This window comes from Hetaerina americana, unplaced genomic scaffold (genome assembly GCF_022747635.1).
Source record: "Hetaerina americana unplaced genomic scaffold, ioHetAmer1.1.p SCAF_4, whole genome shotgun sequence".
Classification (NCBI taxonomy): domain Eukaryota; kingdom Metazoa; phylum Arthropoda; class Insecta; order Odonata; family Calopterygidae; genus Hetaerina; species Hetaerina americana.
In genome coordinates, this window is record NW_027286985.1 from 30,927,056 (window position 1) to 31,044,134 (window position 117,079).

The 117,079-nt window shown below is 38.9% G+C and overlaps 2 protein-coding genes across 2 annotated transcripts; both read left to right on the forward strand.

Moving 5' to 3' along the window:
* The first annotated feature begins 834 nt into the window (after positions 1-834).
* DppIII (dipeptidyl peptidase 3) lies at positions 835-26,356 on the forward strand. The gene is made up of 15 exons (XM_071590630.1): positions 835-1,040; positions 1,130-1,307; positions 1,387-1,506; positions 1,579-1,806; positions 1,912-2,049; positions 4,496-4,627; positions 5,645-5,775; positions 8,231-8,484; positions 8,966-9,108; positions 11,198-11,317; positions 18,680-18,804; positions 19,484-19,607; positions 22,886-23,056; positions 25,474-25,636; positions 26,109-26,356. The coding sequence occupies exons 1-15, from the start codon at positions 940-942 to the stop codon at positions 26,243-26,245; spliced, it is 2,265 nt and encodes a 754-aa protein (XP_071446731.1). The 5' UTR covers positions 835-939; the 3' UTR covers positions 26,246-26,356.
* A 13,049-nt stretch (positions 26,357-39,405) lies between these two features.
* Positions 39,406-94,218, forward strand: LOC139692150 (cholecystokinin receptor type A-like). Its single transcript, XM_071590207.1, has 6 exons — positions 39,406-39,683; positions 79,147-79,332; positions 80,166-80,292; positions 87,554-87,777; positions 90,678-90,840; positions 94,036-94,218. The coding sequence occupies exons 1-6, from the start codon at positions 39,406-39,408 to the stop codon at positions 94,216-94,218; spliced, it is 1,161 nt and encodes a 386-aa protein (XP_071446308.1).
* The last annotated feature ends 22,861 nt before the right edge of the window (positions 94,219-117,079 follow it).

Genomic DNA, 117,079 nt, shown 5'->3' on the forward strand with positions numbered 1-117,079 from the left:
TAATTTTCCTATTCGTGACATCGTAATAACATTACAAGTTCCTCCTTTAACTAGGTCGTCCATCTCCTCTGTTGTTGCTTTCCCTTAGGAAGGATTTTGTGAGATGTCAACCACGGAAGCCCTGCTTCTCCCGCTGACCCAGCCGATTCTTGTTTGAATCTTTCCTGGTCCAATTAATAATTTTCCTGACTCATCTTCGATTGTTTTTACGGATTTTGAGAAAGTAAACATATTTCTCCTGGAGCAAAAACATTCTTTCCTCGACACACTTGCTTATGCCTTTGAACAATGCTGGTGTATTTACTGAATAATTCTTCACCAAAGTAAAATATTTAATTATAACTTTCTGAGGTATTGCTACTTTAAAATTAGGCACAACGTCATCGTATAGAATAATTTATAGGATATATTACTTAAAGCGGCGAAATATTATAAAGTTTACAATTTATTATGTAATATTTTATTGACAAAAGTAACTCTCCAAATTTGCTGGTGTCAAAGTGTGCCTACGAGAGGGTAATTTATGGAGTACCATACCTGAAACTACATTTGACAACGATGCTCTATTTTCGTACTCTGCTATTGGAGCAAAATGAAAAAGTTAGATTGAGAAGCGGTAATATTACCACCAACTTATAAAAAACCACCAAATGCAAACTACCAACCGGTATGTTGCTATATGATAAATGGTTAATGACATGAAAGATATTTTTAAATTCGCTAATTATTTCAATCTAGGGTCCTAAGGAGTCTAGTAGAATATTCGATGGACATGAGAAAACAATCAATAAGATATTTTATTTGGAGTTGGTAACATGTGACTACCAACCGGCATTTTCCTTTGTGTTGAAAGCTTCGGTGACATGCAAAAAATTATTTTCTCAACTAGTGAATCATTGATAACATCCTGAAGAGTCAAGCAGATAATTCAATTCTCTTATGAAAACTGTCAACAAACTTATTTGTTTTGCATGTGGTAACTTAAGAACACGTTTGTCAGCCCCTTTAGCCAAGAGACGATTCGTTTCTTACAGTAAAAGGTGCAGAGTTGTGTTATACTGTGGGAGGAGATTTGAGAATTTAGATTAATTAGCTGAACAGATTTTTAAAACAATTTGTTTTCTTTTAGTTCTGTCAATACCTCAACTATCATGGTTCACAAATCTCCGTACATTCTCCCGAACGAGCACCCAGTGGTTGCCTTGGGCTGCACCACTGCATTTAATGGATTAACATCTGCTGAGAAAAAATATGCCCATTTTTTAAGCAGAGCAGCATGGCATGGAGGGTTGATAGCCCTCGTTCAGGTAATTTATTGATATTTTAATGCTTTGTTCTGGTGTATTGCCTGAATCGACACTTTAAATTTTCATTGTTCTCTTTTAGACATCACCTGAGTCGCCTCTAATTTATTCACTTCTTCATCGAGCATTTTCAAGCCAGTCCCTGGGCAAACTCAAGAAAATTGCAATTGAAGATGCTAAACTCACGGAAGACGAATACAGGGTATACTATTATGCAATGCCATAGATTCAAGTCGTTTAAAGTGACTAACTAAGTCTCCCATTCATTCTATAGGCGATTCTTGTTTATACTTCCGGAATTTTCACAAATTCTGGAAATTATAAAGGATTTGGAGACACAAAATTCATACCTGGACTGCCCAAAGAAAAGTTTGAAGCATTTATTTTCAAAATCGACGAGTGTTGCGACGGTTCGAATGGCATAAGACGAGCTTGGAACAAAGTTTCTGAAGCTATGTATTCGTTGAAAGACAACGAAAAATCTCTTGGCTTCGCTGGAAAGGTGAAAATTACTCTTCCACGTATATACTGTTCTTATTAAGTGTAAAAATAAATGTGTTATTCGTTGTGCTCGCTCAATTTAAAAATATCTGCTATCACTTTACAGGGAATCACCACCTACTTCTCAGGAAACTGCACCATGGATGATGCACAAATTGTGAATGAGTTTATGAAGTTTAAATCTCTTTCTGCATACAATACAAGAGCATGTAAATCTGTCAAGGATGGAGTAGCTCATTATCAAGTAAGGAGGTATTCAGAGACGGTCACTCTGTGGTTATTGTGTAAATTACCCCTCGATACGAATATTTGAGTCCACTTTCCAGTTTAATCATGTTATTAGTCACTCATCTAATTTGATTTCCTCCCAGGAACTTTTGAAACGATTCCAAAACTGCAGTAGAACTTTAATCTCAGGGAAAACATGAAAAACAAATAGGGGGTATCAGAAACTACTACCACATTCCCTGCCGTCTGCAAGAATATCAACTGTCTCCCATTAAGGGGATTGTAAGAATTAAGTGGGCAGTTATCTTGGGTGCTGAGGTTACAGCTTCAAATTCTAGTGTTAGTGGATGGATATTTATTTTGTTGACATACCTACTCATTGCTTGTATAAGCAACGTTGTAAGCGCAGGTAGTCCTCTATCATTAAAATAGGATTTTGAGGTCTGGAACTATTCAAGTTAACCATTAACTAGTGACCAATTTTTAAGCCGGATTAATCATTTCCTTATCAGGAATCATTCTTTGCATTCTTAACAATCCACTTTTCATTTACCCACATCTATGTGACCTAGTTTCTTAAATGTATAAAATAAAATCGATTGCACTTTTCAATAAAAATTCCTGACATTATTCCATAAGAGTGGTTTTCTTTTTATCTGAGGTGCAAATTTATTTTCATATATGGTCATTTGTTTTTAAGATAGTATATATTTAATGTACTGTGCATTGCTGGACTACTACAGAAGGAAGGCGTGTGTATTATCATGGGACCTGATTTAACTCCTAAAATTTCTAAGATTGTCTTTTTTGCAAGAGTCAGCATTGTTGGATTACTCTGTGGGATTTTCCAAAAACCAAAAATGAATTTGTAAGATCTTGAAAATATCAAGGAAGTAGTGTATTCCGCATAAACTTTGCTTGGGCTAGTAAGGATGGAAAATCTTGAGTGTATAAGTCAAATGTTGGATGCAGTTGAATAATCAGGCATTCAGTACTGGTGGGTGAATCATTCCTGTAATCCAGGCCTTCCTAATCCATTTTATCTACATAGTCTCTTCCTATTGTATTATGTACTGTTTCCTTTATTCCTTGTTTGAGATATTACCATCTTAATTATACTGTTGCCATCCCCTTGTCCTCGCTCATAATTTTATCAATTTGCTCCTTTTAGACCCAGTTAAGTCTTCTACAATCCACTTTCCTTTGCTTTCTCATTCTCTCTCTTTAAATTAACGTTTCACTACCTGAGCACTAAATTTTGAGGCAAATCAGCATCTACTCCTGGGAATCTATGTGAGTTGATCATGGAATTTTCTAAATCTTAAGCATAATCATGATATAATCTAATGGATATCTCTGAGTATCTTCTGGCATTTTCCATGTGTACTTGTCTCTACTCTGGGGTTTACACCAAGTGTTAACCGACGTCAGCAGTTTTCTTCCAACAGTCACTCCTCTCTCCTAACTGTGCTCTCCTATCTCACTCTTCCAGGTTCATTTGCAAACATTTCATCCTACTGCTCTTATACTCTATCTACTCCTTCCTCCCAATTAGTGCTTGTCTGCAAATGTGCCTGGACTGGGTCTGCTCTCATTTCTGCTAATTATTTTGTATTTTCCTGTTCCACATTCATAACCCTTCTCCCCAGTTTCTTATGATTATTATAACCCTCCCTCCCACTGATATAAATAACTATTACTCCAATATGCTCCCCTGTTACTTTTAACTGTTGTTCCCAAACTTCTTTTCCGCTATCTTTCCATTTTGCCTCACATAGGCCTAACATGTCAATCTGTATTTACTTTCCCATCTCTCTTTTGCTGTTTTCCAACTTCCCTGTCCTCAGTGTTGACCTAACATACCAAGTCCTTATCCATACCGTGGTATTCCTCTTTTATTTCTTCTATTCCACTGTATCTGCTCAGTTTTGCAAGAATTTCATTTAGGAACAATCATGGAGGTCTTTCAGCCTACACTACGGTCATAGGGCTAATTCTCATAGTTGCCAGGACTTACTTTCCTATTAGGTTCCGTTATTGTTCCTTGAGATGGTTAATGAATGCAGTTACCATGGCCTTCCTCAGTAGTGTCTTTAACATAGCACCATCACTCAATTCACTGCAAAGTTCATTACATTGGTATTGGATGTCTTTGTGGCCACCACATTGAGGAACTGGCACTAAGTTGCTACTTTTTGTCTGGCTCCTACCCTTCAACCTATCTGGCATGTGTTATACTATTAGGCACAATTATCTTTGCTCCCACCAGTACAGCTTGAGGGCCCATAGAAACACGCAAGCTCTTCCTCCACCTCAAGGTTGTAGTTGATAGGTAGGACTATAATTTAAATGTATTTAAATGGGAATTTGATTTTAGTTTTGGCTTAATTTTTTTAAAAACGAAATCAACCAGGCAGGAGATTACTTGATTGTGCACCTATAATTTTTCTTTTCCCTTTTAGGTAAGATTGGCATCTGTCTCTGTTACTGATCAACCAGTAACGGAGGAATTCAAGGGAGCAGTTTTTAGCATTGTCCATGGAGATTATTCACCTATCTTGAAAGTAGTCAATAAAGAATTATGTGAAGCTAAGGTAAGATTGTAGTATATGAGTATATCGTACACTATAGGTATGCAAAGTGTTTACATATTTACTATTTATATTTCTGTGGGCTCTTGAATCCAAAATATAAATTAGGGTTACTAGACATGTGATATTTTATGGACATACCCTCAACACAGAGAAATTGGGGATACCTAGGCAGAATTTTGTTTATTTCTTTTGTGTATCTTTATTTTAACTTTTTGTCTGGGGAAAGGGCTCTATGTACTTATGTATGTGTAAGTGGTTCATATGTTGTGTATACATGCATATAAGGTATTCTCATTTTTGTTCAAATACACACAACTACAGAAAGATAACCACCATAGCCATGGAAACTTTCAGCTATTGCTATATTTGTTGTTTGTAGGTATGTTATGCTTTCTCATGAAGTAAATAAATATTCTTTTACTTCAAGTATAAAATTTCATCGATCCTAGTTTCAAAAATTCAATTTCTCGTTGACCCTAGGGTTTTGAAGCAAATCCTGCCTTTGGCATAAATATTGTGTTGCCATGAATTAATGTGGAATGCAATATATTGTGTACTTGTACTCATTTTGTTGAATGTTGTTGATATGAAACTTGCATAATCAGTTTTAGAGTCCCAATGTTGGTGTTGCATGGAAAAACTTGTACTTGCCTATGTTATAATTTGGAATTAACTCTGCACACACTTTTACATTACATTGCATAGTTATTGCATTGTGGACACATCATTAATGCAGTTAAGTCATTAAGTAAACAAGCACCAACTTAGTTTACTTCTCTTTAATATTTTTCCCTGAGGATATCCTATTGCTCTCCTCTGGGGAGTGTCATTAAATTACTTTATAAATGTTTATTGTGTAAGTTTTCCAAAAAAAATTAATCATGTACCTACATACTATTCTTTACAGAAAACTCAAGGTTTCAACATACAGCTTAATATTATAGTTGGTACATAATGATTCTAAAAATGGAGAGGCATGAGAATTTTATCATTGGGTTCCATCCATTGATTTTTCAGGAATATGCTGCCAATAGCAATGAGAAGGAAATGCTAGACTATTATGCTAAAAGTTTTCAGTGTGGAAATGTTTCTGATCACATAGAAGGGTCTAGATACTGGATAAAGGACAAAGGACCTGTGATTGAAACGTAATTATTGTCACCCTTCTTATCCAGTTCATATGTTCTGTATTTAAGTAACATGGTGAATTTTTTACCTTAAGTTCCTTCCCTGTAATGTTTAATTATTTTAGCATGTAGGCTGCCTGTGAACATACTCATTTCTAGCTGCCAGAACATTTTTCTGCTGTCATAGTAGTCAGTTATTTTGGAGGTAACAAATAGATGAGGTAATTTGTGAATTTGGGAATGGGCGGGTAATTTGGTAGAGGTAGGATTTGAAGTGAATGGGGAAAGGGTGGAAAGAAACCTGGTGATGGTCTTTGCCTACTTTTGATGATAAGGACTAAGGGGCCCACAATCTAGTGTCCTCCGAGGAGAGAGTGCTAAACTTGAAGTGCTATCCACATAGAACCTAAGAAGGAATTGAGGTAGCATTGAATAATTTTACCTCTGCCAGAAGCTGAACCTGGACCTAGGGGTGAGAAGCCAGTACACACAATCCATCACATCAACCTGATCCTCCAATACCTTTTTTAGTGTTCCTCACATTTGAGCATAACATGAAAATGCATATCATTATGTAGTGGGATATAATATGCATCCAAGTGTAGCTCACAGCATGATATCTGTGAGGGTTTATCATATGTCCTCGTTAATGTGTATTATACTTATCTAATTAGAGAGCTTACTTCTTTAGGTTACAAATTATCCTATAGAGACACATTTCATAAATAATACATCATTAAATTATATTGCTTGAACTCTTTTATCGAAAAATTTAATACTTGAAACAGTTACATGATTGGCACACTATTATGAATATTAGCTAATTTATCAATTTATTTCATACTTTTCTTTTCCTGAAGCATGTAATTCTCATTCTACACAACCTATTCATTCCTTTCCCTCTCACAGACTCCTCATATACCCACAGAAATAAGAAAAAGATGGAATTTTGTGAACAAACAAGAATTTAATGCACAAAATTGTGATATGATATTGAAATTTGTGAATTCTGAATGAGATTGAGTTTATTTTTAGTAGTGGCATCAATTAGTATTTATCATAGACCATTGCATGAGCAAGCCCTGGCAGAAGTAGAAACAATCTTAGAATCACTTTGGTGATGCCAGTTGCATACAAAGTGGCAAAGTAGGATGATCCACAAAATACCTATTTAGATTCTTAACATTCTGGGGAAATAATAAGGGAAAATGATGGCAAGTTAATTGAGAAAATCTGGAAAAATGAATGGTAACCTAGAAATAAATGGTCACCCTGCCTCTCATAGGTTAATTAGTTGACATAAATGCTTATTCTGACATTCCTAAGTTCCTCTTTCCAAGAGAAGAAAAGCAAAAAAATGGATTTGATGCGCACCTTGAGACCCAATGAATTTTTAAAGAATATAATAGAAGGGAAAATAGATGGAAAAGTCCTACAGGGAAGGCTAAAGGGCAAATTTATATGCCAAATAAAGAGGGATGTAGGACAGAAAAGCTACCACAGCATTGGTATGGGTTGGGGAAGAAATGAGGACTTCAATATTGGATCAATTGGACCAATATTGGATCGAAGGACTGATGATGATGAAAACCCTCACTATGCGACTAATTTTATCATATTCCATGCCAAGCACAACATTTATTTTTTGAAACATTCACCCTTGAGCTTCTTCACCTTTGGATATGTTCACTATTTCATTCTCTTTCCATACTGAATCCAAAAGACATATTAATATTCTTTGAGTGATTTTTGAGGGAATTAACCCAGATGCCCTACCTCAAGGAACCCAAGCTCACAATTCTTGATACAGAAGGTCACCACAGAGAATGCACTACTGCACTGGCAGACAAGTAATGAATTTTATGCTAGGAATAGCTGTGAAGCATTACTAGCACTACTATATAGTGGATAGAGTGCTTTTTGGTTGAAATTAAGATTGGCTCTGGAAAGGTTCACCATCTTAAACCTAGTAGTCACATGAATTTTTTCAAGGTGGTTGATGAGGAATTGAATCCAAATGGGATTGAAACTTTCGATGAGCTCAGAAACTTCAGGTACTCCAAGGACAGCAGTAGAGAGGTCAAAGGAGCATAACAAAAAGGGGAACTGGCTCAATATTTTATCTAAATGTTGTAGCAGTGGATTTGGCTCTTCATATTTCATATTTTTGAAATTGGAATTTTCAGTTTAAAGTTGCTTGAATTATTTATATTTATAATTTATAATAAAAAACGAAAATGTAAACAAAAATGGATTAACATTATTTTATAATGTATATACATATGTAAGAGAGGTTAAGCATATTAAGATTATTGGGTGTTGATCTGTTAGAATTCTGAGCTTAGAATGAATGGTTCATATCTTGCCTTCATTACTCCTATAATATCTAATTTTTTATGTATCATGTTCAGAGAGGTTTAATGGAAGAATATTTTAGTTAAAATATTTTTACTCCTTCCTCTATCTGCCCTCAAAGGTACATTGGCTTCATTGAGACCTACAGGGATCCAGCCGGTGTAAGAGGGGAGTTTGAAGGCTTTGTGGCCATGGTCAACAAAGAAATGTCAGCCAAATTTGGAGAGTTAGTGGAAAAAGCAGAAAATTTTCTGCCTAGGCTCCCGTGGCCAAAGAGTTTTGAAAAAGATCGTTTTCTCCGGCCAGATTTCACTTCACTTGATGTGTTAACATTTTCTGGCAGTATGATACCTTCTGGCATCAACATACCAAACTGTAAGTAATTAAGTTTTTTGTTTCATGCTCAATGGGGAATGATGTAATATGCATATATTAGAAAAAATATGGTTAAATTTTAAAGCAAACATTTTTTAGTCAAAAATATTTAAATCTCATTTAAAATTAGCAATAACATAATGATTTCATAATTTATTGTTTATATTTCAATCCGAGCTCCACTGAATTATACCTTAATTTGTTGAAGGAAATATTTTCATGTTTAATGAAATGAGTGTGTTTGTTAAGGTTTTATGCGTTCCTCTATTAGTTTTCACTGAGGTGACATTTTGACCTAATAAAGACCTCTATCTACAGGTATCTATCATTTTGATTTGTGTTTTGTACATACAAGCAACTAAATGTGATTAATTTTAAATGGTTCATCCTTTGGGATGACCTATACCTATTGAAAGTGTCACCATTTCCCTTAATTTTACTAATGCATTCCTCATTACATCCACATATTTTTTTTCAACAGATGATGAAATTCGGCAGAGTGAAGGATTTAAGAACGTTTCCCTTGGCAATGTTATTCCAGCACATTACAAGGAGTCAAAGATACCTTTCCTCAGTGAGTCTGATCAAGCAATTATGACCAAATACAGAGTGAATTCCTTTGAGGTAGGTACATTTCAATTTCATTGTAAAAACAAATCCTTGCATTCCTTTCAGCTATTTATGTGTAGATTCTCACGTGATTGAATGCCTTTTCCTTCAGCATTCTTCTAATGGAAGAAATACTGTATCAAAAATTCTAAAGTCAGTTCAGTTCGTTTTCTGGTTCCATTGATTCTTTAAACTGCAAATCAAAATGAAAAAAATGTATCCTGAATCAATATTTATACTAAGATAGGTGGTGTTCACAAACTAAAACACCATATAAGATTCTGATATCCCCTGCATACTTTCAAAGATTCCATGAAACATGTTTAGCCCAAGGTACTATACTCTGTTGCTCCTATAATACCTATATTAGTACATAGAGTAGCCTTAAGATTAATTGGAGTACTCCAAAAAAGGCTTATCTTGTAAAAGTTTGTAATAATATGGTAGTGGAGGAGAAAATAATTCACCAAAGGATTTCCCTTGAAAACAATTCACAATTGTCAGTAGTACATCCATTTGCATTAGTAGTACATCCATTTGCAGTAGTTTCATTTGCATACTGTGAATAAAATTAAAAACACTACACTTTGTATATGAATCTGCAGCCTGTGTCTTATGGGCTGAGGGTAAATGGGTATCACCTCCGCCTATGAGCGCAAGCCGTTCGTAGGAAAAATGCTTGCTATTAAGTATTTCTACCCACATCTGGCACTGAAAATTGTTGCTTTTGTTACCAAATTTCGATAGTATTGCTGCTTTGAGTCAGTATTAAGTAACAGTTTTAATATTTCGTTTGAGAGTTCTTCCTAAAAATTTCCAAATAAATCAAAAATGTAAATGTAGCATGTCTGGGTTTATCTCACATGTGGTGCTACTGTAAAACTCAATGTGTGTTAGGCTAACAGGGATGTCGCCCCTCTGCTAATATGTACATTGTATCTCTCCTGATAAGCTCAGAGTGTACAGGTTTTCAACCTCAAGTAGTATGAGAGTGTCGCAAAGGCATAGAAAATGGTTGTTTGTAATGTAATGTTGATGAAATCAAAATTATTACAAACTAAGAGTCACAATTAGAAATAAAGTGTCTCATAAAAAGTTTGAATTATAGTAACCTCATGGAATCTTAGGAGAGAAGATTGTCTTGAAATGTTGCATTTAAACTTGATTTTGTGAAATACCCTTCAGTACACAGAAACAAGGCTGCTGAAAGGCTTTTAGGCCCACTGATATTGAATTCCTGGGATTCTGCAATGAATGAATGCTGATTTATGTGTAGCTGCTAATTTTAAAATGCTGCAATTCATTAAAATCATGTTAACTGTTAACATCAAAACACTGATATTTTCTGTCCGATCAAATTATTTTTCATAAATTCTAGCATGAAAAACCACAATCTTCTGCACCACTGCATCTCATGGCCTGGAAAATACGGTATATTTTTCCCATCCTTGTGATATAAATGCCAAACCTAGAAATTCATTTGTAGATCATGGAAACAAATTCATAACTTCTATTTGATCATCTGTAAATATTTTTTTAAGACTAAAAGATTTTCACCTCTCTTGGATCAGTAGTAGAGAGACATAACTTGAAAGTATTGGTTTTTTCTTCATTTTTAAGGAGTCTTTATCAGATACATTTTAGTTGCATTTGAATTAGTATAATTCCAATGCAACTAAAATTAAAATGATTCTAATAATTTTCATTGAAGTATGAATTTATTCAAAGAGTTCACGGTGCATTCAAAGAGAGACAATGTGCATTTTATTTGCACATGAAATTCGCATGATGCCATTCGATGAAATGTAGTAAACAAACCATTAAACCCATTAGTTTGGCATTTAAAGTGCTTGGTTTAGCTTTAGAACCAGAAATATTAATCATTTGAAATTAAACCATGGTTTCCTGGACATTGTTTCGGACTGTAAACTACATATATTCTAATTATAGGCATGAAGAGCTTTTTACTCTTTTATTGTTAACTTTTCAGAGTTGTTTTTTAGCTGTACACATTTTGACTAATGCTGAAATCTAATTATAGAGGCAGTTTTATTTTTCCATTGTAATACCAAAATCCTTGATTCTATCCTTATATTTTCTTTAGGTGCAAGTTGGTCTGCATGAGCTGCTAGGCCATGGTAGCGGGAAGAATTTTAGACGTGATGAAAATGGAAAATTTAACTTTGATGCAGACTCATTAGTTGATCCATTAACAAATGAAAAGGTTAGTCAAAGAAATCATTAAATCATAATTGCCCAAAATCATTTTCCCTTTTTCCTTAATTTGACCAATTGTTTCAATGTGTTTCTTTGAATCCTCTATTCTCATACTATATACCAATGGTAATGCAAGGAGTATCATGCATGCAGGTTATGTCATTTAGTAGAATTTGATGCTCTTTTTTATTCTGAACTCCTTAGGTGACACTTCTCTGTGTCTTATGCATTAAACGAGGACAGAAAAGTTCAATATTCAAATAAGAGAAAGGTCATGCTGCACTATAAAGGCTTGCAGCTAATTAAAACAAAGAAAAATGTTTTTCATGTTCATTTAATCAGCACACAGGTTGCAGTGAATAATGAATTTTTCTTTAGAAATGTGTTTTCTTTTATGATGCTTTATAAATCCTCAGAAATTTTTGGATTGACTTTAGCAATGCCTTAACTTTGCTTCACTGGTAATGTATTTAATATACATACGAGGTCTATTCAAAAAGTATCGCGACAATTGTGTTTTTTCAAAAATTATTTATGTATTCATGAATATCTATTTTGTTCTCTTCAAAGTAATCCCTATTAGATATTATACACTTGTGCCAATGTTTTTTCCAATCCTCAAAGCGCTTCAAAAAATCATTTTTTGTGATCTACTTCAGCTCCTCCTTCGATGCAGTCTTTATCTCGTCAATCGTAGCATAGCGTCGCCCTTAATGGACCCCTTCAGTTTAGGGAACAAGAAAAAGTCACTGAGGGCAGATCTGGGGAATATGGTGGCTGCGGCATCAATAGTGTGTTGTTTTTGGCCAAAAATTCATGCACAAGTAACGATGTGTGAGCAGGGGTGTTGCCATGGTGCAAAAGCCAATTTTTGTTCTTCCACCAATCCGGGCGTTTGGGGCAGATTTCTTCGCGCAAATTGCACATAACTTGCAGATAATATTCCTTATTTACTGTTCTACCCTGTGGCAAGAACTCATATGATGCCTCTGCAATCAAAGAAAACTGCAAGCAAAACTTTCACATTTGACCAAACTTGGCGGGCTTTTTTCGGTCTTGGCTCCCGCTGCAGCTTCCATTGGGATGATTGAGTTTTAGTTTCCTTGTCATAACCAGAAACCTATGATTCGTTACCAGTTATGACCCTCTGGAGAAAATTTGGGTTGTCGCTTAACACCTCATTAGCAATGTTAATGCATTGCTGTTTTTGGTCAAAACTGAGCAATTTTGGTACGAAATTTGGGGCAACCCGTGTCATGCCCAAATCATTGGTAAAAATCTAATTGAATGAGCCAATCAATATGTTTAGGTCCTCAGTAACTTCTCTGATGATTCGATGGTTGGCCAATACTAGTTTCTTCACTTTATCAATGTTTTCGTCTGTTGTGTATGTGCTCGGGCATCTGGCATGCTCTTCGTCATTCACATCTTCTCGGCCCTCTGAGGACATTTTGTACCACCGATAAACATTACTTCAGTCCAAGGTAGCTTCTCCGTATGCCACAGTCAACGTTTGGAATGCATTCGCGCTCTTATTCATTTTTCACATGAAATTTGATACAGATTCTTTGATCCATTTTTTGGAACAGGCAAAAATTGAAGACAAGCCAAAACACGTCCAAGCAAAACAGATGTGAACCATTAACTGAGCATTCAAAATGGCCGAACTTTTTGGAATAAGTGAGATACACAAGTACCAACATAATGCCACAAAAAAATCCAAAATCAAATATGCATAACCCATGAAAATTCATAACTGGCAATACATTTTGAACAGATCTTGTATTCAATCATAATTTCTCAAAATGAACTATCATATCTGCTTTTACTGAAGTTGCTAAAATGATTAAGTTTCATGTATTCAACATAATTATCCTCTGTCATTCAATGTAACACAAATTAAGGTGTCCTGGAACCAGAAGACATTTATATTGCGTAAAATCAACCACAATCACAAAAGTACATGAATATTTTCTATTGTCTTTGGGATTAAATTGATCATGAAAATAAAAATTTTACTTTTGCAATACAATCTACATTTCAATACATGTTAAAACTATAAAAAATCTTTAAATCAACCAAAAAAAATTGAATAAACATAATTTTTCTTGCTCAACCTAGACCAATAATAGTTTTTAAATTGTCATTAATTCCTGTTCTAATGTCTTGTTTGATTATCATAAGGGTTAATTGTGTGTGGCCTTTGCAGATTCCCAATTGCAAAGAATTGAGGAGGAGGTTTTCTGTTACATAATCTTTCGTTTACTCAAAGATTTCAGAATATGTTCACATAATGCCAATAGACCTATCATCCATCAATGTTGCGGGTGTGAAACATTTTGGTAATGGATGAATCAGTGAATACGTAATAAAGTATGTCGAGAGAGATCTTTCGAAGTACAAGAAATGGGATGTGAAGTTTTTGCAAGCAATAATAGCTGAGGATGTTGCCATGTGCAAAAAACTGTTCATTGTTAAATTATGCAGGAATTATTCAGGTACCAGAGGAATTCATTGGTTTGCTTGAAGAGATAAAATATGTGGAGGAGAATTTGAATTGTCATGGTTATATTTAGGCTGAGCAATTCCTAGTTGATAGATTGTTTTCCACTTTAAAGACGAGTTGGAAATATTATAATATGACAACCCTATAACTAAGGCCTTTGCTAATTGGATTTACCAAGTACAGACGTCAGCCATTCATTATTTTGCATTTTTGGTATGATCTCTATCTGTAATGTCCTCCCTAGTCAATATTGGGCTGAAGATGTTTATGGCAACCCCATCATGCTTTGTAAATGATTACTAGTGCACATTTTGTTTCTCTTAAAAGTCATTGATGGTAAGGAGTACTTTAAGAGACTATTGCTTATGTGGTGGTTATATGCTGCAAATAGTGTTAAATATGAGGAAACTCAGTAAATAGAGATTAATAATGATTATGTGGAAATGATTTGAAATGCATGGTTCACTCCTATTAGTTCTACAAATACTGCAAATATCGCTTCTATGTTTAAAAAAAATATATTTCTGGATATTATTTGATTTAACCGTACAATATCGCTTATATTGAATGCATGAGACAGCATGAATTTCCAGACTTAGGTTCTGATTTCTTAGAAGCATAACACGCTTAAGAATACTTTAACTGGATTCAGCATCTGATATAGCTGCAGCCATCACTCAGATGATATCAATTACATTTGATAAGATTAATTCAACTGCCAATCATCCAAGCCATGATAGGGCATATTTTAAAAAATATTGAGTCATATATTTTTACAGATAACACTTGATTGAGGCTTAACTTCACTCTTCCTGAGGTTTGTAATAATAATATGGATGCAATTACCAGGGATGCTTTGTTTTGTAAGTTTAAACTTTTTGACCTCTGAGGTAGAAATAAATGAAATAAATAGGTTATAATTTCCAAGTCTCATTGATCACCTGGGCATATAATTTGTTTGCTTGTATTTCTACATGTTTACATACGTATAGATTTTGATTGCTTGCTTCTCTTTTGGGTGGCGTAGTAGCCTAGTAGGTAGAGTGTTAGGCTACTGACCTGTGAGGGTACCAGTTTCAAATATGGGTGCTGAACACCCACAACTAAACCCATGCAACATCATTTTCTTGGTACCAGAACTTTCTGGGAAACTAAAGGCAGCACAGGGAAAGGACCTGCTCTCCCCCCCTTGAAAGTGCGAATATCACTTGCTCTAGGGCTTAGTGGCAGGTGAGCTTTACTCTCACCTAATCCATCAACTTATTTCTATGAAATTTGATTACTACCTATCTTTGGAGTCTTTTTATATGAGACTGCATTATTTCCCAGATTCAACTGGCTTTAGGATATGTTAGGATATATGTTTAACATCTTCTCATCTGGCTCATTAATTATTCACAAATTCGTCATTGATTTTCTCCGTGGATAAACAAGTGTGTTAATTCAACTAAATGGTAAAATACTGTTTTAGGAATGGTTCAGGACTCAAAGAAAAAGAGGCAAAGTTGAATTCTCTGTCCTTAGGCAACTTTCAAAACCAACAGATTTCAGATGTTTTTGTCACTTTACTCCAATTAACTTGGATTCATTCAAAATTTGAGAGTAATTTTCTCTATCATTTGGTACAATAAACAATTTTGGAATGAAAATTCTATCATGTTTCTCACTCCTTTTGAATGCTTGCTTGACAAACTTTCTGGGGTAAAGTTTTACATTTGGCAAAATTGTGAAAAATTCCCTAGGTCACTCTACTCAGAAGGTTGAAATAATTATTTTCATTCTTGTATTTTATGGATGGGCTTTCATTTAATAACATTGAGTTCATTTGCACCACAGTTGGCATAATGAGCATTGCCAATCAAATCCTTTTGTTAGCATTTGCATTACATTATTTCCTGTTCAGACAAGGGGATCGGGATTGGTACGGTGGCTATCATACTGGCTTTCCACACAGAGGGCTCAGGTTCAAATCCCAGTGGTGTTGAATATTTTTTTCAGTGGTATCTCAATCCCTACTTAAGGTGCTTTTTGAAGGGCACTTTGAGGGAGTGTGCCGTCCATCGAATGGGACATTAAGCCGTGGACCCCTTGGCGCCTTTCGTAAAGAGTAGGCTAATGCTGACACGGGGTTTCTCTTCACTCTTCATCCTTTCCTGTCCATCCCCTATGGTGCAAATGTCCTTAGCAGTCGGTCGCCTTCCCTAAATACTACTATTACTATTAAGACAGTATGCTACTTAGATTAGAACTCCATATATATGCATTCTCCCTGTTGGAACTCTTAAAGGTAATAGCTGTCCTGTCATGAATATCAATGGAGTCACAAACCTCTGTTATTTAGTTTGCTGTTTAGTTTCAAATTGTGCACGTCTAGATTGAGGCTGAATGTGCAGTCTTTTCGTTTCTTATGTATTTTCTGTTTTGCAGGAGAAACATATATCCTTCACGGCATAATGTTTTTGTTTACCAAAGTGTACAAGCATGCCATACATACTTAGTATGGGGGCATGTGTTGATGCTGGACTAAGTTAAAAAATGGCAATAGACAAGGAAACATAAAACTACTAAAACGCTACACCAATGATACGCACAAACATTGGGTAATTTTTTTATCACTCTAAGTACTCCTTTGTATGGAATAGAATGCTGTGCATAAACATTTTCTGAGGTTAATTTTCAAGTGCATCAATTGCTTTCGGGTAATTTTTTATAAAATAACAATCCCATGGGATTTGAACACATGGCAATTGTTCATTCAGGCATCTTGTCTTTTAGAATGCAGCGTTGAGCTTATTTAGGAAACTTTAGTTTTTAACATGAAGCAAATTAACAAAAATATACAGGAAAGGCACTGGTAGCAAATTGAAGTTTTTGAGCAGGAGATGACGGAATGTAACTATGCTCATATTGACAATAAGTCTTTTGACCCTTTTTGAATTTTAGTCCTCGTGTGTAGATGTATCCCATAACAGAATACAATATGTGACAAGTTAGTAACTAGGTCACTTGTGATTATTAAATGATAATCTTGAAATAATAACTCATGTATGGAATATTCATTATTTGCGAAATGTTAAATCGCTTTGGTCAGTGTATTTGGTGGATATGGACAAAGGGTGCACTCTAATTAATTACTGCCCTCCTGTGAAAAGGACTTCAATTAATGGGCAAATGGAAATAAAATAAGGTAGACAAGCAGTGGTGGTCAATAATCATGAAGTGGTGAGAAATTAGGAGTGAAATGAGGGAAAGGTAGGAGCTACCATAGGAAATGGTAATACATGAAGTTTGGTCAGTCCATGGAGAATTCCTCTATGCTTTGGTACCTGTAGGACCTGCGAGATGTTGATAGTACTTTTACCCATATCTGAGCTGAATGAGTTAAAAGGTGGTAGGAATGTTGGGATAGGAAAATGTTGTGAATTGAATGCAAGGGTAGATTATGAGGGAAAAGGTGTTAAAGAAAAGGGTCTAAAGAAAGAGAATGGGGAAAAAGGAAAGCTGTTATGGTATTTCAATGGCAGAGTGATCTTTTTCTGCTGAGGAATGACTATGAAAATATCTCCCCACTTGACAATTATTGGCCATTGAAAACCCATCTACCTAATTTAATTCTCTCCTGGATCAATAGGCTCCAATAGTATGAGGCTCAAAATGTGTACCTAATGAGTTAGTTTCAAAATCCTCGTTTGAAGGTTTGGTGAATGCCACATCGTATACCATAAGGAATTGCACTCTTTCTACTAGGCAGAGGAAATTTAGTAAACTGATACCCATCTTGAGATATTCTCAGGTTATGTACAACTTATACTACATTTAAGAGCTAATGGAATGTTGTATTTAAGTTGAAGCTGTTAAAGATAAATCCTGTTTCTTCTGAACATAAATGAAATAATTCTTCTCAGCCAAGAACCAAACACTGTATTCTTTTTGCTTTTTAACAATCCTTATTTTCTCACTATTTCTGAAAAACTCTCTTAGAATTAATCAATGCTGTTATTATGCAGCATAAATGCTGACCTTATTTCATGATGTGCTTACTTTGTTAGCATGGGTATTAAGAGTATGTACCACCTCTACGTTAAGTGAAATGTCAGAATGACTTCATCAATCCAATGCCTGCCCTTCTATGGTTGTTAAACTATTGTCCAAAAACAGAGGAGATTCAACAGTATGACATTTTGATATACTAGAAGAAGATGAGTGAAAAGGAAAAGGAGGGTGTTGGAGGAGCTATTAGTTGATGTCAATTATAAAAAATATTTTGGATTCTAGAGCTAAACTCTGGGGAAGAGATTCCAGTGCTGTTATGCTTGACAGTTCTGAGTTTACATGTCGTTTCTCTACCAGTGACATTTTGACACCCATTGCAGATGCAATCTTTGTTTCTAAATGGAAGATGTATCCCTTAATCAAAATGTGCAGTAGAATAGCATGAAAATTTAAAGGTAATGAAAGCATCCTTTTCACATTAGAAGGACTTAAGAAGAGAAAAATATGAGTAGTTCAGTAGATGTGATTATTGGGGCTTGAAAATTGTAAATCTTGATGTGAAGATGCATTTAGGTTTTAAGGCACACTTTCTCATGACAGTTTTTTATGGAATTTAGCTTCTATTATGGAAAGTTTAAGCATTTATATTTTTGTAACTTTCCTATTGGATGCTTACGTTAATTGCTAATGCATATTATGTGTGCGTGATCTACAAAGAAGTTGGGAGATCTAGGAAATGTTTTGAGTTGTATAATTTGTATTTAATATAAACATCCTCCTGAATTTTTATTCTGTAAGTATTCAGCTTATTTTATTTTTATTCTGCTCATTTATCTTTGAATCCTTTCTTTTTCATTGTGTTCTTTGAAGGTTAAGTCATGGTATGAGCCTGGTGAAACTTATGACACCAAGTTTACAGATATTGGATCTTCCTGTGAAGAGTGTAGAGCAGAATGTGTTGGATTATATCTCAGTCTTGAGAAAGACATCCTTAAGTAAGATTTTTAACTGTGAACATCTTCTTATTTTGTGCTTTTGTTTGTGTCTCTTTGACTATTTTAAAAAGTGTAAAACCTAAATCACCAATTCTTTGATTCACAAATTTTTACTATTGTTCTGAAATCAAAAGTTTACAACTTTCATTCCTGTAGTTATATTATTTTCAAATAAGATAGTATTGTTTTGTAAGCTTAGTCCATGGTTTTTAAGGGCTCACAATCAATTCACAGTCAATTGAAAGTCAGTCTTTATTTACAGTCAATTGAAAATTTAGTGTGTGAAATAGTGAAATCGTCTATTGGTGGCTGGTCAGGAAATGCTGATAAGAACTGAATTATTTGTAAGAATCCGCAGAATAGCAATTTTTTAATGGGAACTGTTGCTAGTGTCCATTCATTGAAACTCATCTTGAAAATATTGAAATCTGAATGAGTTATGAAATAAAAGATGGATGCCTTTAGTCAAACTGGGTAGCTTTGTGGAGGTCAGGTGTGTGTTATAAACTGGCCAAGTTATTGTAATGAAATCAGATTTAAAATCTTTTTGAGTTTACTTGTACTCATTGTCAGCTTTGTATTTTGCATTTTCCTTAGAAAAATTAGCCCTTGGATTAGTCATGGTTTCTCAATGTATTTTTAAAACTTCCCTAAATAATGACTAAAAATTCATTTTCAGAATATTTGGTTTTGAAGGCGATGAAGCTGAGGATGTCATTTATGTCAATTGGTTGAGTTTAATATGGACTGGCATGGGCAAGGCTTTGGAAATGTATCAACCAGAAACCCAGAAATGGATGCAGGTTAGCTTGTCAAAGTTCTTGTATAGGAAATAATTTGTGTTTTTAGTGTAATTATTGACTGATGGCTTCTTAAAAATTTTAACATTAGTGATGTTTCAGTACCAGATTTTCTCAATACTTAATACTTATTATTTTAACAAAATCAAGTATTCAGGATACAACTCAATAGCATCAAGTAATCATACTACCTTGATCAAAAATTTCCCGGAATTTATTCAGAAAATTAAAAATACAAGTTTATTCATCTAAATCTATATTGTCCCCTTCAAAGTAATCCCCATCGACTGCAACACACTTATGCCAGCGCTTGATCCAATCCTCGAAACATTTTTTATATTCGGTTTTCGGTATGTCCATCAGTGCTTCCTGCGATTTTTTCCATTACTTCCTCTCGGCTGCTAAAACGCGTTCCCCGTAATGGTTTTTTAACTCGATTGAACAGAAAGAAGTCACAGGGAGCCAAATCGGGTGAATTCGGTGGCTGTTGGATGGTATTTGTTGCATTTTTCGTCAAAAAATTACGAATAATGATAGCACTGTGCGACGGTGCGTTATCATGGTGCAAAATCCACGAGTTTTCTGCCCACATTTCTGGTCTCTTTCGGCGAATTGTTTCACGCAAACGTCTCATAACGCCCAAATAATACTCTTTGTTTACTGTCTGGCCTTCTGGCAAAAATTCATGATGCACTACACCGTTGTAATCCATGAAAACCGTCAGCATTGCCTTCTTTTTTGACTGAAAACGATGTGGTTTTTTTGGTCTCGGCTCATTTGGTGAACGCCATTCACTTGCCTGATGTCTGGATTGCGTGTCGTACTCATAAACCCACGTCTCGTCTCCAGTAATGATCCTTTTGATGAATGTGGGATCGGATTCAGCCTCGCAAATCATGTCTTTTGCGACGTCAACACGGTCTCTTTTTTGCATGAAATTGAGGTCTTTTGGCACCAACTTTGCTGCTACACGACGGAAACCCAAATCATTAACCACAATGTCTTGGGCGGATCCATAGGCAATGTTCAAGTCCTCCGCTATTTCTCTGATGGTTAATTTGCGGTTATTGACCAACATTTCTTTTACTTTATCAATTTTTTCACCGACTTTCGATGTCGATGGTCTGCCACTGCGTTCATCATCTTCGATTGACTCACGACCACTTCTGAACCGCTCGTGCCACTGGTAAACGACCGTTTTTTTTAGAGAATCGTTGCCGAAACACTTTTCCAACATTTCCAACGTCCGTGCGCCACTAAATCCGTTTTTTACGCAAAATTTAATACAAGTTCGTTGTTGCAAATTTAAATACATTTCTGAAATTGTAAAAAATCGCCAACACACACAGAGATAGATGTACTCTTGGCTATGTAACTTTTGCAAATGTCAAGTTATGACACTAAGATTTAAAGGGAATATCAACAACAGATGTACCAATTTAAAAAAAAAACAGAACTCAAATTGGAACGATGGGAGCGGCACACGGTGGTTATTCCGGGAACTTTTTGATCAAGGTAGTATATTATGCTTGCATTTGAAATTTTAAGTGACATTTTTTTACCTGTGTTATCAAATGAAATCTCTAAACTTGGGGAAACTTTGCAATAAAAATATTTTTGCATATGTCTTATTTAATAGTATGAGGACTGTTCAATAGAGTAATCATAATCTGTGGTGCTATATATAAAAATGGCTACAAAGAAAATTTAATGGACAAAATACTGCAAAGAAAATGTTCCTCCAAAGCATACAATCTTTTGTTCAAACCAATTAATGTGGAGGAAATAGGTTACAAATGGTGCAAACTCCCATATTATCTGGATATTATATTATATGGATTAATTTCACAGAAGTTAGCCAACCTTTTTCCTAGGGAGAAATTTCGAATAGCTTTTTACTATACTAAGGACTTAAAATCATTCTTGAATACCACTAAAGACAAAATATGTACACAAAATAAAAGTGGCGTTTATAAGTTAACTTGTGGGGACTGTGGTGCTATATATAATCATAATATTTTTATATGCATAATATCAATATACATGTTACATTTCTTTGCTGCTCCTAACACAAACACAGCCTAACATTCACCTCAAACATCCATTAAAACTCTTTTTATGCCTGCAAACTTCTTTCTTCACTTGCCTAATGATCTCTCACAGTCCTGAACATCCCAGTGCCAATCAAAATGCTCTGGGTCCATCTTTCCTGCCTCCTTTCAATTTCTCCCAACAGCCCCCTCACCTCTCCTACGATGCCCAGCGATTCCTCATTTGTTTTCCTTTCTGCTCATTTTATCTTTTCCATCCTTCTCCTCATCTAAGTTTTTTTCTAGCCTTATCTGTAAAAGTCCTTGACTGCTAGTGATAGAAAGACACATTTGTCTCCAATCATAGCTGGAGTCTTCTAGATACAAATACACAACTGGGAACAAGTACCTAATGGTGAAAAACGGGTGACATTGTTGGCACTTAGAATATAAATATGTATCAGTAATGGAAGGAAATCTTAGGATGGGAGATATCACATGTAATTTGATGATGAAATACAAGGTGTGGCAACAAAACTTCCTTTTTTCAAATGCAAAACATTTTCAAAAAAGCAAGTTATGTTGCCGCACCCTGTACAACCCCGTCAACTGGTTGTAACCAACCCCTGTAACTGAGGGGATCGAGATGGTGCGGGGGCTAACGTACTGGCTTCCCACCCTGAGGGCGTGGGTTCAAATCCCGGCGGCGTTGAATATTTTTCAGAGGTATCTCGATCCCTACTTGAGGTGCTTTTTGGAGGGCACTTTGAGTGAGTACGCCGTCCGTCGGATGGGACATTAAGCCGCGGACCCCTTGGCGCCTTTCGTAAAGAGTAGGCTAATGCCGACGCCGGGTTTCTCTCCACCCTTCATCCTTTCCTGTCCTTCCCCTATGGCGCAAATGACCTAAGCTGTCGGTCGCCTCCCCTCAAAACTACTACTACCCCTGTAACTGAATTGGTTCATGGATGCTCCATTTGAGCTGCTTTTTCTGATGCTACTATTGCTGTTTCTAGTAGATGCCATTATTCTAACCCATCTGATTTGTAAACTAATGTTGTTTTAAATATGTGCCTGGTAAAAACAATGAAAGAACAATAATACATAGTTATGATTTAATATTTGCTTATAGTCTCAAGTCCTAATTTGGTTTCCTCAAAATTGGTTGAATAGAAATATTTTTTTAGATGTTTGGCAAGGGCCATGTTTTTCACTCAATACTGTAAACTGATGAAAATTTTACTTTGACAGGCTCACTCACAAGCCCGCTTTGTGATTCTCAAAGTTCTTATTGAAGCAGGAGAGGACTTCATCAAGATAAAGGAAACAGAAAATGGCAACAACTTGCTCTTGACAGTTGACCGTTCCAAGTTGAGGACAGTGGGCAAGGAGGCCATTGGTAAACTTCTTCTGATGCTCCAGGTGAGAAAAGAATTCTAATCAGGTAAAATGAAGTTCAGGTATATGTATATGGAATGAAGCCATTGCATTCACAATCCACAAAGGAGCCATAATTCATGGTAAGATGAAATCTCAATTAGTAGAAAAAAAATCATTTTCTAGGACGTATTACTTCTTAATCAGTTGATGGAAGGTGAATTTTAATTTCTCACTTTTGTTCATGTAGATTGATATGCACCATATTTTATGAACATTGAGGAAAACCTGTTAGAGCAATTTTGAAAATTATGTGTTTTAGATATGGTTTATTAGTATCGTTGTATTTTGTATGATAATTTAAATATTTGAAGTTTATTGTTAAGTTATGTCACCATTGCATATTATTCAGTCATACCTTGAGTTTTCTTGCAGTTATGAAAAAAATGGCATCAGAGTACCCAATTCATGTGGTCAGCTTTTCATGGCATGTGAGAGTGTAATATCATTTTCCCAATGACTTTTGTTGCTTGCGATCATATTCTTCCGAACTGTTAGCGCCAACAGCCTAGGAACTAACAGCCGATGAACTGAGGCAACTTAATATGTTGAGGAAAAAACTTTATCATGAGCCTCCACACAAGCCATTCGTTTTCAAGCAACCATAATTCAGATAATATGCAGAGTATTTTAATTAGTAAAAAGCATTATTTTAATCGTAGATCGGAGGCTTTCGCAGCTGTTGAGAGATGCAGAGGTGGTTCTCGGGTTAGACTGCATGAGAGACATTTCTGGCTCAACGTTTCTCTCCCGTTGCAGGGAGCGTCTTCAGGAGAGATGTAATCTTGCGTGCTCATTCCGCCAGTATACCTGTACATACCTCAGTTCTCGGTCCTTTCACTTTTTGACTGTTAGGGTCTAACGACCGTTGGTTGGTAAGGGTGGGGGTGGGAGGCTGTGTGTTGCCTTTCTCTTTTTGACTGTTTGTTGATATTTTTCCCCCACGCAAGAGGTGTTTGGTAGGTGGAAGCCGTCGTCTCAGTTAAAATTCTGTGGTCGTTTCGTTATTTCAATAGACTCACAAATTAGCCTAGGGAAGTAGTATTGAGCCAAAAATGTCTCTCACGCAGTCTAACCCGAGAACCACCTCTGCAGCATTATTTTAATGTTTTAAAATAAACTTTGCTTTTGGAGTGTGATTTTAATAGAGGAGTTAAATTAGATTTCTCCATTGAGACTAGAAGGATACATTGGAGAAAAATCAGTTGAACAGGATAGAGATAGGGATATGGGGAGTGAAGTAGCTGTGCAGTTAAGATAGTGTGAACCATTATTCTTTGGTATGTGAGCTTGTGAACAGGGTAGTGTGAATAATTGATTCAACACTTTCTGTGAGTTGGTTCAAATGAAAGAGGGCTATTTGAGGCATATAGACTGAAGCTGCAGGTTAGGGAGGATTGGAGAGGCAGGGTTGAAATAGGAACAAATATAGTCATTGAAAGCCGTCAATACATTTTCATGAGGAATTCATAATGATAGCAGTTTCTAAAGGTCTTGGAAGATGCAACCTCATGCATGAGTTGAAACTTTCCATGCTTTCTATACTGTGGGGTAGCTTGCTGAAGAACAACTGCCAAACCACTGGGCAGTTGACACCTTTAATTTGAGCAATTATTCTTTGTATCTTTGCTAATAATGCCAATAGATTTTATGATATCTTTTGTTGTGGTTTATAGATACTTCTATTCATAGTTTTCTGATGTATGACCCACAGACCATTGTTGATAATATTTTTGAAGCTGGTATGATAGTTTACAATCATTTTTCTGTCATTTCAATTCAGTTAACAAAATAAATCATTACTGATCACTCAAATGATAATATGCAGCTAATAAGTTGATATTATTTTATTTGCCATTCAGTATTTAACAAAAATCATTTTTCAGAGCTAGCTACTCTTTTTAACTTCATTCCAATTGATTCTTCAAAAAATGGTAATAGGGCAAGGTTCAATGAGCAGAATACGTATAAAATATGTATGTGCTAAATCTTAATTTCATGTAACACAATACAGATGCTTATTTGCATTTTTCTTTTTCGAATTAATTTTTGTTTAAGTACATGTATATTGCTTATGTAAATGAGTAGGATGTGTAAATAGTGAACTCCTGTCACATTGAATTTCAGAAGCTATGAATTCCCTGGCATGGAAGTATACCATTTATTTTTGACTATCCATGATAGCCAAATCAATATATATTGATTGGAATATAGCAGTGGTCCATTTTTTGTGTTCACAGAGAAAGATCAAACAAGCAGCAGCAATTATGACTAAAATAATTTTATTCAAATTAAGCAAGCTTTGATTTGGCAGCTGCTGTCATGTAACATAATATTGCATGGCTGAACAAATTTAATTTCCAATGAATCACATGCTGATATTTGAATGTTTTTATTGGTAGGTGTACCATTCAACTGGTGATGCAGTTGCCATGAGGGCCATGTACAATAAGTACTCTGAAGTAACAGATGAGGGTCCATACCCATGGGCAAAATGGAGGGACATTATTATGGCCCACAAGCAACCTCGCAAAATGTTTGTTCAAGCAAATACTTTCATTAAAGGTAGGTTTAATATCTTTCTATTGAAGGATATTATGTAAATTTCATCTCTGATCGTATCTATCCATTACACTTCATGTTTTGTTTTGTAGATTTCTTTTGTTTGCACCTATTTATTCTTTCCTGCAAATAGTAAAACCTTTTATTTATATCATTGTGAATTCCCTTGATATAATGCCTACTCAGCAAGTTGTTTGTAAAGTCTAACTAGATGCAATGCAGTTTTCTTCAGTACTGATCTTTAATGTAACCATGGTGAAAACCAATAATTGTGAATAGTTCCTATGTATACAGTAAGGAAAAATTTCCTGTAATTTAGAAATGGGAACAATTTTAACTGTTTATTGCGTATTATGTGGTTCCTTGAAAAAAATGTATATGTTAAATAAAATCTTGAAGAATTATTTATGGAAAAGTTGCTGCGAAGAAATGAGATTTGTTGAACATATGTAAGCTGGAATTTGTTTTTTTCCAGGTGATGAAATTGAGCTGAGGAATTACGATTCTACCCATGAAGGACTAATCCAATCTTGGGTTGAGCGCTTTCCAGATACATCTATTGATGATGTTTTAGAAGCTATCTACGATAAAGATATAGTTTACTATAAATGATATGCCTACCAATTTGAATTTTATATTTGAATGAAAGAGTGAGTGATATCATGGTGATATAACATGGTATTATTTTGCATATATGAAAAATAAACATCGCTGAATCAAGATCATAAATCTTTTGTGATACCTTCCTTGCAATTATGTGTTTGAACGCATGTACATATACAGTCATGTGCACGTGCTTTTTCTACATATTTTATGAAAAAATAATATGATGCGCACAAAACATGAACCGTCACTTAAAAATCTTTGTACTTTCTCCTGAATACTATTCCGGGAAGGCCCTGATGAAGGATTTGTTCATAATTTTTTTGACTATGGTTTGATTAAAATTTTGGTTTTATTAACATTTGCTTATTGGTCAAAGTACGTTTTTGATGTACTCAAAGATATTGAATGCAAAATTAAATAATTAAGGGTAGTACACTGCCAGAAACCATTTTTTAACTCCACATAATTTTTGCCTCCCCTCATTCTATTCAAAATGCCTATTTGTTTTCCATCTTTATCTCATTGAAGATGTATTCTTATCAAACATATAGTACTCTTTATCCCAGTCTTCCAACATTCCATCGACTCAATATGACCTGCTTCCACTTTTTGTGCCTACTTCCAATTTTTCTCCAATAGCTGTCTCTCTTCCCCCATCATGCCTCATACTTAATTTTTTGTTTTTTTCATTCTTCTCTGTACCCATATCTAAAAAGGCACATGCTATGAACTTTTCACAATTGTGTGCCTTTTTCCTTTTTATTATAGAGACAAATACATCCTTAAAGTCCATCAGTATTTCTCTTCTTAATATACATACAATTTAAATATTAGTTCCAAGGGTATATTGTTAATCCCTTATGCCTTGTTTGCCTCTTAAGTCCTTTACTGCAGCATCAAATTTAGACCTAAAGATTAGTCTTCTCTTTTATTACAATCAGCAGTATCCTCCTCTTCCTGTATTCTTGTATGCTTTCTTTTCTATCATAAAGATTCTCCTAGCATTCTATCTCTTTGCTTCATCTTCAGTTAGAATTTCACCATTTCTATCATGAATGGTATTGATTTACTGAGTAAAAATTTCAATTTCAAATAGAAGGGAATCAGTACGAGAAACAAATCCTTTTTCTAAATGTGAGTCTCAAATTTTTCCCTCCTTATGGTTTTTTTTCCAGTTTTTCTTGCCATATCTCAAGGCCGAAGGAAATCCAATGTGTGTAAAATGATTTAAATAATGCACAAAATGGGAGCATGGTAGTCCAGGGGATTGAGCACTACCTCCCCAGAGGACACTGGTTTGATTTCCTTGCACACCTCCGCTGAGGTTCTAAGCTAAGAAACTGATTAGTGTTTGGTAGGAAGAGGAAAGGCTTTTCGATGTTAAGCGTGTGAGTTATCACAGTGAATATCATAGAAAGAATCCTAGGGACACCGTTGTCTGCACCGAATCTGAGACTCGACCAGGAAAAATGAAATACATACAAAACTGTCAAGCCTAGGTGAATATTTTGCGGACCTAATTCCAATTCTGTAATCATTTGTTTCTTTTCCTAGATGTTTAAGCAGCTGGCATCCGCGGCAGAAATACCTGTCAAAGCTTCTTCGCACGAAATTTTCATGCAGTGCAATTTCGCAATTTTGGGGACAACTTCATTCAATCATTTGCGCCAAAAATAGTGAAAATATTCACGCGAAGTCTTACGCATGTTGCAGGGTCGGATTAAACGCCAAGCGTTGCATGAGATTCCGAAAAATGTCCCAGTTATTATTTCAATTCGTCGGAAAAATAAATGACCCGATACAGCGGAATGGTCAGGAATACGAATTTCTTGTGGTTTGTGGAAAAATTACATAATTGTATTCTACAGCACCGCGTTCCCACAGCCTTTCTCTGTGACTTGAAGTTAAGGATACGGTTAAATTGGTTTGAAAAGAGAAAGTGACTTTAAAAAATGTTCATTCTGATCTTTATTTTGATGAAAAAGCTCACTCATGTACAATCAATTAAAACTTTTCAACTAACTTTCATATTGGAATTCGTGCATTACGCCTGGCGGCATTTGGGATTTATTACAATGTAGATTACTCTGAACTGAAATGGTTTTGGCGTTGTAATCTTTCGGGTTTTCTTTTAACTCTCTGAGGAGATAATCACTCATCGTGTATTGTCCTCTGTCGAAACTTTCTTATCACATTCTAAAACAACAAAGTGCCGATTTATCGATATCACTGGATGTGCCTCCTCTAATAGGTACAGTGCAGACAGTCTTTTAAGTTTGCCTAATGGAAAACTATATTTCGCAATTACCCCAACATACACGTATTGAATATTCTCGGGCGAGGTTAACTTTTCTTCATCGCAGATATTAATTTCTGACCCACTGAAGAGAAATGGCAAGAGCTTTGACTTGCAACATGCACCCTAACGCAAATTTTCCTGTAAAATTCCCTAGGACTTAGACGAAAGATTTTGATTTCCTTAGAGATATTTTCTTTTATTCTTCGATTTATTCTTATATGATGTATTCTTATTTTCCTGGAAAGGAAAATTTTAGAATCACTGAGGAAATTTTTTCCTAGAAAATTAAAACACGATTGATCAGGCAGATATAACACACAAAAAAGAAAGGCGAATGATTTTTACTCCATGAAATCGTTGTATTGTAATGCACATTTAGCTGATGACTCCGTTGAAAGTTTCTGTCGCGGCATCTACCGCAGTTTCTTGGAATTACATAAAAAGGAAGCTAGTGCAAACTCGCGCGTCCCGATTTTAGATGAAATGCCGTTACCCTCAATTTTCCTAAATGAGCGTAATTGTATGCGTACAGCCTTTGAAGCTAAAACTGGGGCGCATCCTAATAAAAGTATTGAGGTTCAAAACTAACGTTGTTAATTGCACGCGTGTATCGATAGGTCTATGAAGAATACACGTCCACCGCCGCAGCAATTGACAAAAATCAGGTTACATGTGGTCTCGGTGGCACATTTATGAAACACTATTTTTCCTTCTGTTAAATTTTTTTTTACTCTGCAGAGGGAAGGAATCCCAATGAAGCCACAGTTTCATCGGGATTCAATATTTTCTTTTCTAGCGTGAGAAGACGAAAGACAACAGTTTGTCCTGCGACTTTGAGCATAATATAAAAAAACAATAACTACACTTGAACTAACCTTTCCAGTCTAGTTTAGATTGGTTTCCTTCAACTTTAAAAGGATGGGAATATTACCTTTGACCATTGAACGGTACTTCAGGAGCAAGGAGGGCTCCCATAATGGAGAGAAGAAAAAATCACTGGCTCAAAACCACGAGACAGTTGCTCCAGAAAGAGCATTCTTTTACCGATGTGACTCTTGTCCCTCATGAATTGTATGCAAACGCGGCAGTGGAGACAGGAAGGCAAGATACGATCCGATGGCATCAAAAGTACGGGGGAGGACAGCTCCGAAACCAGGATTTCCTTTCGACCTCAAATATGCGTCAATACCTAACACCAGTAGATGCAGAAAATGAGCAAAGCATTCATTTCATCATGCTAGTGCAACTGTTGGTCAACTGATTAACGAGTGAGGGTGCTGATATAATGGTTCTAAATGATCAATTTTTCGTCAAGCGTCGTCGTCAGTGAAAATCTGATTTGATAAGAGGTACATGTTTTCCTCCACTTCATAACACAGCAGTTTTCAATGTTATCACCCTAACATGTCCTACATTACTGGTGAAAATTCGAAGAATTCTACGAGTAGACCAATGGAAAAGAGAGCGGTTAGCCCAACAAGAAGAGGTGCCAGAAAACGGTGAGAGAGAGTTCCAACGAAGTCCCGCAATGAAGGGAGAGAAATAGCTAAATAACTGCTCATTGAGAAGAGGTGCGAGAGATGTTGAAGGATGCAGCACCCTGAAGGACCAAAAGGGAAGAGAAAGAGTATTGATTATTGTGATTAGGATAACAAGGCCCGACCATTCATATACTCTAAATTGCACCATACTCTATGCTGCACCATTTAAATAAGCCTTCGTCGCCTGACGGTCATGGAGGCTGGGAAACCGGTCCCCATTGATCGCCTCGTGGCGAATGTCGTGAGGACGCCGAGAGCAGTGCAGCCAAGGGACATCCGAAAGCTGCACTACTGCTTCGTCACGGTGGAACAGTGCCGTGGGGGAGGTGGCCCGTTGCAGTGCAATAACTGCATGCGCTTCGGGCACATTTCCCTTGCATGTCGCTGCGCCACCAGGTGCCTTCGGTGTGCTGGAGCCCATCGAGTGGAGGAGTGCTCCAGGGGGAGGACTGACGCAGCCATCTGCGCAAACTGCGGAGGTGACCACGCTGCTGTTGCTCGACGCTGTCCTGTGGTGATGGAGGCCTTCCGCCGCCACAAGGAAAACGGCGACGCGAAAAGAAAGGTTGCTCCGGCTGCTGGGAAGCCGGCGAAGAAACCTGTGCCGGCAAGGGCTGCAGCGAAGAAAGTGGAGGGGGGAAAATCCTTCGCCACGATCTTAAAAGGCCCTTCTCAGGACCAAATGGAGATAGACACGGCGACAAACGCCCGGTACCAGATCTCTTCCCCTCCCCCGAGCACAGAGAGGACCGAGGACTTGTCAACCTCGGCCCCGAAAGTCAAAGGGGAAGTCCTTCCGGGGACAATGGAGAAGGAGAGTACGGCAGAGGACCGGGGAACGTCGACGCCAGCAGGCGCCGCCAAGCCTGTGCCCTCTAAGTCTTCCAAAAAGAAGAAGAAGAACTCCCTTCTAGCTCCTGCGGAGAAGAAGGAGGAAGCTGCAGCGGAAAAGCCAGCCAAAACACCGCCGACCGACGCACCCCCGGACCAGGCAAGGACGGCCCTTGTCAGGACCAACGCTCCCCGTGACCCAGAGATTGCTTCCGCGGCTGTCGCTCCCGTCGCCTCCATTGCTCTGCAGGAGGACCAGGAGCTTTGGGTGACAGTTGCGACGATCTCCAAGACTCTGAGGCGGTACATCAGCAGCAAGCAAGGGCTCCTGCTCCTCTCACTCCTGGAGGAACTGGCGAGCGCAAGATCGGTTTCTTCACCCAGTCATGGGTAGAGACCCTCTAGTGCTCGTCCAGTGGAACGCCAACGGCATTCTTCGCCGTCGTGAAGAACTTCGGGCGTTCCTCCAGGACAAGAATGCTGCCGTTGCAGCCATCAATGAGACGCATCTCCGTCCGTCCGACGCATGGAGACTCCCCGGCTGGACCATCTTCAGGTCTGATCGGGAACTCCAGCGCCAGGGTGGTCGAACATCAGGAGGTGCGGCCATCCTCGTCCGGAATAACATTGAACACCGAGCGTGCCGAATGATCACTCATCGGAACGCGGAGGCTGTCTCGGTGGACGTCCGGACGCGGGGAGGATGGCTCCGGATATCTTCCCTATACTTCCCGCCAGGGAAGCCCTGGGACCCGGATCTCATCCTGGACCTACTAGGAAACGGCAGCCCGGCCATCATTCTGGGAGACCTCAACGCCAAGCACCCCACCTGGAATTCAAGGTCTCTCAACACGAGAGGACAAGCCCTCCGCGAGCTTGCAGACGACGAGGGACTAACGGTGATTGGCCCGGCGACGGCGACGCACCAGCTTGGAGACGTCCTTGACATTGCAATCTCACGTGGTGTCCGGACGTCTCTCAGTATGCACTCGTGTGTTGAACTGTCGTCGGATCATAACCCGACCATCCTGCTGCTGGGGACCAGAGTTCCAGTGATTCCAGCCAGATCTCAACTTGACCTTTGTGCCGCGGACTGGAAGACCTTCCGAGGGCTCATCGCTGGTAAGCTGCCGAGGGAACTGACTCCACCAACATCGGAGGAGATGGCAGACCAAATGGTCGGTCATCTCACTGCTACCATCACCGCTGCCATTGAGGCTGCGATTCCTAGAAGGGAGAGGCGCTCGTACTACTTGCGTGTGCCGCTTCCTCCCCCGGTTCGCGGACTCATCACGCGCCGGAATAACATCCGCAGGCGCTGGCAGCGGTACAGGACCGACGACCTTCGGCAGCAGCTACATGCGCTTGACCGGGAAGTCCGCTGCGCCCTCCAGGAAGTCCGCTCGGACAACTGGGAGGCGCACCTACGGGAAGATCTCTTGCGGGAGGATGGCGCGGAGGACATGGAAGAGATCTGGAAGATCTGCAGGAAGCTGCGAGGAAGCCAGCGACTGGACCCCATCGTATTCTGCGGTGATGAGGTGGCGACATCTCCCGGGGCGAAGGCAGAAATGCTTGCGACCTATCTCGAGGGCACCTTCAGTCCTAACCCCGGGAACGCGGATTCGGCGGCCATCGAGGAGGAGATCGCGGTGTCGGAGGAAGCGGTGAATGCTGCCCCTGAAGATGCTAAGGCTGCTCCCCAGTTCCGGAAGGAGGACGTTCTGGGCACGATACGCTGCTTACGCAAGAGGAAAGCCCCGGGAAATGACGATATACCCAATATCGTCATCCGGGAACTTCCGAATGCAGCGGTGGCGTACCTGACCAGCATCTACAACGGCTGCGTCAGGATTTCCTATTTCCCGACCACTTGGAAGAGAGCGAGGATCATATGTCTCCCGAAGACGTCGAGGACGGAGGTGGGACCCGGAGACTTCCGGCCCATTTCTCTACTCGACGGATTCGGGAAGATGTACGAGAGACTTCTGCTGGAGCCGATAATAGGTTTCGTCCGAGAGGCTGACATCCTCCCGGATGAGCAGTTCGGCTTCCGCGAGCGGCATTCCACGGTCCATCAGCTGGTGAGAACCACGGACTTCATCACGGACGCCTTCAACAGGAAGATGTCGGTGGCAGGCGCATTTTTCGACGTCAGCAAGGCGTTTGACCGCGTCTGGCACCAGGCACTGCTGTTGAAGATGCGGAGACTCCACTTCCCGACGTGGATCATCGAGGTGATCCGCTCCTACCTAAGAGACAGGACCTTCGTCGTTTCCTGGTCTGACTCGTTCTCTGGGGTGCACCGGATCTCCGCTGGTGTCCCCCAGGGTTCGGTTCTCGGGCCAGTATTATTCAACATCTTCTCCCATGACATTCCCAGGAGTCATGGGAGGCACGAGGTCCTGTCACTATACGCGGACGACGCGGCGCTCCTGTGCAGCTCCCGGCGAATATCTTTCGCCGTGGAGAGGCTGCAGATCGTCGTCGACGAGCTACTTTCGTGGTATCGTCGCTGGCGGTTTGCAGTCAATGCCGGGAAAACGAAGGCAATCGTCTTCCATACCGGCAGAGGAGCGCCGACAGAAGAGGAGCTGTCGGTGAATGGAGTCACCCTTCCGTGGGAATCCGAGGTTCTCTACCTCGGAGTGCTGATGGACCGGAAACTCCTTTGGAACGCCCAAGCGCGACGTGTCCGAGGGAAGGCCTTCGCGGCGCTTAACCGGCTTCGGCCGATTATTCGTCCGGGGGTCCTGAGCTCGGAAACGAAGCGTCGACTGTACCGAGCGTGCGTGTTGCCTGTCATCACGTACGCAGCGCCGGTATGGTCAGGAGTGCCGAAGTCTACCCTCGCTCTCATCCAAGTGGTGCAGAACTCTGCGCTACGGTGCATCTTGGGATGCGGGCGCTACGCCCGCGTGGAAGAGATGCACCAGGACGGGAACATGGAACCTCTGAACGTCCTTCTTCCGGAGCTGTCTCGAAGATTCTTCGAGAGGGCTGCGGATTCAGACGTCGCCACCATCCGACGCCTCGGAGAGATCCAGGTTTCAACGTGGGACCGCTATAAGCGCCCCATTGCGAGCATGGATCGCCAAGATGCCCTCCCAGCGAAGAAGAGGCCCAGGCTTCAGTAGCAGGGATCGCCAGAACGCCGTGACAACGCAGAAGACGACGCCCTGCCTTAGAAGCCTAGGCGGCTGGAAAGGCAACACAGTGGAGCCCCGACCGGAGTAACGGGGGTCCGTCCACGAGAATAGAATAGACTTCGACCAAGACATTATTACGCATTAAACATTGCAATCATTTGCGTTTACTTTCCTGGACCACACTTTCAACCTAAACCTAGAGATATTTAAAGCGTGTAGAGAGAATGCATGGAAACTAAATGGTAAAGCCACTAAGTCCACATATATTCGTCGAGCTGGAAGTGAGTTCACGAATAAATTTTTGGAATTTGTTATCACTAGACATTTAACCACCAAAAATGTAATAAATTGTTCCATTAACTATCTGGTGATTCCTTCTCGATTTTGGAGTTTAGCATGTTTCTCGGGTTTTCATCGCGTAAGTTGGCTTGGGTTGACCACAGATGCGACTTAATCCTAAAAATGACCGCGAAGGAGGCGCGCAGCCAATACACGGCCCAAGAAAAGACAAAAAACGCCAACGAACCGGAAGGTTAGAAGCGCAAAGCATATGCCGAAATTCCTTTCGTCGTAGGGACCACAGAAAAGATTTACAGACCTGAGGAAGCATGACGTCCGCAAAGCATGCAACTGCTTGAAAGAGATAGTTGACAACCTGACGAGGTTCAAGGATAACATTCTAAAGGTACATGAAGGAGTAATACGAAAGGTATTCTCTTACCGTAAGCCTTACATCGATGAAACTTATGGATCAGTGGGTGGTGAATGAAAAAATGCCACAGAGATATAGATAAAAAGTTTCGCGGAAATGTTATTTATCCTTATGGCTTAATTGAATTTCCCTTAGTAAACTTTGCATATCGCAATCAGGTATACCTGGTCCCAAGATAACCCCATATACGTTACATTTATCTTTTTGTACTTACTGCTGCCCAGTTATAAATTTACATTCATCCATTTAATTCTCTCGTCTATCCTCCTAGTCATGTGGTCTGTTTGATTTCCTTTTCTTATTAACCATAATCATAGTTCAGATTGCGATTTTCGATATTCATTTCTCGATATTCTCCTATTTTTCTTCTACTAATATCACATAAACTATAAACGCAGTAATCAACCCGAAGGTCGATTTGGTAGGTGATGGTAGAGTTCACCCAGTACTAAGCACGACGGCGTGTGAAATTCACACATCAGGGTAGGAGGGCCAGTTCCTTTCCCTGTGCCGGTTATGGTTTCCCAGGAAGAGCTGGTACCCGAAAAATCACTTTAGCTTGGGTGGAGCTGCACGTGCCCAGAGAGGCTTGCCCGGGAATCGAACCCGGGGCCCTCTGGTCAGTACTCCAACACTCTACCCCATGGACTACCGCGACCCGTTAATAATAATTGAAATGTATCCCGAATGTCTCCGGATGCCCTTCGGGCATAGCATGTCAGTCGTAACCAAAATCCCGGCAAAAACTGGACTTCTGGTTATGCCTCACATGACTAAATTCTTCGTATTTACAGTCTTGCTTTAATTTAATAATTGTATGTCTTTCCTCTCTTGATTCCTCTTTTAAATTTTAGGCAGGGAAGTGGATGGTAGCTGTACTTCTCTCCCTTTACTTCCCGCAGTCTCAACGCCAATCAGCTTGACTGAAATCATCGATAGTGAGCTCACTTTGGTTCTCCTTTGAAGATGCCTTATGTGCTCAAATCTTTCAGAATGCGTCTTTGCTCCTTAATTATCTGCAAGTTTCGGGATAAATAAATGTGATATTACATTCATTCGTCTTGTTTACCTGTAGGACTGGCATCAACGCAAAATTGACATATTTAAATATTCTATATTTTATATTATATTTTTAGTACCCTATAAGCCACCGCTAGGGTGTATGGCAGGGGGTGAATACACACCACACTAATTTTGACCAGAATATGTTTAACCCTACCACGGTCGGACTGATTATTCTGATCCCTCATCGTTCATGGAAAAAATGACATCTTCAATCTACCTGTTCTCTCTATCTCTCTCTCTATCTCTTATCTCATCAATCTCTCTAATATTATTGATATACATCAACTCATATTCTTAAATCACGTAATTTTTGGATTTTATAGACTCAACACATACTAAAAATATCGAACCTTTTTTGCCTTCGCCTTTTGTAAATTCCACTAATAGACTATAATTTCAAACAGAAGTTCAGGCCATCAATTTGATTGGTCAAGACAACGATTTATTTTCCAGTAAAACATATAATATTTCGTAAAAAAAGAACACGACATCCGCGATCTGTGTCAAAATGGACTGCAGTTTCTCAGTTGACAGTAGTGCGAAATGATGCAGCTGGGTGATTTTAGAAGTCTAGTTCCGCATTCGCTACAGAAAAATCGATTTAAGTGACAGCCAAGATAAAATAAAAATCTATGAATCGTTTATTGAGCTTCATAGACCGCATCGATAAACATAAAAACAGGTTAGGCCTAAAAATTAAAATTCTACAACTTATGGAGTGCACGTGGGACCTAAGATTTTAATTTTCCGGGAAAGGAACACATATATGCATATAAATTTAAAATATAATAATGCCAGCAATTCGGACAGGGATCTACTGTAAATTGATCGTGTTACAACTTTGAGAAGCGTTCCGTTTTGAACAGCCGTCACTCGTCAACATCTCGAAATTTGAAAGAAAAAGACGTGGCGAAACGGACTTCCTTGCAGCATGCATGTTTATTTATTTCACACCCGCTATCCATGCTCGACACAATAACCCCTCTCCCCCTCTATGCCTTATCCCTTCACCCCTCTATTCCTCCCTCCCCAGCTTCCTGCCCATATATGCATGCCTTGGAGAAAAATATTTCCTGATGATAACATGGAAGCCTCGCTACAACGAAAGCAATTGGTCATACATACAATTCGTGCACTCAAAAATGCATTCAGTCTTGCATTTTAACTTATATGCGGTTTTACCCTTACTTCCCTAGCGTCACGTCAACAATTAGCCTCGTAAATCCAAACCGGATGCAGTATTACTATCTAACCTACCAAACTACAGAAAAGGTTGCGGGCGCGATTGCTATATTCCACTCAAGGATTACATATAAGAGTTATAAGAGGTTCCTAAATTTGGCCTTGGGAGCAGCTGCAAATTAAGCCTTCTACCACTCGAAAATCTCACTCGAGAAATTGTTCCATTTCTATAATTTTGATACATCATTCCGGATAGTAATCAACGCTTCAAAAACTAAGATGTGCATATTATGAGTGAGATCAATACGCGCCTCCACGAATCTTCATGTTAGAGTTTTAATAGCATTTGCGGAGATTTCACCTTTGACTCTTAGACGGTGACATCCACTTTCGTGCTTACTCACGCAGAAGAACAACATTAAAAGACGCATGACCTTCATTTCCGTAGCGGAACACAAACTCAAAAATCATGCACGGGCCATGTGCAGCCGATTGACATGCCTAGACTGGTCAGATCTTTGATTTTCCCTGGTAACAATCAACCTTTACACTTTAAAACTATCTACTTCAGGCTTCAATTAGAGGAGTGGGTGATAGATTTCATTTTAAATAAAGATACTTTAGGTTTATAGAGGGTTTAAAAAATTTACCATCACACTCATCACCGGGATACGTTACAAATAATGTGTCTTAAATGGTATTTTATTCCTAAAACCTTTGATTTCGGAGAAGTTTTACATTGACATATCTTTGAGAACATTAATCCTGCTGGTTCGCCAATACGCTTTCCATTCACGGATGGAATGGTAATGGGGGGCCAGTGAAATAAACTGCTTTCTAATCGTTTCGATTTCTGAATTGTGAAGTAAATTAAAATGAAAATTGTCTAAAATCCCCAATATTACCTCATCTCTTAGTTTATTTAACCCCATGAACACACCCCATCCTCCTCACTCATGCTATCGCTCAAAGAATAACAATTCCTGTTCGAGACGCATTTCATCCAACAAAGTCATTCCTCACGGTAATTCATAATATCATTGTATTATTAATAGCTATCAGGTACCTCCCACGTCTGAGAAATCCTCAGCAATTGCCCATGTTCGGAATGTTTCTAGTCACGCAAAGGCCTTTTAATGATACGAGTACACTGTATTTAAACCTCGGTAACGAAATAATTTTATACTGAGGGATTTTATTGTGGCGACTTTTGCGATAATTGGACCGAGACTGATAGCACTTATCTGAAATGATTAAGAGGTGCGGTGAAAAAGAATTCGACCGGTGAAAGTGAAAGTTTGTCATCACGTAATTAAAACGCGTGTACTATATAGGGGACTTGATATGTTTCAAGCAAGAAGAGCATCTGCAGTCCCTTTCAGCATCATCGTCGACATTTCTGACACCTCTACCCCCCTCCACCCCCCACAACCCTCTACTTCCCCCCTCCTAAGAAGTCAACCCAACATCCAGCGCACCACACCATTCAATTGTTTATACTCCTTAAAAAACCCCCTCTCCCCCCTCGGGCCATCTTACTTCCCCATCCCATCCAGCCTCCCATCAACGCTCTCCCTCCCTCGCCCATTCAGCTTCCCCACGCCCCCACACCGCGATCTCAATCTCCGCCCCCCCCCTCCTTCGCCCCCACTCCTCTCCCTCTTCTCTTTTAAGCGCCGCCGACCGGCTCGGCGGTTGCCTTTCCTCGTTTTCTCGGGAAAGGGAGCGGAAGCGTCGCCACGCCGCGGGCGCCTCGACGCTGCCGAACCAGCAGCCAAGATCACCCCGACGCCAGATCGACGGGCCGCGCCGGAGAGTACCAACCCGGGCCCCTGCGCCGAATATTTTCTTTCCCGTCAATCACTCCCCGCCATCGAATCTTCCGACCGTGTCCCCGTCACAATCAAAACCCATATCCCCGCGATTTTTTTCTTCACCGTTAAAGAGAGGGGAAAAAGTATTTACTCCTACTACCCCCTCTCCCTCTCTACCCCTCTTGTTTTTCTAGCACCCTTTCCGTAAAACCCCCTCAACGGACCGCAGCAACTACCCAGCGCACCCTGTGTTCTTTTCGTCGAGAGGGAGTTCACTTCAGGAGGGTGGTTCGCTACACCGATGCCGCCCCAAGGTGTCCGCGTAACGTTCCGCGGAGGGAAATCGCGCGGGGTGGAATCGGGAGGAGGCGGTGGAACTCAGGCCTCGACCACTTAAGGAAAGGAGTCCGCCCGAGAAGAGGGGGGGAGCTAAGGGACCCACTCACGAAGCTTCCAGGACGAAGCGGAAGGTCAGCGTCCGGACGTTCCCGGTCCGTTTCGCCGTCGAGTAAGGAGGGTCGCTCACCCCATCCCTTCGTCCACCCTCCCGTTCTCCCTCGCTCCCCACGCGCCATGGATGGTGAGGACGGAGTGGTCCAGATGGGAGGCCCCACGGCCGCGGCCTTCTCGCCCTCAACCCCACCGGCCCTCCACGATGCCTCCGCCACGTCCTCCGCCGTCGTCAAGTTCTTCGTGGCGGATCCAGAGGAGCTCCTCAAGCCGTGGAAGGTCAACTCGGCGTTTGTGCCCATCGTGAGCACGCACGCCTTCACTTTCATCTTCGGCACCGTAGGCAACGGTCTCGTGGTCGCTGCCATGGGGTGCCAGGCGAGGCCCAAGAGCGCCACCAGGTGGGGACACCCTGAATTCGAACCTCATTCCCCCTCTTCCCACACAACCACCACTCCCGCAGCCAATCTTGTTTTGACTCATTGCAAAATCGGTGGATTTAAAATGTTTGGCGTGGACAGACGAATTACCCTATTTTTCTCCTAAGTTTGGTCTAGGATGGGGTGCAGGGATACCAGTTTTCATGAATTTAAATTGTGACTGAAAAATTACAAATCATGTCGGAATGCTAAAAAAATGAGACTCAGTCCAGTTGTAGCGTGGGGGCCGAGCTTTTATAGGGCTTGGCTGCTTACGAGGGGCATATATTAGCGTACATGGAGTCACGGCTACTCACATGATTTACTTGGGTACAAATTCGATTGACACCTTTTGCTCAAGACTGGTCGATCAAACCCAGCTCTAGGTGCAAGAATACGTTCGGTGAAGAGCAAAAAGTAACAGAAACTAAAATTTTCTGAAATTAGTTTTATCTCACCAGGCAGCACGTTTCGAACCACCACTTTGAGAAGCCCTCATTTTGATTACTTATGTTGTGACGAGTACTTTTGGGGTTCGTGTCAACTAGGTCACTTTCTGCAATCCTATAGATCTTGTCCTTCACATGGTTTGTTTTCCTCCTGCTAGTGAGGGTACCGAACTCACAGCGCACGTGCCGCTCTTGTCATACTGGAAAGCCTTGCTCGTCACCCGACTATATGATGGGCCAAATATCCGCACCCAAATGCGGATATGGCCGCAATGAAGTCCTACGTTTGTTTACACCCACTGAATGACCGTCGAAGTGGCAGGTTTTATTGGTTTCATCAACTCTGATGGATTGGCGGCAAATTCAAGGGTCATCAGCAACCGTCTTCCGGTGGTTGTCTCTCCCTGGCGGCGGATTCGAGGGTTAATAACAACCGTCTCCGCGAGATCGAATTCTTGGCCGCGGGAATCGAAGAAATAATCAAACAAACTATGCGTCAAACAAACTATGCGTTAAGAGGGAAGAAAGAAAACCGTGTGCCGTATTTATTGAAAAACGTACGATCAGCGTAATTAAAACATTACTCTTTTCAAGGGGAGGGAATTTAACGTCACATGCACTATCCCGCTTCAATCTTGAGTTGAATACATTTTATTATTCGGCTGTTACAGTGGTCATACTGTTTCGGAGAGTAGTTGTTGCGCCTCGGTGGAAGTTCCTATTTTTTAAGCGGGCGTGAAATCACTGATTGATCGTGAAACCAATTCTTAAATACAATACGAATGGAAAACTTTGCCGTCGCACTCATTCCAGTTATTTTCCCAAATAATTTCCAAGCCAAAAAGGACACGCAGGCAATTGCACTCGGAAATGTTTTTGCGCACGTGTACCGCTCGCAAGCGAAATCTGTTGGGGCTCAATGCAGTATCAATTTAGCATAAGGATCCGTTAAGTTTATGTGGAGTGTTTGACAAAGACGTAAAGATCTTTTACGTATTTTTACTTTTGGATGCCTTCAAGACAAAAATGCTTATCGTGGTTTCTTCAAGGACTCCTCTTAGCGTCTGAAAAAGTATACACTCACACCAATTTGAAAGAGGAATCAATCACTATGAGAGTAAAAGGAATGGCTGTATGCTCACAGATCGTGGTTGCCTTTTCGAATCACTCAAGGAAATGGATGATCCATTTTCCATTTCCAGGTGGAGGAAATTTAATTAGCTGCCACATGCGTCATATCCTTCTCTTGCACATTACTAATAATAATTAGGGAGTATGGAACAGGACAAATATCCGTTAAGCTGCGGGACCACAAAACATTTAACGACTGTAATGAATAACTGATCGTAGCATTTTCCACTTGATAAAATTTATTTTACAACCTGGTTTCGGTGTATTACATCTGAAACGCATCGTACGATGTAATGCATCGAAACCCGGTCGTAAAATAAAGATGATACCAAGTGGAAAAGTGCTACGATCAGTTATTCATTATGTTCGACTTCCACCACATCACGCCTGGAGCTTCTCAATTGGTTATTCGACGACTGGTCTGGTTCAACTCAAAATTAAGTACCTAAACGCCCAAATGCACGTTTCTTTGGTTAGTAAAATCACTTGATTTACATCATAAGTAGCAGCTCTACACTCCATTTGAAAGCTTAATACTAGTATCGAATTGCAAAGCAAACATGAAACTACAAAATGTTAATGATTCAATTAACACGCGAATCAGCGGCAAAAAATGAACAACTGTTTAAGAAGTTAAAGAACTTATTGGATGAATCAAATCATCAAGGATTGTAAAGGACTCGTCAACTCTGGACAATATTTCCTGAGCCTCGAATAGTTTAAATCCTCGCCGGACGCTCAGCGTGCTGCAAGCAAGGTGCCAACACCAGCAGGAGCAGGGACCGTAACATACTTGAATGATCCAAACACATCCACGAATCGATTCCAGAATCTCGGGCTTGGGAGGCTAATAGAAAGACACCAAAGTAATCCAATCAGCAACGGATCGCCTTTATTGACTCGAGAGCAGCGTCCTGGATCTCATTCTCTGAGGGACGCTTAACAAAGGGTCTTTCACGAGTAGCTCTAGCATTGGCTAGAGCTACTCGTGAAAGACCCTTTGTTACTCGTAATTCCTTTCCAAAAGTAAGCAGTCTTGTGTACAACATGGTCCCCTGTCGTGATTTATTCGTACGTAATGGTCCCCGATTGTGTGCAAGCTTCCCTACCGGTGAGCGCTGAAGGAATCACCTTCGGACACTCTCACTTTAATTATACAGATGCAAGTGTTTGAATTCATGACTTCAACGGCTGTAACGTTCAATATTTAATAAAACTAAAATGGCATCTTGGAGAATTTCATGTGATAGATTAATAAAATTTTTTATTACTGTTTATGGCTAACCGATGCTATATGGCATCCAACGATTAGAAATGCCTTGATTTGAAAATAAAACCTCTTTGACGGGGAGTGGACTAAAGTGATAACTCAATTTTATTTCTCATCGACATGTAATTTTCTTTTAGCACGAAGCATACAATTCATATTCACCATAATATTTGCATTTAGTACGCCAAATATAAACGTACTGGTTTTTATGTCATCGTAACTTTTTTTGTCCCATTAGTGCTCTTACGGGTAGACATGTACACACGTAGGACAGTAGGAGTTTTTTTCGCCTCATGTCGGAAAGAGGTGTGGACGACAAAGGTTGGAAATTATATTAAAATGGATCGCATTGGACTGAAAAATTCATTGGGAATATTCAGAGAAATATTGCAACCGGAACCTTGTCGAAAACATTTTATCAAAATTTTAAAATTAAAATAATTCTAATCTGAGCTTGTGCTAGCAGCACGAAAGCATTGGATATAAATAAATTATATTGTGCACGAAAGCTATTAACTGTTTAGTCTCGCATATTGGTAAAATAATCAAGAGGAAGGAATTTTATCCCGCTTCCAAAAATTTGCGGATCGATGACGAAGCGAAAAGATATTCGGAATCATCTGCTTGCGTTTATGCAAGTCGATTTTCCCCACTTGGCAAATATTCTCTGAGAAATTATTTCCTGAGCCAGGCGATTCAAAGGCGTGAACTATGCTAACATCTTTTCCCTCCGATTGGTCTCGAAACCTCTTCCTTCGCAGTTTGTGGGCCACTCCGAATTTTTCAACATACCACACGCGTTTACCGCTGATCGATATCTTCAACTGGATGAGATAACTTCAAAGGAAATCATCTGTGAAGTCAAAATACTATTCTGAGCCTCGGTAGATGCTAGTCCAATGAAAACAGCGCCAGCGCTGACTTGAAGAGGAAGAAAACGATTTGACTATTAGAAGTGATGATTAGAAACTCGAGCACTGAAAACAAGGTTCTCAATCTCTTATTTTAAATCTTACTATGGTGAAATGTATACCTAGCTGCGAACCTATTGACTACTTTGTTTGATCTGATTACGTCTGTTATTCATAAAACAAGCGACTATTATTTATTTATTATTATATTTTTGGGAGAAATAATTTAAAATGCAAAAATAGGTACCAACAAATATCCTGCAATACTTACATGTTCGCTTGACTGGCAAGTATTTTCCTGCCTATGGCTAACATTTCTTTCGTTCGTCATCATACCACAAAACCTCTTATCCTCTCAGCCTCCTATGCTCCTGGATACATGAGACTTTTATGGGAAGTTTCATATTTAAATTGATTTATGTTCTGTGCACAGTAGGTGAAGCGTTAATGATTTTACTGCCTGCATATAATCAAGGTTGAAGACGAATAGTCGGCTTGCATATTAGGGTTGCAGCAATATTGCCTTTCCAATTTAAATCGGAATTAACCCGCTATGTCACTGTCTTTCAGTACTCAAATACCTCACTGAGACTACTTACATTTTATGTATTCATATTTCTTATTGTGACATCTATGAATATTCCTTTTTAAATTTTTGTTTCGCTCCTATTGCTAAGAGGTTTATCTCACCAATTACGAACGCATACATTTTGTGCTTCATTCATCACTTCTGAACACATTCTTCGTGATACATATTTACAAATTCGAGTTCTTAAAAACACGTAAACTAAGCAGCCTTACTTCATGCATTCTAAAATGTTTTTTTCACGAGGAGAAACTATTGATTCAAGTTAATAAGGATAAGAAACATATAATTCTTTAAAAAAAGCAGATTTTTTGAAAGAATTATATGTTTCTAATGAACATAACGCTAAGCTTCCAACATGATCAAAGCGTCATTATCTCTGTGTATTTCAGCTATATGTACGTCTTAACCGACCTTTAACTTAGGAGTTTCCTGTAACTTCGTGCATACCTGTCAATGACATCTAAATGTTTATCAGCGTGAACGTTTAGTTCCACTGCTGAGATTACTTCAAGAAGGAGTGCAAACGGATGTTTAATGCTCATATCATGCCGCACCTCTTTCAAACTAAGGTGCTTTCTTTCCTTTCAATCTAAATTGGAAATGAAAAAGTTACTTTAATTACTAATTATTAATTAAGCAAATCCCCCGAGGTAACAAATGATCATATAAATGTTAATTAGGCGATTAAAGACTCATTTAGAGAGTTTTAACCAGAATTCATTCATCTTAAACCTTTTACGCGTATTCTGTAAAACCTAAATCGAAAGCTAAGATGGCCATGCTTTCCGTTTCTATGAAAATATTTGAAGATAAGACATACTCTGAAATTTACAAAATGTATTACAATATTTCCAGGACATCTTATGGGCTATTTTGTAAAAGTTCATTTATTTATTTATTTAAGTACCCTGCAAGCCACCGCTAGGGTGTGTGGCAGGCAGTGAATACACACCAGACTAATTTTTACCCGAATATGACTCTACCGCGGTCGGACAATGTTTTTCTGATCCCTTATCATTTGTGGAAAAAATGACATCTTAAATCTATCTGTTCTACACTTGTTCTCTCTAACTTTATTGACAAGATCTCTCCTACCGTAGTACGATGGAGGTAATAATACATTTTCAACATCATCGCTAAAGAGACGTCCTAGCAATTTATGCAAGAGATTTAATCTGTAATTTAACCTTCACTCCGTGAGTGATTCCCAGCCTAGCTCGTCTAATATTTTGGATACGCTACTAACTATATCATAATAACGTTTTATAAATCTAGCTACTCAACGCTGCACGCGATCCGATTCGGCAATTAATTCCACTTCGTGAGTATCCCATATACTAGCAGCATATTCTAAATGAGGCCTAAGGAGCGAAAGATAACATTTCTCTTTGATCTTTTCATCACATTTACCCAGTATTCTTCTAATAAATCCTAATTATTTGTTAGCTAGTCCACATATTTCCCGTGTGTGTTTCGCCCAGGAGAGGTCGTGAGTGAGGGTAATGCCCAGGTATTTAATTGAGTCTACACATTCCATTTCGGTGTTCTCGATGCAATAGGCGTTCGGAAGAGAATTGCTCTTAAGTAGAGCAGGTGCAGCATCTCAAGCAATTAGGCAATAAGTAGTATCAAATAAGAGGGTCAAAATGTCGTATCTACTCATGTCAGGAAAAAATGGAGCTGCTCTATGTTATGGAAAATGATGGAGGAAACGGGTTGGAGAAAAAAATATAACTGGAGCGAATGAATTGGTGGGTAAGAGTGTTAAATCGATGCAGGTAATACCATCAAAACACACGAAATGGATTAATGAGATATTTATTGACTTCGAAATGCATGATAAAGAATGCGATATAAGGGACCACACTAAATAAATTCAGGAGAGGGCGGAAGATAACAGGCATTATGGAACACACGTTATGGAACATTGTGGAGGTTGGTGACAGGGTCCATAGAAAATGATAATATTTGCGAAAAAGTCGTTAGTTTTATATTATATGCCCTTAAAATATAGCAGATGGACCAGAATGTACCTACACCGGTTAGAATGCCTAGTATTGGACCAAAATGTGGACAAGGCCAAAATTTAATTCCATGTATGAATTTGTCGGAATTAGATAATACGAGTATGAAGTCCTTCTGTGCAGGATTTCCGAACAAATAAACTTAAATAAACTTATAAACATATATGAATTACCAGAAATTGAGGCATGAAATCTTGGGTCATTCATACTTTTAATTCTTCCTGTAATTACGGGCCATCGGCTGAACAAAAGTGATCTCTCAAGTGTAGATCCATGTTCATTAAAGCTGAAAGAGAAGAGTTCTGTTCTGTCGATTTATCCGATATTTTTAAAATGATTGTTCATTCAATAATTTTTTTATTTTAAATTATTACTGTACATTTTATACCCTATTTATATCATTATATAAATATGAGAGAACAATTAATGCTTTCCTCTGGAAGCCAGTGGTAGGAGAAAGCAACTTTAGTCTTATGAAATAGCCGCACATTATCTTTATCAAGTCTCGGTCGTGAAAACTGGATGAAAACGCGATGGAGAGAATTATGTCCGATACAAATAGGGTGTCGAAGGAATTTAGGCTTTTGGGGAGCGCCTGGTCCGAGGTGGTCGACAGCATGGGTTCCCGTCTGCACGCAAACGGCCATTCCACAGCTGACGTTATATATCCGGCATTTCATAACAACGATGCTCTACGGCTGAGATAGATCATATCTGGTTCTCTCGTTCCCATTCTTAGACTCGCCGTGCAAGTTCATAACCGGATAATTTATCACCGGAAGTGGAATCGAATTTAGATGGGTATGAAAATCACACGACGCATGATCGAAATTATCTTCCGGAATCTTCCATGGCTCAAACCATTACGTATTCAAGCGTGGAGTCGAAACATTCTTTCTCTTACTGAGTTCGTGAAGCAGAAGTGTGATTATACGTTCTTAGCAATGCCAAATGTAATTATAGAACAACTTAAAATGACATTATGGAAATTGTTCAGGCACGCTGAGCATATCATATATGGACCTAAGTTGGCTAAAAAGATTTCAAAGAAATAGCCTCTTACTTAATAAAAGCTTCGAATAATTATGCTTTAACTAATTCCATACCAGTTACGAAATATATATAATAATGGGTATGAAAATATGCTGCTAATGTTTGTTTCTCAGTGGAGTACAATCGAAAGTAAACAAATATTTTCTATATTATTGAAAATCTCCAGCAAGGTAGATTCAAAAAGCCGTCTGGGAAAAATGTGGGACAACAAATGAATGAATAACAATAATTAGATCTCTTCCTTTCAAATATTTTTGTTAAAGCGATTATTTTCTAAAGATTGAATTGTTTCCATAATATGATGGCAAATGGATAGGAACGCAATACAAAATTTTACAGATACCTAAAACACCACTAAACTTATCGCATCATTGACCGAAACGAAAATTCAATCGATTTTATGATTGTCATATATCCGGTTGCGCAAGCGGTTGAAACTGCAAATGAGCTCTTTAAGGTTTTAAGCGAATCTCTTATTATACCTACGCCACCTTTCCTCTGATTGCATCGACATTAATCTATTTGCCTGTGATAAGTAAAGATATGGGCGACAACTGTTTTTATCGAAAACATTCAAATTTTCCAAAACTAACCAATGAAACAAAGGCGTAATTAATGGGAAAGAATTACGTTAATAGATGAATTAAGAATTAATTCATCTATTAACACAGTATTTTTTATCTTACAAGTTCTCTGGAGGGACTTCAGAATCAGCTTTGAAGATTTTCAGAGAAAATTAAAGGGGACTTTTTTTTGGAGATATTGGGTCAGCTTTCAGCAGCTGTAGAGGCATGGTGGGAGAGAAGGTTTATGGGAAAAATACAAATGAGGTAAGAAAGGTGGACGCAGAGCAGACTGTGATAGAGGGGAGAACGCGAGGCAAACGAGGTAGGAGGAAGGAAAGATGACATGACATGTTGAACGAGATGAAGGGACGTTGAGTGCTTAGTGTAGGGTGTGAGGCTGTGAGTTGTTAGGCGAGGCTTAGAAATTTTGCGGTGGTCAGGCAGTGCCCATCAAAACTTGACTTAACTGGTAGACCACCATCATTAATTACGACAAAAATCAATACAGAAATATTGAGCTTAATGCCATTCGGTATCATGTTCAACAATCATTTTGGGGCACTTTTCAGAATTCCGGATTCGAAATTAAACAAAATTAAATGGGATTTTGGCCTGCTTTTTGGGAATTCAGCCCATCGTGCATCAAAGCCATGGACTCTGGCCATCATACAATGTCGGGTCTAGTCAAACGTGACTGACTTGTCGGCTAAATTTACACACCGAACTTACATGACGGCCGTATTTATGTCAGGGACGACCTGGTATTGCCGGAAAAAGGTCTGCAAGTCGGAGAGAGGATTCATTCTCACACAATTTCCCCAGACCTTCCCTGGCCCCCGCTTTCCCTCTCGTCCCTCCACGAGTCTCCGCCGAGGCTGTACACTAACCAAATTCGGTCCAAAGGCATGAATGGCAAACATCGTTCCTCAAGCCAATATCAAGCTCATCACCTGATAACTGCTTTCGTTCCCATTTTGTTTTCGGCTCGCGCGTAGCGATTGGGAGAGGGGGTGGGGTGTGGGGCGACTGGATTGTTACCGGATCCTCCCTAAAGTCGGCCGAGCCAGAAGGCCATGCAAACTCACACGAGTGGCCGTCAATCACGCATGCCCTAGGAGGCCGTCAATGTGAGGTTCGCCCTTCAGAAGTGGCAGCGTCTACTTTTGAATGGATGGCGATGGAGAACAGAACACTGTAAATTCTGATTCAGCATTACGGTGCCGACGCCCTGTGGAAATTCAAGGTCTTTCGATCTCAAGAATGATTGAGTGGACATCTCCATTCTTCCTCATGCGAGTACACACCAGGGACTGTGTAAAAATAAAACAATAATTACGAGTATCCGTACTTGGAAAAAGAGGGAGGCAAAAATGAACCAATAATTAACTTGCCTTCGGCTCCTTGCATATCAAAATCCAGTTTTAGTCGTGCCAGTTCAAATAGATGCGCTTATTGTTCTACATTTATTTAATTTTTAGTGTCTTAATTAAATAAATCTTAGGGCTTGTGAGCTTAATGATATTTCATTTCCTCTTCATAAGAGTTAGGTAAGGGTAAATATGATTCTCATTAACATCGGCAAATTTTATGGAAGATTTAAGGCATATCATTTTAAACATAATTATTATCCATTTTGGTTCGTGGGCTGGAAAATTGAGGTGGTTTACCGTTGCATTCCTCAATAGTGTTTTAAATGTGACACCATCACTGAAATGGCCGCCCCACTATGGTCAAATGCCTTTGTAGCCAGTCGCCTCACTGAGGAGCAGATGCTGAATGGGTTATCTTTGGTTAGCCCTGGCTCCTATCAGGCATGAGTGACCCTACCAGAAGAAATCATCACTGCTCCTGCCAGCACAGCTCTAGGGGGTCATCAGAAAATACAAGCCCCTCGAATATGTTTATGTTGTAGACCACGGGGAGAGAGATACGGTACATGGTGGGGGAGGAGAGAGGGCTATCGGGAAAAATCCAAAGGGGGCAGAAAAGTCGGATGTAGAGCATTTTGATTGGTAATGGGATGCTGAAGACGGTGAAAGAGGGGAAAATGTTTGGCAAACGAAGAAAGGGTAGGAACAGGACAGGGATGTTGGGGGGGATGAAGGGAGGAAGGAAGTCCACAGGGATGAAGAAGATAAAATAACAGATTTTCCATTTCAAGAACTAATTCGTGGTCGAAGGCTGTAATCTCTCGGAAAAGTGAGGCTGCCGCGCAGCATCAATCCGAATTCCCGTAAAATTGATTCCCGCCAGTGACTTTACAGGTCCTCAAGTTGAGCGGAGCTCTCACTTTGCAAAATCATCATCCAGAGTAAAAAAAATACATTTAAAGTTCGGCTAAGGTTCCCGTAAATTCTCTCTCAACTTTCACGTAGATTTACTGAAAAACCTAATTCATTTAAAGATTTTCCGCCTCCTGGAGAAAATTATTTTCAATTCAGAGAAAAAAATCATTTTTAAAATTTGGTGCGAAGGGGTGGGGGATGCCGTAAGAATGATCTAACTCAACGAGTCATCCTTAAAAGGAATCGGGCTATTTTACAACGCGGTCTACCAATTCCCAAATTGTAATGAAATACAAGGGATATCAATATTGTAATACCATAAGCTGTCCGATTTGTGAAGAAACGTTTTACGTATTTTAAGCATAACGTAGGTTCAGAAGGCATCCAACTTTGTCGCAGAGGATGTTGCTGCATAATAGCTGAAGGCAGCTCTCTCCACAGCCCACAAAGGAGCGTTTTGTTGCAAATATTAGTTCTGTGGACAGGAAGGACAAGTTTATTACCGCTGAAGGATTAGTTTGTTATGACGAGAAGAGAAATATGAATGGTTATAGGTGGAAGATAAAAGGTAGCTTCTCTGACGATAGCATTCACCTGGTGAACTGAGAATGTGGGATCTTGAACTGGATTCGTTCTATCTTACATTCGCAAAAGGTAACTGTGAATAACGCTATTTAAAAATTATTTGAGCACAAGATAACGTTGTTACATACTTCAAATTACACTGCAATTGGTACTACGGATAACTTGATCCTGCTATTAATACGATTCTCCAGTTATAATTAGAGGAAGGAGGTAAACATAAGCTAATTCTTTGTATTTTCTTAAATAATTATTGGAATGGATTTTTAAAATTACTTTCGGCGGTTATACGATCTTGAATCAAAGTATTTCCTTACAACTTTATCACCATCAATTTTTACATGCTGTGTATCCTTGAGTTAACAAAAAGTGAACAATAGGAGAAATACAATGGACTGAACGAAGTACAGTTTGAAACTCATTTTATAATGCGAAAATAGCACATCGCGTGATAATCAATTAACATGAAATAAATAAGAAGACGCTTATGAAATCTTAGCATGCAATATTTTTGGAGCTATCGTTACAGAGCAATAAAACGTTTCCTCCCATCAGTGGAGGGCGTTAGAGTAAAGAGGCGACACAACAATTCCTTTCCCTACGCCGAGTAATGTTAGGTTCTGATACCCAGAAAATACGAAGCTTGGACTCCGCTGAGGGTGTTCACAGGTTTGAGACCAAACCCTCCCCGAGACAAATGACTCAGTTCAGCCAATAAATTGTCATACCACTATTTTTTCATGCGTCTATTTTTTTTACATTTTATCTCACGGATGTTTTAAAGAAATATTCATAATAATTGCTGCAAGTTTTACCGTGAAAAAATTGTGGTCTTCTCGGCTAGCAGAAAATGTGATGAATGTGCATACTCGACTCGTTTACTTGAATGTAAGAAGGAGGTATGTACCAGGAGGGCTATGTTACTTTACTCCGATGCATCGCTTTATCTTGCAGTTCCCGCGCTTTGCGCTCAAATTTGATTGCCTTCTGAACGAAAGTAGCAATCCGTGCATGCCGGTTTGTTGAGTGGGGAAGGGCGTAACGGTTCCGGTATTATTTTTCAAATTAATTGCTCTCTCTCTCTCCCATGAGTGGTTTTTCTGTTATGTGATAAATTACCTCGGAGACGTCGGCTGGCTATGCAGTTACTATATTTTACGGCCCATTTCGCCGATTACGGAAAATATATTCGGTCGTATCACTTGGTTGTTAAAATGGACTGAGGGTTAAAAAATACATTAAGAAAGAAGCAGTTCCCTATTTCCCGATCGATCGTTCATAAACGATCGTGGTCCTTCAGCGCTGACAACGATTTACTCGCAAAGTTTGAGCGTTCGGGCGATTAAAAGGTGTTTGCTGGTGACAGTTACGTGTTTTTTTTAATACTTGCTACTAGTGCGATACTTATTTGAGTCATCAAATGTTCACCTACCCACGAAAGTGATTCATGTTAAGTGCTTTTCCCTCCCCTATCCACTTTCCCTCTTCGTTCTTGTACGTCACTCCCACCTCCACACAATTCTCCCGCAATCCCACCTACCCTCCACCCACTGACCACAGCCTGAATGACGTACGAGAGGCAATTCGGTCACCCGTGAGGCGCAAGAGCAACAGCAGCCCCTACCTATGCCGCCACAAATTCCTGGAGATAGTTTATAAATTTCCCTTAATGATTATTTAATTTAACAAATAGAGGTTGGGGAAACACGCGAAGATTTCGATGGGGAAAAAATTCCCCAATAAAAGAGTTAAAAAAGCGTACTTGTATATAATGATTTAGCATTATCCTTTGGAACGCAGGCCATTGATCGAAAATGGCTTTAGCTACTGGAGGATTAACGACGTCTTAACTTTCGAACAACTTTACTGCAACGTACAGTTAATCCCATTCAAAAATTCCGCATGTGTGTCTGTAAAACTATCTTTTGACAATCGAAGAAATTTTAGGGAATGATTTTAGTAGTCCCGAGGAAATGAAAATAGTCCTTTCCTACTACACAGTTTTTTTTAAAATTAATAACGTGAGCGCATTTCCACTCAATATTTGGGGAATTCCATGGATAAAGGGATGATATGTAACTAAATCTAGGCATTAAGGGACTCCTTCCGTTCGGAAGTGACAGGCTTTTCTCCATTGTTGAGAATAGCGCAGAAGACACGACGCTTATAGCATATACGGATCGATATGGATAGAATAAAGAATAAATAATATATATATATATATATTAATATATATATATATATATATATATATATATATATATATATATATATATATATATATATATATGGGTCGCGGTAGTGCAGGGTAGAGCGTTGGACTGCTGACCGGAGGGTCCCGGGTTCGATTATCGGGCGAGGCACTCTGGGCACCTGCAGCTCCACCCAAGCTATGTAATTTTTCGGGTACCAGATCTTCCTGCGAAACCATAACCGGCACAGGGAAAGGAACTGGCCCCCCTACCCTGATGTGTGAATTTCACACGCCGAATAGAGCTTAGTACTGGGTGAACTCTACCATCACCTACTAAACCGACCTTCGGGTTGATTACTGTGTTTATGGTTTATATATATATATATATATATATATATATATTTATATATATATATATATATATATATATATATATATATATATATATATATATATATATATATATATATATATATATTTACACGAAGTCTGTTCAAAAAGTATCGCGACAATGGTGTTTTTTCAAAAATTATTTATATATTCATGAATATCTATTTCGTTCCCTTAAAAGTAATCCCTATTAGATATTATACGCTTGTGCCAATGTTTTTTCCAATCCACGAAGCACTTCAAAAAATCATTTTTTGTGATCTTGCTCAGCTCCTCCTTCGATGCAGTATTTATCTCGTCAATCGTAGCTGGCGTCGTCCATTCATGGGCCTCTTCAGTTTCGGGAAAAAGAAAAAGTCATTGGGGTCAGATCTGGGGAATACGGTGGCTGCGGCATCAATAGTGTGTGGTTTTTGCCCAAACATTGGCGCACAAGTAACGATGTGTGAGCAGGGGCGTTGTCATGGAGCAAAAGCCAATTTTTGTTCCTCCAAAAATCCGGGCGTTTGTGGCAGATTGCAGGTAATTTTCCTTATTAACCGTTTTACCCTGCGACAAGAACTTATCATGCACCACACCCCTGCAATTGAAGAAAACTCTAAGCAAAACTTTCACATTCGACCGAACTTGGCGCGCTTTTTTCGGTCTTGGCTCGTCCTGCAGCTTCCATTGGGACGATTGAGCTTTAATTTCCACGTTATAATCATAATCCCATAATTTGTCACCAGTTATGACCCTCTGAAGCAAATTTTTGTCGTCGCGGACACCTCATTAGCAACGTAAATGCGTTGCTATTTTTGGTCGAAATTCAGCAATTTATGTACGAATTTCGCGGCGACCCGTATCATGCCAAAATCATTGGTAAAAATCGAATGGCAATCAATATGTTTAGGTCCTCTGCAACATCTCTAACGGTGATTCGACGATTGGTCAATACTTTTTTCTTCCCTTCATCAATGTTTTCGTCTGTTGTTGACGTGCTCGGGCGTCCGGCACGCTCTTCGTCGTTCACATCTTCTCGGCCCTCAGAGAAAATTTTGAACCAACATAAGGAGAGTGTTAGAAAATCACTATATTTTATTTTAGTTACAGTAGTTATTTTAGCAATACATAACTAGAGGAGGGTCATGGTTGGGTTATTTAGCTGAGAGGCGTTGCGAAAGTTAAGAGATAATAATAATATAAGGAAGGACTCTCTTTACGTGTATTTTTATGAATAGGATTATCATGATTAATATTTGGTAATTTACTGATTAGATAGCTTTTAGATGACCACAGACTAACTACAGGTTCATTTCTAAGCCTCAAACAAGCGAGACATGAACTGACGTCCAACAGTGTAACAAACATCGATTCCACATGCTTTCTATCGCCCTTATTTCTGTCCAACATCCCAATCGTCCTTAGCCCTAGGGGTGGCTTTCCCCACCGAGACGGGAAAGCGGGAAGAAGGGACAATAAAGTCCCAATCTTGCCCCAAAAGAAAGACGTTGAATAAAAATGAATAAATCGTTTTCATCCCTCTTAACTGCCCGCTTGCCTAACGTCCTCCCATCTATCAAATTCTTCAGCACTCCATCGCCAATCAAATACTCTCTACCCACCCTACCTGAATCCTTTGGATTTCATTCAAAAATCCTCTCCCCTCCCCCATCATGCCTGGCACTTCTTCGTTTGTATTTATTTTCCTTCATTGTATCTTTTTAAACCACACTCCTCACCCTCCACTCTCCACACCGACAGCTTAAAAGATACCTCTATTAAAATAAAATTTGAGAATAAAATTTTCTTCCACCGGTTCTTACTTGAATGCAAGCATACAATACAATGAACATTACCTTTGCTTAGACGTTAATTCTTAATTTACCTTTAATTGGTCTCACATTATCAATTAATGCACTCTTTAGAGTTAACATAACAAAATATAAACATTGTCATTAACAATAAATTTAGCACTCAGGTGCCTTTTACCGAGCAAACATCAGTCTTCTAGGTGGTTACTTCAAAGGTTTATAAAGTCTAATTCACCTTCTGAAAGGGCCTATTTTAGTCATATAAAACTTAACTTTTGGAACCTTAAACTCCCCAATCTACCAATGACGTACTTAGATATCTCAGGTTATTCTGAGCCCTTAGTTGATGCAACTCTTACAGTCGTTTCCCGCCAGTCTGAAGGGCTAACGATGATCTCACCCAGCCAAGTGGGTCGAGTGGAGACCAACCCTAAGGTCTGGGATACGAACCTCGCCTTTGGCGCCATCATCGTTCACATAAGGTATCAGCCTGAGCCGTACAAGTATGAAAGAACTGACTTCAGCCGTAGGATAACCCATGAGCCAGGCACATTCGCTGGTGATGTCGGAATGTATCGGGTTCCTGTCTTTTAACAGTAATACTGAATTAACCTACCTGTCGGGAATATTTTTTTCAGAATGGAGGTGAAAAATGTGGGTCTGAATATACAATGTTCATTACATGATGCGTGGAATCCCTCTTTTGCTCCGGGCAAGGACCGAAGAAATCCCTTACGACGGCAGGGCGGAATTCTCTCTCGCTCTCGCTCCACTACCATTTCCACGATGAAGTGGATCAGGGGAACAAGAACCATGTCCTCCCTCTAACCTTAAGGGGTGAATGATTTAAGAATAGGTGTGACTCGTTTATAAGTAAGACATTAGCATGGAACAATCGAAATTCGCCTTCAGTAGAAATATTTTGGTTACGTACTTCCAAGTTTTAAGAACAGAGGGCTCGTTTGACAAGGTTACCTAGGTTACAAGGTTGACATTCCTTATGTTCAGTGCCCTGAGAAGCAAATGAAACCAGGAGAAAGTACGTGCAGCATGTCACATCCGTGTTTCAGCGTGAACTTCGGAATCAAACTGAGAAGATATATATCCTTCCAAAATCTAAGAGGATATGTCTCCACCATTCTATTCTAAAAATTCACTTAAACTTCATTTGAAGATGCTGCGTCAAGATACATTTGAATTGAAACGAGTTGGAAATAGCGAGTATTAGTACGCAATTTCGTAGCCAAGATTAAAATGTGGGTTGGGTATAATTGATTCGACGCTAAAAACAAATGGAAGGTAAGTTTGGTTGGTGAATTTTTTATTTCCGTGAGCATAACACAAAGGATATAAGCCAGTGATTGGAAAAGGTATTTGCATGAGGAAGAATATTTCTATCACTGGCTTGCGAGTCTCATGCAGCTATACTGAGATACACGAATTTATCTTACTACTCTTGATAAACACATGGCTTTAAGCAAATATTTTCTTTTGTGTTTATTATTTTTATTAATCAACCTATAAAATAATTGAATTTATACTAGCATTATCTTTTAGCCAATGTAAAGGTGACTTCCACCCTATTGCAAATATTGGCTCAGTTAAAAAATATTTAACTGATCCCTTGAAGAACGTCAAATTTGTAAGACTGCAAACAACTTTTAAAATAAAAACAGCGAACAGGACTGCTGAACATTTTTTTACAGGATTAAACAGATTTAATAGTATTTTTTCGTCGATAATTACTACTGCCAATTTCGAACACATTCCTGCAGTAAATGTAACACGTTATCACAAGAAAAATAAATTGTTTTCATAAAATATTTTTTTCTATGCGTTTCGATTTTTTCCAAGTTAAATTAAAAGTAATGATTGAGTTAATACCACCGATATTTGCAATGGAAACAGTGTGTATTTCAGAATTTTCTGTTTTACCTGAATTTTTCTAGATCAATATTTTTCGAGTTCTCAAATATTTACTATCTTTACTTCCGGAGAAGACTAACAATAATCGATATGTACGAAAAGCTATGCAGAATTATCGGAGATAATCTGTTACCACTTCTGCAATTATAACCACCGAAGTCCAAATCTGTAGCTCGAAAAGTCGCGAGAGGAGAACACGTGACCGTTGCCATTCCGTTTCGAAGATTCGATCCCGTCAGGGGATTTTCATCTTTTCACCGCAAAAAATTTATAACGACCTGAAATTTATGAAACGTTGAGATAAGCAGATGTGGTGTTGTTTGTGATGCGCCCCAGAATTGATCCCCTAAGTTGACGACTCTTTCTAAGCCTTTTACTCCCCTAGGGACTATTTACATCTCTCGAAGACAATAATTGATGAGGCTAACTGACGCACAGAGCATTGTGACGATTTGCCCTCGGCATACCTTCAGATTTAGTTATTTGGTACGTTTCGCGAGTTTGCAACGGTAGGTATGTCTGAGTAAAAGGAAAATAGGCAGGCAAAAACATGGTTGACTCGAAAGAGGTAGCATTAGTACCTGGTGGAATTCATTCATTTTGAAGTCAACAATATGGTATATTTGGAATGACATCTTTTGAATACCATATGTGAAAATTTGTCTCATAATTCGAAAAGCTTTGGTAAAAATCTGAAGAAAGAACTGGTAAAAATCAATATTTGAACATTAAGAGTATGGCAAATACTGTCCATTCTGTTGAAAGTGAAAAATAAACAACTTGGCTTTTCCATATAGAAAATTTTTATTTGCGACCTAAGTTTCCTTATGGTATAACATCTTCAGATCAGGGTTAAGATGTTATATCATAACGAAATCTAGGTCGCAAATAAAAATGTTCTATGTGGAAAAGCCAAGTAGTTCATTTTTCAATTTCAATATCAATATTTTCCACCAAGTCACACCAGAAACTGTTTTATTTTACTGTCCCATTGTATTCGTATGTGATTTAGCCTTCGAATATTGTATTTCATACGAATGTTGAAAGACCGCGTTCAGCAGCGGTAGGATTAGAAATTCGGACCTAGAGAACCCAGTTTTAATGATCATAATTCGTCGAAACTTGTTCCCCCCCCGAGACGTATATCATAGCCAGTAACTCCACATTTATGAGATTCAAATAAATTTAACTCATGTTATGTAGCTGTCTAAGGTACATAGTAAAAGTTGACATATTATTCAACAGTACCTTAAAAGAGAAAAATAAACAGCCTTTGAGTTCACTTAAATGGCGCGGGAAAAATTACGGATAAACTGGACGTAACCTGTTAGTCTTACAAATATAACTTACGCGACTCAAGTTGCATTTGAATTTTGAGACGGTACATTTCGGCACATGTGTAGGAATATTCGAAAAAACTGGTGAACGAATTGACCACCCGATATTAGAGTGATTAATATATTGCCGAGAGCCTAAGTAGGGAATCTGTGTTCCGACAAGTACTTTCATTTCCAAAAGTTTGCAGACATACACCCGCGCACCAAAAAGCGAGGAAAGCTGTACACACGCTCGTTACGTTGGCATTCACTGGATGCCGGACACTCGATCAGCGATAGACGTCACTCTGAGTGACCAGAGAGTGTCATGTACCCAATTAGTGACAGTACCACTAATGTTTTCCTCGGTGAATGCGTATAGAGTTTTGGAAATGGTAACACCTTTGGGCAGAGGCGCGACGGAGAGGTTTACGCGAAACACCCGTTGGCGGAAACGAACCGCCCTCCCTCGTCGCCGAAAAATCCACTAAACGCCCATATACCCAAGGTCCACGAGCCACGCAAGCACGTGTGCGTGGAGGCCAGCACGGGAGCACGTGGCACGCGCCGTAATTTATTGGGCGGGCGGGCGACTCTTGACGCACGGTCCGGGACTCCGCGCCGCAGGGATCCCCTCCCCGCGAGGGGGAAGGGTTGTCGAGGCCATGGACGCGTCTCCAAACAGCCGCCCACTCGTACCCGCCTTATCTCTCTCGCTCGCTCGCTCCCTGCCCTCTTCATGTTTTCCACATTACCCACCCTCTCCCTCCCTGCGTTTTCGCCACGGTTTGTTATCTCGTACCGTTCCGGAAGCGCCTGTAACCATCCTTTCCTACAATCTACCTAAACATTACATTATAAGTGACCACGGGGATGGACGGCAGGGGATGTCGAGGCATTATCCATTAAAGTAAGTTTCACTTTCGCTATTGAAATCATAGATTTCATGTTGAATTACAATTAAAAAACTGTGCTATGCTCATGAAATTAGCGATTAATACTTTTTCTCATCTCTTCAATAAATGTAGTACGTTTTTGCGGGCGATCGTCTTAATATAGTTGGTTTTAAGTAACTTTATCACAAAAACAGCAACCTGTCCGGACGTTTGCCTACGGTTATCTGTTGAATTTTGTTGAAAAAGAAATTCTGTTCCCGATAGAGTATTTTGATTGGTGATGGACGGGAAGAGCGTTAGACAAGCGAGATCGGGGAGGAATATGATAGGCAGGTTGGATGGCATGAAGGAAAGTAGAAAGGGGGAGACAGGTAGAAAGTGCGTGAAATTGAAGTATGTTTTATTGCAGTCTAGGTTGTCTTGTAGGGTGAGGCTTAGAAATGTAGTGGTACTTAGTCCGTGTCTGCGTCTACCTTAACGGGTAGTTTACCATTAATGATAGCAATTCTTTCATTTGCATATTTTCTAGATTTTCCCACTTCCCTCTACTTTTCCCATACCTAAAAGGCTCAGAATTTTATCCATCGAATTTTGCATCATTTATGTTTTATACTTACCTAAGTTCGACCTTTTCATTTTTATACTCTCCTTCCATGCTTCAATCTTTTTTGCTTTTTAAGGTTCACTTTTTTGCCTGTAAGTGATCATCTGTGCTTTGTGAATTATGAATTGGAAGTGACGTATCAATTATTCAAAAATTAAATGGCTCGAAATATCATATAAGAAAATTTGAACTGCAAAATCGGCTTCCGACAATTCATATTGTCTTTTCAAATCTTTAAAACTAATCAATGCCGTGTCATTGTTCGGTCATTCAGAAAGGTTCACATACATTAATGACTTTTTTTAGAGAACTTATAATTTGAATTTCAACCGTTATATTAAGCCCCTCCCCTCTCGGTGGTTGTTGCGATCTAAAACCCTCTAAGGAAGATACAGAGTGCATAGGGTAGAGATGCGATTATCATGCCTCGCGGAATTTTGCCGTCAAGTAGTAAGGACCTTAGAAATGTCGTCGATCTTTGAAAAAATCAATGCAATTTACCTCTGGCTCATTGGCGCAGTAGCAGCGGCTCCATGTCAAGATTTTCCATTTGTCAATTCCAGGGAAAGGAGGGAAACCTGGGACCCTTGACACACCCACATGCGAGCCTCTCAACCTTCCTCCAACAAGCTGATACGATAAATCGTGACCTCTGAAATCTTTATCTCGATGGAATGTTTGCGGAAATTTCTCATTGTCACCCTACAACCATTGTGCGTATATCTGGGTCATTTCCTACGCCTAATACGAATGCGAATCGGGGCCTTCCTACGTTTGTGTCGCCTCACGTCTTCTTCATTGTGTGTTGGTTGTTCAAGCTGAACGTTTCGGTCCCAAAGCCCTCCCGTTCCAGTTGTTCCGTTTCATACGATCCTTTGTGCGCACGAGAAAGCAACCAGACTCCATCCGAGGAGGGAGTTTATAAACCAACGGAAAATGAAATTGGAAAGAAAAGAGAGACGGGAACACTTCGTAAATCCCACTTCATAAATCCCATGTATATGCCGAGGGTCTCGATGAATTATGCCACCTTAAGAGGAGACGATGCATATTTAGTGCCCATAAATACTTGGAAGATGCAATTGATGTGGCGTGGGGAATGAGAGCCAAGGGATGAAGTTGGCGAGGAATAATTTTCCGCCCTCCGTTTTCCTGATGGTGCCGAGAAGAACAGAGAAGCGACAGGAATGGCAGGCATCTTTGAACTCAATGGACCAAGTACTTTAAGGATATTCCACGAAGCTTGGTGGCTAGAAAATAAAAAAAAGTAGGAAAGAAGCTGAAGACTGGCGTTGCCCTAAGAGGAAGATGAGATGGTGTGGAATCCTCACCAATCTCACGGGCTGCATTGTACCTACCAGATGAAAAAGTTAGACGGATGGCATGCTCAGACGCTCACAAAACAAAAAAAGGATATGAGAATGAAGGGGAAACTACTTTACCAAACTAAGGCACCGATAAGGAAGCACTTAGTTTAAATATCCGTGTCGAATTTAATTCTTTGAGAAAAACTTAAGGCATACACTGCAGGAAGAAAAAAATCCGAGAAGAGACTGAGGAAAAACGTTCTACCTTCCAATTCTAGCATTGAATGTGCATACCGATAACACAACGGCCAGGAAAAGTGAGAAACTGGACAGAAAAAAAAATGAGACAAAGGCAACTGGAAGATTATAGGAATAGAATCAGCCGGGTTGGGCACATCTTGAGAGGTAACGGAGTTGCTAGGAGCATAATGGATGGAGTTGTAGAAAATAAGGCTCGAAATGGAAGAGAAAGATACTTGGATCAAATAAAGAGGGGTTGGAGTCGGAGAATGAACCCAAGTGCAAGAGAACTCGCTTTGGGTAGGAAAAATGGAGAGATGCAATCAATCGCTTAATTTTCGCAATGAATGACTATTTAACTATAATGATATCTACTCCGAAAGCGAGGGAGGGCGAGAGTGGCCAAATGAATAAAATCTTGATGGCTGTATGCTCCCAGTCTTCCCAACAACTCGCACGCTCAACAGTGTGTGCGTGTGTGTAGACTCCAAAATTTATTTATATATGACCAGCTGTAGATGACATCTTCTTTTTGCATCCAAGTCTTGTGAATCGAATTTATAAATTGGTTTTCCGAGAATAACCGCAGAGTAAAGTCTGGTACCATGCTTTATGAAAAAATAAAGTTGGAACCTCCTTACTTGACACCAATTTCAATCGCAAATTGGAAACTAGGTTATCGGCATTAGCTACCGAAACGTCATTATTTTCATTTCCCGAATATTGCATAGATAATGACAAATTTGGCTGAATAGTGAGGAATACAATTTTAATTTTCAGGTAGGAGCACTGCGTGATGGATCTGCTTAAGTTATCATCACCTACTGGCCGTATTTCATCTAGAATGAAGACTTCTCTACTCTGAAATACGTTTCACAGCACTCTAAATAGATGTGATTGTATATAAATATAATATTTGCGCCTTGTTATGATGTCAACGCCATCGAAATGAAGAACGAGGATTTAAGGACATTTTTTCCATCGTTCAAGAAATCATGCGAGAAATGGAAGCAATTGCCCCTTTGGATTCCTCCCATGCAGGGAGGACTCCAGCGATAAACAGAGTCCGTGTCGGAACAAGAAAAGTTTATTTATCCGTACGCTTTCACCCTCATGAATCAAGACGCGGATGACAGGATCAACACAGAGGACGAGACGTATTTTAAATCGTGGTGCCGTTGACTGGAGAAGAAAATTTCTATGAATTGGAAAGAGTTCAAAAGATGGTAAGTGGGATGGGGATGATGAAATAAGAATCAATCTAGAAAGAATCTGTTTGATGCACAATCTATCAAGAAATAGTATGGTTGACATATCTCAAGTACTATGAGATAACTAATACCATGGACTAAACGCAATACTTCTTTCTTTACTCGATGCATTTACTAGCAACGCATCGCGAGGTCATCACATTTGTGAAATTTGCGGGTTAACTGCTAAAGATTGCTTTTAATCAATCGCATTATCAAGACTAGTGTATTTTGAGACCCCACTTAAAATTAGAATAAGCCTCTAGCATCATCGTGTCCGACTAAACAAATTTGATTCAAATCTGCGACAAGGTAGAAAGTACATCAACCCGATTCGCTAAACATTTTTACAATACGACCAAAATATTTTCTGCGATGATTGCGTGCTGCGATTGGAAATCATTGAAGAATAGAAGAGTAAACGCGAGATTGAAATTGCAGAATTCATTTAGAGCCAGTGTGTTAAATCAATTTACACGTAGAATACTGTCTCGGGTTTAACTATGTGGAATTTACCCATACTGCAAGGCATGGTAAGAAAACACTGCAATTCCACAAATCACAACTTATAAATGGATCTGATGATGCTGCGTGGCAGCGAAACCATCATTGTGTGTTAATAAATTGTTAATTGTGGAATTGAAGTGTTTTTTTCAATTTGCTCGATTTCAATCAACCATTTGCACCCCCCAAGTTATATTCACCAATCTAACAATGGCCACAATATAAGGAAATTACATTAAAGAAATACTGCAGTGATAAACTCTTTACTTTCCCAGAACAATGGGTGCTAGCCAAAATTTCCAGTTCCTCAACTATAGACCTAGGAATCAGGCTTCAGGCTACGTTTACGTCAACGTCAGAACAAGTATTTGATTTTGAAGAAAGAAAGAGAGGGAGCATTTCATTTTAATCGAATATTAGGCCAAACTACAGCAATCATCTCGCTGGTTGAATTGCCTGGTGGGCTTGTATCTCATTTGTATTATGCCTTACGGCGTTTGAAATTCACAACTCAGGATTCGTGGAGGGACCAATTTTATTATGATTATAGTAAAATATTATGGAAATACCGGAATACTCCAAACGATCCTCCTCATCTCACGATGTAACTTAGTGTCGCTTTAATATTTCTCAGTATGACGATCTGTTCACCTATTGCGCAAGCAGCATTAGCGAGTGCTGAAATATGGCTAAAAAAAAATTATTTGGTTTGAAAAACGGATTGAGGGTCTTATATGCCATAAGGTACGCAGGCTCCTCGAGAGGCCGAATTGTCCATTTCTTTCATTGCAATCATACGTACATCAAAGGTCGATTTATTGAGCCATGGATGCCCAGAATTCCGCTCGTGCGCCAAATCCCGCCCATGACCTACCAAATCAGGTCTGCTAAGGTCCACCATTTATTAGCAGCCTATCGTCTGTTCTTGCTCAGTTATCCCTCCTCTCAATACAACAGCTGTTGCCGGAAACACAAACTTTCTTTGCAGTGAAACCTACGGAGTTCGTAAAGCCGTGCACCTCTGTCATAAATGACGAATGAAGGTCGACCATGCTTTCTAATTTCTGGATTTCCTAGGTTTTCAGGCACGAAACATATTTTTCAAGAGCATAATTCGTTTTCGTAATTGCCTTGATGTTGCTCATATTGTAAAGTTTTATTAAAGGGACGCCGAATATTTTGTGCGCTCAAATATGTGCGGAATGTAAGGATAAGGTCCGCCCCGACTTAGTATTAACAGGCCAATCATTATTGTGCATAAGGTTTTCCCCGAGCATATTGGATCTCTACACAGAATCGTACGGGATGATTATTCATAAATTAATGCGTTGTAAATATGAAAAGATCTGATTTTTAAATGGTAAACACATGGTAGCTTTCTTAGAACGTTGACCGAATAAAGAAAGTCTTAGCAAAAAGACGATTTCCCCCTTGGAGTATTACGCTCGGTGCTTAAAATTTCCAAATTACTCCTATTTCAGGGAATTTGAAACTGCGCTTCACCCGGCAGATCCTTATTTCTCTATCGTGGACACACTAAGGGTACGTCTAGACGCATGAGGTAGGTGGTACAAAATATCAAATCAGTATTAAAGCTTCAACCTCAAGGTCACCTTAATTATGATTGGTTTTGGGCAAATGACATTTAAAAAATTACATGAAAATGCATAATATACCCTAAGTGGATAGGTACATGAATCATTCATATACTACTTAATGTCATTTGCCCGCCGAACATTAAAATTTTTGCGTATAACGTCTCCCATTGTTTCACAGTATTGTATTCCCTGAAATCATTCTATTCAGCCTGTAACAAATATAGGAACTTGGGGAATGAAAGCAGCGTCGTAGCTAGGCTGCCAATGGTCTCCGCAAAAATAACTGAAGTCCCACTTCTAAGATTTGGGTGCTCTCTTAAAAATTTTAGTTATTACTGACTTTTAATAAAATTGTACAAGTTATTTTTTGCGAGGAAAACTATAATAATACGAGATGGGTAATTAATTCTGCTTGAATTAAAAACATGAAATCACTACTAATACATGCGTACGCTGAATATGCTGAAAATCGTGGTTTTTCCCCAAAACGGAGCTATCTAAAAACGCGGGTTCATCCTTCTTGCGCCTTTCAGTTAGGCCATTGAATACAAGCACGCATTTCGTCAACAATAATAAGTGCACATTGCAGTTTTATTTGACGAAAGAAGCGATAAAACTTTCTTCTATATACACTTCCCACTTTTTTATCGCAAAATTTCAATCCTCCGTCGCATCAGATTCCTCTTCCCGACACAAGTTTTTTTTTTAATAATCTTCCCGCCTCTCCGATTTTTCCCTCAGTTTGAAGAACTAGAGGATTGCGGTCAACCCTAATTATTAACTACGGAAATGCCTTCAGTTAAAAAAGTGAAAAGAAACATTGAAGTGCTCGAAAATTACGAGCGTTTAATCTTCTTTTCAAATGTTTCCCTCGATTAATGATTTACTACGAGAAACTTGCACGGGAATGTGTGCAACTTCGACTACCGTATTCGTGACTACGGTTATCGAACACGTCTGCTTTTTTCATCACTTATTAACATATTGTTTGTATATGATGCGCACGGTGTGAGAAGTTGTATTGCAAAAGTAAATGATGTGTTAACGGTGCGTGATTTTGAACAATATATGAAATTGAAGAGTGCGTGATTATGGACGGAGCGCGGCGATGGGCGGAGCGTTGTAGGTATGGTGTGAACCTAGGTCTTGTGTGGTGTTAAAGGCGCAGGTTGGTAATCTTAAAGTGTCATTGTATACAAGAGCATTGCGTCTCATATCTGTTCTTCTCGTGTACATATGTATGTATGTGCATTGTAAGAGTGACCGTTGACCAGACTTGACCGTTGCCACCAGTAAAATTGCCTAATTGCAACGAGGTTTATATAATTATAATAATAATATAAGATCTGCCAATAGTCTCCGAAGTACCCCTTATCCGATAAATTCTCTGAATTGATCATGAGCAATTTTTCAAAAAGCAATCACCTTACCCGCGCTTACCCGCCGCCGCCACACTTGTTCCTCGCGAGGGGTAAAATGCCGTGTCCGTGGAGTTCATATTAAAGCGAGGGAAAATAAGCCAAGTCCAATGGGAAGTGTATGTGCAGATAATCTCTGCGAATCCCTTGTCCCTGCTGCTGGATTTCCGAGCGGATGAGGAAGATAAAGGGATCATCAAGGATGAGAGGAAGGAGCATGGGATTTCATTAAGATAACAATATTCGTGTACACTTTTCACTTATCACTTGTCGTACGCTTTCACGGATTATCGATAACACTAAAACTACTTCCCAACCCATCGATCCTTGTCCGAGATCCCGGCTTGTCAGATTTCATTGACGTCAGTGATGTTATGTTCCCACCTCCACCACTCTCTTTTTGCTCTCATGTGCCAAGTGGTTGGCACCCGAGCGTTCCTTCCAAGCCTCCCCTCTCTGGACCCTTCCAGAGCAAATCACCGCAGATATGTCGACATTCCGCGATTCAACTTCTCTTGAAATTGTCTCACCGGTGAGTCTAATTACGCTCTAAACTCCGTTGGTTCATCTAAAAAGCACCACGAAGGTGTCCGGCAAGGATAGGATCATTCACATATACGTAGTACGTACGACAAACGAATGCATGTCACCATAGAAAGAGGAAGGAAATGGCACCCACAGATATACGCACGCAATACCCAATTGTACAAAAGCCATATATTGGATTTTCTATGGAAATACTGAACAATACACAATTATAATTAGCAGTAACTTTCCACCGACTTCATTGAATTTCCATAACTACTTGGATTTTTCCACATCAAATTACTTCCACCTTAATAATGGCTTTTGTTTTTCTCCTCTGCATCAAGCCTATTGTCTTCGTCCTTCTCTCGACGTTCTCCACTGTACTTAGTCCTTTTTCCTCAAGGAACAGTGAACCGTACGAATTTCATGTTCATGTTCTAACTATGACTAATATTGCTCCTTTAGAATTCCACTAACGGACCTGGTTATCCTTGAAATTTCATCTTTTAGGAATGACATTTTTCACATATTTTCCTAACTGACGTACATTTTTGTTCAGATACGCTATTATAACCACCTGATTTAATTTAAGGACATCGATATTAGAGTTCAACGTGGGCTTTCTATGAGTTACTTGGGTCGTTCAATTACTTCTTAGAAAACTCAAGAGATGACGCTCACAGTGTCAGAAAAGGTTTGCTTTTAGTAAGCTTAATCTCTCAGAAGACTGCGGTTAAAGTTTCAACTATATCCATCACGTGGTTAATTTTCATAGTCGACCTTGAAAACAAATTCTTGTCTATTTAGATAATGGTAAAAAATGAATTTCACGCGGTGATCAAACGCTTCTTTTTAAAAGGATTCCCTCCGAAAAAGATCCAATCCGAGATAGAAAAAGTTCATGGCACATGAGAAAATCATGAGCGAAGAAAGGGAGCTGGGTATTGCAGAGGAAATATGTGAATGTATAAAAAAAGGGATATCGAAAGCCGCAAAAGTTACTATGGGAATTGTAAATAGGTAAGTACAAGGGAACCATGGATTACGCCCGATATTATTGCAAAAAGATAGACGAGAAAAGAAAATGGGAGAATGTGTATACAGAGCTGGGCCGAAGAAAGTGTAAAGAGTTTAATAATTAATTAAGGCAGGTTACAAATAGAGCAGAAGAAGTGTGGTGGAAGACGCAGTGCGATGATATGAAAAGTTTGCAGAGGAAGGCTGAAAATGGTGCGCTATACAAGAAGGTTGAAACACTAACAGGAATAAGAAGGGAAAATCTGTGTTAACAACCATAGATAAATCAGGAAAAATATTTTTCCAGAAAATATCAAAGAGAGGTGGAAGTAATAAACAGAAGAACGGTAAGTCAAGAAATTAGGTCAGCAAGGTAAGCCATAGAAAGATGTTATGACGTATATGAGGATCCCTTAGGTCCAGGCTTCCTTGATGGAGTGATAGTAAGGACATTAAGGGGAATTAAAATCAAATAAGGCAGTGGGAGTAGACAAAATTCCCACGGAATTACTTGAAGGTTTAGGAAAACATGAGAGGAAGAGTTTTAATGGACTCATTTGGAGCATTTATGAGAGAGGAATGTGATCGGAAGACTTCCTTAGGTCAGTGTAAGTTCCTATTCAAAAAAATGTAAAGGCTGTAATACTTGTATGTGAAGTACTTCGGAACAAAAAGTTTGATTCCGTATGCAGCTAAAGTGGTTAAAAGGATCATAAACAAGAGGGCAGAGAGCAGGGAAAAGGAATACTAAGGGATGATCAGTTTGGGTTCAGGATAAAGGCACGCGTGATGCCATTGCAGTAATGTGGTCACTAATAGAGAGGAATATGGAATACAATCAGGATGTACCTGCCTGTCTCGGAGATTTTGAAAAGGCGTTTTGTAGAATGATTTTGGAAAAAATACTGAATATATTGCAGAAAATATAAGTAGATTAGACTTATCCGCAACCTGTACATGTCTCAGACTGCTCATGTGCGAGTGGGGGATGGAGAGTCCGGATGGGCAATATTAGGAAGAGAACAGGGGTGTCCATTGCCACCTGTGCTGTTCAACGCATATGTGGTGGAAATAGTTAGAGGCGTGAGAAGAATAGGAGATGGGAATGAATGTCAGTGGATAATTCATAAAATCAGGTTTGCTGATGACTAAGTTTTAGTTTGTCAGCCAGCCAAGGTATTGCAAACTCTGCTGATTGCATTGTAAAGTCATTGCGATAGGAATGGTATTAGAATACATGTAATTGTAAGCAAAATAAAGTTTTGTGGTTTTCTAGAAAGAGAAAGTCCAAATTAAATATAAAAATAGGAGTTCATAAAGTTGAGCAGGTAGAAAATTTTACCTATCTTGATAACAAAATTGTCATTATGATTTGTTTTCCTATTTTTTCCAAGGACTTATCGAACGAAAATAGTATATTCAACCTATTTACATATCCCACCGACCTGTTCAATAAGATTGCACATCTCTGGATGAATCACTGTCTTTCTTTGTATTGTGATAATAAAACTGCTATCTAGCGTTTTATTCGTTTCAGTAGATAAAGTGACATCGGAATCACATCATTTCATAAGTGATAACATATACGAGGGTCATCCTGAAAGTAGTACCCGTTCGTGCCGCATGAAGTGCTGACGACGCGAGTAGCCGCTGGACGAGGTCAGATAGCTTCAGTGGCTTGTCTGCCTTCTCTGAGCCAAGTTGCGTGACGCTAGCATTGCCTGTGTTGTTTCTGTGATTGTTTACAATGTTTAAAAAAATTGAGAACGCCGCCAGTTGTGAAGTGAGGGCAGTGATTAAATTCCTCAATGCAAGAAACGTTCGCCCATGTGATATTCATCGCCAATTAAAGGAGGTGTATGGAGACAATGTAATGGACGAGTCGTCTGTTCGGCGGTGGTGTCGCAACTTCAACATGGGGAGGGGGAACACACACGACGATGAGCGTTCGGAGAGACCGTCTGTCATTACAGACCAACTGGTGAGCTCAGTTGACGAATTCGTGAGGAACGATCGGCGCGTCACAATTGATGACATCTGTGAGCATTTTCCCAATGTTTCTCGAACAATTGTTCATGAAATTGTTAAACACCATCTGCATTATGCAAAAATTTGTGCAAGATGGGTCCCTCGCGTATCTCAATGAGCTGGCGGCGAAGGACTATGCAGCAGGAATACAGAAACTTGTCACACGTTATGACAAATGCCTTAATTTGCTTGGAGATTATGTTGAGAAGTAGTTTAAAGTATTCTCTTTCAAATAAATTTTTTTATGTTTGTTAATATTTACTTTTGTGTCTTTATTTCACGAACGGGTACTACTTTCCGGATGACCCTCGTATTAATAACTTTCCAATCTTACCTTCGATAATGTCGGCATAGTCTTATCGGTAATTCATTCGAACGCCGAACTGTAGAAGGAGATTTGGAAATTCGCCTAGGCTGGGGTTTGGTTGCGGAGTTTTTCGCGCATGTAAATAAGCTGGTACGGTACGAACTTAAATGTGGTAGAACTCAAAGCTGAAATCGAAGAACTGGAAACCAAACTGAAATATGCGTTGCTTATAGTTACCTGAACTGCCTTTGGGAATCAATATAACAGCTCGGTACATATTTTCCCCCCGAGTGCCATGGGAAAGATACACGCATGGACTCCAACAAAGGCCACGATCGAGGAAATTCAATGTCATTGAATAATTAGTAAGTTTAACGAGCATAGTACATATATTTTACTGTGTACTACACTTGAATAGCATCTAAATTTATCATTGTCAAATTCTGATCACCAATCCCGAGTCTGGACCTAAAGTGTCAACTACTTACAAATATGTTAATCCTATGATTTACATGCACTTGTATTCCAGTATTTCCTATTTTTAATCGGTAAAAATTAGAAAATAATGGATCAGCATAATTAGGTAGTGGGTGATATGGGTGCCTGTTTGTTTTTTTAATTTGAAAAATGCCCTACTTGCAACTATCTTATTTAATGAAATATGCATTGATTTTTCATATAAAGAAGCATGACCAAAAACTTGGTAGAAAAATGAAGTGAATCCCTAAAAATTACTGCGATCGTGTATAGGTAGACAACTTACAATACCCTAAATCAATGATGACAAAGAAATGTAGAAGAGTCAAGGGCGACGATTGCTATTGCAGATGAAGCAGTCAGACTAAGATGAGTGTATTTGGACGCGGTTATAGATCACGCACATCTTGTCAAATGCGAAAAACTACTATGCATTCTCCGCGGAGGTGCCCAGAGTTAACATCACAGATTTTGATTTATGAAGCTACGAAACTACATTATTTTACAAAACTACACAAAATATGCAAAAATTCTAATATTTACAAACTGGAAACTGTCACGATATCCGCGTAGTCAATATTAAACAACCAACTCGAAAGGGGTTTGACCCGCTCAAAAAGATTGCAAATTTTTTTAGGGAAGGCCAAATAAAATTAAGCAAAATCTCATCAAATGTAATTTCTCTTCCCAGGTATTGAAGACTACAGGGTTATTCCTAATTTTGAAAATTGAAGGGAGTGAGGTAAAGGGAAGAATGTGACCTAATATTCGGTGGTATTCTGGTAAGTCACCACAGATTCTGACAAAGGGTGAGGGCTCATAAAAGTTAAGAGAAATGTGTGACCGTCTAAAGATTCACCTCATTTTCCTCATCGATCAAGGCCTAACCTTTTACGATCCTGCCACCTCCCCTTCCCCATTTACCCTCCCGAGCACCGAGAAAAGCGTCACCTAATTGGTTACACCAAAAACATCCGCCACGTTGGGGCGGAGTGGTGAAGGGTTCCGGTGGACTCGAACGCTGGGAAGTTGATCTTTCCGCTCCCCCTCCCCTCCCCCCCCTCGCCCTGGCGAAAGTTTTCCCTTACGCGTTACGATTTCATGGAAATCTCACCTAACCGCCTCCTGGTGACTTCCGAGAGATAACAGTTGGCGTTTTAAACGACCAAGAGAGAGAGAGAGGAGGGGGAGGGGAAGCTATGTGCGCAGCCCCCGGCGACGTACACTCGCCTTTAACGCGCCTTATTCGCCCTGCGTCGGTAAATAGGGAAACCTCGGCGCGCTTTAATGGGCACTCATCCCAGTGCAGATGCTCGCGGAAACGACGCTCGACTAATCCCGGAGTCGTCTCGCTGTCATAGCGGCGGGCGCACCCCGTAAATACTGACTCTGTGCTTCCCCCTCCCCTTTCGTAACCCGTCTCTGCTGCCAGCCGATGTTGATGCTCGTGACTGGTGAGTGTTTGCCCTTCGGGGGTTCTGGCTTGCTTGGGACAGACCGCGACTGCGTCTTCTTCCGTCGGCTATGGCTTCCGCCGAGTTCGTATTACCCGCGGCGGAGGCGTGTTGGCCGTTAAGCGAGCGCTTCCAGCACACCCTCACACCCTGGTTTGAAGGACTAGGCACCACTCGAGCGCTTGTTACGTGAATGTTACATATACTGGGGCACAACGAGGGGTTCCGGGTGTGATTTAAGAATATAAAATTACACAGTTTCGCACTATTTCGCCAAATTCCTGTTTGAATCCGAAAGAGACAATTTTGGGATTGATGCTAAATAGCATGCGTGAGTAGTGTCAGTCCTGGCTGAAAGAAGAGCAATACGGACTGCGAATCCTTGGGGAAAACTGCGGTCGTATATTAAGTGTGGTCACCAGCAGGGCAGTCGAATAGAATTCATGACCACACCCATTGATTTATTTTAATCATTAGTGCCCTTAAGCAATATAAGGTGCATGAAATTGATGCTCGGGGGAAAGTAGTTGCAGTAGGAGGTCATCATTTTAGTGCGAAAGACCATTTTCGGACTTTTTTCTCCTCCCCCATTTAAAGGATCCGTAAAATATGGAGCACTCGTACATATTAGAATATCATGGATACGTTGAATATCAAACAGGCGCATTTTTTTATGAAAAGAAAAATATAATCTAATTATTTTGACGAAAGCAATTTTCTCTTCGATTGCCTCTCATTTCTACTACATATTTGCCCTGTTAGCCAACAAAAAACCTTGAAAGTCAACTATTTTTTTTATTTCAGTGGTACTGAAATACTGGCAGTATAATGAGTCAAATATGTTGAAACATTTTTAATACGTTGTCAAATGTCTAGATAATTTTGTAACGCACGACTAGGTAGTATTTCCACAGTGTTTTATTTGGTAATCGTGAATTGATAAAACATTTCTCGCCATAAGCAACGGCTGAAATAATGCAATAATAAAACTTAACTTAGATTCCTCCTAAATGAACACCATCTCCCGTAAGGTAAGAAAACCTAAAGAAGTGTTGTTTGACTCCTTGCCCTCAAAAGCATCACGTGATTGAAGGAGACCCCCAAGGGTAAAGAGAAAGTAATGAATAATGAAGAAGTTTTGTTGGCCTTTCGACTCCCTCAGTTTTCAACCTGTCGACGCTCATACCAGCAAGTGGTTTGGCCTATCAAGTTGGCGTGTCTCTTACTAAATACTTCCACCCTCATGATTATTTTACAGTTCTATGATAATGGAGCACGAGTGGAATCCAAGAAATATGCTAAATGCATCAGGCATTTAATTTCAAAAAACAGCGACTCAATGTTTTTGGCTTTGGTCTTAAGAATTATTGATTGAGTGAATTTAATAACATTATAATTTACGTTTGAGCCTCCAAGATTCCATAAAAAAACCTTTATTTTAAAATCAAATTAAGAGCTCAACTGGAAATCAGGTTAAAATATAGATATAACACCTGTGCCTCATCTTTTAGAAGACATATTCTTCTAATTCGATAGCTAACTGTTGCCCATTCTTGCCTGGGATTCCACAAATAATAAATTCGGTATGACACATCGTTTTTGAGTGTACCTAACATATTCATAGGAAGCATCACAGCGAAATATGATTGGAGGAAGACAAATTTAATCGATAATTAAATGCGTATTCAAATTAATACTCTCTACCACCACGTAAAATAAAGGGAATTTACGAAGGGCAATTGATGCTCACGAAGCGGTAGACTGCAATGCTCAAATGAAAAAAATGACTGGTGTTAGTGCTTTCGGTGCATACGCAACCGGAAATGAACGGCATCTGAGCAATCCCATCAGCCGTCATTTTATGGTCCTGGGAACGTCGAAATTTCTTCATCGACTTGTGCTTCCACCTTAATGTCGAGAGAAGAATTAATATTTACTCATTTGAAAGCTCTTACTTTGCCAAAAGTTTTAAGTAAATAGAATAACACCTTTTACACGAATGCAGGGTAGGAGGAAAAATTAATAAGCCACTCCAATAAGAAGTTATACAGAGAATTTATCCTACAAATTTTCTTTACCACTATATGAAGGCTGCGTCCTAGGAAAGCATAACAAGGAGAGTTTGATTTTGGATTTTGCGGGGGCTACCATTCTCTTTTCTTTAATAACTTTAAAACAATTACTTTATATTCGTAACATTTTTCGACAAATACATCGGATCTTCCCTTGCACATTTAATAGAAGGATAAAAGAAAGGCAATTTTCACACTAAATATACCAATTGTTTCAGCGTAGTGCGTCATTGTGTCGCCATTAATAATTATAGCATTCAGAAAGTAAAAATTGATTGAACTTGTGTTCCGAGGGTAATGCGAAGTGCAAGGAAAACACTTGAGGGTCTCTGGGGAAACGTGACAACTCCCCGCGCCTCACCGACCGCGTCCGCCCTCCCTCGCTGCCGTCCAGAGAAACTAATGAGGAAAGAGAGCAGTCGTTTGGACATGTCTGGACCCTCAACGCCCACGTATTTTCCCCAATATCGTCGCCCTGGGTGTATTGATTTCCACTCGACATCGACCAATCTTCCCCCTAAGTTGTAACTCCTATTCGGTTCAAACTTGCGAATGCTCATGGAACTCAGGTTGCTAGGAAACCTTTGATAAAGAGAGAAAAATTGCTCATAATTTTGTACACCTTGAGGAGGATAAGTTGATCCTTCTTAAGATCTTAGAGTTTTCCTAACATTATTTTTTCCAATTGTCCTAAGGACAATGAAACATTTAAATTTTTATTTGTAGTTGAAACATGAGACCAAAAAATATATCACAACTGCAATTAGTGGGCGCTTGGATTACGGATACAAGGGAAGTATATTGAATTATTGAGGGAAGGAAATAGCTAGAGGAGAAAAACATCCATGGCACTGAATGTAATGGTGTCGAGATCACTCAAAAATTAATAAGATGAAATCACTGAGCACGAAGATGGGAATACCCATTTCCTAATCGATATAATGGTTAACTTTTCCGGAGTAAGACAATATATGATAGTTCAGGATGTAATGATTAATTTTGCACACTCCATTCAAATTGATTTTGCTGAAATAAATCTTCGCACTACGTAGGTTGGAGAAAGTTTTTCATCAATCACCTGAAAATAGGGCACACATCTTTGACCTGCTCGATCTTATCTACACATTATTCCTCTCTGAAGAATAAAAATCAGTGCTGACCTTGAGGCACCTGCAAATTTAGTGCGAGATATACCTGTACGTACGTGGCCGCGCGTTGGATACCAGGTATTGGGAGAAACCTACATAGACCTTATTTTGTAAGATAACCTGGAGGTGGAATCAAGTTTTGGAATTTATGACCCAAATTCTGTCCTATTCCACCTCTTAATATTAACATACTCTTTGATTTGCATTTGATAGTATTGTATAAGCTGTACGATGTTATCGTAACCATTCACCCAAAATAGATAATGGATTGATTGCTTGCGATGCAAAATGACCTCCTTGTTGACTCACCGTAATAAACGCAACTCTACCACTAAAAACTTCAACGCCCTAGTAGATGCAATAGTTTTTTTTCTAAACTATTCCAGTTGTGTATTGTATAGTTACGCTCCATAGAGAAAAATTCATTAAAGGACAGAAAATTTCATGTCAAAAGGGGGATTCGCGTCCGAACCTTATGGCTTCGCTGCTCACCGGACTAACGGGATCTGGTATTCAGTGTTCTCTCTAGCAGCATTCATTTCACTGGTAAAAGTTTTTTGCATTTAATTGACAGCAGCATGTTATTTTCTTGCTTTGTATCTTCATTTAGACAATATCACCCATGACGCCGCAAGGGCGTGTGGCATGGGGGTAATATAATTGTATATTTGTATACATTTGCTAAAAATCATTGTACATCATACAATGATACGCAGTTCTCAGTAAATTTTTGGCTTGTCAGATTGAAAATGCAGTGTGGTTCTGACATATTTTGTTATGATTAGGTGCTGTGAGAGGGAAGAACGAGTCATCTGTCAGTGTTGGGATCTATCTTCGTTATTTTATCCAGGTGGTAAACTGCCAATTTAATGCGGAACTAGAGTAATTAAATACATTCCTTGGCATTATAAGTAAACTCGAGTTCTCTGTAACTCAATAATAGTCTTAATCTTGCCCGCTCTCTTCGAGGTACCAGGAGCCCTAATTCTAATTACCCCAGCTTACGTATTATGCTTACTCTTTGTAATGTAAGGGCATTGATGTGGAGAGCATTTTCGTGGAAGGCCACTATCAGTTTCTGACCGGTCCTTGGAATGACAAGTTCCTTTCTCCCTGAATTATCCATCGTTTCCCAGAATTTCACACTTTCCACGCTAAAAATCACTGAAATCATTCTAAAATTTGATTTCTCTATTTAGAAGCAAGATTCACTCCTAATTAATTCCTACGACATATGGTATTCTTGCGTTCGGGACCAGTGCCCTCCTAATCCTAAACGGTTTCCAACGCAGTTCCGTGTGCTCGGATTATCCCCCGAAAAATTGGATTTCGTAGTGAGTTTTCCAAACACGAATCTATTTTCCAAATCCAAGCCTCGCCCAGTTTTGAACTTGCGGCCGGAACCGAACATTCCCACATAAAGTACTAAGTTGCAAAATCTTACAAGGGGGTGGTGAGTCGGCCAAGGGGATAGAGCGAAATTACACCATCATTTTCGGGTATTTGAAAAATCTCCTCTGAAATCGACGTGGTGCAAATTCTGAGCCCTGGGTAGAAACCTCCAGCGGAAAAGGGAAAAGGGGAACTGGCCTCCATATGCATGAATAAAATTTCACTGAGGAGGCTATGACTTGATGGAGTTCCATGTTTATACAATCACGAATTATTTGAGAGATGGTTGAGGCCGATACTTGGCGGAAATTCAATTTTGAAGCACGAAGAGAGAATCAAAGACTTAGCGTTTCCACGGAAAAGAATTTATTGTTGTCAACTAGTTTTGATACACTACCAGATGATGATGCTTCATTATAGCGAAACTAGTCGACAACAATAAATTTTTTCCTGTGAAATCGCAGTATTTGATTCTGTCTTCGTGCATCACGAATTTGTTTAAAATTTTAAATTATTTCCACAGACACAGATGCAATACGTTACCCACCAGGTTGTGACAACATTAATCGAACATTTTCGTGCTCCTTCTGAAATAAATGTACTTGTTTTTGTAGAAACATTACAAATTCATCAACCAATAATTTTTTTATTAGAGCTTAATTTTACATGCCGTGGAGTCATTACTAGGCGAGATCTCTTCGCGGTTGATAAGCCAGCCAATCGGTTTACAACTGTAGTAACTTATTCTCCGAGGACAAATATTAGTCTTGGGGATAGCGCGTCTAATAATTGGCACATGCCTCAGGCAATCAAAGGATCGTCCAGAAATCCGGGATTCAAACCATCGTTGACGCCTCATTGACGACCCAAACCAGCTGACAATATGCGGTGGCTTTCACATATGAGCAACTCGAAAATATTCAGACTATCAATCGTTTCCCACGGGTCTCGCCTTCTCTCGAGACTCTTTGTTGCCTAAGAGCATCCGAGCCGCTCCCTCGACACTGAGGTTCCGAGAGGTACAATGAGGGAGGGCGGGCGAAGGGGGAGAGAGAGGGTGGCGGGGGTGGTTGGGGAATCCGAGGAGGAGCGTGAGAGATCGCGGGAGGAGAGAGAGAGAGGAGTTTATCTTCTCTTTGCGTGAACCAGATGCAAGCCACGGGGGAAAAATGCAAAATTAGACGTCGATCGTCACTCCGCGGCCCACGTGAGCCGCTGTTAAAAAAAAACAACAACCTTATGGTTCTCGTTAAACTTTCGAATGGCTTTTTAACGACGTTTTCAGGGTGTTTGGTAGGTGACAGATGCGTGTCTTCGCTTCCTGAGGATATCGAGATGTTGGAAGGGAGCTGATCTCTGGGGAACCTTCTTTTCGGCCGAAGAGGAGGAGGGGGTAGTGGAGCACGCGGCTGGCTCGCGCGCGTGGACTTCGCGATGACCGGAAGTGACCGTAAACCGCTGCCGTGGCCGTTCCGTGCCCACAAATAATGTAATAAAAACCTCCGAATACAATCATTCGAACGGCCGCGGTGGGGAAAAAAATAAACGTCGGCGTTTCGGGGCCTGCGGTTGCCGCGGGGGAGTAGTTTCGATAGGATCCAAACAAAGGATAGGAGAAATGCGGTGGGGCCGCAGTCAATAATTGAGAGATCGGGAAAGACCGGCTGCGAATTTCGACTCCGAAATAATTCCTGGGAAAAAATTTTTTCTTCGGATTAGCCGAACCGTATGCATCGAAACGGCAACCAATTAGTTCTCTCCCCTTAATTGGATTGGAAAGTGTAATCATTACGCCTGGGTCATCGCCTAACTGAACAGAGGCACGCGAGCACAAGGAAAAATAGAACTCTTGGTTACATGACCTTGTTGGCGCATTTGAATATAAAATAGCTGTGCATCTGCAATTTGAATATGAATAGCTATATGCTAAAAGAACAATCCGTAATGGATAAAATATCCATATCATGACTCGCCCCTAGTATCAACGACAGAAAAAGGGAGAATCGAGATGGTGCGGGTGCTAACGTATTGGCTTCCCATCGAGATGGCCCGGGTTCAAATCCTGGCGGTATTGAATATTTTTCAGAGGTATCTCGATCCCTGCTTGAGGTGCTTTGTGGAGGGCACTTTGTGTTAGTACGCCGTCCGTCGGCTGGGACGTTAAGCTGCGGTTTACCCCTTGGTGCCTTTCGTTAAGAGTAAGCTAATGCCGACGCCGGGTTTCTCTCCAACCTTCATCCTTTCCTGCCCATCCCCTATGGCACAAATGGCCTCAGCTGTCGGTCGCCTTTCCTAAATACTACTACTACTACGACAGAAAATATGAGAAAGCCCTCCTGTTTTTGGATTGATGCGTATTAGATTGATGGGTAAACTGTAACCACAAATGGTAGAGCTGCTCATAAAATAGTTTTCACTTGTCTATCACTATTTCTTCAATGTAGCTTCAGGTTGAGGCAGTCAGTACTTTGGTGCACAAAAAATGTTGAAATATCTTTTATATTCAGGATTCATATTCGTATAATATTTTACATTTCGATTATCTTCACAATCAGCGCATTGAAAGTTGCCCACGTCAATCAAAGAATTTGTTGAAAAACACAACTCTCGAGGATTTAGATGAATTTCCGTATTCGACAAAACCATAAATTAAATTTTTTGATTGTTTCGTTGGAAAACCAAATTGAGAACTCATTTCCCCCCTTGTCTTTCTTTCAATCCCTCAGCATATTTCTCGTGAGCTTGGCCCTGGCCGACCTCCTTCTACTGGTCTTCTGCGTGCCCATGGAGACGCTGAAATATTTCATGAATATCTGGGGAGACGGAGAATCTCTTTGCAAGCTAGCCTCTTACGTCGAGGTGGTGTCGGCGGCGTCCTCCGTGCTCAACCTGACGGCCATCACGTTAGAGAGGTAAGAGGGGCCCATACCACGTTCATTTCAGCGCCATCGCAACGAGTAAAAAAGTTGTGATCGGTCCATATCAACTCATTTCAGAGCCATTCGATTTAATTCCCCGCTAATGTCTTCTCTGCTCACAGAGTAATCGCGTCTTTTTTCATTTTATTCCCATAGGCTGCTCAAGCTTTTCCTTTTGAAGTTCCTCCCTTCACCGATTTTCCTACCACGGGTTTCAAGACTTCATACTTCAAATTACTGATTACTGTTAGGTTAGTTTCCCCCTTCTCTTCGTCAGGGTTCTCTGGCATCTTCTTTAGCCACCAAATCTTCGAAGATTTTTTTAAATATCCATTCCATCTGTCCATTATACTGACCTTCGTACTTTTTCTATAGCACACAAATGGTCCTTCAGTAAGGGAATCAAAGAGAAATAGCATGAAGGAATCATTCAAAGGAGTGACTGCTAAGTGTGCCGTCTACCTGAAAGGTGAAGGGACTCGTCTCTTGAAATTTGACGTAATTTATAGTTACTCATGATAAGCGAGTGAATTAAAATTTTTTTACTCCCTTTTCAACTACCTACGACTCTGAATTACCTTAAATTTTCCGAACTGTCGGGTATCCAAGAAAGGATAAAATACAGCATAAACTTTCTCCATTTGATCTGATGCACATTTCCACAGTTACATCACTAGTTCGTTATTGGTAAATTAATAAAAACACGAAATATTAAAGCATCCAAAGGCATAGGGGGCGATGAGGAACGCTCAATTAGCAATATTCCATTAGTGGTTATTGTTTTAGGTCCAAGGGATACACTCACTGAAATCTTTAACTTTCCTTAGAAGAGTTTCACTAATCACAAGCCAGCATCAGACGCAAATATCTGTCGAGGAGATCCCTGTCCCCCAAAGACTCCTTCAGATGGAAATGCTGAAATGCACAGACCGTCAAGGCTCGAGCTTGGGTGCTGTAAGAGTTCGCTTTCGTTCAGAGATGTTCTCTTGTTTGGTACTATCTCCAATAAATATTTCGTTTTCAGGCATGCGTGTTTTCTTTCCCTTACGCTCCCTACCCGCCCCGTCAATGACTATCCCCAGTCTGGTGGTCTGGATACGAGCGTGATCAAAAGCCAGTATAATCCTAAGATTGCTTGCTGACAGCTCTGAATTATACTCTGCTCCCTACCGGAGTTTCCAAGCCTCCGTAGCTCCCTTTGTTATCATCTTCAAACATCTTTTTCGAGCCATTTGTCCTCGGTACGACTACGACTTGGGCCTCAACGAAGGCTAGGGAGAGTTCGATACGGGGCGCCGTGGCGGTGTGAATTACCATCCAACTTCAAATGTTCTCCCCCAAAAACATTTCCGTACATTCCATTGTTGTCCTTGTTTCAGAAACGTTTACCCCTTCTGCTACGCATCATTGTAGCGACTTGAAGGGTAGAATGCACGAGGGATGCCCTATTAAGAGTTATCTTGCTATTATTATTCGCATTATGTAAGTGCAAAATTTTATTTTAGGCTGCATTGTTATTTTAATATCTGATGCTTATTTTGAACAATTTTCATTGATTTGAAACCATTTAAGCGACACCAGCAGCCGCTTTAGTTTACCTACGAAAGCGATGGAAATAACATGAGACCTGTATTGAAATTTTGCTTTCGCCTGAAAGCTATTAAATATTTGCTGCTGCTGAAGCAATATTGGAATCAAATGAGTTTTCTATGGAGTCAAAAATGTTTCAATTGTGTTATGTATACCATGCATACATAAAGCCTCATATACACAGTAATCAACCCGAAGGTCGGTTTGGTAGGTGATGGTAGAGTTCACCCAGTACTAAGCCCGACGGCGTGTGAAATTCACGCATTAGCAGGGTAGGGGGGCCAGCTCCTTTCCCTGTGCCGCCTATGGTTTCCCAGGAAGACCTAGTATCCAAAAAGCACACAGATTGGGTGAAGCTGAGGCTGCCCAGAGGTGCGCCCTGGGGTCCTCTGTTCAGAACCCCAGGACTACCATGTCCCAGATAACATAATAAGTAAGAAAATTACATTAAATTAAAATTTGATACAGTAGATTATTCATGTAAAAATAAATAATTACTCTTTATGGGTCAATTACCGTAGATTATTCGGGTACGGTGTATACGATTGTTGGCACATTGGGAATATACATTGATTATACATTAGAATACATGAAACTATTTTAGAGACAGATATTGATTTCAACTGTCTTTGCTCATCAAGTGGTACCTAAAATAATACGGATCCCATCTCAAAGGCTATGGAAAAATGTACACGCTTCGTAGACATATAAGACTCCGATGAACTCAAAAAATTTAGAGTTCCTTTTAAAAACAAACTGGGATAATTGTTACGCTCTTAATTTTTTTACCTATGGGTGATGAAACGTTAAAAAAATGCTTTCCGTAAGCAATGGGGCAACATCAAAGGGTGCCGAGAGCATCACTGAGTCCGTTTACATCCCACGCTCACTCCTCAAAGATTTCAAATTTCCGTTTCGTCGTTTGCAACCGCGCGAACGAAACGAATTCCAAGAATAGCAGGGAAAGTGGTTGAAGCCCAAATCGGTTGAAATGGCTTGTCAATCAAACCAGGTTTGTGTGCACATTCCTGCGTTGGATAAGTTGCGAACAACTAAACTACACTCTTGAGAGGAAAAAAAATCTCTCCGTGTTAAAAAGAGCAAAATTTTGCAATTGCGGGATGCCAGCAAAACTTTAGAGTTCAAAACGATTGAGGATCGTTTCACGCGGCCAAAGTCCAGAGATCACGACCAATCCTCCATTAACCCGTAAAAGTAAATTTTTCACAAACAACCACGCGTTTCCCAGGGAACAGATCCAGGGAATCGTAACCAGTAAACTCACGGCATCTTTGATTCGAGGAAAAAAAAAGAAGTAGGCGCGGTATTCTTACTAGGTTTCAATAAAACTTGGTGGCGCGGCTACTCACAATTATCAATATTATAAAGCTAAATTTTGTGAAATTAATCGTAACTTAATAAACTGAGGTTTATCTTTAACATTCTGAAAGTTGATAAAACGTAAGAAATATGATCAAATACTTACGATTATATAAATATTAATCCCAGTGCTCGAGATTTCGTGAAATTAGCCCACAACGTCTCTCTAAGAAGCATCATCTGACCCCTCTTAATCTCCATGTACTTACGTCAATGGCGTAAATGCCAGAGTATACGATAAAGATAAATTTGTCTTCCTTGTAATACGGTTATCCATCAAGGTGAACTAAAATATGTCAAGAACCTTAAAAATAGTAATGATTACTGTCACGAATGGAACATTCAAAAAAATTAAAAAATATTTGAAATGCACTTCTGCGAAAAAATAAACTTCTAATCCACACGAAACATAGGGGGTTGAATTGACTGATCGTCGCCTTGATATTGGAAATAAGGAACGCATGCTAGAAATAACTACAAAGCGACATTAAAGAAATGACCGTATGAAAAAACAAGGTGTTATTTCGCATTACACATCTCCATCTTGGATACCATGAGAAATTGGAACATAGAAAGGTAATGTGATTTTTATGTGATTTTAAGGGAAATGCTTAGGAAAACTAAAAACTAAAAGCCTCCGATAAACGAAGAATGCTACGAACGGTGTCACACGATATTATAACCTCTGGTCTAGGAAGAATTCATTGCAATAAGTTTTTTGCAGACTTAAATTACAAAAACACAAAATTACCAATAGTCCCTTCACATTATGTTGGTAGATGAGAGCACACAACACATTTCAAGGAATTTACGGGATACTGTATGTACCGATAAAAAAATCCTTTTCCTAAAACAATAATCATGATATTAACTGCAGAAGTTATTAGGCTTTATTTACCATATATTCCACCCAAGCTATGTGATTTTTCGGATACCAGATCTTCCTGAGAAACCATTACCGGCACAGGGAAAGGCATTGCCCCCCCTACCCTGATGTGTAAATTTCACACGCCGTCGCGCTTAGTTATTGGTCAACTCTACCATCACCTACCAAACCAACCTTCGGGTTAATTACTGTGTTTATGGTTTATTTATATATATATAATAACTGCCATATATATATATATATATATATATGGCAGAAGGTGGTGGCAGAAAAAAATCGCGGATTTCAGTGATGATTGCATTTATTTAATAATTTAATAGGTAGAGCATAGATCCGGCTTATTTAGGTCCGCAGCTCAAGTCCCGATCAAGGAAACTTTTCTGCTTAAAAATAACCAGACCATTTCACCTTCCCAACTAACTTTGTTTTCATATTTCACGGGTGTTTCTATCCTTTTTCCCATGTCCGTATGTATGTTTTTTGCCGTTTCGCGAAAAGGAAAGGGAAAAACGCTCATAAAGAATTCTGTGTTATAAACTATAACTATGCATTGTATTTACTGCTATATATTTCTTTTCAGGTACATAGTAATCGTTTATCCAATGAGATCAAGATCTTTTTGTACAATGAGTAATTGCCGAAGAGCTATTGTAATCGTCTGGATTTTCGCTTTCATTTTGGCTGGTCCGGTAATTTCTACCAAGGTAACTAAAATAATTAACGGCTTATATTTTTTTAAAGAATACATAAAGGTTATATATACATATATACATACATATATATACATACATACATACATATATATATATATATATATATATATATATATATATATATATATATATATATAACGCTGGATTTCTGACCAAGTTCTTGATTATTACTCTGGGCCTGTCGAAGAAGACGGTAATATTACCAATCCAAGGATTAAGATATTAAAGCTCAAAATTACATTCTAGACATACCATGTGAAACAATTTGAATGTCCAGTCTTATAGCGTAGAGGATGTTGAAGCAAAAATCGGGGATGGAAAATTTGAAAAATGCTGAAAAACTTTTAAACTAGGATCAAATGAGTGCAAATATACGTGTATTAGCTGGGCTTCAAGTTGCAATTTACTTCCAGGGGCACACTTTTCTCTCGAAAAATAACTCTGTGGCACCTTAGTCAAGAGCCCCGTGGGTCGTGGTTTCTCCGTCTCAATTCTTTTATTAAATCAATCAATTTTCAGCTGCAGAGTCGAGGGTTCGAATACTACGACATGGAATCAAAATGCCTCAATCATGCTGACATTAGAATTCCACTTCAATAGGCTCTCATCATAAATTTTCAATTGGAACATGAACTATTGTCTTAATTCTTCTCTATCCCTTGTTAATTTCCTTTCAGCCTTCAATGAATCTACCATAAGACATTATTTTCCTTCATCCCCTGGTCTTTCTTTCCTCATCGCGACCGTTTTTCTCTTTTGTACTTATCTCCTCCGTATTCTTACTGCTTTCGTCCTTTGCTCTGTCAGTTTTCTTGATTTCCGATAGTCATCTTCACGAGCACCGTGAATCAAACGATACGTATCACTTTTAATGGCGCCAAGCTATTTTCAGTGCGAAGTGGCTCCAATCGTTGGGAGAACATAAATCTGTAGTTCCCCGACCGGGCAGGAAGATTATTTTTATCCTTCTAATTAGGCAATCGTCATTGCACACACGTTAACAAATGGGAGCACTCCGAGGAAATCTGAGGATATAAAACCTTCTTCGATGATGCCGAGGGATGCTCACTGTCCGCATACCAAATGGGAAGATTAACAAATTCTAAGTTAACCAATCGGGATTACTCAAGCTTCAGTTCTGAGAGACTCCACCCGTTGGCATTAACGAAAGAGTGTATCAATATATCCACGCCAACTGCTCTTCCTAACTATGCAACACGCTTACGTGGGGCGGCGGAGTTTATGTTTTTTAAAGGATGAAAATCAGTAAAAGGAAACGGAATATCTAACGCATAGAAATCATATTTATTTCTTATCAAATGCCAATTCAGTCGACAAACGCGTACTTGACGATTCATCATGATGGGCGAATGGTTTCACAAAGCTATTTTTTAATCATTAATGTAAAAAAACTAATCAGATTGACATATCTATTATAAAGTAGTAGGCCTGCAAAATAAGTCTCAATGAATTTCTCATCGGCCTGAGTTTTTAAAGAGTTCCATTTCAATGATTCTTGAAATGAAACACTCAGATTTCCCACTTTGGGACTGTCCCTTAATTGTGTTAAGCTCTTGAGAGAGAGGTCCATTTCATTACGTTTCCTAACGGGGAAGAGAGAGGGTCAAGTTGAATCTTATGTAAGGTTCATCACTGAATTATTTCAGCCATTGCTAATAAAGAAAGGATTTAATTATCCTCGATCGCCTAAGATAACATCGTGTTTATCCTTAAAAATCATCAAACTGCCGCTCCAGAATTATTTATTATTTAACCTAGATTACGATTACCGAAGGCCGGTAATCGTGCATTAAAAATCTGCCTGCCTAATTTCTTCCCACTTGGTCATAATCTTAAGGTATTTCCACATTCATTAACCTGCTGAAAAAAATTCAAATGTTTTCATTTATTATTTCAACGTATATATTTGGGCATAACTGAAATTAAAAAAAAAACAAGTTTTGTTTCATGCAATTGTGCGTTTTTTCAATGGGAATATATAATTAAAGTGGAAAGCATATTATCCTGAAAAAAAGTATTATTTTGTTTTTTTGGTAACGTGCATATTTGCTAGAATAATGATGGCATCGTTAATAACGTTATTTGGGAGAGGAGGAGTTAATTTCTTATGGATCCTTGCAATTACGGGTAGGTGGGTTCAAAGAGCGTCGAAATAACCGGATTTAATTAAAAGACGCCCTTTGTTACTTTCAAACGACTCTTAACATTTTTTTTTTAAATTTTAAGGCAAGGACTATCAAAAAATGATAACTATATCCCTCCGATGAAATATGAAAAGGCTTCACTTTGATACGAAGCAACTGACTGGGTAATTTGTGACCATATATATTAATGTTATATCCTATTAAGGCCCTGGCTAAAGGAACAGAAATTTCTGTGCCTTAAACCAATTTCGTGTGTGTTGATTGCTACCTTTCTTTCGAATCAAGAGCCGTCTCGTATTCAAAGAGTAGTGGTCAATAATTAATCGCTGCATAAGGAATTAATTGTACACGATTTAATTTTCACAGTTATGGGTACCAGATCGAAAAAATAACCCTGAAGTCAAAACGTGCGGTTAAAAATGTGACATTTCCTTTGCTACTTCGCATAAACATCGTAAATGAAAACATTACTTAGTAGTATTTGGGGATGTGTGTTCAAATTCTCGGCTTTTCCGTCAAAAGTAGGAAAAAAAAGGTGCTCACGGTTTCCAAAGAAACTGCGGGAGATGCCGCAACAGTAACTTTTAACGGAGTCATCCGCTAATGTGCATTTCAATGCAACAATTTCAGAGTGTAAAAATCATTCGCCTTGACTGAGATCCCAGTCAAGGCGAATGATTTTTACCCTCTGAAATTGTTGCATTGAGTATTCACGGTTGATCTATTAAGGTGATCAACCACGATTTGCCCGATGAAATGAATTCGAGAACAACTAGGTTTGTGCCAAATACCGTCAGAGTTAACGTTCATATTTTTCAAGCAGGCAGGTGCTCGCTATTATGGCACCATCGAACCTAATACGTGTCACTTCCTAACAGTAGGAAACATCAGAATGATGAAAGAGGAAGCTTCAGCCCACAGAATGTGATTTTATTTTCCGAAAAAATCTAAAAAACTGTAAAATTTAGAAAATTTACCCAAAAGGTACATTTACCCAACATACATGGATTTTGGTTCTTCTCATGCAAAATATTCGAGCAGACTTGAACTTAACTGATCAATCAGTCACAAAGCTACTTAAGTAAGAAGAATTCATAGACGATGATATGCATGGCAACTAAACAGTCATTTTTTTTGCAAGTTTTGTTGATCCTTAAATACTCTTGAGATTATGTTAATTGTTAATAAAAATTAACAAACACATGTGCATATTGATGCATTATTATGGACTATACGAGTGAAATTAATAGGACCTCACTAAAGTAATTTAACACACAAATATGCACATGCATGTACACACACATATATATAGCAGATGAGATTTTTTTTAATTAAAGGGCAATGAATTAGTTTACTTTCTTGTAGACAGGTGAAAAAATAAAGACTATAAATCAATGCTGCTGAAAAATTTTGGATGCGATTTCCGCCATTCAGTCAACCCCCTCTCCACCAGTAGATATTGATTGATTTCTCTCTCGTAGGCCTCATACTCGATCGAGTTTTACAACAACCACACAACCATTACCATGTGCTATTGCAATGACGAAGACGACGATGGCAGCCTAAGGGGATTCATTGTCGCCATATATTTACTGGTTGCCCTGCTGCTGTTGCCGTTCCTCCTCATGGTCATTTGCTACGCTCGAGTCATAAAAGAACTCTGGATATCCACGAAGAATATGGCTGCGATGACGCGAATCTGCAGGTGAGCCTCTCATCAACCTCATCCTTTTGCTCTTAATATTAGATCCACGTGTCGGAGTTGGTTTTGATATGTAAAGAGTGCTCGGGGAAGCATGACTGTGAACTTCGGAAGTTATTTGCAAAGAAAGTGGTCATCTTTTAGCCTAAAAAAATCTCCTTCCTTATCTCCTCATAATTTTTTGAATGATTTATCAAAATAACCAAACTATCAAGAACGCTTGATTTGCCATTTTAGAAAGAAATTTTGGGGCTGTTGAAAATATTTACGGTGTAGTTATTGACCTACATTGACCTGTATTTCCTGAATATAATCAGCAATAATAATTAAAAATTATACTTTCACTTTTTGTGCAAATACCTAGCATACAAACAACAGAGTCGGAGATAACAAAGAGAGAAACGAAGTGTGCATAAGACAACTTTACCAATGTCAAATAGATGCTAAACTACTCTGTCACTTGAAATGCAGATGAGCTTTGCAGGCATATTTCCTAGGGTGTACATGTCGTTACATGTAAATGGTAAGGTTACTATGAGAAAGAAACAAATATAACCATATTGGTGGGACATGGAAGCAGAAAATAATACAGTTGCCAACAGAGAAGCACAAGCGATAGTATGTAAAAAAATAATACAAAAAATGCTTATCAGGAAAATTAATGCAACCATTTAAACACTTACATCGGAGCATAGAAAGTTGGAGGTCCTTGAGATAATTGAGGCAGTATAGGTAGAAATATTTAATAATAGCTGTTAGAGAAGAGAAATTGAAAACATATTTGGAAACCGTGTTAACGAAGGATAGAAATGAATTTTGATATGAAGGTAATATGTAAGATAAATTAATAGTTGGCTCGTCCATAACATTCAAGGCTGTGATATCAGAGAGGACTTTGTACGTGTAAATGTTCGTATCCCCTTTAAAATAGAATGACTGTGTGCCCTGGATACATTCCAGGAGAACTTTTAAAAGATGGTCCTAAAATTGCCATTCATCGCATCAATAGAACTCTTTAACACATGCCTAAATTCGGAAGAAGTCCCAGAGGATGCGAAGAAAATGGAGAATTTCCTCTCAGCTTGAAAATTTATAAAAAAAGGCAATAAGAGCGAGCGTGAAAATTATTGTGGAATATCAGTCCCCAGTATATTAGCAAATCAGACGAAAATAAAGTAAAACAATTGATTTTATCAGATTTACATTCATATTAGTTTAAAAGTAAAACATAAACTAGAAAAAAAGAGTGTAAAATAGGAAGATAGAAGACCGATATGGGTTTCAATAGGGAAGATTCAATAGGCATGGACTATACTTTTTTAACACAACTAAAAGACAAAAATCTGATACATCTGTGGGAACTAACATTATTTTTCCTATAAATAGATATTTAAAAAGAAGTATACGGGACTCTACCAAAAATAGTGAGCATATTTAGAAACACTAATATGAATGTAAATCTGATAAAATCGATTAAGAATGCATTTGTACAAATTAGTGAACTAAAGATTAAAATATGAAGTGAATTTTCCCAGGGAGTTTTGGTAAACAAGGGAATTAAGCAGGGATGATGTCTTTCTCCGCATTCTTGAGATCTATTTAGAGCAAGTACTAAAAGGCTGGAAAAATAAATGAAATAGAATGGGCGCGCCTCTGGGGAATGTTTGACATGAAAGCTAAGCTATGCAGGGGACCAAGTTCTTATAGCACGGCATTATAAAAATCTAGAATACACGACACGAAAAATCATAGAAGAATATCGAAATTGGGGGTCTTGAAGTCAATATAAACAAAACGGAATATATGTAAATAACTGGGGAAAAGCTTTTCGTAATAATGGAATGCTGGATACGGTCATAAAAGAAAGTTGCGTTGAAGGTAAAAAATAATAAACATTTTCAAACTTTATTTTAGAGCCAGTCCATATCAAAGAAAACAAGCATAGAATTTAAAATGCCACCATAAAAATCAACGTAATTTATAGCGGTTAAGAACGGTCAATATAAAAATCCGAAAGATTACAATTAACGATCAAGGTGGACTTTAAGAGATGACCAGCGGGAAAATGAAAAACAAAAGGATAGGGAATGATTACTTTAGATAAACTATGAAGGTGAATAACACTAATTAGATGACATAAAAACATAACAATTAAGATTATACTGGACACGCAAAACAAATGGGAAATGAGAGAATCCCTAATTTTCGAGTGTGGCCAAATGGATGACGAATGATAGGTAAACCGAGGAAAGGAGGAATAAAGGAGGAGATGAGAGAAAGAAGATTAGAAGACGCCCTCCGAAATAACCGCGAGGAAAGGAGATTGAAATGGAGAAGATGTCGTAGACAGTTGTGAACTGCCATTAGCAATAATGAATGGCATACGGCGCAAGATCGGAGTTGAGGTGGATTACGGTCAGTCGCGGGAAACTACTACATCTTACACATCCATTCTGAATATTCGAGTAACTTACCGCTGTCCCTTGTTTCACAGCCCTTCGAATCCAGCTAACTCTCCATACCTCTTACTCTTTTACTGTCTTCTTCCCTCGCATCAGTCTCATCTCTTCCCCAACCCCGTGAAAGACATCCTCGCTTGTCTACAGGTAGTTCTCTGTTTCTACATCCATGACATCCACATTTTTTACATCCTTGACCTCATCCAGCCCCAAAAATTTGTCGTTCTCCCCTCAATCGCAGTCTTCAACATTTCATCGACAATCAAAATTCTCTCTATCCACCTTTACTTCCTCCCTTGGATTTCTTCTGAAAATCCTCCATCTTCCTCCATTCCTAGCGTGCACTTTCATTTCCGTCCCTTTTACTTTTTCCATTCTTCCTTTGCATTACATTTTCTGATATTTTAATGCTTCCAAAAACTCATATGAGTTCTCAAATTACAGTTCCGCCGTGCCCGGGAGTGAAAGCACGGACTCCGTGTCGATGAGGAAGAAGATATCAGTCGATTCAGAGCGGCAGTCGCTGAGGTCGAGGCCAAGGAGCGCCCGGATCGCCGTCAACGGAAGGTCGACGTCCAGTAATGACGTGAAGCAGGCTAGGAAACAGGTACGCTCTCGCTGACGCCGCGGTGAGTAATACTTGCACCGACACTGCCGACAATACCGACATTGCCGCAAAAATATATTTGCACAGAAATACTGGGGGGAGTGTGTGGGCTACTTCGTCTCTGAATATTTCTCGAACGACTTGCCATCCCGGGCAAACCTCCCACCTATATAGGGATGTATTCTAAATGTGGTGAGGGGACATCACTGGGAAGATGTGGACACAATAAAGCGACGACGAGACGACGACGAGAAAACTATAAAGCCAAAGTGCCGAGGACTTCCAAGGGTGCTTTAAACAGTGGAAAAGAAGATAGAATTAGTGCATAGTTTCGAATGGAGAGTATTTTGAAGGGGACAAAATCGATGTAGACTAAATTTTGCAAAATAAAGTTTTTAATGGCCTTAGTTCGCGTATATATTGGACAGATCTCGTACATTGCAATAATATTTCATGAGAGGCAAGTTTATAATAAAAGAGGTAGTAATGCAAAATAGCAGCTCATTTAATAAATTTAGCCCAGTTGAATGCGAAAGATATCTAGCTGACTTAAATTAGGCAAAATGTATTTCCGAATCCAAGGACAAGTCATTGCACAGCGCGGAGTCCGCACCCACAACTTTAGAAGTTAACAATACAACGACTCACTTATGATGAAATTAAAACATATATCCTGCAATGTATTTAATTTTATTTATGTGTATAAATACTGTAAGCATAATGGACAATATATCCCCACCCATTTATCAGTGCTTTTCCTCAATTTTATTCATTCAAGTTGGCACTGTGTTCAATATTAATACGCACACTATGCACGTGGTATGGTGTTCATGGACCCTCTTCGACCCCTTTCTTGCAAGATAACACGCAGGTGACCTCGGAACAAAATTGGATTAGTTCCAGTTCTTCGTCGTTCATCAAACTCTTTTGAGGTGTGATCACCTTGGTTTTGCAATGCACCTCAATAGAGTTTGATAAATTAGTACGAGCGGGGTCATCTAAACTCGGTGAACGTGCTCTACTTCCGCGCGGGTATAAGTGGACAGGCGAGGCATTGGGCAAGGGGACGTTCAAATCGGCAGTGCACAGGAGAAGGGTGGAATACTGACTGAGACGGGGGGATACGTTATGATACGATGACGGATTCCACATCATCAAAGGCTGCTTGGAGAGGAGCACAAAACCACCACTACGCGGTGGTAGACGACCACTACGCGATTTAAAAAAATCGCTCCATTAATATCGAAGTGTTTCGTTACTATTTTCCCTTCGTTAAATACGAATTCATATCAATTAGCCCATTGGTGAATCCAATAGCGGTACATATTGAAATCACGATGGCCATGCCCCCTTTCCCAAGAGCGGAGTATTTTTGATTTGATGGATATTGAAAATTATTATTTTTTATATTCTCGACAATAGTTTGAGTTCCTTTTGTTCCCCGAGCATAAAATTATCTGTTTCGAGGTGAGCTTTAGTCTCGAAGTGAGCTTTAGTCTCGAAGTTTAAGATTTTAATTTAATATTCAACATGATTTTCTGTTTCTTTAGAAGTAAAAAAAAACTATGCCATTACTTTTAATCATATGCAATATGAAAATAGATGTTACGTAATCGCCCTTATCGAGGTTTTCCAGATCTCCAATTTGATAAGCTACTTCTATCAAAAATACGTTCATGCAAATACTGAATATTCTCTCAATTTAGAGAACCCGGGACCTTCCGGTCAGCAGTCCAACGCTCTACCCACTGGACTACCGCGACCCACCTTTAGCATACATACATGGTTAATATAAAAACTATCAGAAAAATAGACTTATTTCAGAAACTGCTAAATTGAATCTAAATTCTTCAAAGCACATCCCCTGAGTGGTGACACACTATTGCCAGAGGCTTTTCCACCACTCAAAGGCTCCCTGGTAGGAGGATTTCGGAAGGTCCTCAAAGGTACACGTGCAAGCTCCTTTGACTGCACTTAGGGTCCGATGGTGGTGTCCTTTGAAGGAGGATTTTGCTTTTGGGAAAAGGAAATAGTCTGCTGGTGCCAAGTGGGGACTGTAAGGGGGTTGGGGAATCATTGCAGAAGGTCTTCACAAGCAGACACTACTCTGCTCTTGATCATCCGTCAAGCCCTTTGGCAAGAGTTTAGCGCAGATCTCTCGCATTGCCAAATTTTCAGTGATAATAGTGTGCACTGTCAATTATCAATACCTTCTTAATCTTCAATAACTTCTTGATTACTGTTATACCCCAAGATATCCAAGTTTTTAAGTAAGTCATGTGGCTGGCTTACAAAAAAATGTATTCATGAAGGAAAACATGTCATTTACCCACTGTTTTCCAATTTAAAATCTGGGAAGAATCTCAAAAAAATCATCTAGACTCAATTTTGGTGCCCCGGGACAAAACATATCATACATTAGATACTCCAGCCCCTGCATTCTGTGTCAAAATCATGATCCTCAGGTGTAGTCCGACATCAACAGATAAAACTTAATTGTTCAACATTAACTCTGATAATGCTAAGTTATTACAGCCTAAAGTGAATATTTATGAAATATTACAAAGAAAATAAACAGTTAAAATTTTTATATTGAATCCAAATTATGCCTTTCCATCATTCTAATGCATAATGATGAATGTTAACTTCCTAATGTGCAAGTGGTATTTGAGGTCATTAATAAATGAGATTTTGCTGAAATAGGGAACTGAAAAACATAGAGCATGTGGTACCTGTTATTCCTGTACCTATTTTACCACATTCAGTGGTAGTTATTCCAATCAGACGGCTTATAATGAAAATTAATTATAAAAGGAATAAAAATTTGCCGCCAAATCTTTACTCATCACTCATTTGGAATGAAAACTTCAGTTTTTCCACACCAATTTGAATTTAACAATGTGACATTTTGATTTTTTTTACTGCTCCATTGAGAAAATTGGCCAATGGCTCTGTGCCTAAAATTATTCCCAGAATTGGCGTGATCATGTACTCATATTCCTTTATGAAATAGTTCCATGGTCTAATGTGTCTGACTTAACTCTTTTGAGTAATGTTTTCTGAAGATAAAAGATGATTCAAGTCTTCTCTTGAGAATGCAGATGGTAGTGAAGTAAATTTATCATTGAGGGTCAAATTTTGGCACTTACCCAATTTTTTCCATGCCAATGTTTATCCAATTTTTGTCTTCCTCAGGTGATCCAAATGCTGATCCTTGTGGTGATCCTTTTCCTGGCCTGTTGGGGTCCTCGATTTGTCATGAATGCCATTATTAAGTATGGTCTCACTCAATTCCAGGCTCTAAACTACAACTTGCGAGTTGCCTTCAACCTCTTGCCCTTCCTCCACTCTTGTCTCAACCCCATCATATACAGGTGAGAGTCCCCACACTTGTCACACAAGACTTTCCCTTTCTAATGTGGAAGAATCCAATTAATCATGGGGGATATTCAGGTTAACAGGATCTACCAAATGAGTAGTGAACTGCAAAAATAAAGATACTTTTTGATTAATTATTTTATTTAGTATTATTTCGGCTTAAATCAAATTAAATTTCAATTCATTTTCATTCATGGCAGTATATAACAATAGTGGTTAAAGCATTTGTCCTATAAATATGGTGAAGGGATGGGTCCCATGTATGACCCTGGGGGATAGGTACCTCTCATCTCTTCTGTCCAAACCGAGAGTAATTTTCTATGTATCAGACCCTACTGGGAAGCCAAAGAGGGCAGTGAAAGAGAAGCTGGCATCCCTACTCTGCAAGTCTGATTTGAAGACACACTAGTGCTCTAATATACATGTTAAGGTCTACCATTCACCTATTAGTCAACCCAATCTTTGGGCTAAAGCCCATGATTTTTCATCATCCGCACTGATATAATTAGAGCCAAATTAAAGGAAATAACCATGAGAAATGGCCAAATGGTTTCAAGATTCTTGAATGAAATTACTAAGTAACTTAAATAAAACATGTTCTTCCAGAGCATTTTTGATTGAAAAATAAGATCAATCCCTTATGAAACCCTTGAAAGCCATAGTAAGGGCCATAGGCTATACTGCTAGCTATGAAATGTTTAAAATCATGGGGCATAGCTATTGCTAATTTTGTTCCCTCTCATTCTGTTAAATGATAACTTCACTGGATTCTGGACTTCCCACTCTTCTAAAATGTCTTGACCACTTTTTGAAATATTTCCATCTTATGATTCCAATAATGAGAAATATTTAAAACTATAATTGCTAAACTCTTTATAGCAAATTATCGTACCCTGTTTCACCATATCATAGCAATATTTGGGATTCTTTCTTTTTTATTTATCTTCTTTTAAACACAAATTCTGTCATCAAATTAGTTGGTTCTTGTGCCATTTGTGTGTGATAAGTTGTGATTCATTGTGAACATTAATCTTAAACTCTTGCTAAGAAATTTCAGTGGCAGAACCCTGAAGTGCCCTTTCCTTTGTATGACACAATATAAAGATCCTATACACACAATGTGGTTAATGAATGACCTCTAAAACAAGTCAAAAAGTAAATAAAATTGGAGTGGTTAATAATGATCCTCCATGGCCAATGAGAATCAAATGGAACTCTTTAATTGAGTCATAAAAATATTTCCTTCTTTTTTAACAAAAATTCATTGCTCATGTAATCTATTAACATCATTTCCACAATAAAAAACATTTAGTTTTCTACCCTGTACGTGTGGAGATTGAAACAAGCAACAACTAACACTCCCATTTGGGTTATTTTTTCATTTATTAATTTTAATTAGGAAGTTAATTTTCATTTCTCATCTCTTTATCCTTTCTGTCAATCATGTAATATGCTTATTCCCATGGGATGGGAGTGGACAGAATTCTCCTATGGAGTAATTTATTCCTTAGACATTCATTTAAATCAATAACCTGTTATTATTGTTGGTGACTTTAGCTTTGATTGTGATAATGTTTATTTAAAACTGATTATCTTGTCATGTACATGTCTTACTTAATCAATTATACACATTATACATTTAGCTTAGTTATTTTATCAGAATTTAAGATAAAATGGTTCATGTATATTTCATTACATGAGCATACGAATTTACTAACACTTTAATATGGCTCAAGAGTTCTAAACCTATCATGTATTCTTAACTTTGTGACTGATTGAGCATAAATGGATACTTAACCATTAATCAAATGCCAAAATTACTGTAGCAACATTAGACTTGTTGAAACAATACCTAGATGGGAAATATTATCCATTTTACTTTGCCCATTGAAAAATTTTTTGAGCCATAACAACCATGGCGTTCTTCAATAAATTGAAATCATAGTCTTAACTTCAGTTCCCCAAAGTTCTCTATAGTTGCACTCATGCATAATGAATTCTGACTGAATAAATTAGATTCCATTCCATTTCCCAATGAAAATATAAATTATATGAATTGAAATTAAAATAGAACTGTGCATTATGCTTTAATTTTCTACCCATTTATGTATCAGGATTTTATAGTTTTCCCTCATTATCAGATAAAATTTCATCATTTTTAAGGAAGGCATTAAGAGTTAAGTAAACTATTGAATAAAAGGATGAATGTACATATGTTATTGCATATTATTGAAATTTGTAATAAAAATTGGCAAAAAAAATAAAGAAATGTTTAAATAAGCTGGTATATATTGATTAAATATGTCATGAATTACTAAATTAACTGTTATACCAAAACATGTGGTATAATTTTGTTCAGTCAGGTAAACCTATATACTATTTCTGTTAATAGCTAGTAATAACATTATCTTTCTTTTTAGTGTCATGTCCAGCAGTTTAAGAACCACTATGGTCCACTCGTGTGCAAAATGGAAATGTCTGGCACCTTTCCTATCACTCTGTTGTAAAGATGAGATGAAATCTAATAGAGTACAAGGTAAGTTGGAGGAAATACATTTTTAGTTGTTGGTCCCTTGAGAGAGGTGAATCTTGAGTGTTAAGTGTTAATAACTAGTATGTTAGTGTGTTGATATTTTATTTTTATTGGGCCGCAGTAGTCCAGGGGGTAGAGAGTTGCACTACTGACCGGAGGGTCTCGCGTTCGATACCTGGGCAAGTCTCTGGGCACTTGCATCTCAACCCAAGCTATGTGATTTTTTGGTTACCATATCTTCCTGGGAAACCATAACCGGCACAGAGAAAGGAACTAGCCCCCCTACCCTGATGTGTGAATTTCACACACCGTTGGGCTTAGTACTGGGTGAACTCTACCATCACCGACCTAACCAACCTTTGGGTTGATTACTGTGTTTATGGCTCATATCTTATATATATATATATATATATATATATATATATATATATATATATATATATATATATATATATATATATATATATATATATATATATATATATATATATATATATATATATATATATATATATATATTTTTATATATATATACACACACACATACATATTTTACTTTAGTAATCCAGCAGCTAAGGTAGGTTTTGGATGGACACAACTCCCACGTAAATATGTTGTTTCTCCTGACAACACACAGTCCAGCATCCTACTCTACAACAAGTCCCTCTTCATCTTTGTTTACTTCCTTCCTCCCTTCATCCCATCCAAAATCCCTATCCTATTCCTTCCCTTTCATCATTTGCCAAACATTCTCCCCTCTACTACAGTCTTTAACATCCCACTGCCAATCAATACAACCTTCATATGTTTTTCCTGCCTCCTTTTGATTTCTCCCAACAACCCCCTCTCCTCATCCACCATACCTAGCACATTCTCATTTGTTTTCCTTTCCATCCAGTTCACCCTCTCCGGCTTTCTTCACTCCAAAATTTCAAAAGCCTCCAATCTACATCCATTCACCTGCTTCAGAGACCATGCTTCCGGGCTGTACATAACTACGCTCCATATCAAAGTTTAAACAAGCCTTTTCTCAATGCCCCTGTCATCAACTCCCTCCTCCTTGTGTAAGTCTCTTTGCCTAGCGCAATTCTTCTCCTTACGTCCCAACTAATTTGACCATTTTGGTCTATAACACTTCCGAGATGCGTAAATTGTTCCACCTGCTCTAGTGCTCCAGCCGTCTTCTGCAGACAGACAAACTACCTCTGGTCTGTCCCCGTCTCCGATGTAAAATGACCACAGCTGCCAACATAACAACCAAAACGCCAAGTACCGTATTTTCCCATCGATAACGCGCGCGTTATCTATACAAAAATGTACAGATGATGGAAAAAATGACGATGCGCGTTATGTAATGGAAATTGAAAAAATCCAAACATTTACATACCTATGTACCCAATAATTTAACGAAAAGTCTCGCAAAAATAAATTAGTCTGGAAGCATGCCTTTCTAATTGCATTCCATTTTATACAGATCTGTTACTTTTACAGATATTTCATCTTATAAATCCATGAGAAAAAGAAGAAACAATTTCTATACGTCATTTAATCTAATACGTAGTACTTCACGAAAACGGAGAGTACAGCGTATTATATACACATACTTAATATATGCCTGGATAGGTAGATCACTCAAATTCAAGAAATTCCTCACCTGAATCACAATTAAATGAACTAAATGCATTTATCATCTCTTCAGGCACATCACCGAGTTCACTCTCTGAAGTTAAATCTTCCTCATTTTCTAGCAGTGGCGTTGAAATATTACCTAGAGGTTTTTCAAATCCATTTTTTACACACGTCACTCTTAATCCTCCCCGATTTTGTGTAGTCTTTCATACCAGGCATCAATCATTCGCTTTTCCCAACAAGAACGTAACTTTGATTTACAAGATTTATTAATGGATAAATCCTGGCAGACTGGCGGTTTCCTTTTCCTTTCGCAAAATTGATGACTAATAGCTTAAACATCGCTGTATACGATTTTCTTCAACATGGGTACTTTTCTTGAGAAAAATCTAAATTAAAAAAAATTACTCAAGACAGGTTTGAAACAATCGCGATGTAGGCGGCTCTTTCAAAGAACTGCTGATGGTATCTAGAACATCTGAGCGCCGATACTACGAGCTATCTACTATATAACAAAGCGAAGTAAAGCAAACAAAACAAAAGGATCCTATTTTATTCATTCTCTTATTTTTTTATTTGATTTGCTGAAAGTTACTTTATATATCAAATAAAAGAACCCACAAACCTGTCTCGTTTCGACTTTCGACGAATCATAGCGAAAAAGCAATAAGGCGGCATATTGTGTTGGCTTGTAAATAGTTTATTTTTTGAACCTTCTGTTATTCGGAATTAATTTCACTCACCTGGCTTTAATCTTCTGTATACTTTCGGTAGACATAGCCACAGGTAATTACCATTTCATGTATTCATTGGTTGTTATCATCTATTAGTATATCCCTGTGCCGGTTATGGTTTCCCAGGAAGACCTTGTGCCCGAAAAATCACTAAAGCTTGGGTGGAGTTGCAGGTGCCCAGGGTGCCTTGCCCGGGAATCGAACCCGGGACCCTCTGGTCAGCAGTCAAATGCTCTATCCACTGGACTACCCCAACCCATATAGATTTATATATGCGCACGGTATCTATAAAAATTTATAATAACTACAAAGTTCTGGATGCGCGTTATCGGTGGGAAAATATGGCACCATAAAAATGGATCTGATGGATGATTTTAAAAGCAAGAATTTATTTTTTAAGAGCCTCACATGCAGTTTGGAGGATTCAAATTTACTTCAATCTTTGTTTGCCCAAAACCAACCAAATGGGGCTGATTTCATTTATGGTAGTCATTCTGATTTTACAGTTATATTTGCTGCAATGAAACAGAGTTCCTTTGTAAATCCCAAAATTTATTGCCAAATTTCAATAGTCTCTTTGAGAAATAGTCCAATGATTTACAATTAAATATAGTGGCTTCCTGCAAAAAATTAGAGGATTGATTTTCAGTTAAAATTGGCCAGAAATTAAATTATTTGCCTTCATAAAAACAATTTGTAAGCTTACCATTTGTACTCATGCATGTCCTTAAATATTTTAATAATTTCAATAATTTTATAGAAATTTCTGTGAACATATTTTTGTCAATATGTCACTGTTTTGTACACTCCTTTCCAATTTTAAAACCCTAAACACCACTCAAAGGTTGATTTTGTTGGTTTCAGTAAAGTTCACCCAGTACTAAGCCCGACGGCTTGTGAAATTCACATATCATGTAAGGAGGCCAGTTTCTTTCCCTGTGCTGGCTATGGTTTCCCAGGAAGATCTGGTACCCAAAAAATCACATGGTTTGGGCTAAGCTGAGGGTGCCTAGAGAGGCAAGCTAGGGAATTGAACCCGGGCCCTCCATTCAGCAGTTCAATAATGCTCCACTCCTGGAATACCGAATCATTCTTTCAGAATAATATGCGTGAAAATGAGTTTGAGACCAAAAAACAGGCTAATAATGCTGATGACAAGGTTTCTCTCCACCCTTACCCTAATCCCTGAACATCCTACCTCCACTAAATCAGCCACTGATCCCTAATGGCACAAAAGACCTCTGCTGTCAGTTACCTCCCCCAATAACCACTGCTTGGGTGTTTTTAAGGCTAGGAAAATATTTTTACAAACTGACTCCTGACAACCCATCACCCAATTTCCCACAATTCAGAGAAAACTTGAGTTGTATCAGACTTTCAATTTTCTCTTTCTAACTTTTAAAATTCTTAATTCTCTTGGAGGTGGAGTAACCAGCTCATTCACGGATGCTCGACGTCTCAAGAGTTCAATCTCAACAAGGAGTTCCATGGCCACAGATGGGTTAATACCATCTACCACCAACGCAACAACCATCCAACTTCAAAAACTCCCAGGGGAGGAGTGTGAGCTCACTGTTATCAATGGATCAGGGGCATCAGATGATCTATGAGGAGTGCTAATTAAATGAACATGAAAACTTTAATTTTATTTTCTAGCAGGAATAAATATAGTATCTATTAGCCACAAATGACTTCTCTTTGAAGTGTTGTTCGAAGAAGACCACATTGACGGAAGACAGTAGCCACAAATGACTTCTCTTTGAAGTGTTGTTCGAAGAAGACCACATTGACGGAAGACAGTAGAAAAGTGGCACAAAGATATTTTTATCAGGGGGATAGTGATAATGAATCCAAGGTGGCCTTTTGCTGTTGCTTATTTAAGAAATGTGATGAAAGAGAACTGTCTTGAATTTCCTCATTAACTATCCGATTTTGTGTGTAATTGAAGATTAAGATGGCTCCAGGACAAGAACTCTAAAAAGTTCCCTCAATCTTTTAGATTTTCCAATGCCTATGAACTTAGGCATTACTACGTTTAAGTGGAGTGGAATTAACGCACCTCCTAATATAGTTGCTTAGTGATCATCCACATATTTGAGTGTTGTTTTAAATGCTTGAATCTTCACTTTTAGATCTCATTCATAAGGCACCCAATACATCAATTCTTGCATATATTTTGTTTGGTAGATTTAAACGTTTCTTTTCACTTTAATGCTAAGATCCTTAGTTTCTGATTTGTATATCACAGAAATTGAAGAAGTAATCCAGGACGCCTATGAGATATAACCAAGTTACTGGCACATCAGGATGTGGTAATGTGGCCTGCACCATTGTGGTCCTGCAATGGACTCTCAAAGATTTGTAAAACTTATGAACTGATGGAGGAATTGAGCTTTGTTTCAAAATCTCTAAAATCAATTTTCTCCTAAATTTGTGACCAAATTCCAAATAACTTCTGGATCCACTGTTCACTATTACTGAGTGTTTTGGGTTTTCATGCCTCCCAAAAATCATTCTTTTGCATGCATGTAATAAGAACAGCCAAGGAAGCAATTTTATTATGTGTTAATTTAGATTTTGTAAATGTGAGCATCTTTACTTTGTTTCTCTTGCTCTGTCATTGTACATTAAGTTATTTTAACTAAGTAAAAGAACTGATAAGTTCATCAACAACTTTGCAGTGCTCTAAAAATTGCAAAACAATGATGATCTTTTGTCTCAACCTCAAAATAACCCTTTAAACCTACAGTAAATATGTGCATTGGTGCAAACACAAAGACATTTTGAACTTCACTTATATTATGCCCATTGACCAATTTAAGTAGGACTCAGGGACTTTACCCATGGCAACTTTCATCATAATTACACACAGGTTGGGGATATGTCAAGTGAGGGCACTTGTGAACTCAGATTATCAGGCATAAGTACATCACATTGAGTACAAGCGAGTCAGAGAAACATGAAATGTGTAGGCACCCTTGCACAATTTCCTGCGGTAAATGTTATAGATGTGCATTTTAATAAGCAAGGAAATTACTCAATTTTATGTGCATTCAATATTCAGTTAACCAAATCACAGCACAGAGCAACTCTAAATTATGATATCTGAAATAATAATTAGGTAATTGCAAGGAGTTTAAAAGGTATCTGCTGATCATATAATTGAGAAATCATATTATCCAAATCCAATTTCTTCATTAACTGAATCTGTGAATAGCAACTGTGACTTAACTGGATGACAATACAATAACCTAAGTTCATTGAGTTGCATAAGTTTTCTTTACTTAAATAATGAAGGCTATTCATGAGATTTACCTTGAAAGAATGTTAAGATCTGCTAACACAAATACTTACTAATAAAAAAATGCATTGACCAAAGACAAAAATAAATTTAATAACCCTTTTCTAGTTTTATGGGGACAGCCATTTTGGCTGCCCTTATCAAGTGACAGCTTTAATTAATCGATTTCATTGATTACAGAATTAAGATGGGCTAGGGCACTAACTTTTATGAAAACATGACATTACTGATACATTACTCAGATATGTGTGACCTATGCGTGCATTTGAATAAACATTTTGAAGCTTTTATGAATTCAGAAAAATAATAAGGTGGTACACAAACATCAAGTATTTGTTTTCATTAAAAATCAATGTATCTTTAATAATAATTGATGAGAATTTGAAAATTTAGACAACTGGATGTCTTTAAATATAAGTGCCTAGAATATAATCAAAACTATTAAGTTCCCCTTATTTCTGCAATCTTTTGGAATCAGCATATCAAAACCCAAAATCCTTGTTTTGTGCATAAAGATTTAATCTTGCATTAAAAATGAATTAACTTTTATAATTTCAGATGAAGAACAAGCATCACCACATTAATTACTATTGTCCAAGTATTTTTATTTCAGGGGGTCTGGTAACCCAGCATTTAATGTTCAGCTACTAGCTGAGGGCCTGGATTTTGATCCCAGAAAACGTTTTAACACCCTCAGCTTCACCCAAGCTGTATGATTTTCTTTCTGATTTGCTGTGTTTCTTTTTGTTTTGCAACACAGAGAAATCGAAGAATTGGAACCCTTATCCTGATATGTGAATTTCTCATTCTGTTTGGCTTAGTATTGGGTGAGCTCTGCTTTCACTTATCAAACCAACCTAGGAGTTCACCACTGTGGTTTAGATTTGTCTAAATTTGATGCTTATCATTTATATTTAAAATACAACATTTCCACAATATTTCAAATGTTCAACCTTTTTCTCTGAATTGTGATATCACCTGCACCAATTGCCAATAATACCACATATGATGAAAGTGGAAATACAGTCAAGAGATTCTCTTGAAAAGCACAATTAGAATTTATTAATGATGAATATCCAAAAATATATGAAGTGCAAATATAAATAGTTGATTTTATGCATTATATTTATTCTTTATGTCAGAGGGATGTTTTCCAAAATGTAAAGCACATATCAACTAAGGGATTCTTCCGTGTGCTAATCCTTCCAACACACAACCATTATGCCAATGCATAGTTTGCACTATCTTAATTATTATGATTTTGGATCTGAGTGATTTATAAAATAGCTAAGTATAATACATATAACGTAAATCGCCAAAATTAACATTCTCTCAACCATTTTGATCCAAACTTTATGCATGCATTTTGAAATATGGTTTAGGCATGGAGGGGTTGGGAGGGATGATTTTGAGGGGAGTTTGTAATCACTCTGTTGGTCTATCCACTGCACCACAGTATTCAACCTGGAGGTTGGTTTGATGGATGAGGGTAAACTTAACCCAGTACTAAGCTCTACATGGCATGTGAGATTCACAATTTCAGGGTAGAGTGGGCTAGTTCCTTTCCCAGGGCCTGTGATTTCTAGGGAAGATCTAGTACTTGAAATGTCGCACAGCTTGGATGAAGCTGATGGTGCCCAGAGGCATTCACAGGAATCAAATCTGGGCCATTCAGTCAGTAACCCAGAACTCTACCCCTTTTTACCAACTACTGGATCATCACTGGACTATTACACCGCACTGAATGGACAAATGAGAAATATGAGTTTTATGGTTTGATTTACTGACATTGAAAAGATAGGTCGCCAAAAAATCATGAACTATTATTCTGTGTTAGATCCTACGCATAAAGCACTCGGCAGTATTATCTACGATTTTAATTTTAGGGAATGTGAGCATAGAGTGATTCTCTCTCCAGTGAATAAATTACCAAGATGATGCTTACATCACTTGAACTGAGGGCATTCCTATATTTCCTTTGCTTTCTCTCTTCCATCATTTCACTGATCCTTTTTCCCCTCTTATCTCTTTTTCTTTCCCTCCCCTCCTCTTCTTATCTTGATCTTCTGCTACAATGCATTAAAATGAGTATAATGCCACCATTGGGTAGCTGAATATTTCAATCTGGGATTGCTATCATCAAGAAACAAGCTGGACCTTTTGCCAAATCTACATAAAATCATCCCATCACTGTAAAATCAATATTAGGTATCCTACTGTGTATTTCATCTTAGGGTTTTTGCGAACTCTGAATTGTGGCAAGCAATTGAAAAAATATAAATTTTCAGTTGCCCTGAAAACAACTTTTTCACATCTTCAAAAGTAGGGACCAGATAATAAACAGAAACAATATTTAAATAAGTCGAAATGACTTAATGATGACCTTATTTTGCTAATAAATATTGGAAAAAAATAAGAAATAATTGAAGAGCTTTCTACATTATGGACCTAAATAAAAATAGTGAAAACTTTTCAGAACAAAGACAAATCATTTACGAAGAGAAATGTTGCTGTATTTCTACCAATACCTATCTTTCTTTCAGAAACTTTGATGCTGCGATCTAATTATGATAGGATGGTCTACTGTGTGAGGCAAACTTATCAAACCCTAAGTAATTAATATTAAAATAAATAAAATTCATGTATATGAAAAGGATTTTAATGAAATGGAAATATGTGCTCACAATGGAAATAGTGGTATTTGCAATGATCAATCAGTCTCAAAAGTAGAACTCACACCATGACAGAAAGTAGGCATCTCATAGCACCAACATGACAAGTAGAAAGGCTAAATGAAGGTGCATCAACACTTAAAATCCTGGAGGATAAAAAATCTTGAATATTCAAGCATGTGTTCCTCTAAGTTTATGAGACAGACTGGTTGCCCATGGTTGCCTTCAGACTTCCATCATTGGTATTGAAGTCCCAGTAGCATTTATAATTCAGTGATTTGTGTGCAGTAGAATAGATGGTTTGTTTAAGGGTTCTTGTACTACTACTCTACTCCTCAGCATCAATCAGTCATGATCCCAAATCATGGTTCAAGACTAAGAATGAAAATTCATGCCTCATTGTTTGCAAAATTAGTTCTCATGACTGAATACTGAGGTGAGTGGCATTTGTTGGGTGAAATCAGAAGAAAACAGAATTGGATGAGGGAGATTTTGTGAAGTAGTGGGTTCTTTAAGGCCATAACAAATTGGAAACCGCAAGCTTAGTGGGCAAGAGGAAGGAAGAGAGTGTGCTGTTTTGGTGGTATGAAGACAGGTGAAAGGAGAAGGGTCAGGAAAAGAGAACAGTGTGTGGCCTACCAAAAGAATTCCATGTGATATGTAGAAACTAATAGTTAATAGATGCCATTCAAAACCTACCAGACTAGGTGACCATATCAAATTTGAATGGATATTTATTTCCTTTAAAGCCAGCACAAGCAAAAATATAGGAATGTTGCAGCAAATATTCAATATTCCTTATTTACAAGCAACCTGTTCCAACTCTTTTTATCAAATTACAGTACTGCCCATAATGTATTATGTTTAATCCCTTGAGGAAAGGTTTCCCGACAGTGCCGATCTAGTTTCAAGGTAGTTAACAGGGATTTTTATTTAACTCCACAGGGTTAAGTAAGCCAAGGCTCAAGTTCCTCTTCGTCTTCTCTTTCCCCTTGCCACTTTCCCTTAAATTATCTCACACCCGAATTGGCCAGTTTTCCATAACCGACCGCCAGAAATTCAAGAATCATCAAATTTTCATGGAAATCATGGGGCAGTTTTTCGGGTGTCGCATTGTGGGTGTGAATGATACGCAGAAGATCTAAAATTGATGAAGCTTTAGCCCGTCATGACTCCTTTTCTTTTCTCACGTCATCACAACTTTGTTTTCTGCACAATATCATTTCCGCTAAAAATCACGTCAACCCGATCACATGATTACAATTTAAGTGATGCTTGTTAAACCGAACGAATCATTGTCACTGAAAGAAAAATTATCGCGCGAAAGATCAGCGATAAACGCAATAGACGTAATTTTAATGATGCTTTCATCACAAGCGTGCGATGAAATTGTTGCTGGCGGTTCCGCCCCTTACGTCTTCGTCGTCTTGTGGTTTAGGGCCTCTATGTGAGATGGGTACACATTGCGTTCTGTCCTCGAGAGTCCTTGATTATTCCAATGGTCTCCTTCGTCTTCCCCTTCTCATGAAGACTGTAAATGCTTCGCTCCGCTAGTTCTTCACTCAGTTTTTCTCTATATTTATCTTCCTCTCCACACCTTCGCCCAACCAGCTCTCACCCTCTCCCATCCATGCTCTCGTATAACGCGCTCAATCCATCAACCGACGACACTTAAGAACCGAAGGTCGCCTTTGCACTCAGCGCGGAGTGATGGGAGTGGATGGCGAGGATTTCCTCTTCGGCGCAAGGGATTTAGACAGGTCATTCATGCGGTAAATTCATGTGCGCGACATGAATCACGTGCTCATCGCCTCCGCCAGGTGCATTACTCCCGGGTCTCCCCCTCGTCCCTTCTTGTCCAGTTTTCCTCACTTTCATCCCGTCTTATCTATTATCTGTACCCCCTCCCACCCTCTCGTTGGCTAGGGTGGCTAGTGTACTGGGTTTCCTTTTCACAGGGCCCGTATTCTAATCCTGGCGTCGACAGAATTTACCAGAGGTGTCCCGGAGTCCAGTTGATTCGTCCTGGAGTACGCCGTCCATCGGTTGGGTTATTAAATTGTGGAGCCTGATATCTTTCGCCGACGCAGCGGCTTCTCTCCTTCATGAAAGTCCTCCCTCTACCGAATTATTCACAAATCCCCAAGGGCGTGAATTACCTCAGCTGTCGGTCACTCAATATCTACTACTGGGCTCCAAACCTAACCTTCATCCTAAAACAGATCCCGAATGTCCACGTTCAATCAACCCGTCACCTCCTCTCTCCTGGAAACCGTCAGCATTGGTTTACGAGTATTCATATTCTGTAGCAACGTACCAAGTCATTCCGTAAAAGGAGCCATTATTGCTCCATGATATAATGCGGTTTATATAATGTAATGTGTGGATGCATCAGTAATAGTATGGAGGACGTATACTTTGCTCGCTTTATCATGTTTGAGAGCATGGATAAGAAGAGCCGGATAATCAAACGGAATATTGAAAGACGATATGAGATAAGAGTAAACAAACAGTTTGAGAGGAAGGGGCAGGCTAAGAAAGATGAGGTGAATTTTGTTGTAGAGACTATGAAACCGTAAGAAGTACAAGGGTCATCCGGAAAGTAGTACCCGTTCGTGAAATAAAGACACAAAAGTAAATATTAAGAAACATAAAAAATTTTATTTGAAAGAGGATACTTTAAACTACTTCTCAACATAATCTCCAAGCAAATTAAGGCATTTGTCATAACGTGTGACAAGTTTCTGTATTCCTGCTGCATAGTCCTTCGCCGCCAGCTCATTGAGATACGCGAGGGACCCATCTTGCACAAATTTTTGCATAATGCAGATGGTGTTTAACAATTTCATGAACAATTGTTCGAGAAACATTGGGAAAATGCTCACAGATGTCATCAATTGTGACGCGCCGATCGTTCCTCACGAATTCGTCAACTGAGCTCACCAGTTGGTCTGCAATGACAGACGGTCTCTCCGAACGCTCATCGTCGTGTGTGTTCCCCCTCCCCATGTTGAAGTTGCGACACCACCGCCGAACAGACGACTCGTCCATTACATTGTCTCCATACACCTCCTTTAATTGGCGATGAATATCACATGGGCGAACGTTTCTTGCATTGAGGAACTTAATCACTGCCCTCACTTCACAACTGGCGGCGTTCTCAATTTTTTTAAACATTGTAAACAATCACAGAAACAACACAGGCAATGCTAGCGTCACGCAACTTGGCTCAGAGAAGGCAGACAAGCCACTGAAGCTATCTGACCTCGTCCAGCGGCTACTCGCGTCGTCAGCACTTCATGCGGCACGAACGGGTACTACTTTCCGGATGACCCTCGTATTAAGTGCCGCTGTAATGGAAGACTATGCATGGAACAGTATGCGAATGTGACAGGATGAAAGATAGTATGCAAGGATAGATGAGTACGAATAGCATTTGTGGAAGGGAATAAACTCTATGAAATAGTATAACATGAGGCCATTTTTACTTCGCCCACCCTGAAATGAAATGTAGTCAAAGGTAGGGGAGAGGTATGGAAACGTTTTGTCGTTATTTTATTTGGGAAGAATATCTATCCATTATTTCTATAATTGAAAGGCATCTCTTTTTTCTAAGGAGGTATTGTTACCCCTATGATATTGAATTAGTTCAAATTTCATCAAATCAAAGTTGAACTCATGACACAGAGAAGAAGCAATAGAAATCAAATAGATAAAGCGGATGTAATAAATCTGTTGTCTTCCTCACTCAATTAAATCCATCTCATTTTGATAATATTTGCATTGCCTTAATATTTTACAATAATATAAATTGATGGCGCTTATTTTTCTCCATGCCATCTCTTATAGCTCGTTTTATCACTTTCACATATGGCATTATTATGATTGTTTTATTACGGAATTTGAACTCACCACTGCATTTCCTCTTATGGGCAATCAAGTGACGTAGTTCATTACATGAGGTCCAGCATACCATGGTGCCTAGCATGCCTTTTGGTTCATTTGATTTTATCCTGGTACAGATGTGGCTTATGTGTCGGCTTTCGTCGCGCTCTTAGTCATCTTCCGATTCCTAATCTCCATAATTACTCCGGTTCAGATGACACTGGCAAGAATGGAACATTTAGGGCAGGATTGAGGTCTGCAGGGCAGTGAGAATATTTCTGTATGCCAGAGAAAGCATAGATTTGCATTTCCAAGAAAATCTGAAAAGTGACTTCATACCGTATCTTCACACTGGACACAACAAAAATTTTTCTGTCCCCTAACTTAGAGCGTAAATTTTTATACTTGAGGGCCCATAACCATCATAAACACGTTACCGTTTGGCCAATAAAAAAAACCTTGGTAGCCGACGATAACAGGAGGCATTGGGGTCCTCGCTTTGAAGTCATATGATGACGATGACGTCTACGAAATTCTGTCTCATCTCCATAAAATCATTTAATATAGACATGTTCATCCACTTTCGGCGTAGTATTACATTTCCCAAGTATCCTTCAGGTTAAAAAGCAGAATTCAACATCCTCGATCTTCCTCACTCAGAGAAATTCGGAAAATGTCCCGGTTACATTATAAACTGCCTAGAAGTAAGGGTAAATTCCTCGCCATTGTCTTTCTTTCCGAATCAATTAATTAATGTTAAATATAAATCCAATATTAATCCCTCCAACAAACCCGACGGTTGGTTGATCAGTACGTATTAGCCACATTAAATATTTAAAACCCATTAGGCACACATGTTTGTACTCCTGCAGCCCGCAAGAGCAGCCCAGCTTTTGTAGACAAATACTACTCTGGTGAGCACCTTTCGAACCCTACATTATTAGTTCAATGTTTACCACATTATATTCCAAATGACGCTATGGAGAGCATAGTAGGCTCGCCTGAGATACTCTTCCGCATTGAAAATAACAAGTGATAATGAAACCGCAAACCTCGATCCCTACTCGCGCTTGCGTCTAAAAAATTAGAGACCTAACCCTCTCTTCTTGTGTGGAGAATCGGCGATCTATTTAAATGTTCAAAATTTACAAGTTCGGGATGACCAAATTCACTTTGAAAATGCATTTATTCCAAAATGTGTACATAATATTTCTCCAGCAAACTGTTAAACACTGGAGCATATTGTTAAATAAGATTTTGTTAGGAATAGCTCAGCTGGATATTGGAAAGTATGGAATTAGGAAGCTATAATAAGTGCCTGGCATGATGACGTTTCCCTCTTTCTCTAAGGGTTACGGCCACCGGATTTTCTCGGTGGGTGGTTGGTAGAAGGCGCTTCTGTACGGAAAGCGGCAGTTGGTTCATAGTTGAAACTTGTCCACCAAGCCACACAAAGGAAATTCGAAAATAAGAATTAATTTAGCCACCAGGGAGCCTTTAAGGTAATTTCAGAGTATGTTTTACTTACGCCATGAGACTGGCTTAAAATGGGAAGCGCGCATTCGGCATCAGCTAAAGCAGTGGCACCCTCTATAGAGAAATTTAAGTCGTCTTAGCCCTACGGTTAAACATCAATTTCAATACCATCGAACGAATCATTTTTGGTTTAAGAATGTGATGTCGGTGAATGGATATTGCTTTAATTAACATCTATGCCTTGGCTTTTTTCATACGGCCATTTTTCGTCACATGCAATTGCATAGTTTTACTTCCATAAAACACTGTAGGTAGAAATACTGTAGTATGGAATGCCAGTTTTTCTTCCTTATAGAAACAGTCTTCATATAATTCAAGTAACGCCAATAAAATTTCTGTCAAACTTTGCACGGCTGTCAATTCCTTTAATTATCTTATCATCAGCCGCAAACATTCTGTAATGATTTTGAATATTTTTGAGGCCCGACCACCTTTCTTAACGGAAGGAAGAAATACTCAGGTGGTTGGGCCACCGAAATATTCAAGAACCAAAACTTTGAGTGTCTCTAAGTTTTATACATATTCGCCACGCTTGTAACTGACCTTACTTATATATATATATATATATATATATATATATATATATATATATTATATATATATATATTATATATATATATATTATATATATATATATTATATATATATATTATATATATATATTATATATATATATTATATATATATAAAATGGTGGCTAATAGACGGAGCTCGACGAATCTGAAGAAATGACGAATAGTTTAAGTCAGAGCCTTTGCATGGAATACTAAATAGTTTTATCCTCGGAGGTCATTGGGATATGCTCTCATACAAATCATGTGAGACGAAGAGGTTAAAATAATTACGCCAGGAAGCAAAGGGGATTCAAGGCCAAGTCTCATAGAGACCAGTTTGCATCCATAATCTATTGTGGGACCTCCATGTAATGGAGGGTTAAGATGGTCAAAATAAATCAAATATGAAATTATGGTACCTGAAATCTGCAGCCAGGTCGGTCACCTCGGTGGAAAGCGTGCTCACCAACTAACCTGAACTGCTCGTGCTTGAAACCCAGCTGTAGGCATGGGTGTTGTGTGGCCAAGTGATGAATTAATATCGAAAATTTTGGTCAATTTCATAAAAATTTAAGGAATCAATTGATGATATTCAAATAACACGCGTGTGTGGGCATATATATATATATATATATATATATATATATATATATATATATATATATATATATACTACCTTGATCAAAAAGTTCCCGGAATAACCACCGTGTGGCGCTCCCATCGTTCCGATTTGAGTTATGTTTTTTTTTGTTAAATTGGTACATCTGTTGTTGATATTCCCTTTAAATCTTAGTGTCATAACTTGACATTTGCAAAAGTTACGTAGCCAAGAGTACATCTATCTCTGTGTGTGTTGGCGATTTTTTACAATTGCAGAAATGGATTTAAATTTGCAACAACGAACTTGTATTAAATTTTGCGTAAAAAACGGATTTAGTGGCGCAGGTATCTCGATCCCTACTTGAGGTGCTTTGTGGAGGGCACTTTGGGTGAGTACGCCGTCCGTCGGATGGGACGTTAAACTGCGGACCCCTTGGCGCCTTTCGTAAAGAGTAGGCTAATGCCGACGCCGGGTTTCTCTCCACCCTTCATCCTTTCCTGCCCATCCCCTATGGCGCAAATGACCTCAGCTGTCGGTCGCCTCCCCTAAAAAAAAAAAAAAACGGACGTTGGAAATGTTGGAAAAGTGTTTCGGCAACTATTCTCTAAAAAAAACGGTCGTTTACCAGTGGCACGAGCGGTTCAGAAGTGGTCGTGAGTCAATCGAAGATGATGAACGCAGTGGCAGACCATCGACATCGAAAGTCGGTGAAAAAATTGAAAAAGTAAAAGAAATGTTGGTCAATAACCGCAAATTAACCATCAGAGAAATAGCGGAGGACTTGAACATTGCCTATGGATCCGCCCAAGACATTGTGGTTAATGATTTGGGTTTCCGTCGTGTAGCAGCAAAGTTGGTGCCAAAAGACCTCAATTTCATGCAAAAAAGAGACCGTGTTGACGTCGCAAAAGACATGATTTGCGAGGCTGAATCCGATCCCACATTCATCAAAAGGATCATTCCTGGAGACGAGACGTGGGTTTATGAGTACGACACGCAATCCAGACATCAGGCAAGTGAATGGCGTTCACCAAATGAGCCGAGACCAAAAAAACCACGTCGTTTTCAGTCAAAAAAGAAGGCAATGCTGACGGTTTTCATGGATTACAACGGTGTAGTGCATCATGAATTTTTGCCAGAAGGCCAGACAGTAAACAAAGAGTATCATTTGGGCGTTATGAGACGTTTGCGTGAAGCAATTCGCCGAAAGAGACCAGAAATGTGGGCAGAAAACTCGTGGATTTTGCACCATGATAACGCACCGTCGCACAGTGCTATCATTATTCGTAATTTTTTGACGAAAAATGCAACAAATACCATCCAACAGCCACCGAATTCACCTGATTTGGCTCCCTGTGACTTCTTTCTGTTCAATCGAGTTAAAAAACCATTACGGGGAACGCGTTTTAGCAGCCGAGAGGAAGTAATGGAAAAATCGCAGGAAGCACTGATGGACATACCGAAAACCGAATATAAAAAATGTTTCGAGGATTGGATCAAGCGCTGGCATAAGTGTGTTGCAGTCGATGGGGATTACTTTGAAGGGGACAATATAGATTTAGATGAATAAACTTGTATTTTTAATTTTCTGAATAAATTCCGGGAAATTTTTGATCAAGGTAGTATATATATATATATATATATATATATATATATATATATATATATACATAACGATTATACGGAAAAACTCACACGAGCGGCACAATAATGGAAGGCCTTGAGAGGGCCTTGAGGGCCTTGACTTGAAGAAGGCCTCTGAGAGGGCCGAAAGCTCGAACTATTTACCGTGTGAGTGTCCTTTTAAATGTTGCTATTCTATTTGTGCTCTATTGTGCCGTCCCGTTTTATGTATATGTATATAGATACATATACATAACATATACATAATATAATATACATATATACAGGTATAATATATATTATACATAATATATAGTAATATAACATATAATATACATATACTATATACCTGTATATACACATTGGATATAAACATAGACATTGAAACGATTCATTTAAATATAGATAACACATTGGAAAGGGACACACGCATAAACATCTTTGAAGTTCCGGCGATCACGTCGCCTTTATTTGATTAAGAGAACGGAATGAGGAAACGTAATTTACACTCTTAACAGCTCCCTAACGCCATCTCCTGGCCAAAGAAACGGGGAACCTGGTTGCTTTAATCCCCCGCAGATTTCAGTGTAAATCACGTTACCTCGATAGCTCAAGTGGTCTGAGTATCGGTCCGGCTGGTCAAAAGATCCGTGGTTCAAGTCCCGTTTAAGGAAACATTTTCGCCCTTGTGATCTGATAGATTCCGCCTACCCCACCATTCCTGTATTCGTCTTTTATTTGCTCTCCTATCTCTTTTCCTAATATCTATTTCCATGTGAATGAATACAGGTATTTGTTCGTCATATTGCGGGTTTTTGTGTTTGAATGTATGCATACATATGTGTGCGTGCTTGCGAGCGTGTGAATATAATTATATGTTTGTATATATTATCCATAAACAAAGTAATCAACCCGAAGGTCGGTTTGGTAAGTGATGCCAGATTTCACCCAGTACTAAGCCCAACGGCGCGTGAAATTCGCTCATAAGGGTAGGAGTGCCAGTACCTTTCCCTGTGCCGGTTATGGTTTCCCAGGAAGATCTGGTACCTGAAGAACCACAAAGCTTGGGTGGAGCTAGGGGGGCTTTCCCGGGCCTTCCGGTCAGTATCCCAACGCTCTACACTTGGCCTACCGCGACCGCCCACCCCCACACACATATATATACATGTGTACATATACACATATACATGCAACACGTACTGTGTGTGTTCATTTCGAAAAAGGTTTCAATTAATTATTTAGAACTATAAATATAATACTCGGGGACACAATATGAATATTTGAAATGCATGTTTAGTACAATTCCAGTAGCTTTAAGTTATGGGGATGATTAATTTTGTTCAAATGTATGCAAAAGTACAAAAGATGTAATAGTCGTGAAAGTGTGGTTATGAACGAGGTCGTGTGCGTCCTTCGGAAATGTGATTCATAATGAAGTAAAAGGTAAAGCATTTTGAGTTGGGGGTGGGGCGGAGAGTTTGCCCGGGGCATTTATGGTGTGGCGGCGAGTGGGGCGAAGAGGAGGAAGCAGGTTTATGTCGTCGAATGTGCTCGGGGTGAGTTCATTGCGAAGATACGGGGGGGGGGGGGTAGTGGCAGGGGTGGAGGAGGTGAGTCCGAGGATGGTACAAGAGTGGTAGGCAAGAGGGTAAAGGGCTCGTGTCCGAGGGCATGCGAGGACAAGAGCAGAGATAAATGTGAGGGAAGGAGTGGGTCAAGGGGTAACATGTTGGAGGGTAGCTTTAGATAGAATAATAATGACTGTACTTCTATGGTACCGCAAATCTGAATTGGAACTTGGTTGTATGTTATCCACACATGGTTAAGTCGATAAAAAGTCCTGGCATGTCGGCATCAGTTTGTTATACTAAATTTAAATATGCCGATATTTGAAATAATAATTAATTAATGAAATACGAGAGAAAGTATGCAAGAAAGTGACTGTTCGCTACCAAAATGATTACCGCTAACTAATTCTCACCCCGCGTTCTAATTCAATAAGACTTATATAATAGACAATAAGAAGATAGGTTTTACCCAAAGCGTGTGTTTTTTTTCAGGCACACAGGGGGCAAGTATACCATTTGAGGAGCTTATTCACGGAGAAAGAGTTTTAGTCCTCATTCCTCACCCTACCCGAGGGTGTAACCTGAGAGGGATAATATTTCCTCCCAACCGGTAGGGAGAGTCGTGTGGTCCAATGATTGCTAGATCATGGAAGGTGAGAAGATTTTGTATAAAACATTTCCGCGGACCAATGAAACTTTTTGTTACTTTCCCATTGCGTCCACACTTCCGTCGCCATTTGGTACACGATCCGTATTGTGCAGACGATTTTGTAGATTATGAAAGAGTTTGTGTATCCCAAATTTAAGACAAATTATGGTAAATAATTTGTTGCATTAATTAAATAATAACATGAATAATTTCTGCGGAGTAGTATGCAAAGTATTTTGCATCATTGCGGCGCTGAAATAATTTTTGTTTAGCTTACCTAAGTTGAGTTCAACATGGTTATTTTCGGAAGGAGGAAAGACACGCACAACTCCATATGCTCTAAAGATTTCATTTACATTATCTAAATACAATAAAAGAATTACATGTTTCCTTATATATTAAAGATTGTAACAATAAAATACAGTGAGAAAGTAAGCAGATTAATATTTTTCATCAAAAGAAGGTAACGTTCATTCCTACCAGCTATTTAGGACCAGAATGAGGGAATCGTCTGTCCCTGATTTAATCGCCTATAAATACGAGTAATTTTCCTTCGAAGGCAAGTAGCACAGTTATGTAAAGGTTGTAGGGTGGTAAGAATTTTATTTTGACGTTGCAAACTTAGATGATAAATTTTCCTCGTTCAAGAGAAGTCGATATTATTAACATATTAAGGGAATCAAGGACATGTCTTTCGTTTGTATAATCACATCACGGACACAATTGATTGGAACATAATTTGAGGTAATTACAACGAAGGGGAAATAGAATTTATCTACATTGCATCGTCAGAAACTTGATGTAATCTAAAAGTTGGATACAATTTCAACAAATTCTTGCGGTGACCAATGATAAGATTTACCTCATTAAAATTTTCAAAACTGGGAAGGGTACTTAGTTTATATCCGTAAACATACTTTTACTTAACCCTAAGTCAAATTTAACCAGAAAAATGGTTTGTTTTTTAAACTTGCAGGACCACGCGTCTTATTTGTGTTAAAACTATCCCTGTGCCGTGGTCCAAGTTACAGCTCACGAATATTTTTTTACGTTAAAAGTAGAGTACCTGCATCAGCAAAACTGGCTTCAACCTTCTTAACTATTTGAAATAATTATTGACATCCATCTCCCATCGCCTGTATCGTATTTGTAATTAAGTTGGCGTTTGCAAAAAATGCAAATTCTATGATCATCGATAGGCTTTCACGATTTCATCTTTGGGGATGGAATAAACAGGGATGAATAATGACTTAAGTTTAAATAATCATCATTTCAGTCTTACAAAATAGGGATTCAATGTAATCCATTAAGAATTAATATTTTAGGCAAAATCTCTTCTGCTAAATCATCAGCTACCATTTTCATCAAAATTCTCATAAAATGCGCCAATTAAACTCTATTGGTCCATCACTGAGCTCGTCATTTCGCAGAAAATCGACAAATCTCTGCCGCAATAAGCAAATTATCCTCGGGTGAAAACTAGATGCTCAACTTGCCTGTGGGGCGTAATTAAATCCCTTGTATTGGGATTCCGGAAGGCAACTCGACTTGGGAATTCCGATAAACTTGGAGGGTT

What these genes read in the sequence shown, in the direction of transcription:
- LOC139692150 (XM_071590207.1), top strand. Translation starts at nt 39,406, where the DNA reads ATGGATGGTGAGGACGGAGTGGTCCAGATGGGAGGCCCCACGGCCGCG. An exon ending in AGGCCCAAGAGCGCCACCAG is followed by an intron (nt 39,684 to 79,146) that starts GTGGGGACACCC and finishes TCAATCCCTCAG; the next exon opens with CATATTTCTCGTGAGCTTGG. An exon ending in TGAAGCAGGCTAGGAAACAG is followed by an intron (nt 90,841 to 94,035) that starts GTACGCTCTCGC and finishes TGTCTTCCTCAG; the next exon opens with GTGATCCAAATGCTGATCCT.
- DppIII (XM_071590630.1), top strand. Translation starts at nt 940, where the DNA reads ATGAAAACTGTCAACAAACTTATTTGTTTTGCATGTGGTAACTTAAGA. An exon ending in GGTTGATAGCCCTCGTTCAG is followed by an intron (nt 1,308 to 1,386) that starts GTAATTTATTGA and finishes GTTCTCTTTTAG; the next exon opens with ACATCACCTGAGTCGCCTCT. An exon ending in AAAGGACCTGTGATTGAAAC is followed by an intron (nt 5,776 to 8,230) that starts GTAATTATTGTC and finishes CTGCCCTCAAAG; the next exon opens with GTACATTGGCTTCATTGAGA.